The 144,179-nt window shown below is 37.3% G+C and overlaps 1 pseudogene and 10 gene segments (V, D, J or C); all 11 read left to right on the plus strand.

Moving 5' to 3' along the window:
- The first annotated feature begins 29,807 nt into the window (after positions 1 to 29,807).
- LOC117975762 (T cell receptor alpha variable 12-1-like) lies at positions 29,808 to 30,404 on the plus strand. The segment is given in 2 exon segments: positions 29,808 to 29,859; positions 30,055 to 30,404. Coding segments are annotated over 2 exon segments (402 nt in total).
- Positions 30,405 to 33,257: 2,853 nt separating this feature from the next.
- On the plus strand, positions 33,258 to 38,161 carry LOC129393872 (T cell receptor alpha variable 8-2-like; annotated as a pseudogene).
- A 2,733-nt stretch (positions 38,162 to 40,894) lies between these two features.
- LOC134728918 (T cell receptor alpha variable 8-3-like) lies at positions 40,895 to 41,693 on the plus strand. The segment is given in 2 exon segments: positions 40,895 to 41,178; positions 41,287 to 41,693. Coding segments are annotated over 2 exon segments (453 nt in total).
- A 1,343-nt stretch (positions 41,694 to 43,036) lies between these two features.
- Positions 43,037 to 51,463, plus strand: LOC100982437 (T cell receptor alpha variable 41-like). The segment is given in 3 exon segments: positions 43,037 to 43,125; positions 43,381 to 43,595; positions 50,306 to 51,463. Coding segments are annotated over 2 exon segments (417 nt in total).
- Positions 51,464 to 57,338: 5,875 nt separating this feature from the next.
- On the plus strand, positions 57,339 to 58,381 carry LOC129393763 (T cell receptor alpha variable 13-1-like). The segment is given in 2 exon segments: positions 57,339 to 57,396; positions 57,564 to 58,381. Coding segments are annotated over 2 exon segments (432 nt in total).
- Positions 58,382 to 76,778: 18,397 nt separating this feature from the next.
- Positions 76,779 to 77,411, plus strand: LOC129393873 (T cell receptor alpha variable 12-2-like). The segment is given in 2 exon segments: positions 76,779 to 76,830; positions 77,034 to 77,411. Coding segments are annotated over 2 exon segments (405 nt in total).
- Positions 77,412 to 83,206: 5,795 nt separating this feature from the next.
- LOC117975766 (T cell receptor alpha variable 8-4-like) lies at positions 83,207 to 84,355 on the plus strand. The segment is given in 2 exon segments: positions 83,207 to 83,399; positions 83,529 to 84,355. Coding segments are annotated over 2 exon segments (393 nt in total).
- Positions 84,356 to 91,672: 7,317 nt separating this feature from the next.
- Positions 91,673 to 93,419, plus strand: LOC129393874 (T cell receptor alpha variable 8-3-like). The segment is given in 3 exon segments: positions 91,673 to 91,894; positions 92,003 to 92,102; positions 93,158 to 93,419. Coding segments are annotated over 3 exon segments (408 nt in total).
- A 12,387-nt stretch (positions 93,420 to 105,806) lies between these two features.
- On the plus strand, positions 105,807 to 106,387 carry LOC129393875 (T cell receptor alpha variable 13-2-like). The segment is given in 2 exon segments: positions 105,807 to 105,858; positions 106,017 to 106,387. Coding segments are annotated over 2 exon segments (423 nt in total).
- A 5,301-nt stretch (positions 106,388 to 111,688) lies between these two features.
- LOC129393876 (T cell receptor alpha variable 14/delta variable 4-like) lies at positions 111,689 to 117,057 on the plus strand. The segment is given in 3 exon segments: positions 111,689 to 111,737; positions 111,902 to 112,228; positions 117,035 to 117,057. Coding segments are annotated over 3 exon segments (399 nt in total).
- Positions 117,058 to 128,498: 11,441 nt separating this feature from the next.
- LOC129393877 (T cell receptor alpha variable 9-2-like) lies at positions 128,499 to 129,052 on the plus strand. The segment is given in 2 exon segments: positions 128,499 to 128,580; positions 128,718 to 129,052. Coding segments are annotated over 2 exon segments (381 nt in total).
- Positions 129,053 to 144,179: the final 15,127 nt, after the last annotated feature.

Here is a 144,179-nt window from a genome sequence, read left to right on the forward strand (position 1 = left end):
CTAAGAAGACAAGACCTAAGGGCACCAGAGGGTCTAAAAATGAATTCTTCTCCAGGACCAGCGATTACACTATTCTTAATGTTTGGTAAGTAAAATGGCACTTAAAACTTAGAATCTTTTGTTCCATTATGTTGATGTAATCTGTAACCACAGTTTTCTCTAATGGGTACAGCTCAGATCATGTCTAAGGTAACTTGGTATAATTTGTTTATTTTTTTTTCAGGGGGAATCAATGGAGATTCAGTGGTCCAGACAGAAGGCCAAGTGCTCCTCTCTGAAGGGGATTCCCTGATTGTGAACTGCTCCTATGAAACCACACAGTACCCTTCCCTTTTATGGTATGTCCTATATCCTGGAGAAGGTCCACAGCTCCTCCTGAAAGCCATGAAGGCCAATGACAATGGAAGGAACAAAGGTTTTGAAGCCACGTACCGTAAAGAAACCACTTCTTTCCACTTGGAGAAAGACTCAGTTCAAGAGTCAGACTCCGCTGTGTACTTCTGCGCTCTGAGTGTCACAGTGACAGGGACTGCAGGGGGAGCTGAGCACAAACTCTGAGCAGCATGAGGGGCCTGGCTGCTGAGTGTAAGCCACTGTGATCCACTCTGGTTAGGGACCAGGAACTACTCTACTATTGTTGCCCACCACTCACCCTAGGCACTCCTAGTGTGAAAGCCATCCAAATAAACTCTAAAACATTATAGAATAACTAAAAGTAAAAATGCCTAACACCAGATGCTTTAACAATGAGAGTGAAAACAGAATGTCACCATAGTTCCTCAACTTTGTTTGAAATTTGTGATTTTAAAAGTATAAAACCTTGAGATAAATGAAATGGTCTAGCTGCTCATCCCTGTATAAAATGTAGCCTCCTGACCTTGTCTCAGGCCATCCAAGGAAATAGTATGCTTACAGACACAGCTGTGACAGATGAGGTTGCAAATGCTTAATGTATACCTGAGTGGGGTATACATTCAGCTGGGGCAAGATGGGGTGATTTCTTGGGAAAGCTTCTGCCCAAGAAATAATAGGTTCTTAAAGAAAAAAAGAATTGTAAATGGAAGAAGTCAAATTTTCCTTGTTTGCAGATGATATGATTTTATATTTGGAAAAACATAAAGACTCCACAAAAAAACCTTAGAACTAAAAATTCAGTAAAGTTGCAAAATACAGAATCAACCTACAAAAATCAGTAGCATTTCCATATGTCAACAGTAAACAATCCGAAAAAGAAATAAAAAAGTAATCCCATTTATGATAGCCATGAATAAAATTAAATAACTAGGGATTAACTTAACCGAAGAAGTGAAGATCTCCATAATGAAAAGTATAAAACATTGATGAAAGAAATCGAAGAAGACACCAAAAAAATACTCCGTGTTCATGGATTGTAAGAATTAATATTGATAAAATGTCCATACTACCCCAAACAGTCTACAGATTCAGTACAATCCCTAAAAAAATACCAATGACATTCTTCCCAGAAATAGAAAAAAAAATCCTGAAAATTATATGGAACCACAAAAGACCCAGAATAGCCAAAGTTTTCCTAAACAAAAAGAACAAAACTGGAAGAATAATTTTACCTGACTTTAAATTGTACTACAGAGCTATGGTAACCAAAACAGCATGGTACTGGCATAAAATCAGATACACAGACCAATGGAACAGAATAGAGAACCCAGAAACAAATTCACACATCTACAGTGAACTCATTTTTGACAAAGGTGCCAAGAACATACACTGGGGAAATGACAATCTCTTCCATAAATGGTGCTTGGAAAACTATATATCCATGTGCAGAAGGATGAAACTAGACCCCTGTCTTTCACCATATGCAAAAATAAAATCAAAATGGATTAAAGACTTAAATTTAAGATCACAAACTCTGGAACTACTACAGGAAAACACTGGGGGAAATCTCCAGGACATTGGTCTGGGCAAACATTTCTTGAGCAATATCCCACAAGCACAGGCAACCAAAGTAAAAAGGGGCAAATGTTACCACATCAAGTTAAAATACTGTACACAGCAAAAGATACAATGAACAAAGTGAAAAGACAATACACAGAGTGGTGAAAAATATTTGCAAACTACCCATCTTACAAGGGATTAATAACCAGAATATATGAGGAGCTCAAACAACTCTATAGGAAAAGATGAAATAATCTGATTAAAAAGACAGGCAAAGATTTACATAGACGTTTCTCAAAAGAAGATGTACAAATTGTAAATGGGCATATGAAAAGGTTTTTGACATCATTGACCATCAGAGAAATGCAAATCAAAACTAAAACGAGATAGCATCTCATCCCAGTTAAAATGATTTACAAGAAAAAAAAAAACAACCCCATCGAAAAGTGGGCGAAGGATATGAACAGACACTTCTCAAAAGAAGACATTTATGCAGCCAAAAAACACATGAAAAAATGCTCATCATCACTGGCCATCAGAGAAATGCAAATCAAAACTACAATGAGATACCATCTCACACCAGTTAGAATGGCAATCATTAAAAAGTCAGGAAACAACAGGTGCTGGAGAGGATGTGGAAAAATAGGAACACTTTTACACTGTTGGTGGGACTGTAAAGTAGTTCAACCGTTGTGGAAGTCAGTGTGGTGATTCCTCAGGGATCTAGAACTAGAAATACCATTTGACCCAGCCATCCCATTACTGGGTATATACCCAAAGGATTATAAATCATACTGCTATAAAGACACACACACACGTATGATTATTGTGGCACTATTCACAATAGCAAAGACTTGGAACCAAGTCAAATGTCCAACAATGATAGACTGGATTAAGAAAATGTGGCACATATACACCATGGAATACTATGCAGCCATAAAAAATGGTGAGTTCATGTCCTTTGTCGGGACATGGATGAAGCTGGAAACCATCATTCTCAGCAAACTATCGCAAGAACAAAAAGCCAAACACTGCATGTTCTCACTCATAGGTGGGAATTGAACAATGAGATCACATGGACACAGGAAGGGGAACATCACACACCGGGGACTGTTGTGGGTTGAGGGGAGAGGGGAGGGATAGCATTAGGAGATATATCTAATGCTAAATGACGAGTTAATGGGTGCAGCACAAAAACATGGCACATGTATACATATGTAACAAACCCGCACGTTGTGCACATGTACCCTAAAACTTAAAGTATAATAATAATAAAATTAAATTAAAAAATAAAATGTCTTATATCCAAAAGACAGGCAATAACAAATGCTGGCCAAGATGTGAGGAAAAGGGAACTCTCGTACACTATTGATTGGAATATAAAATAGTAAAATCACTATGGAGAATAGTTTTAGTTTCCTCAAAAAACTAAAAATAGAGCTACTATGTGATCTAGCTGGGTATATACCCAAAGAAAGGAAATTAGTATATCAAGGAGATATCTGTACCCCCCGTTTGTTGCAGCACTGTTCACAATAGCTAAGATTTGGAAGCAACCTAAGTGTTCATCAACAGATGAATGGATCAAGAAAATGTGGTACATATATGCAATAGTACCATTCAGCCATAAAAAAGAATGAGATTCTGTCATTTGCAACTACATGGATGAAACTGGAGATCATTATGCTAAGTAAAATAAGCCAGGCAGAGAAAGACAAATATCACATGTTCTTACTTATTTGGGGGATCTAAAAATCAAAACAATTGAAATCAGGAACATAGAGAGTAGGAGGATGGTCTGAGGCTGCAAAGTAGTGGGGTGGGAGAGGGAGATGGGGATGGTTAATGGGTACCAAAAATTAGAAAGAATAAGACCCACCATTTGATAGCACAACAGGGTGACTATAGTCAACAATAATTTTACATTTAAAAACTAAAAGAGTGTAATTGAATTATTTGCAACACAAAGGATAAATGCTTGAGGAGAAGGACACCCTATTCTCCATGACGTGACTAGTTCACATTGCATGCCTGTATCAAAACATCTCATGTACTCCATGATATATACACCTAGCATGCACCTACAAAAAGTAAAAATAAAAATAAGTAAAAATTTAAAAATCGTTAATTAAAAATGAAATATAAGAAATAATGGAGGAGGAGAGGGTAGAACATGTGATCACATATACGGAAAAAGAAGATGGAACATTTCTTAGTTTCTATTTTGGGAAATTACATGACATGCATAGACTGGTTTTGCCCAAAAGATGAAACTAACCCCTAAAAAATATGACTCATGGCCAGGCATGATGGCTCACACCTGTAATCCCAGCATTTTGGCAGGCTAAGGTGGGTGGATTACCTGAGGTCAGGAGTTTGAGACCAGGGTGGTAAACCCCATCTCTACTACAAATACAAAAATTAGCTAGGTGTGGTGGTGGTTGCCTGTAATCCCAGCTACCTGGGAGGTTGAGGCAAGAGAATCACTTGAACTTGGGAGACAGAGATTGCAGTGAGCCAAGACTGTGCCACTGCTCTCCAGCCTGGGCAATAGAGAGATACTCTGTCTCAAAAAAAAAAAAAAAATGACTCATGCCTAAAATATACCTTGCTGAGATATTATGACAGTAGAGACTTTTAGTTTACATAATATCTCAGCAAGATGGCTTTCTCTCACTAAGACATTACTTAAGATAAGTAAGTAGTGTTCAGAGTCCGGAAGATGAAAACTATTGAGATGAAACTTTTTCTATGTAGATTGGTGTGAGAAAGGAATCTTATAGCTTCCCCAATGTCTTTCAAGCCATTTCTTCTACAGAAGGGGAGTAACAGATGAAGTGGTAGATGGCGGCCAGGGCTATGAGAAGATAAAGAATGGCAAAAAGAAGAATTTTTGGATTTAATTGCAGATATCTTGGCATCTTTGCTAACATTGGAGATTTTCTTTTGCTTGTCTATTGAAGGTGCTTAACACATATCGATCAGTTTATTGACCCATAAGGAGTGCATTTTTGCTCATTATAAGGCTCCTTAAGCACAAAAAGTGAGAGTAAGAGGATGGTATGCAAGATCCCCTGTTTCACAGGCTACAAAGGAATGGAACTATTCAGATTAGTGATATAATAATTGACACTGAAGATGCCTTGACTTTGACTCTTTCATTTTTCATGATCACCCTGCTTTAGTTTCTCTCTTAGCTTTTAATTTTATTCCAAAGGCCTCAATTTAGATCTTATTAGTTAGTTGAGCTAATAACTACTTATACAAAATAAATAATTTATGTACATGGGAAAAATAACTTTAGATGGTTCAAATGACTATGCAAAATGTCTCTGACTTTTGGCTACCACATGGCCAGGTTGCAAATTTTCCAAACTTTTTTGGCCTGCTTTCCTTTTACATATAAGTTCCAATTTCAGATCCTTTCTTTGCTCACAGATATAAGCATAGGCTGTTACAAGCAGCCAGGCCACATCTTAAACACTTTGCTGCTTAGAAATTTCTTCTGCCAGATACCCTAAATCATCACTCTCAAGTTCAAAGTTCCACATATCCCTAGGGCAGAGACACAATGTGGCCAAGCTCTTTGCTAAAGCAAAACAAAAGTGACCTTTGCCCCAGTTCTCAATAAGTTCTTCACTTCCATCTGACATCTCATCTGCCTGGACTTTGCAGTCCGTGTAACTATCAGCATTTTGGTCACAACCATTAGACAAGTATCTAGGAAGTTCCAAACTTTCCCCCATCTTCCTGTCTTCTTCTGAGCCCTCCAAACTGTTCCAACCTCCAACTGTTATACAGTTCCAAAGTCGCTTCCACATTTTTGGTTATCCTTTCAGCAACACCTCACTCCTGGTACCAATTTACTGTATTAGTCTGTTTTCATGCTGCTGATAAAGACATACACAAGACTGGGAAATTTACAAAAGAAGGAGGTTTAATTGGACTTACAGTTCCATGTAGCTGGAAAAGCCTCACAATCACGGCAGAAGGCAAGGAAGGGCAAGTTATGTCTTACATGGATGGCAGCACGCAAAGAGAACTTGTGCAGGAAAACTCCCCCTTATAATAGCCATCAGATCTCTTGAGACTTACTATCATGAGAACAGCATGGGAAAGACTTGCCCCCATCATTCAATTACTTTCCACTGGGCCCTCCCACAACATGTGAGAATTCAAGATAAGATTTTGGTGGGGACACAACCAAACCATATCAACTTCTTTACTTACTAATATGCATTTAAGGTTTCTAAGTGCTTTTCATGTCTTGATAGCTCATTTCTTTTTAGTAGTGAATAATATTCCATTGTCTGGATATACCACATTTTATTTATCCATTTACCTCCTGAAGGGCATCTTGGTTGGTTCTAAGTTTTGGCAATTATGAATATAGCTGGTATAAATATCTCTTTGCAGGTTTTGGTGTAGACATAAATTTTAACTACTTTTGGTAATTACCAAGGAGCACAACTGCTGGAGTGTATGGCAATAGTATGTTTAGTTTTGTAAGAAGCTGCCAAACTGTCTCTTAAAGTGGCTGTACCATTTTGCATTCTCACCAGTAATAAATGAGATTTCCTGTTGTTCCACATGCTCATCAGCATTTGGTGCTGTTGGAGGTCTGGAACTTGGGCATTGGAATAGAAGTGTCAGGGTATCTCATTGTTTTAATTTACGTTTTCCCAATGGCATATGATCAAAAGCATCTTTTCATATGTTCATTTGTCATTTGTGTATCTTCCTTGGTGAAGTGTCTGTCAAGGTCTTTGGCCCATTTTTTAATCAGGTCGTTTGTTTTCTTATTATTGAATTTTAAGTCTTCTTGTATATTTTGGATAACAATCCTTTTTTTTTTTTTTGCAAATACTTTCTCCCACTCTCTGGTTTTTCTTCTCATTTTCTTGACATTGTTTTTTACAGAGTAGAAATTTAAATTTTTATGAAGCTCAGTTTATTATTGATTTCTTTCATGGACCATGCATATTGTGTTGCATTTAATGACTCATTCCCATGCTGAAAGTCATCTAGGTTTTCTTCTATATTATCTTTTGGAGTTTTACAGTTTTGCATTTTACATTTAGGTTTATAATACATTTTGAGTTAATTTTTGAAGACTGTAATGTCTGTGTCTATATTCATTTTCATATGTATATATATTTTTTGCCTGTGGATATCCAGTTGTTCCTGCATCATTTGTTAAAAAGACTATCTTTGCCCCACTGTATTCCCTTTGTTTCTTTATCAAAAATCAGTTGACTTTGTGTATGCAGGTATATTTATAGGTTCTCTATTCTGTTCCATTGATCTATTTGTCTCTTCTTTCATAAATGACACACTTTCTTAATTAATGTAGCTTTATGTTAGGTTTTGAAATTAGGTAATGTCAGTCCTTTGATTTGTTCATGTCTTTCAGAATTGTGTTTATTATTTTGGTTTTTTGCCTTTCCATATAAGCTGTAAAAAGAATTCATCAGAGTCCCTCCAAAAATCTTGCTGGACTTTTGATTGTTATTACACTGAACCTGTAGATCAAGCTGGGAAGGATAAACATTTTGACTATATTGAATCTTCTTATTTATGAACATGGAATTCTTCATTTCTGTAGTTGTCCTTTGATTTCTTTCATCAGAGTTTTATAGTTTTCTTTATGTAGATCTTGTACATATTTTGCTAGATTTATACCTACAAATTTTACCTTTTGGGTGCCATTGTAATTGTTTTCTGTTTTTAGCTCAAATTCCACTTGTTTATTGCTGGTATATAAGAAAATGAATATGTATATTATGTATATAATAATAAATAATTACTTATATACAATATATCATATTTTGTATGTTAACCTTGCATCCTGCAACCTTGCTACTATTGCTTACTAGTTCCAGGAGTTTTCTTTTTGTCAATTCTTTTGGATTTTTTTATGCTGATGATCTGGGAAGAAAGTTTTATTTTTTCCTGCCCAATCTGTATAGCTTTTCTTTTCTTGTCTTGTCTTATTGCAGTAGCTAGGACTCCTGGTATGATGCTGAAAAGGAGTAGAGAGAAGGGACATCCCTGTCCTGATCTTAGTGAGAAAACTTCAGTTTTCTCATTATCAGGTAGGATGTTAGCTGTAGGTTTTGGTAGACACTGTTTACTGTATTGAGAAAGTTCTTCTCTATTCTTGTTTTACTGAGTTTTTTTTTTTTTTTGTTATGATTAGGTGTTGAATTTTCCTAAATGCTTTTTCTGCATCATTGATAAGATCATGTGATTTTTCATCTTTAGCCTGTTAATGTGATGAATTACATTAAATGACTTTCAAATCTGAACCAGTCTTGCTATTTGTTGCCCTTGTTCTTTGTTCTTATTTTTGTCTTCCACTCTTTTTTTTTTTAATAATTCCTTTTCTGGTTTTTTTAAGAATTTTTTTTTAATCTATGATTTTCTTTTTTCTTTTATTTTGGTGGTGGTGGAGGTGGGGACACAGTCTCACTGTGCCCAGGCTGGAGTACAGTGATGTGATCTTGGCTCACTACAGCCTCAACCTCTTGGGCTGAAGTGATCCTCCTGCCTCAGCCTCCAGAGTTGCTGGGACCACAGGCATGCACCACCACGTCCAGCTACTTTTTGTTTTTTTTTTTTTTTTTTTGTAGAGATGGGGTTTTGCCAAGTTGCCCTGGCTGGTCTCCAAATCCTGAGCTCAAGTGATTCACCCACCCTGGCCTCCTGAAGTGCTGGAATTACAGGCATGAACCACTGCGCCCAGCCTATCTATGATTTTCTATAATTTGAAAAGGGAATATTTAGGTATTTTGTTTTGTTTTGGTATATATCTTGCTGTGTGTTCTCTGAGCTTCCTGGATCTGTGGTTTGGTGTCTGACATTATTTGGGGGGTAATTCTCAGTCATTGTCTAAAAAAAACTTTTTTGATTAATTTCTCTCTTTCTTCTCTATCTGATATTCCCCGTATGTATAAGTTATACTTTTTGCAACTGCCCTACAGTTTTTAGATTTTTTTCCATTTTTTCTTTTGTCTTTGTTTTCTTTGCTTTTCAGTTTTAGATGTTTCTACCGATCTGTCCTTAATCTCAGAAATTCTTTCCTTGGCTGTGTCCAGTCTACTAATAAGCTGATCAATGATATTCTTCATTTCTGTGACAGTATTTTGATCTCTAGAAATTTTTTGTTCTTTCTTAGGATTTCCATCTCTGTTACATTGCCCATCTGTTCTGGCATGCTGTCTACTTTATTGTTAGAGCTCTTAGCATATTTGTTTTAAATTCCTGGTCTGATAATTCCAACACCCCTGATGTGTTTCTCTGATGCTTGCTCTGTCTCTTCAGATTGCTTTTGCCTTTTAATATGCCCTGTAATTTTTTCTTGATAGCCAGACACGATGTACTGGGTAAAAGGAACTGCTGTAAATATGCTGTTAGGGCTGTGGTGGTAAGGTGTGTGGGGAGGGGAAGTGTTCTATAGGCCTACAATTAGTTCTCAGTCTTTGAGTGAGCCTCTGGGCTGTAAACTTCTCCAGTGTTTCTTAGTCTCCCTCACTCCTCACACACCTTTTAGCTGGGAAAGAACTCAAGGGTGGGCTGAAGTTGGGTATTTCTCTTCCACCAGGTCAGTTAACCTCTGATAAAACCCCAACAGGTTAGGCTTTGGTTAACTGGTTTCTCCTGAGGGCAGAACTTTGTTAAGGACAGAGTGCTGCAGTGTATTTCAGAATTATTCCTTTTCCTCTATCCATGCTGGAAGTGTAAGGGGATTTTTCTGTGATATTTACTGTGGAATCCTGGTCAAGTTGCTGAAGACAAAACTTATAAAAGTGTGGCCCCAGCCTCCCTACCCCATGACTCAGCCTTCCTGGAGTTTTTGACTCTCAGACTTGTCCTTTCTGAGCCTAAAACAGTTTTTAAAATACAGTTGAGGTTTTCCTCCCTCAGCAATGGTTCCCATAAATGCTTCTGCTTCTGAGTCTTTGTTCTGGTAAGCCACGACTCCCTGCACTCACCTAATTGTCCAATCCTGGGGGCAGTGGTATGCCCGATGTCCTCACCTTTATTATGGATCCAAGATGAATTGTTGAATTTTCAGTCTGTTCCGCTTTTTACTTATTAGGAGTGAGTGGCAACTTTAAAGCTCCTTACATGCAGAACCAGAAACTAGAAATCATCTGTTATTGTCTTTTTAATATAAATTTTGAAGAACATTCTCTATATTAAGAAAACTTGTCATATAACCATCATATATATGTATACCTATATCTTCTTAAAAAGTGTATCATCATTTTGACTTTACTTATGATCTTGTTTGTCATGCAGAATTTAAAAAATACTATGTAGTCAAATTTATCAAAACTTTTTTCATGGACTGTGAGTTATAAGCCCTGCTTAAAAATCCATACCACTCCAAAATGGTAAAATTTTATACTGTATTTTCTTTAGTTTTTCAGACTTTTTTGTATTTAAATTTTTAATAAGAGTGTGTATGTAAAAAGTGAGGTTGATGTCCAGGGATTTTTATTTTTCTTATTTTTTTGGTTGCTTTTGAGGCTGCCACTCATGCTCAGCATCCTTTTCTGAATAACTCATTTTTCTTCATTGATTTAAAATGTTATATTTGTCCATTTTCCACGTTTCTTATTTTTCACTATTAAAGTTTTCAACTTAAGCATTAAAAAAATCCAAAATGGATTGTTTATTGTTAATAGTGCATAATACCAATAGCTTACTGAATATGAGGGTAATATGCAGCCAGTCATCACCGAGCTCATGCTAGAAATAAGTATGGGAATATGATGTGAATAGAAGGAATGTTGCTAGAAATGGAGAAAGAGATAAACTGTGAGAGTGTGTGGTGAGGTGTCATCTAAGGCAATGTAAACTATATGCCTGTAATCTCAAACTTGTCAGTTGTTTCCAGTTGAGAGGACTCAGACAAAGCAGTAGAAAATCATGCTCATAAATTGTTCACTGAGTAAGAAGTAGACAACCAGCTTTGGAAAACAATGACAACTTGGTATCTTCTTTGTTCTTCTTGAAGAGGAGAAATTAAATAGTCAACACTTGGTTTTAGAGTTCTGACAAGTTCCAACTAGTTGAAATGCCTTGGAATTTGCAGCTACTTCAAGTTTGGGATGCTGTCATTGTCCTGGAAGAAGATTTTTGAATTTTTTCTGCTACCACATATGCTCCTTGATGATGTTTAGTTATATCCACTGTAGAAACTATCATAGCTCTCTGACAATGTTGTTGAAAATGGATTATATTTCAAATATAGTGCCCCTAATTTAAGCGGAATGAGTATGGACAGGTCTTTTTTGCTGAGATTTCTTCTTCCTGCCTCTCCCTCTCCTTCACCCTCTTCTTCCTCTCTCTGTCCTCTGTCCTCTTTTCTTTCTCTTCCTTGACTTTGCTGGACTGATTCCATGATCCTTTCCTGAAGTAAGCATCTCTGGGGGATCAACCCTTACTTTGGACTACAATGCCATTGCCATCAATATTTAAAAGTAATCTCACCATAAGATACCATCTCACACCAGATAGAATGGTGATTATTAAAAAGTCAGGAAACAACAGATGCCATTGAGGATGTGGAGAAATAGGAATGCTTTTACACTGTTGGTGGGAGTGTAAATTATTTCAATCATTGTGGAAGATGGTGTGGCGATTCCTCAAAGATCTAGAACCAGAAATACCATTTGACCCAGTAACCCCATTACTGGATATATACCCAAAGGATTAGAAATCATTCTACTATAAAGACACACAAACATATGTTTATTGCAGCACTATTTACAATCGCAAAGACTGGGAACCAACCCAAATGCCCATCAATGATAGACTGGATAAAGAAAATGTGGCACATGTACACCATGGAATACTGTGCAGCCATAAAAAAGAATGAGTTCATGTCCTTTGCAGGGACATGGATGAAGCTGGAAGCTATCATTCTCAGCAAACTAACATAGGAATAGAAAATCAAAAACCAGCTGGTCACAGTGGCTCATGCCTATAATCCCAGCACTTTGGGAGGCCAAGGTGGGTGGATCACCTGAGGTCAGGAGTTCAAGACCAGCCTGGCCAACATGGTGAAACCCCATCTCTACTAAAAATACAAAAAATTAGCTGGGCGTGGTGGTGGGTGCCTGTAATCCCGGTTACTTGGGAGGCTGAGGTAGGAGAATCACTTGAACCTGGGAGGTGGAGGTTGCAGTGAGCCGAGGTCATGCCATTGCACTCCATCCTGGGCAGCAAGAGCAAAACTCTGGTTAAAAAAAAAAAAAGAAAAAAAGAAAAGAAAACTGAACACCGCATTTTCTCATCCACAAGTGGGAGGTAAAAAATGAGAACACATGAACACAGGGAGGGAACATCACACACCGGAGCCAGTCGGGGGTTAGGAGGAGAGCAGAGGGAGAGCATTAGGACAAATACCTAATGCATGTGGGGCTTAAAACCTGGATGATGGGTTGATAGGTACGGCAAACCGCCATGGCACATGTATACCTATGCAACAAACCTGCACGTTCTGCACAAGTATCACAGAACTTTAAAAAAATAAAAAAGTAATCTCATTGTAAAGGAAAGCAGCTGTTCACAAGAGCATATAAAACAAACAATGGATCTATATTATTTAGGTTCACGCAGATTTAAGACTGTGATGTCTACATGCAACTCTCTGTATATATCTATCTGTATTGATATAGATATGTATATATCTATATCTGTATCTATCTATCTATATAGAGAGATTTATTTTAAGGAATTGTTTCACACAATTTTAGGGGCTGGGAAGTCCAACTTCTGCAGGGCATGTTGTCAGGCTGGACAACCTGGGAATCATTGATTTTGCAGTTTGAGTTTGAAGACAAGTCTGGAGGCATAATTTCTTCTTCTTTGGAGAGCCTGTGTTTTTCCCTTAAGACCTTCAACTGATTGAATGAGGTCCATTCACATTATGCAGAAAGTCTGCATTACTCAAAGTCTACTGATTCAAATATTAATCTCATCTAAAAACACCTTCACAGTGACATCTAGACTGATGTTGGACCAAATATCTGGGTACTGGGACCTATCTCAGTGGATGCATAAAAGCATCACACGGTCTTTACTTCCAGCAAATCTTTTCCAAAAGCCAACTTTGCTTATACAAGTATAATATACCAACTTTCTTTTTATTGTTTCTGGTATAACTATTTCCATTCTTTCAACTTCTCTGAGCTTTAAATTTCAAACTTAAAATAAATCCTCGTATATCTACACTCTCAACTGTTCATAAGCTTCTTATTTCACTGAGAAAATAGAAACAATCAGAAGAGAATTTTCAAAAACTTCAACACTTACCAGTCACTTGCATCTATGCTCAAATACTCTGTCTTTCCTCTCATTAGAATGTCATCCCCTGTGTGCAGGGACTTTGCTTATTCTCAGCACTTATCATCATACCTGAAAATGTAGGCATTTGAAAAATAATTGTTGAATTAAAAATGAATAATAAAAATACCTCTGTCGTTACCAGAACAAAACTCTCATTTATTCATTCCCTCAATAAAAATTTATTATATGCCTATTTATTGACGGGCCATATTCTAGCAACTGACAATGTAGCAGAGAATAGAACAGATAAAAGTCCCTGTCCTAAGGGAGCTTATATTTCAGTTGAAGGCTAAGTTCATGTTAGCCACTACAATAAGCCTTTACATGAATCATCTCTTCAATCTTTCAAAAATTGTTAGGTAAGTGTTATCATACCTATTTTCAGATGAGAAAGCTAAGGCTCAACTCTCCTATTTAATATCACATAGAGCCAGATGGCAGAGTTTCAAATATATGTCTAAATTACTAATCTACTGTGCTGATAATAGACATGAAGGGGTTTAACCTCTATATCATGTTGCAAATAGGAGGAAAAAAGCTTGATCAAAGGTTCTAAGCAATTGTAGCTCTGACCCCAAGAGGGCAGTATTTGCATTCGCCCTGCCTGCAGGTCTGAATGTGTAGTATGCGTAAGATAGCGAAGCCTGGTCTCTGATTGGCTAGGGATACTCTCTGAGAAACCCTTTGGCTAGTGTTAAAAAAAGAGAAGATGTTGAATACACAAGTCAACTTCTGGGAGCAGATCTCTCCAGAATAAAAATGAAGAAGCATCTGAGGACCTGCTTGGTGATTTTGTGGCTTTATTTTTATAGTAAGTTAGTGGAGAGTTTTAGCAAAGTTAACATAGTAAGTCAAGGGAATATTTTCTTAGGATTTGGGGTGAAGGTGTAGTCCACTGGGATAGGAGGAAGGGAGAAAATGGGACCATTTTCTGTTTCACTTGGGATTCATTGTGGGGAGTAAGGAAGGGATGCAAATTCGACAGTATTAATACTGGATGATGGATCTCTTGAATCTCACTTTTCTTTCTGAATAGGGGGGAGTGGCAAAAACCAAGTGGAGCAGAGTCCTCAGTCCCTGATCATCCTGGAGGGAAAGAACTGCACTCTTCAATGCAATTATACAGTGAGCCCCTTCAACAACTTAAGGTGGTATAAGCAAGATACTGGGAGAGGTCCTGTTTCCCTGACAATCATGACTTTCAGTGAGAACACAAAGTCGAACGGAAGGTACACAGCAACTCTGGATGCAGACACAAAGAAAAGCTCTCTGCACATCACAGCCTCCCAGCTCAGCGATTCAGCCTCCTACATCTGTGTGGTGAGCGCACTGTGCTCCACAGGCACTTGAAGCCAGTATGCAAACCTGCACCTGGAGGTTATCAAGGAGGCATAGGAGTTAGAGTAGACCGTTATTTTTTATGCAGAATATGATTTCACGAGTGAATATTTATCTCTCCGACATGATTTGATTTGAGCTTGAGCCTAAAGTTCTACTTAGGCTCAAGTAGAATACATGTCCTCAAGCGAGGACAAAGACATTCTCACTCAACACACGAAGTTAATTGCTACATCTGGGTGTTCCCAAGGGCAAGACAGTCTGTCATGCTGTGTTACTATTGCTGAAGCAGATGACAGTGTTGTTTGGAAGGGAGAGACTAGCTTGGTTTTTGATCTGGACACCTACCAGCAGAATGTCAACTAAGTGAAAGAGCAACAAGTTTATGTGGCTGATGGAGATTTTTTTTTTTTTTTTTTTTTTTTTTGTTGAGACGGAGTCTCACTCAGTCGCCCAGGCTGGAGTGCAGTGGCGTGATTTCGGCTCACTGCAAGCTCCACCTCCCGGGTTCATGCCATTCTCCTGCCTCAGCCTCCTGAGTAGCTGGGACTACAGGCGCCCACCACCACGCCCGGCTAATTTTTTTGTATTTTTGGTAGAGATGGGGTTTCACCGTGTTAGCCAGGATGGTCTCGATCTCCTGACCTCGTGATCCACCCATCTCGGCCTCCCAAAGTGCTGGGATTACAGGCGTGAGCCACTGCTCCTGGCCAGAAATATCTTGAGAAGTTTCCTTCCCCTGAAAGACATTCAGTTGTCATTTCATGGCTATTCAAGTTCTCAGAAAGCATCCTGTGAGAATAAATCTGCTCTTCCCATTTAGCTATGCTCCAGATCAAGGCATTTGTCCAGGTGCTGCACCAACTCTTTATTACCTTCCATCACTGCTCCTTTAGGGGACACTGGCAGGCCAGGGGATCCCGGCAGACACAGTCACTCTCAGGCAGCAGAACAACTGTGCCAGGCTTTTCAACCGTCAGTGTTCTAGAAAAGAGACTTAGGGACAGAATGCCTACCTGCAATTGTGAACTCTGGTTTTCACAACTTAGCTGTGAAGTTCTTTTTGGGACAATTAGAGAAATGTACATATAATTTGAGAATTAGATGAGAAAAATACTTATTTAAAAGGCAGATATCAACTGTAAAAAAACGGGAAGAATATATACTAAGATATTAAAAATGGTAATCCTTGTATGGTGGGAATATAATGTTTTTACTTTTTATCTTTCCTTGTCTTCTGTACTTTTAATTTTCTATAGTTCTCGGATTTTTCTTCTGTCAAAATAAAGATTATTAAAAAATAACAAATGTCTTAAAAAATTTAAAGGAATGCATCTCGTCTGTCACTATCCACTCACAGGAATTGATATTTAAAGATGATCACACATTTCAGGATATTGTTGAATAAGATTGATTTGTTATGTTTATGAGCACTGCAAGTAAGTTCACTTCCAAGTTCAGTGAATTGATAATTTGTGAATAAATGAAGCCAGGACCTGGACTGTTCTTTGTAACTAGTCTGGAGATAGCTCAAGTGTCAAGACATCAAAATGCCTTGACTTCTGGAGCAAAAAGTAAACCTAGATATATTCAGTAATCAGATATTTTTTCCTGTCCTGTATCTCCTTTCAAGTCTTTAGAGTGAAGAAATTAAAGTTCAGATTGCTGCTACAGCAGACTTGTGTAAGTAATCATAAACTAATTGAGGAAAAAGATAAAATACATGAAAATGGAATCAATAGGTAAAATTCCAAGTACGTGGACAAATAAGTTTTAAAGGTATTCTCAGGAGGAGATTACTGTGGGACAGAAAAGATAGGAGAAAGTATCATGGGGAATAGCAAATTTAGTTAGGTCTTGAAGGAGAGACACACATTGAATTTGTTCATTACACAATTATTTATTAAACAAATAATGAGGCCAGGTGCCGTGGCTCATGCTTGTAATCCCAGCACTTTGGGAGGCCAAGGTGGGCGAATCACTTGAAGTCAGGCATTCGAGACCAGCCTGGCCAACATGAAGAAACCCTGTCTCTACTAAAAATACAAAAATTAGCCAGGCATGGTGGCATGCACCTGTAATCCCAGCTACTAGGGAGGCTGAGGCAGGAGAATAGCTTGAACCCGGGAGGCGGAGGTTGCAGTGAGCTGTGATTGCACATCTGCACTCCAGCCTGGGCGATGGAATGAGAGTCTGTCTCAAACAAAACAAAACGAAACAAAAAACAAATAATAAGTGACAGGTGTTTTTGTAGGTAGAAGGAGTAGGGTAATAAACAAAATAGATAAATGCAGACACAAAAGACCTTCCATTACGAGGCTTGAGTCTATGTTTGTCTATTGCATTCACTTTCTTTTACAGGAATATCTTGGGAAGTTTGCATTCCAATATAGGCATTTCCTTGCTTGCTTTAGTTTAGTTTAGTTTGCAGGTTTCATATGGTGAGTAAAAGACACAGGCATTGAAATGCTCTGTCTATCACTTACTAAATTGCATTACTCTGGACAAAATTACATAACCTCAGAGCACCTACACACCATCAATGGTAATTACACATACATCACATGGTCATAAGGATTGAATTAAGTGAATTTAATTAAATGACTGAATTGCATTGGTAGAAAATAATTTTTCAACAAATGGTAGTTATTCTTGGACATAAATGATAAAACAAAGGTAATTTAAAATAAGACAATAAGAAACTTTAAGTATAGATTAAGGTTTACCTTTCCACTCTTCTTCTGTTGATTATATTCTTTTACTACAGTTATGGCCGAGAGTCACCCTTTATTTCACATTGGCCTTATTCCATTCAATTATTTGAACTGACAGTATTGGCTTTCTTGTTTGTTTGTTTTTATCTCATAGGTTTTCTGCACAGAAAATGAAGCTTTCTTGCTTCCGGTGTAATTTAACGTAAATTCTATGATGAATCCACATGAGCTTTATGGAGCAGGACTCCGATATAACACCATTATACTGACCTACAGTGCCAATAACTAGATCCATACCCAGGAGCTCATTTAACAGAGCTCTGCATTGGAAAGGAGAGAAAATAACCTTTCTAGGTTTGGGGGAGAAATCCTTTTTAGTTATTCAATTTATAACTTGTACATACATGGTAGATGCCCAGGAAGTATTATAGAAGAAAAAAGGAAAGAGGAACATCTAGGGGACAAACACTAGGTGCAGCTGACTGAGAATCAGCACTTGGTCCTGCCAGGGTCCTTTTCCATGTTACTTCTTCAGAGATCAGGAGGAGCTGTGTGATCTGTGCACGGGGGAGTAAATCTTCTTTCTGGCTGGACGGGGAGACTTTCAGCTTCCTGCAACAAAGAACTATGAATATTAACTCAGAGAAACCAGAGACTTGGCTTGATAGTGTTTGAGGGCTCCCAGACCCCAGCCAGAGACCTCACTGAGTCTGAGTGATGAAAACGGAGAAGCCCTTGGGAGTTTCATTCTTGATTTCCTCCTGGCAGCTGTGCTGTGAGTTGCTGGGCTCTGGAAATATCATAAAAAAAAGGAGATTGTAGTTTCTTCTTTATAAGTCTGGAAGTTATAGAAGGGTGGTTAGGGTCTCAGTGCTCACCTGTGGGGGCTGTGAAAAGAGAGTATATCTTCCAAATGAATGAATTTCCGTGAATGAATGTCCTCTGTCTGTGGTTCTCTGTTTAAACAAGGGTGAATAGACTACATACACTGAGCAGAGTCCTTCATTCCTGAATATCCAGGAGGGAATGCATGCCGTTCTTAATTGTACTTATCAGGAGAGAACACTCTTCAATTTCCACTGGTTCCGGCAGGATCCGGGGAGAAGACTTGTGTCTTTGACCTTAATTCAATCAAGCCAGAAGGAGCAGGGAGACAAATATTTTAAAGAACTGCTTGGAAAAGAAAAGTTTTATAGTGTTTGGAATATCACAGCCTCTCATCTGGGAGATTCAGCCACCTACTTCTGTGCTTTGCGGTAGTGTCTCCCCAGTACCTGCAGCCTGTACCACAACCTGCAGCCGGGACCCTTGACACAGGCCTAGCCTTGCAGGTGGGAGTGAAGATTTTTTCTTTTTCTTTTTGTATAGAGGGAACTTTCTTTATGACCCGCATCTCCAAAACAGAAGTGAAGGATAATGTATCTTTCTTATGTAATGAAACTGAATTTATATTAAATTAAATTTCCTTTTGTTATTATTTAAATTTCATTCCTTGATGCAGTTTGTACAGATTCTGAGCCTGTTTGCCCACAGATTCCTTCCACTGCTTTACTCTTTAAGAGGGAAGACCCCTTTGTGGTGCAGGCTCTGAGTCCATGAAGCAAGTTTTCTCCAGGCTATACCCTCATCAGGAACATTTTACCCATTTGATCATATCTTCATGATGTTTTTGGTATCTATGTACCATCTATACCATTATTTACTTAATTTAATATTAAATTGATGTTTATGTTAAATAGACTTTAAAAGTAACTATGTAAAATTGGCTTCATTTTACCAGATACCATCTGTGAAACCATGTATATAATATAAATAATATATTTAAAGTGCTGCTTATATTTTTCCCAATATAAATTAAAATAGCATCATATATGTAACAATTGAAAAGGCTGTCTGTATACTGCCTAATAGGACCTCTTGCATCAATCACACTTTAAGAAATACTGATCCAGCCCATACCCCTCATTTTATAAATGAAAGAATTAGGATCCACAAGTATGGCATCATTTACTCAAGCATGACTTACAGTAAAATGAAAGCTATAAAAAGAGTCTAAGCTTTATGATCCTTTGTCAGTTGCTTCTTCCACCAACGATGCAAAGCAGGATCTAGAGTTTGAAGAAAAGAGTTGCGTGTTTTACATTTAAATTAAATTAGAAGTTTTATTTAATTGTGTATGTTCAACCTAGATAAATTAGAAGATACGACTACCTATCAAAGTAGAGCATTCTCATAACTTCATCACCTAGAAATAACAAGTATTTCTATTTTTCAAATTTTCTTGTATACATATACAACTACATTTCTCTATGAATGGGGCTGATAATGTCCCCAGTATTGATTAACGTGCTTGCTTCTCTCAACATTATAGATATTTCCATGCCAGGGATCTTATATTGAGGATATAATTTTAAATGACTGTCTAGTTTTCATTATATAGATACTTTTTAAAAAGTGAATCACCTTTTGATAATATTTCTAATTATCCAGTATTATAGACAATGTTTTTATTAACATCATTCAAGTCACAGCTTTCACAGAATGGAGTTGGGTGAATAAGGGAAAACACATAACACTGCATATCTAATTTTCAGGAAGAAATTTTTCACCAAATTGTGATTCCAACAATAGCATGTAATGCTTTTTGTTTTCCATACTTTCTTTACCTGTTATGAACATTATTACTTGAAAGAAGTTTCCACTTTGCCAAGTAAAATTTTTAAATGTTTTAACTCTTTTACTCTATGAAGTTATACATTTGTTATTAAAAATAAATGAAACAGGATTAGAAAACATACAGAGTAAGAGTGTTTCACACAACATAAGTATCTTCATACAATAAGATATGTTAAAGATGAACTTTGAAAAACACTCTCATGGTCCCATTTACCTTCTAATGTTCTCTTTCCTTTCAAGGCTATCTATTCTCCACGTCGTTCCTACCGTAAGTGTGGACCAGCACTATCTGAACTTGTGCGGAATCTCAGGCTGACTGAATTTGAATCTGCATTTTAACAGACCAACCGTGTGATTCTATCCTTCAAAGTTTGAGAAGCACCCCTTTCATGGGGTGCCAGAATGATTTTTTACAATATAAAGTAAAAGCTGTCTCTACTAGCCCAAAAATGCTTCAATGGCTTTCTATTGCTTCTAGAATAAAAATGCAAATTTCAGGCTGTGATACACAAAGATATGTATCATGTGAACCTCCTTTTCAATCTCCCCTTTTAACTCTCCTAGCTCTCTATGTAGCAATAACACTATTCTCCTTTCAGTATTCTGAACTTGCCATGTTCTTTTCCACATTTAGTCAAACTCGTCCATTTGAAATGCTCTTCCTCCAAATATGGGCAAGCCCAATTCATTTTCACATTTCAGATCACAGCTCAAGTACACAGTATATAGATAAAGACTTCTGACTTCTCTTGATCTTCGTGACTAATGTAGCCATCCATGGCTCTCCCCACAGCTTTATCACAAAACCCTAGTTACTTCCCTTATGGTAATAATCATAACATCTAGTTATAATGTTGATTTACATGCCAGTGTGTTCATTGCCTAAACTTCCAATTAGGATACAACTTCTATGAGGTCAGGGATATTGTTTGTTTAATCACACCTTTAACTTTAGTGCCTACCTTTAGCGACTGCCCCATAGTAGTCAGTGAAAAAATATCTTCTGCATGTGGCTGGGCGTGGTGGCTCATGTTTGTAATTCCAGTACTTTGGGAGGCCGAGGTGGAAGGATCAGTTGAGGTCAGGAGTTAAGGACCAGCCTAGGCAACATAGTGAGACCCTCATCTCTACAAAAAACAAAAATAAAATATTAAATGAGTGTGGTGGCATGCGCCTGCAGTCCTAGCTACTCAAGAGGTTCAGACAGAAGGATATCTTGAGCCCAAGAGTTGGAGGCTGCAGTGAGCTATGATGGTGCCACTGCACTTCAGCTCTGGGTGACAAAGCAAGACCTCATCTCTTAAAAAATAAAATAAAATAAAAAAGAAATATATACAGAATGAATAAATGAATGTTGCTTGGCCTTGCGTTCTTTTTTCCTTTTCCTTTCTTCTCACTCCCATCCTAGCAAATCTGAATTTCGTGTATGTGCTCCCTGCTCAGATATCTGGTAGAGTTCTTTAATGCTGGCACTCACCCTTTGTCTCCGGACCAGGCCTTCCTATGCTCAGTGAACTCTGTCAAATAACTAGATCAACTCAGGGTCTCAATCTGTCCTCACTCAATTGACATCAGGTGTAATCTGAATGAACCGAGCAAACTCTAAACATAATCCCACAGTAAAACATCCGAAAGAAAAAAAAGGTATACTTAAAAGATGTTGGAAAGTATGAAAACAACTTCCCAAATCAAATAATGATAAGCACATGTCAAAGTTTAATCTCAAATTATTGCAAGAGAAAAATTGCATCAGGAAACACATTCAAATAATTGGACTAAGTAGAGACATTTTATAGAAACTAGGTTTTTTTTTAAAAGTCAAGTTAAAGATAATTATTATGGTCAAATTATTATTGGTTCATAATGCCTGTACTGTGTGTAGTGGTTGTTAGGCTCATCATGAGATTAATAGTCATCTGAGATTATAACACTAATATCTCAGAATGAGTCTTTATTTTATTAAAGAATACTAAAAAATTGATCAAATATTTGATCAGATGTGATAGTTAATTCCCATATGGGGCTATACATTTTATCCTTCAAAAAAGTTTCATTCAAGACCAGTTTTGGGAAACTTATTGTTGTCAAAAGTAATTCAAACCAAGTGTGGTGATGTGTGCCTGCAGTCCCAGGTACTCAGGAAGCTGAGGTGGGAGGATCCCTTGAGCCCGGGAGTTCAAGGCCAGCCTGGGCAATATAGTGAAACCTCTTCTGTCTTAAAAAAAAAAAGGTAATTCAAGTCTTTAATCTTTATTATAATGGAGAGGAGGGATTTGTCAGGTTTTGGATGTTTTCCCTTCCTAAAAGTTACTAATCTTGTTTGATTGAGGCTACAGTAAATATATGAAACTACTTAGAGACAAAGGATTTTGTTACCCATGACACAGCAAACAGCATAAACATTGTTATATTAACTTCCGTTGTTCTTTCCCTTAAATCTAAAACAGATGATATGTATGCTGACGAATACTTTGTTTGAAGTGGTACTGTGTCATAACTGAGGAACTTTGAGCTCGGAGAATTCACTGCTTTTATAGTAAGGAGTAAACCAAATTGCTCTTTGTCTCAGAGGGAAACAGTACCTCACCCCTCAAGGTTTCTTGCTGCAAGCATAACTCTGGAAATTGGTCAGGTAGAGTGGTCATGGTCTTAAACCACTGGCATACCTAGCAAGACATTTATGAGTATAAGAGATTAAGGATGGTCTGGTTTTCAACAATATCCACCCCATATTCTTACTTCGTGTTATTTTCTAGAAACTTTTCTCATGAGTATGCCACTCCAGAAGCCGTTCTGATCAATTTGACGGACAGAGATTCCGAGACTAAATACATTGAATTTGCCTCAAACAATGTTTAAATAAGGCTACTATCAGCAGACCAATCTGCAACATTAACTTCACCCATTTAGTCAGCTGTGACAAAGTCCCAAAGTATAGATAACTAGGATATAATTTCTTATCCATTATACATGGAAGTTTAGATTGATACGCTAATCTTTGTTTTAATTCTCAAAAAGAGTCCGAAAAGTAGCCACCATTCCTAATGGAAAGATGTTCTGTCCCACCTATTCCCAGACATAAGCATAACCCAACAGGTTAATCCAGTTTGGAATTTATTGTTAAACTTGATTTGGATCAGCATTACATCACTTTTGTTTAGGATCCTTGGGGTGTTGCTTTTCTGTCCAGAAACCTCTGTGGTTGGTGGTGCCTTTACTCAAGTTTTGCATGGGCCCCCTGGGCTCATTCCACTTACTTGGCCTGGAAGACTACGCTCAGCTCATGCTACCGACCTGGATCTTATGCCTGCCAAGGGTGAGTCAGGCATGAAGCAGTGAGGGATGTGTGAGGAAGTGTGGGGTCTTGCCACTGCACAGTCAGACATGCTGGCTGCTGTAGTGAGGTGGGCAGTGCTGGCATGGGTGCCAGCTGTCTACAAGACTGAGGCTAGACCAGTTGCACTGCAAGCAGCATTGACTGCTGGCACTGGGGAACATGGTGGCACTCAAAAGCTTGGAGATGCCAGGAACCATAGGGTCCCAAAGAGGGGGGTCATAGCACTGACTTGGGGAGCTCTCAGGTCTGGGCTTCCCACAGGGCCACAGCACTTCTCTCCTTTTTTTTACCCACAATGTGGTGAACACGGGACATGTTTCAGCCCTGTTTGTGGAACAGCTCTTTTAGCCCCACCATTTGATGGGTTCCAAGTTCTTGTCCTGCAACCAGGAAGAATGAGGTACACAGTCAAGTGGAGGGTGAGCAAGATGAAGTAGAGCTTTACTAAGTGATAGAACAGCTCAGAGGAGACCTGCATTGGGTAGCTTCTTTCCACAGCTAGGGTGTTCCAATGAGTGTTCAGCTCGTAGCAGAGAGGAGACCCTGGAGTGGGAAACTCCTCTCTGCAGGCAGGCTGTCCTGTTGTCTCTGTAGCTCTCAGCACAGAGGAGGCCCTGCGGTGGGTAGCTCCTCTCTGCAGCTGGTTGTCCCAGTGTCTGCAGCTCTCAATAGAGAGGAAGGCTTGTAGTGGTTAGCTCCTTTCTGCTGCTGGTCATCCTGAGGTCTGCTCAGCTCTGGCTGAGCCTGGGGCTTTTATGGGCCTCAGAAGGGAGGAAGTGCATGCCCAATTGATCCATGGGCAGCCATGGGCAGCCATGGGCAGGCCCAGAAAAGGCACCACAAGTTCCCACTCCAGTGTGTGGGACTGGCAGCCTGACAACCAGCCTTCAGGCCCTCCTTGGCCTGAAGGTGTGACCTCACTGGGGACCCACCACTTCCACCCAGAAACCTGTCTGCCTCCTACTGTCATTCTTAGTGCCCAGATGGTAGGTGCCAAGGAGTGCCTTCAGGCCAGTGCCCCCTTGGCTTCCCTCTTATGCTTGTCAGTGCCCAAAATCTGGAGGGTGTCAAGGTGGCAGAGGGCTGGTGTGTGAACACTTCCCCTAGTGTGTGCACACTCTACTGTGCTGCAACAGTGCCTGGGCTTGGCCTCAACTTTGCTCTGAGATCAGAGTGGATGCTGACAACAAGGAGAAGCCAGGCAGTGAGAGTGGGTACTTCTGAGCCTGTGAAGGCAGGGAGGGCTTCCCAGGCCCTCAAGAGTACAGAGAAGCCTCGGTCCACAGCTGCAGTTTGGGAAGCTGTAGCTGCCCACAGAGGGAGGTTGAGGGGGCAATGCTCCTGCCTGCCCCATGGAGCAGAAGTCCTGGGTTTGCAGCCTTGACTTGGGTGGCTGCAGCTTCACTGAGAAGGGTGGGGCTCCTGCCTGCTCCTGGTTTCCCCAAGAGCATAGGGAGGCCTAGGTCTGCAGCCACGACTTGGGAAGCTGCAGCTGTGCCTGGAAGGGCAGGGTTCTCTCCTGCTCCTGGGCAGAGAGGACAGTGATGCCCCTGAAGCTGTGGCTTGGGCAGCTGCAGGGCACCTGGGGAGCTCCTGCTCCAACTCAGAAGGGGCAGGGCTCCTGCTTGTCCCTGGTTCCACGGAGTATGCAGCCCCAGCCATGCCTCCCTGCTGTGATAGTAGTGGCCACTCCAGATGGCCCGCTGCTGCCATCACTTTTATTAAGCTATATGAGCAGTGCCATTGAGTATTTGCAACCTCTGTAGCCATTCAAGGCATAACCCAAGACTTTTCAGACATCAGGAGAAGCATATACGTTTGTATGAGTCAGACTGAGACAAAGTTGTACTGATTTCTATGTTTGTACACAGACAAGGATGAAGAATCTATGTTGGGAAGCTGCTATTGATGTATGTATTGCAGAAATTTTCAGGACAGGCCATATTCACAGGAGTTTTACTATTTCAAGGAATGTGGAAGAAGATGACAAACCAAGAGCAGATTGGATAGCCAGCTGCAGCTGCTGCTTGGCTCCAGCAGACCATATAATTGTCTTGCTAGGCTGTGGTGCTTGACCTAGAATACAAAGAGTGAATTAATTCTCCGCTCCTCCACCTCCTGGTCTAAAATTTTCCCTTCCTAGGTGCCAGTGTTGTTGCTCTTTCTCCACCATCACAAAATCGGTTCATCCCATTCTAGTAGCTATAACTTTGCCTTTTTTTTGTAGTCAGTTCCTAGTCACATCAAAATCATTTGCCTAGAACAAATAGAAAGAGGAACAGGCATTTGTATGACATTTACAGAGATTCATCATAATTACCACCTTGGCCTTCCTGGAAAACTGAACGGGAACTTGTAAAGCTGTGCACTCAAATAAATGCTGGTTATCCTCATGATGTAAAATCATGTTTAACCAAGAAAAGAATATAGGTGGCTGAACTGGAATTCAATATTAATACCATTCTGACAATGTTGCTGCCTGGAGAGTGTACCAACCAGGCTGTTCTAAGGTCACTGTTCGGAGAAAGAAAGAAGCATCATGCCTTTCACTTCTAGAATGTTAGAGGAGGTGTACTTTTTTCTATTACTGTTAGATACAGCTAAAAATTCTGGACATTATAGATGTTCCTTGAATTGAAATGAGATTACTTCCCAGTAAACTGATTGTAGTTTAAAATACCATAAGTATAAAATGCATTTAATACATCTTATATACTGAACATCATAAGATTGCCTATCCTATGTTAATCATGCTCAGAACACTTACATTAGCCTATGGTTGGGCAAAATCATCTAACACAAAGCCTATTTTATAACAAAGTGTTGAGTATCTCATCTAGTTTATTGAATAAAGTACCCAAAGAGAATAATAGAAAGGTTGTATTGGTACACAAAGTACAGTTTGTTCTGATTGGGTATTGCTTTTGCACCATGAAAAAAATCAAAAGTCAAGTCATCGTTAAGTCAGGGACCATTTGTATATAAAATCAAAAGATAAAAAGTTTCTAGAAGATAGAGAGAAAAAGCCAGATTGTCTAAGAAATTTAGGACCTGAACAATGCTAGAACAGTGAGTTTCATGAGTTTCCTTTTGCCTCATACAAACCAGTGGCATCCAGGAGTAGCCAGTAACCTGGTAATGCCGGTGGGTACAGAAAAGAAATCCCAAAGAAATGCCGTTTTCTGTAGCCAAAGGACCAGGGAAAGGATTGACGATGAAGGCAGAAACTATAAGACCATAACCATTCTACTCTAGCCAAAGACCACAAAAAGTTTTATAGCAACCAAGCACACATTTAATCAACAAAAAGGTAACTGCAACCTAGCAGGAGAGATTTGTGATAGTGTAACTTTTTTTTGCTCCATCTTTCCATCGCTGGCTTCAAAATAGTCTTTAAATGGCATCTGGCATTCCCAGTGTGGGTTTCTGGGGCTGGAGGAAGCAGAGTAGACCCATTATCAAAGAATAGTGCCTGACTATGTTGACCTGTCAGGTGGTTTTCTGAAGGGCTAATTCAAAGGGCTTTCCTGTATTCATATAACTCAAAACCCTCTCAGAGTGGAGAAGAAGTGGCTATGCAGAGGAAATTTTCAAAAAAATTGATAAAGGGACTCAGTAACAGAAAGGAGAAAGAATCTGCAAATGTGAAGATAGGCCAACTGAAATTATTCAGTCTAAGAAGCGGAAGGGAAAAAAATTGAAGAGAGCTTAAGAGACCTGTGGGACATTATAAAAAGTACAGCCATAAGGATAACAGGATTTCCAGAGTGAGAGGAAAGGAAAAAGCAGGGAGAATATTTGTAAAAATCATGACTCCAAACTTCCCAAATTTGTTGGAAGACATGAACCTATACATCCAAGAAGTTCAACAAGGACCAAGTAGAAAAAAGGCAAAAAAAAAAAAAAAAAATCTCACTGGGACACATTATAATCAAACTGTTTAAAGAAAAAGACAAATGGAGAATCTTGAAAGCTGCAAGAGATAAGTGATTAATCACATGGAAGAGATCTTCCAAAGATTAGCAGTCTATTGTTTATCAGAAACCATGGAAGCCAGAAGGCAGTGGGATGGCATATTTGAAGTGTTTAAAGAAAAAAAAATGTCAACCAACAATTTTGTATCAGGCAAAACTATTGTTCTAAAACAAAGGAGAAATTAAGACAGTTCCAGAAAAACAAAAACTCAGAGTATTCATCACTTGTAGATCTGCCCTACAAGAAAATCTAAAGGGAATCTTTCAGGCAGAAAAGAAATGGCACTAGACAGCAACTTGGAGCCATGCAAAAATAATGAACAATGGTAAAGGTAGTTACATAGATAAGAATAAAGCCAATATTTTTGTAGTTTTTGTTTGTAACTCCCATTTTTTCCCTAACTTATTTAACAAACTAATGCATAAACAATAATTATAATTATATTGTGGATAATTATACAGAATAATCTCATTATGTATAATAAGAACACAATGAGTCAAAGTGTGTTTTTCCATGTGTATAAAAATTTCCTTTGTCACCGTTGTAATTTTTAACAGCACAACTTATGTATTTCAAATAGACACAAAATTAGTAGCATTTACAGTAGTATCTTAAGATAAATTGCCTTTGAATAAGATCTTGCTTTCAATACTTTGATGTCCACAAGGCATATCTAGAAAATTTTATGCTATGGAAGATGAAGACTGCTTAATCCAACGGGGAAGGGGACTATGATTTCTCTTTGACTAGTTGCCATAACACTGTCCTTAAGGCATATGCAGGACTTTTATATGTTATTTAGACATTAGTAGGCACAGAAGCTTTGCAGTACAACTTTGATGTATAAATTCTGTCATTTTTTTTTTTTTACTTTAAAAAAATTTTTTTTAAAAAAATGTCACTTTGCTAGCATTGATAATGCTCTTAGGTCCACCACAACATTATATCTATTCACCCATACTATTTTTGTTACAAATGTTAAAAAGGTGATTTCTTCCTGAAAGGACTGTGCTTCAGGTCCCCATTCAATTTTAGATGTTATATTTGTTTTTTATAAATTTTCCAAGAATGTAGTGGCTGCATTCTTGGGTTGCTGTCACTCTTCCTTTGTTTTTTACACTTACTGAGAAGTGGCTGTTGTAATTTCTGTCATGTGCAATATATTCCTGGAAAAAGGGATTTCAATATCAGCATGTTATTCTTCATTCTATTTCCTATGCAGTTGTTGGTGGGAATGGGAAGGGCCTGCCCAGGCCATCATTGATGTATACCGATTACAAGGCTCTTGAGTAGAAAAGAGCCTGCATCATTGCTGGCCTACAGCCACCAGCTTCTTCAAGGACACAGAGCAGATTATGGACTAGAGGAGGAATAGTGGTTGTTGTGCTTGTTACTCTGTAGACCCAGGTAAGTTCCTTGCATAGTTAACCCTCCATAGATCTGGTTTGCTTTTTAGGTTAGGATGAAAAGGCAAAGAGAAAGACCAAATTCATAAATTTTGGAGATTTATTCCTAGATATAAACTTAAAACCAGAAAAGAAATGAGAGGAATTAGACAAATGAACAGACATATAAAAGTCTAGATAGTGAAGGTAGGTCCATCTCTTTTGCAACAGCCCAAACAAATACTGTTTTAACATGACATGCACATGTCATTGGTGTAAGACAGAATGACGAATTCCAAGCTCCAGTCCTTGGCTTTGTTAAAAAATGTTGCCCAGGCTGTGAGCTCAAATCATATTTCTTTAGCTAGATTTTAGGTCATTCTATTTTGAAAGAATTCTTTTGAATTATAGGAAATTTCTTTAAAAATTGGAGATAACAGAATGGTATGGGGATGTATGGCCTGACATGGAGAAGAGCTATGTAATGTGAAATGCTCCTTAAATTGCAAGAATCTCGCTCAAAGTTTTGGAATAGAATGCTTCATGACTGATTGTTCAGTGTAGGAAAGTGGCTATTAGAAATAATTCCTCTTACTCATACAAGAGTTGCCATTTGATATCAAACACATGCATGCATAAACATCCCCCACAGACATTGACTTGGAGCATTTGCTTCTCAAATTTTAAATTTAACTAATATGTCAGATTTTTACATTCACCTGCTCACATAATACAGGTCTACATCTTGAGTACGTCTTTGATTACTATCATGATTCCACAAGATGGCAGTGTGTTCTTAGGGACCCTGAGGAAAGTTCTCAAGTGCTCGTGTGTATGTGTGTGTGTGTGTGTGTGTGTGTGTGTGTGTATGTGTGTGTGTGTGTGTGTGCTTGAGAGAGAGAGAAGGAGAGAAAGAGAGAGAATGGGAAGGGCGATAAGAGGAGGGGTTAGTGATATACCAGGGGTTGTGAAAATAACCTCTTTTTTCTAATTGGTAGGACAGATTCTTTTTATGATTCCTAAAGTGGAAGAAATAAAGTATCTCTGCTATGTTCATTTCTTTTTGGATTGAAAATTTTAATCCTCAGTGAACCAGGGCAGAAAAGAATGATGATATCCTTGAGAGTTTTACTGGTGATCCTGTGGCTTCAGTTAAGCTGTGAGTTGGGCATCTCTATAGGAACATAATGTACAATATTTTGAGATATTGTCTATCCTAGGCTGGGGGCTAGAAGCCTGAATTTTTTCTCTAACTAAGAGAGTAGAAAGCCTGTGAAAACATGATTTGAATTCTGGGGAGTAAGCATTTACCTCCCAATTTGTCTTCTCTGTCTGACCACTGTCTTTTTCACAGGGGTTTGGAGCCAACGGAAGGAGGTGGAGCAGGATCCTGGACCCTTCAATGTTCCAGAGGGAGCCACTGTCGCTTTCAACTGCACTTACAGCAACAGTGCTTCTCAGTCTTTCTTCTGGTACAGACAGGATTGCAGGAAAGAACCTAAGTTGCTGATGTCCGTATACTCCAGTGGTAACGAAGATGGAAGGTTTACAGCACAGCTCAATAGAGCCAGCCAGTATATTTCCCTGCTCATCAGAGACTCCAAGCTCAGTGATTCAGCCACCTACCTCTGTGCGGTGAACACACAGTGCTCCCCAGACACCTGCAGTCTGTACCCAAACCTGCTGGGCCCCAGGAATGCCTGATGTAGAGCTTAGACTGCAGGGCAGTAAAGTCCTCTTTGCTCTCTAGACTCAAGTGGAAATTAAGAGTACTAGTATGGAGGACTGATTGATTAGGGAAGTATTATTATAATTCTGAAAATAATTGAGACCCTGAAGAAAAATGAAAGATACAGTCTTGGTTTGGTTAAAATATTTTCCAGTATTCTCTTCCTACTTTAGTTTTAAAATATTTTTTATATTTCTTCTGGAGAGGTTAAAAAAATAAATTTTTTTGAGATCATTGACAAACCAGAAGGATTACATATTCATTTCATACATACATCACAATCTATGCCATAAGCATATCCATCATCTCTAAAAGTTTACTTCCTCTCTCCTTATTTTAAAAATTTAGGTATGATTGATATACAGCAAGGTGCCTATATCACATAATGTATACATTTTAATGCCCACTCTAATTTTATGCCACATCTATGCTTTATGAGATCGGTTTTATGATTCCTTTTATTTATATCACGAAAACATTTTCATACAATAACAGATATTCTGTCTCTGTCCATAGGACATCTTATTCTTTCCCCATTTAGTTACCCAAGAAGTTTGACAGACATTGCTTTAGGAATGCAACAGGAAAACACAAATGCAAAATAAAAAAGATCAGCAAACTACTGTGAAAATCCTGTAAGTCATAAATTCTTTTAGTTATAGAACCCTCACCCCATCTCCAGCCTTAGCTGCAGCTCCACTCCTGAGTTATATAAAGGCACATTTGATGAGTAGATGGCAGAACTAGAGGGAGAGGGTGAGAACACGTTAAAAAAAAGCCTAGATATTTGCAGAGATTGAAGATTAGAGAGGGTCTATATTGCCATTTTGGGGTAAAGTCTGAATTGAACTCAAAACCTTGTGGAAGAGTATATTGATTCCTATGTAACTGAGTGTGGCTTGGAGATGGTAGGGAGTCTTACCCCTAGTCACAGCATGTCATATACCCACAGCACCTGCTGGAATGACTTAAAATTTATTGAGAAGGATCTCTAAGTATCTAAAAGAAGTCTAGACACCAAGAGGCTTTGTTGTGATGAACAAAGACCTGTTTAAATCAGTGACCAGAGACCGTATGGTATTGAGCATGTTTCAGCAAATGTTGGAGGAGAGTTGGAAACACTGAAGAGCATATAAATGCCTCCCTCCTCTGACTACCTAGCAATACATATTTGCCCTGCAATATATACTATGTTCGGGCAAAATATTTGTGTCTGATGAAAAGAATACTTTTTAGTAGCTATTAAGTTGAATTACAGGAAAAAACTTTGAACATCACTTTATTATAAAAGTGAAGTTATAGTCTGTTGGACATGATATAGTTTATGTAGTCCTCAAAGTGGGAAAGTTTAGAAATGGAGAGTTAAGATTTCTGTCAAGGGTTGTTCCCATAGTCACTGATGAAAAGGATGAACTCAATCCAAATTTGCTTCAAATTCTTAATCTGAAGAATAAAAGACTGAATAAATCTTTCCAAGCCTTGGAAGAAAGATTTGAAAGGCAGTAAGGAAGAGCAGAAAGTTGCGCCAGAATCAAGATCCTTAAATTTTACTTCCACATTTGTTGTATACCTTTTGGCTTCCTGGCATTCTGGAAAGAACCTGGGTTGTGTTTTCTGTTTGAATATTTATGTTACTAATGGTCCATTTATTAGGCCACATACTATATATATTTCAGGATTTGTTTCAGTATTAAATGAGATAACATACTGCTTTGGGGTGAGTTCCTTAAAAGTAGAGACTGCAGTTAGAATTCTTTCTCTGTAATTGATTGAGGAAACCAGGTTGAGACAGGGGGAAAGGCTAAGCATGGACTTGGTCCAGTGGGAGTCTTGATCCCACCTGACCTCCTAGGGAGCTCTGGAGAGTGAACTACATCACAGGGGTGATCCCTCCCATGCTGAGGCAAGGGAGCCAGACTGCTCTGATCTATTGTGGGTAAGAATAAAGTCATAATTGGCTGCAGTGTTTCTTGGGGTAGAGGTATATGCTACTGGACAATGGTGGCTCTCATTGGCAGAGGTCAACTTTCTAGGGAAAGAGGCAACTGTGAGCCAAGAGTAGCCAACACTCACAGTAGCGGGGGATGGCTACACTGTCCTGGGAAAGGAGATCTAGGCTGGGACCAGCAGTGTTCATTATTACCATGGAACTTGCCTGGTATGTGGGCAGCATTCAAGAAATAATAAACTTTAATCATATTCCGAATTTTAATTTCACTCCCCTTTTGAAGGTGTTTATACAGCTGGCCTTACCAATTTTGAGGAGTTGAAATAATGTAAGTTAAAGCACTTGTTAACAGAAACCATCTAAATAAATATAAAAAACAGATGAAAGGAAAAATTTTTTCAAAGCTAAAATTCAGAAATTTTTAAAAGAGTAGTGACCAGAGAACCAGTCTACTATCTTAGTTGCTTTTGGGAATGATGAGATAACATTCTATCCATCACTTTCTATCCAGGTAGCAATGATTCTGATGATTTACAGTTCATAACTCTGGGCTTCTATGTGTAGACAGAGATATCATCTATATTTATACAGGATTAATGCTATTTTGTTATTAATTTGTATTTAAGAATGAAGGACTGGGTAGCAGGATGGACTCCTTATGTCTTTGTGTCCATGTTCCCCACAAAGTTTCTTCTTGAATGGGGTGCCTGGCCAGTAGTGTGGGTATGTGGGTCTGTCATGTGAATTGACAGGCTTCTTTCTAGGAGGAATGAAGAGGGAACTGGTAATTAAGTTGCTTCTCTTTGTTCCCTGAACCTGATATCATTGGAAATGGCCTAATTCTATTAATTACTCGTAATAAAAACTGAAACCATCCCGGATGGCTCAAGTAAACTCTCATGAAGATTACATGCCCCAAGTTGGCTTCATATGCTTCTCACACACAAATACAGAAGCAGGTTGGTGAGAACAGAGAGAGGCTAGTGCAGCCATTCCACATGTGGACCTTCACTATGTTCTCTTGTGTTCTGTTCCTCTCAGCCTTCATCACCTGCTCTCTTTCTCAGCCCAGAACCTCTCCAGGGTCCCACCCAGTAGGTTCCCTTCACTCACGTTTCCACTGTAATCTTCTCACAGTTCATTCTGGCCTGGACTTTTTCCCTCTCTGTTTTCTCCATCAGTGTATTTGCATCCACTTTTTATCTACCTCATGGGAATTGTGATATCTTTCATCTTTTTATTAGTTTTATTATTGATGGATTCAGGTCATTCTGTTTATAGTTTTACATTTCATTTCAGTGGGAATTTTAGAGAGTTAAGAGGACAGCACATATGTTTAGTTTGAAGTTTTGTTTCAGAACCCCACCCTAGTAACATTTAAATTTTTAAGCTGACTATACAATTTTGTCTTACATGTGATAACAAATTTATAGGCAGAATCAAGAACTAGATCAGAAGCCCAAGGGAAAACTGATTTCAGGCTGGTACAATTCAATGGAGTATTCAGAAAGCAGTTTTTGTTCTGACCTTGTAAAATCCCATTTTACCTGAGATTTTTCTCCTTACTGGGTTATTTCATTTTTAGGATCCAATGATCTCTATGCTACAATAGATTGGGTGGGGAAGGCTTTTTGCTCAAAAGCTTCATTTCATTATTGGGGCACAGAGCAGTCTGTTCTTGTTCGCTATTGTCTCCCACCCACATGGCACTGCTGTTTGCTTTGCTCTGTTGAGCGTCACCGTCAATATCTCTCACCATTTCTACACCTCTCACAGGTTCCTCTCATTTCTGGTCTGCTGCTTGCACTCCTTCCACCTGTATTGAGTTCATGTAGGTTTACTTTTTAAAAATCTCTTTAACTATTTTGATAATCACTTATTTATGTGTTACATTTTCTTCCACTTATCATTCTGTTCAAGTTTCTTTATAGATGGAGAAACTTAATTGTGGAGATAGAAAAACTGCATTAATTTTTTTTAGTGTCAGATTCTCATAATTTGGCACAATATATCAGTCTATTCTGAACACTGACAGTTGGAATAGTACTCTCACTTTCTCTTTTTAAATATAAGTTATCTAAATTATTTTCTCCTAGGTTCACAAATATTAAACTTGTTGACCTGAAATTAGGAAGCCTTTTCCACACTTTCCACTTGACAAAGAAAATTCTTGCCTTTAATCGTTTGCTTTGATTAATTAATGATATGTGATCCAGGGTGACTTTAAGTATGAGTCTCTGATCTAATTTATTTTTTAAAGAGTCAACTAAAGGAATAATCTCTTTCACCCACTGTAATGCGCACATCCAGCTGCACAGGGCCATATGAAGCTCAGCCCAGACTGAGACAACTGATTACCACCCCTCTTCTTGATGAACGACTTTACTAATATAGAGTGTCTCAATGGTTTTTCAAAGTCTACAACGTTGTCTTCTGTGACTAATTTCTCAGGGAAGTAAATTACTCTTCTATTTCTACATAATTCTCATTTCTCATGTATTTAAAATTAAAACCATATACTCTACGGAAGGTGACGTCATCACAGATTCTGGAAGAAAGAAACACTTTCTGTTGGTTTTGATATCACATCTCTCAAATGAGAAGGAAACAGTTCACTTCCTTGTATCTGTGGTTCCACCTGTGCCCTCCAGGGGGCGACGTTGCACTAAGGAGGCATCTGTGTTCATTGCCGACCATCCTCATCCACTGAGCCTCCTCCCTGCGGCTGGCTGATGTAGCTCACTGATGTCTGTGTAGATAGGGAGCTGTGACGAGAGCAAGAGGTCAGAGCACATCCAGACTCCTTAAGAGTCCTTAAAGCACAACAGACGCCTTTCTGTTTTGGAAACTTTTCAAAGCCAGGGACTTGTCCAGCCCAACCTCCCCATTGCTCCTAGCTCCTGAGGCTCAGGACCCTTGGCTTCTGTCCTCCCTGCTCAGGGTCCTGCAGCGTTGCCTCTGCTCAGCCATGCTCCTGCTGCTCGTCCCAGTGCTCGAGGTGATTTTTACCCTGGGTGAGTAACATTCCATTCCTTTTCCTCCTTTTGTAAATGTGACTGTGTTGTAATTGCCTCTAAGTAGACTTCTTAGCGAAGTCAGCGCTGCTTTTGCTTACACAGCATTGGTGTTGCAGGAGGAACCAGAGCCCAGTCGGTGACCCAGCTTGACAGCCACGTCTCTGTCTCTGAAGGAACCCCGGTGCTGCTGAGGTGCAACTACTCATCGTCTTATTCACCGTCTCTCTTCTGGTATGTGCAACATCCAGCTTCTTCTGAAGTACACATCAAGGGCCACCCTGGTTAAAGGCATCAACGGTTTTGAGGCTGAATTTAAGAAGAGTGAAACCTCCTTCCACCTGACGAAACCCTCAGCCCATATGAGCGACGCGGCTGGGTACTTCTGTGCTGTGAGTGACACAGTGCTTGAGACTGCAGGAGAGCTGAACACAAGCCTCCTGAGATGCTGAGACTTTCTGTGACTCAAGAACTCAACCTTGAAGTCTGTTTTATAATATTAAATAGCAATTCCAAGTTTCTGATGCTTATTGATGTATGCTGTATCTTTTTCATCTATTTATTTTTAAACTACCTATGACTTTAAATTTAAAGTGTGTTTCCTTTAGGTAGCTTTATATATAAGGTCTTTCTATCCACTATGTCAATCTCTGGTTTTGCACTGGCAAGTTTAGATAATTATAATTTAATGTATATTGATGAAATTGGATTTTAGTATACTATGTTATTATTGTGTTTCTGTTCCTCCCTTATTTTTTGTTGTTCTTTTTTTTTACTGACACTTTTTGGATTATTTGAATATTTTTAACACTATTTTAATCTATGGACTTCTTTGGTTATATTTCCATATTTTCTGAGTGGTTGCTCTGGAGATTATAATACATATGACTAACTCTCCAGGGTCTTCTGTGATGTTGTACCTCTTTATGTAAAATGTAGAAATTTTTGTATAATATGTCTCTTTATTTTACAATAATAATTGTCTCTTCAACAAACACTGAAGTTTGTTGCAGTCGTTCATGTATATCAAAGCTACCTATATTGGAAAGCTCACCATATAATGGTACAATTTTTGTTTTAAATAATTGTATGGACCGTATAAAACTCACTAGGAATAATAATAAATATTTCATGTTTAACAGCTATTTACTAACTCTGGTGTCCTTCCTTTGTTTCTAAAGTAAGTTTTCCTCTGACACCAGGAGATGTGTTTGAAATGATGTCATTCCCTTGAAACTTAAAAAACTCCCTTTAACATTTTTTCTAGAGTAGGTTTGCTGGTAATGGTATTTTTTAGTCATTTGTTATCTGAAGATGTCTTTATTCTTAATTTGCCCTTTATTTGTGGAAGATATTTTTACTGGGTCTGTAATTCCATGCCAACAATTTTCCCCCCTTCACTTTAAAGATACTGTTTCATTGTCTGTTGGTCTCCACGTTCTCTGGTTAGGAATCTATGGTCATTCAAGTAATTGTTCCCCAATGATATTAATATGTTGTTTTTCTCTAGCTGCTTCATATATATGCTATTTGTACACACACATACATGCAAGTAAAATCATGTCGTCTTTTGTTGTCCACAGTTTAATTATGATGTTTACATGTGGTTCCCTTTAATTTATTCCTGTTTGGGGCTTAAATTCATAAGTTTGTCTTTCTTTGAATTTGGTAAGCTTTTGGCCATTCTTCTTTCAAATATATTTTCTGGCCCAATCTCTTTCTCTTCACCTTCTAGGACTCCAATCAGTTACAGCTTAGACTTTAGGACACTTTCCCACTAGCTCTCCATAGCTCTATTTTTTTTTCTTTCAATTTTTTTCTTGATTTTAAGGTCTGCCTCTACTCACTAGATGCCTGTAGCATTACATACCCCAAGTTGTGACAACCAAATTTGTATCTAGATTTGTCAACTGTCTCCTGAGGGGAGCAAAGTCAAAATTAGCTAGGTTAGATAATCTATACTGATGTATTTTCAAGTTTGTTATTCTTTTCTCTATCATCTTCATTTTGCTATTGGGCCCTTACTGTGAGATTTTCATTTTGGATATTGTATTTCTCAGTTCTAAAATCTCCTTTTTTTTTTTTTTTTTGAGACGGAGTCTTGCCCTGTCACCCAGGCTGGAGTGCAATGGCATGATCTTGGCTCAGTGCAACCTCCGCTTCCCGGGTTTAAGCCATTTTCCTGTCTCAGCCTCTTGAGTACCTGGGATTACAGTTGCGTGCCACCACCCCCGGGTTTTTTTTTTTTTTTTTTTTGGTATCTTTAGTAGAGATGGGGTTTCAACGTGTTGGCCAGGCTGGTCTTGAACGCTTGGTCTCGGGATGCGCCTGCCTCGGCCTCCCAGAGTGCTGGGATTACCCATGAGCCACCATGCCTGGGCTAAATTTTCCCTTTTTTAACTTTGTGGTACATAATCAAAGAGCTACTTTAACGTCTTTTTCTATTACTTCTAGCATTTTAGTCATCTTGACCTTTCATCTGTTGATCTTTTACTTAAATATTAGTCCACTTTTCTGATCCTTTGTATGTCCAATAATTTTGAAATGCATATTAAACATTTTAAATATTAAGGGTGTAGACTCTGTTTTCTTCTTCTCCTTCTCATCCTTATTCTTCTTTACAAAGCATTCCTCTGAAGAATTTTGATGCTTTTGCTTTAGCAGGAAATCAACCTAGTTTGGTTCATACTGTAAATTTTCTCTTCCCTTTTGTGGAATTTGGTAGCTCAAAATCTCAGTTCAGTTCTCTAATCATTTGCAATGTTGGTTTGGATTTATCCAAGTCATGTGTAGCTTAGGGATTAGTGTGAAACCTGTTTGGGTGGCTCAAATATCAGGTCAGCCCTGAGCTCTCTGCTACATTGGTTTTTTTGTCCTGCATTGGTGCCACTCAGGAGGTAGTCTGAGACTGAAATAGTGGTTCAAATATCAGTTGAATAACCCAAGCTTTGTTGATCTGGTTTGAGTCAGTCCCAGGTACATGGAGCTTTGGGATTAGCCTGAGACTTGAGCTGTTTTCCATTTCTTCCTTGGGGTCTGTCTTTTCTAGCCTGGTCCACAGAGGCAGAAAGATTGTGCCTCTTTCTGCACAATCTTTTGGTCTCCTGCACAATCTTCTGCACCTCTTTTGGTCTCCTATACCATTGTTATTGCCACCCTACCATACACCAGGGGCCTTTCTAAGGGCAAAGACAAGAGAGAAAAACAGGAAAAAATATGAAATAAAAGGCTTGCACAAGTTGCTTCTCCAACGTTTGATTTTGTCTGCTTTGAGTAATTTCAGAGGCCACAGATAGTTATTTTTTTGTGTGTTTTGTTCAGTTTTCACTTGTAACCTATAGGAGAGATGGGCTGTAGGCATCTTAAAGCTGTCTCCTATTTTACTATGTTCCTGCATTAACTTATGGTCTACCATAATATGCATCAAGAATTGCTATTTGATATTTTCTTTTCCCACTTTTATTTTTTATTACTTCTTTCAGTCAATCTTATTCATTTTTTATATATGTACTTTTTTTGTCATTAGGATTATAAGAATCATCTAATTACGGTCTTGATTCTTTGGATCTTTTTTCTCCAAACTCACAAAAGTCTTTCTTTGATGCTAGAAAATGAGCCTGTGCACCTGTTTTTAATATGAGCTTAAAGAACTATTTTCCCCCAAATATAAAATCTTCTGGATTCTGAACAATATCTGAACCCAAGAGCATAATAAGGTGTGGTACGACTATCCAAAGACTATGCTTTTCCAGTACCTAAAGCAGAGCTATTTTATTTTCAATTTTCTGCTCTCTCTGTGTTTTTCATTTCTGAATTTTCACTTATTTTAAATGGACCATGCATTTTGTGATTTATTTATTTATTTATTTATTTATTTATTTATTTATTTTTTGAGATGAAGTCTTGCTCTGTCGCCCGGGCTGGAGTGTAGTGGTGTGATCTCGGCTCACTGTAACCTCTGCACTCCAGGTTCAAGCAATTCTCTTGCCTCAGTCTCCCTATAGTAGCTGGGATTACAGACATGCACTACCACGCCCAGCTAATTTTTGTATTTTTAGTAGAGATGGGATTTTGCCAAGTTGGTCAGGCTGGTCTGGAACTCCTGACCTTGGGTGATGCACCTGCCTCGGCCTCCTAAAGTGCTGGGATTACAGGTGTGAGCCACTGCGTCCAGCCTGGACCATGCATTTTGGTATTTTGGGGTGTGTTTGGAGACTATTCAATCTCCCTGACAATCAATGTATTTCTTCAAATGCTGTCAACATCCTCCGATGAGAGCATTCTTTTTCTGATCCTATTCCTCTTCAACTATGAGATGTTGCCTCTAAATCAATAGAGAATTGAGAAATTCCTTTGCATTGTTTTAGTGCAGAGGAAAAGGCAGTATTCCAAGGCATCATACAATCCTGTCTTTTTCACTTTGAACACACTGGGATTTGCAAACACCCAGCAACTTTGAGAGACATTAAAATCATCACCAGCCTGAAAGTCAGCAGAAATTGCTCCTCATAGTTTATTTTGACTATGTTTTTCCTGCCCTGACTTTAAACTTCACTGTGATCCCATCTACTTTTGTCTTATGGAAACATGGATAAATCTATTCTTTCCAGATGATCTTTGTTTTTACTCTTTTGGATTTTGGTTTGTTCTCATTTATATTTCTATTTTTTTAGTTAGGAAGAAATTTGGTAGATATGGGATGTGAGTATATAGCATTAGGAATCTAAAGTCCACACTCAAAGTCTATGTATTTACAAAATGTCAGCCATACTCATTCTACACAAAAAACAATCTGTACAGGCAGTAACAAATGAATCAAGAACCCAAGGAGAGAACTGGCCACATGCTCCTGGAATCAAAGAAAATAAGTATTCTGACTCTGTAAAAGATTCTCATTGGCCACGGAGAACCTGTCGAATTTCTCCTTTCTCTTGTTTTCAGAGATTGCTTGTTTGGTGTTGGTGTATTTCCTTCAGCCCTAGAGGTTTCTGTAGTTGCGTTTACCTTAGCTCTAGGGGCAAAGCCTTTCCATCCTGTGTTACACCTTGTCATTAGTCATATAGAGGCACTACTCCCATTTTAAGGGTCCCGTCTTTTACTCTATGGCCGCACAAGCATCTTCCAAGGGAAATATCTCTATCATCCTCCACCACCAACAAGGCAACTCTGAACCATCAAAAACTCATCCCGAAGCAGCTAGTCTGCGTCCAAGAATTCTCAGAAACACAGCTTAATTCTGATATATTTTTAAAACCTGATTTCTCAATGAGGTAACGTATTACTCTATTTTTACATAACATCTTATTGCTAATGGACTGTAGGCCTAAAACACCGTCATAGACTTGGGCAGGAAGAAACACATGGTGTGGATGTTTTGATACATCTCAGAAATTAGGAGAAACACACTAATGAGCTCTCTCTGCTAAACTGGTTCTGCACTTGGCCTCCAGAGGGCGATGCTGCACACACTGGAGCTTTTGTTTCTGTTGAAGATCAATCCACTGCTCAGTTTCTTCTTCCTGCAGCTGGTTGAGTTCTTTCCAGACAAAGACAAGTGACAAGAATTAGAGGTTTAAAAAGCAACCAGATTCATCTCAGCAGCTTTTGTAGTTTTAAATAAGCAAGGAGTTTCTCCAGGGAAACTTCCTCACACCTCTTGGTCTTGGTCTCTTCAGACACTTTCCTTCCTGTTCTCTGGAGATCTTGCAGAAAAGAGCCTGCAGTGTTTCCGTTGCTCAGCCATGCTCCTGGAGCTTATCCCACTGCTGGGGATACATTTTGTCCTGAGTGAGTAAAATTTCTTTATGGTCTCTAGTTCCACAGGTTCTGACTAGAAATGCTTGCTTTTTATACTGAGTCTGCACTGCTTTCACTGATAGTACATTGTTTTTCCAGGAACTGTCAGAGCCCAGTCAGTGACCCAGCCCGACATCCACATCACTGTCTCTGAAGGAGCCTCACTGGAGTTGAGATGTAACTATTCCTATGGGGCAACACCTTCTCTCTTCTGGTATGTCCAGTCCCCCGGCCAAGGCCTCCAGCTGCTCCTGAAGTACTTTTCAGGAGACACTCTGGTTCAAGGCATTAAAGGCTTTGAGGCTGAATTTAAGAGGAGTCAATCTTCCTTCAACCTGAGGAAACCCTCTGTGCATTGGAGTGATGCTGCTGAGTACTTCTGTGCTGTGGGTGCCACAGTGCCTGGGTCTGCAGGGGGAGCTGAACACAAACTGCCTATGCTAGAGAAGTTTTCAGAGTTTCAGTATATCTTCCTGTGGCGTTTTCAAAGATCTCCTTTTTTATGATGGCGAATGAGGCAAAGAGGGCTAAGCCGACCCAGGCATTTCTATGTAATTCTGCAGTTCCTGTTATGCTCCATGTCCTGATAAATTTTGTTTCAGAAGCTTTTTGCTCATTGTAGAAACTATGTAATAGGAAATAGTATTCTTGAATGATGGAAGAGATAGTATTCTTATAACAATCAAGTCCTCCATGACTTACCTTGATGTTGTCTGCATTAGGAGGTTGACTATGTGAGCTGTGACATGGCCTCAGAGAAAATTGGTTTTCATTTATAATTTCATCTGTCATCTAATCTGGAAAACAGAAGATGATTTTCTCATGTTCTTACCTTGCAAATTTGTTTTCAAGTTGGTCATTCATAGGTTATTTTTTTTAGAGTTTCTTTTTTTGCCTCTAACTGTGGTATTTATGTGTCTAAATATTTTGTCTGAGTTTAAATAACTCTATTTAGGAAGAACTGTGAGAAGTTATTAGTCAACAATAAAAGAGTCATTAGAATCATGAAGGACTTAGAAAAATGTCAGGTGATGTTAGTTCCGACAACTATTTAAGAATAGTGAAGAAGAAAAATGAAGATTAAAAATTCATCAGTGTTTCTCCAAATACTTTTTCACCATGAGAAAAGTAGTTTCCTATTCTTTTAGTGTCAGAAATGCTGCAAATCTGTATCAGAAATTTGTGGCTATAATCCCTTTCATTTTTCTTCTAGCTACTGGCATTTCTATTCATTGCTTTCGCCCTGTTGTTATATGATTTCAGCTATTGGAATATTAAAGATGGATTCTTATAACATTTTGATAATCAATCATGTGATAAGTTTAGCAATGCCAAACTGTGCTGGAAACACTGATAAGAATTGCAATGCATGGTAGAGGGTCACTGGACCCAGTATAAATTTATGACTTTCTTTTGTCTAGGATGTAAAGAACTGTTGAAGAAGCTTTTATACTTCTTGTTTGCTTGAAGCCTAGGAGGGTAGCAAGTAGTCTGGAGAAAAAGGAGAAGGAGGATGAATCTTTCCAGCTGCTACTTGGCTCACGCTATAATGTATTAGAGGGTAGGTACGTAGGAACCCTCAAATATAGAGAGAATAAGAAAATTGTGGCCAATGGTACACCTTAGCCAAATGGTGAACCAGCAGAGATCAGCAGAAGTTTTTAGGACCTAGTGAGATGATTATATGGGATAGATGTATTTCAATGATTGCTGGATGGGTATAAGGAAGGTAAATGGAACATTATAGATGTAAAATTATGAATAAGATATGTACTCGTGTAATGTCCCCTGCCTCAGTCCCTCCATTCTTTTCTATTTCTAAAGCACACTGTCTTCTACCTTTGATAAGATGGCTAACTTCAGGTGACTCACTGTTATCAGCTCAGCCACATTGCCCACAGGGACTGTGATGGGCACTTTATGCGACTATTAAAGGAGGTAGGAACATAGAATTGTTTTGTTGTTGTATGTGTTTCAAATGTATGTAGAAAGTTGTATATAGAAGTTGAATAGTCCAAGGGGTGGATTGATTTATTGACTCTCAGCTCCAAATTCACCCCTTGCCTCTTCCGTGAATGTGGATCTGTACCCTTCAACTATGTTCCTTGCCAGTTGGCATAACGTTATGCTTTGCCAGTAGAGGATCAGGGAGAAAAGATTTTGATTTTTGCTTTCTGTGTGCACATGCCACAGGTTCCTGCAGCATGAGAGGCTTCTCCAGCGTCCGGCTCATGCAGTGCACCCACACCAGGTTCCTGCGCTGTACAGTGGCCAGCAGTGTCCTCCAGGACTTCCATTTTTGCGTGGTACTGCAGAACAGAGCCTGCAGTGAGACACCTTCCTGTATCCAGCTTTCCCCATATTCATCCCTAGATTCATGAATCGGCACCCTAGATTATGGTTTTCTGGTAAGTATGAGAGGGTGAATTTCTCTGTAGAAAATTCACAGCACAACAGTGACTTCTGTGTCATCTAGTGAGACACAGTTGTGCCTTTCCCAATAAGATCTGGGTCTCACCCCTCGGGGGTGGGGCTAGGGGTCCCTTCTTGGGGTGTTGTACCCAGCCCTAGGAGTAGGGACTGCACCTTATATCTGCTATTCCTACAGGAATAGGAATAGCAGAGTTTTCTTTTCTTTGTATTACCTGTTTCCTTGTTACTCTAAATCCTGTTATAATTAATAATTTTTTATATTGATATTAAATTTTCCTATAATTATAAAAAGCATTTTCTGTTCAAATTATTATATGGTCTATCTTTCCTGATTGGACCAGATTTATACATGCACCAAGGATCTCAAGCCACTGAAGAGCATCTCCCCACCCACTGTCACCTGACAAATCTAGTTGCTTGCTTGTTTTATTTATTGCTCATTTGTTTTATTTATTTATGGTTTATTATTTTACTTATTTATTGTTTTACTTATATGATTACAAGAAACTTTATGCAATAAAGAATTACATTAAGAAGAATTTGGAAATATGTTTTTATATTAATGAAATTAATTTTGATTTTTCACATTTTGTGCATGTTTGACACAAAATTTTATCATACCATTGAGGCAAATTATAATCCCTTTTAAATGTATTTTAGCTTACAACACAAATTGTCTTTCATTCACTAATGAGACTGTGTCTGAAGATTTTAAATTCCAAGTCATTTTTCATCCATCTAACTCTCTTAATTATCCTTATTATTGATTTCTTTAAAATGGAGGGAAAAGACCATGATACCTTTAAAACAATCTGAAGACAAAATACTTCTAACACCCAGAAAGTTTTTGTGTGTGCCTTTCCAGTCAACCCACCTTCTGGAGGCAACAGATGTTCATATTTCTAGTATTACAGATACTTTAACCATTTTAAAACTTTGAATCAATGGGATTATTCAGTAGGTACTCTCTTCTGCCTGGTTTCTTTCACTCATCATGTTCTGGAGGTTAATCCGTGTTCATTACTGTAATTGTTGAGAAGTTTCCTATTATATGAATAAAGCACAATTTATTTATTCATTTGGCTGTGCACACCATTGGCTGATTACAGAATCTTTTAGGGATTAAAGCTTTGGTAGCATTCTTTTTTTTTTAAATTAGATTCAGGGGTTACATGAGCAAGTTTGTTACATGGGTTCATTGTGTGATGTTGAGGTTTGGGCTTCTAATGATCTTGTAGTGAATGTAGTAACCTATAGATAGTTTTGCAACACTTTACCCTCCCCCCTCTCCTCCCTTTTGGAATCCCCAGTGCTTATTGTTCTCATCTTTGTGTCCTTGTGTACTCAATGTTTAACTCCCACTTATAAGTGAGAACATTGTGTATTTGGTTTTCTGTTTCTGTGTTAATTCCCTTAGGATAATGGCCTCCAGCTTCATCCATGTTGCTGCAAAGGACATGATCTCATGCTTTTTATGGCTGTGTAGTATTTTGTGGTGTACATATACCACATTTTCTTCATCCAGTCCACCACTGGTTGGAATTTGGTAGCATTCTTGGTGCAAGGTATAGGCTGTCCTAGATTTTTATATGCTGTTCAGGCAATGGTAGGGTGTGTCTCTAAAGTTCTATAGTTGAAATCCATATCTTAAATACTTTTATTTAAAAACCAATTCCTAAATTTCATTATGCTATTTAACATGTCACTAATTTTTCTAATAAAAACCCAATATCTGATATTTCCTGTGCTACTTATAAAAGCTTCAGGTATCATTCAAGCTGTGGGTAGCTGAACTGTAGTTTCCTCTGTTGTGGCCTTACGTGTTGATAACAACAGTAGCTGACCGCCTTGGAGTTTGCTTTCTTGACTAAGTGAATTGACTCTCCTTAGAGTTGAGACTTAAGTTAACCAGCTCATGCTTGATATTCTGTGGTTTCTGTTGAAAAGATTTAATGTAAATTATATATCCTAGCACTTTAGTATATTTATTCTTACTTGGTAACATATATATATATATATAAGATGAACAATATTTTGATAAGTGTTCCTGCAAATCCTGAAGATCTATAAGTCATGTAATTATAATCCTTGCTCAACAGTCATTCCAGAGAACTCATTTAATATTTAGAGGCATTTTGCTATATACAGTACATATGAAAGTATTTTAAAGCTTGTTAGGTAACTTATAAAGGAAATTTCGCTGTTATTTAATATCACATATGCAGCACATCCAATACAAATTTCCAATCGTTTAAGCACAATAATAAAGTTGTCAAGATAATTAGAGCTCTGTACAGAATTCTCATGGGGATATCTAAGACAAGGGAGCACTTTTATTCAGGAAACAAGTGCACCAAAACATGAGTGTAAAAGGTAGAATGTTAAGATGCTGAAGATACTTTATATGTATATTTATGACTTCAAGTTGCTCTGTGTGATATATTTCATATAACTGGATATTAAAAATTTACCTTCACATTAATTTTCTAGAGCTGCCATGACAAATACCACAGACGGGGTGGCATAAACAACAGAATCTGTTTTTCTCTCAATTCTGGAGATAGAAATCCAAGATTAAGGCGTTGGCAGGGCAGGTTGTTATTGAGGCTTGCAGATGGTTGCCTTCTCACCGTGCCTTCAGGTGGTCTCTCCTCTCATGGTGCACATGTCCGTGTCTGGATTTCCTTTCTTACAAGAACACCAATTATGTTGAGTTAGAGCCCAGCTATATAACCTCATTTTACCTTAATGACCTCTTTAAAGATCCTGTTTTCAAATGCAGTTTCATTCTGATGTACTGGGGATAAGGGCTTCAACATGTAAATTTTTGATGAGACACGGTTTATTCTGTGGCAACCCTCCAGGGAAATAAATATCAAATTAATGAAGAAGACAATTAAAGCCTCTCTTGACACAACACTTTGCTAATTGCTGGCGCACACAATGATCATATATAATTTTGATGATGAATTTTCCCTGCTTTCTTTTGTGATTCTAGAGCAATTAGAAATGTGCAATAACAGATACAGATACTTCCTAAATATTTCAAATTGTAAAGGAAGTAGAGAGTACAATGATAAAAATGTAAAAGCTATTATTTAGACTTGCCTTCTTTCTCTCTGCTACATTAGGATATGGAATTTTCTCATGTTAGGTTTGTCCTTTTCTGCAGCTAAATCTTAATTTCTTTTTGGTTTTTCATCTCAGATAGTTTTCCTTTCTTTCTCTACTCTTTTCTGTATGAATGTTGAGTTTTTTACCTTGTCTTTTTTTCCCTCTCTCGTCTCTGATCTCAACTTTGCCAGAGCTATTTTAGCAGACTAACTTGCTATTCTTATCTTGCACTACTCTTTTACTACCTAATCAGCAGAAGGGACATTTAAAAGAAGCGAAAAGGATTGAAATTCTTTTGGAAGTTGTTTATGGCAGGTGCAGTGGGTTAAGTAGATGAGGGAGGGGTGCTATAGTCCTTGAATACAGAGGCAGCAGGAAGAATCCCATCCGATATGCTCAGCTTTCTTGGGGCTTGTTGTCTGTTTTTTCAAGCAGTATGTAGCAAGATTTTTAATTTTGATTGAATCATAGTCTTTTTAAAAATATGTTTCGATTACTGATACATTTGGATTCATTTTAACGTTTTGGCTTTGCTCAGCATGCTCTTGATTTGTTCTTTCGTGTTTTAGTCTGTCTTCTGTTGCAGTGATAGTTTTCTTTTTTCTTTCTATTGTTTTAGAAAGTGTAAATGGTATTTTTTGTTCCTAAAAGTATCCTTATATTATATATGTATACATATATATAATTTTTAAATGCCCAAAGTTGTTATTATTTTTTTCCTGAAGTTATTCCGTAACATTTTTTCCTTGTATGTCCCCCTCTTTCTCCTTGGGTATATTTTTTTCTCCTTTTGACTTACTCTCTTTAGAATTACTTCTGTAGCTAATTGGAAGAAACTATACACATACTATATATATGAAGACAGTAATTTTAGAGTTTATCAAATTAGCCAATAAACTAGAGCTCCAATGCACACTAACAAAAGTAATAAAAAAGAAAACCATTCAACACAATAATGGGAACATGAATTCATTCCCTTCTTCCTCAGAGCCTTTGCCCGATCTTCCTTCTGTCCGGAGTGCTTTTCACTACTAGCCACACTGATGGTTCTTTCACTAGTTCCTAGTCTCTGCTCCTGAAGAAACATGAGCACATGTGAATAAAAAGAGGAATTCTTTAAAGGCTTTATTGCCATTTTATATTTTATGGTTAAAAAACAACATTTTAAGTGTTGATCAATAGGAGAAAGGCTGTATAAACTGAAGTATATCCCTAATATGATGCAGTATAGCAGAAGGCCCCATATGAATTAATACAATAAGACCTAAAGATTTATTATTGAGTTTATAAAGTGAGTTACAAAAAGGTATGCACAAGATGTATCATTTTTATTACATTTTAAACCTATAAATGAAATGCCATATATTTCAGCTGTTTCATATATTTTGTATATGAATGTAGATTGCATCAACTCCAAATTGATTAGATGAAACAATAAGGGTAATAAGGGATGAAAGGACTAGAACTGGGAGTAGTGGTCAAAGGAGATTTTAGTCTATCTGGAATGCTGTATTACTTTAAATTATTTCATATATTTGTGAATTCTTTCTAGTATTAAACCAAAAAAAGTCATAAAAGCCATCACAAAGGTTTATCTACATTTTTTTCTTGTCTACTCATAGAAAAAGGGAGAGAGGAGAAAACGATCACCTTCTTCATTAGGTTTTGTTCAGCCTTCCTAAGTATTTTTTTCTGCCTCTGGGATCATACAGCTTCTAGTTTACACTCCTCTTAGGTTCCTACTATGTGATTTATATTATAGATATGTATTTTTGTCCACTCCAGTAGACCATAAAACTAATATTACATCTGCTTTTAAGTATTCTTAAAACCTAATAAATTATTCACTTATAGTAAAACTTTAATACATGTTTTTGGACTTATTTTGAACTAAATTAAAGGAATTAAGTGAGAGTACAAAAAGAGAATTGCCAAATTAAGATACTAATTTCCACGAAATGACATTTTAAAGTGGTAATTGGTTCATTCTTAATCCCCATCCAATCTAGGCAGTTGTATTGTTTTCTGACCACCTCCATTTCCTTCATAGGAAACAGTGAATGGGGCTGGGTTGTGTGACTACTGAGGAATAAGTTGGTCCGTAGTGGTTTTTGTTGATGGCTTCAGTCCACTAGGGGGCACTCTAGGATTTCCAGAAATGAAGACTTTTTCTGATGGTCCCAAAGGGTGGAACAATTAAAAGAGAAGACAAGGGGGCATGTGAGTCAGTCAAATCACAGATAACAAGGAATTGCAGTGGAATGGGGGGCAGTGTGTGTGTAAAGTTCATCTTAGGTTTTCAGCTCTGACATTCTATATAGAACCTCAGAAAGCTGGAGTTCATAGGTCTACGAATCCATTGTGAGGATGATTCTATAAGCAGAGGTAAGGGAATTGGAGTTTTACTGGGAACTGGGGGGATGGACATTCAATAGAAAACATCTCTATTACATATTTTAAGTTTTTAAATTTTTATGACTAAAATTCCTGAAATTCACTGGCATGGAAATTATTCCAAAATACCCCTGATATCTGATTTCTTCATATATCTTCTCTGAGACTAAAAGGAACAAGAATAAGCAGAAAAGAAGAAAATAGGAAGGAAATAAGGACCAAAACCAGAAAGAGAATAGAGAGAAGAATATTTAATTTGACCAGCAGTATGTGGCCTGATTGTAACAGCTGTGTGGGCCTGCAGGGTGTGTAGGGAAAGGGTTGGACAGAGTGGGAGAGGTAGAAATTAAATCGGGGTGGATATCATACACACATCCTATTTTTCTTTTAACCAAACAAACTCTAGTTGGAAACATTTTCTATGCAGACAATCTCCTGATTTCAAGAAATTGTATTTGTTTCTAAATCCACCATACATGCTACCAGAAAGTTTTCCTTAGTAAAATTTTCATATAATTGAATTTTGCAATTTTCTGTCCAGCTATGTAATTTGGGCTTCCCATGATTCTTTAAGGCTCTACTTTCCCCAGCTGAGACACGGATTCTTCTCAGACGTATCATCCTCTTTCTTCACATACTATTCTACAATTTCTCTTATATAAAGTACTTTAAGGGAAAAAAAACCCTGTAACTTCATACACTGCAAATATTGGCTCTTCCCTCCTTGCACTATTCACACCCAGAGTTTTGGAGAGATTACTGTGCAGTCTCAAAGGCCACTGCTGGTGGAGTTTCCTATTCAGATGAATGACAGAGCTCAGGTGTGATTGGTGCTCAGGGAGTCTGGTGCAAACTATTGACTGTAAGAACAAGTTTGTCTGGACCCAAGACTTGACCCCTTCCAGAGCAGTGGCAAAGGCACCCCAGCAACCAGGCAAGGAGCCATGGAGAGGAGACTGGGAGCTCTCCTGGGGCTTTTGTGGGTCCAGGTTTGCTGTGAGTTGGGCCATCCTAGATGGGGGCTGACAGAGGAAGGGAGGGAAGGGAGAGCTGACACAAATCTCCTGGACTGTCCTACAGCCTCATGAGTGTTTCTAGGGATATTTTACAGGCTTGGAAACTGCATCAGTGATTCCTTAGTGACATAATACATATTTGCTTTTCTCTTTCCAAGCAGGAGTGAGACGAGTGAAGGTGGAGCAGAGTCCTTCAGTTCCGAGTCTCCAGGAGAGAACCAGCTCTACTCTGAGATGCAGTTTTTCTACCTCTGTGAACAACGTGCAGTGGTTCCAACAGAATCCTGGGTTGGCCTCATCAATCTGTTTTTCATGGCTTCATGGATGAAGCACAGTGGAAAGTTATGGTCAAAAAGAAACTCTGAGGAGCTCTGTGGTACCCTACACATCACAGCCGCCCAACTGAAAGACTCAGGCACATACTTCTGTGCAGTGGAGGCACAGTTCTCACAGGAAATCTGCAGCCTGGATCCGAACTGCAGCTGGGCCTGCAGCCCCAACCCCTTCCGTGAGAGAGGCATGTTGCCCCCACAGTATCACTTGCACAGCTTCGGGTTTTCTGATTGACGTTGCACTTTTATCTCTGCTAAAATTAGACATTTCAGGATTGCCGTTTAACTTTTTTGTCCTACCCTTTTGCTCTCAGAAATCTCTTCGCAGGAAAAAGCTTTGATATGGAACCACTGGAGCAACTTTTAAAGATATCAGGACCCAATGTACTGTTAAAACAGATCCTCTAGCAAAGAGCATATAAATTACATATAAATTACTGTGATAAAAAAGGTTTGAAAAAATATATCCTGGTCGAGAAATAGCAAAGAGATGACTCAATGTCTCATCTAAATGCACGTTGTTCACTTTTCTAGTAAAAGGGAAGAGAGCATGTGTGATGTATATTATATATATATATTTTTTACTCCTGGAACCCATAAAAGATAAAATTTTAAAGCACGTAACATCATTGGGTGTCAGACATTCTCTGAATTTACATATATTATCTGGGTGCTGACAATACCTCTTTACTCTACACATGAATAAACTGAGGATTATAGGGCACACATGTTTTGCCTGAGCTCAGATGGTTATGAAACTAGCAATGAAGCTGGGCTGGGATTCTCCTTCTCGATGTATGAAAGCAGAGTGTGTACTCTAAGCTACACACTATAGAAGACCCTTGAGAATCACGAAATACCAATTATTTCAATTGATAAATTTGTGCAATGTGCTCACATACATCACTGGCAAATATATCCGTTGGGATAATTTCTAAATTGCATCTAGTAAGAAAGAGTTCATTAAACTTTTCATTTTGTTACATTAAAATCCATTTGTCTTCCTTGCATTACTCATGATTTTGTAACATCATTCAAGGTCTCGAAAAGAGAGCAGAAACTTCTAGGGTTGCCCCCCAAAAACTTACCTGCTGTAGCCACACTCCAAGACTTCTGAGAAGCAAAGCCAAAGTTTAAACCTAAATGTGGATCAGTTACAACACGTGTAGAATTTCAACCTTACAAGGTCTGTTACATGAACGTAAAAGAATGGACTAGGAAGGACTGGGGCCCTGAGAACCAAGATGAAGACAAGCTGGCAGTCTCCGGTGAAGCTGGGAGCAGGGCCAGCTTCCTGGGTATGTGATCTGTTGCAGCCCACAGGACCCTAGTTAATGCTCTGCTATCACTGCCTTGACATTTTTAATAGTTTTGTTTTTAAACTTGTGTGAGTAAGTGAAGTTCAGTGAGAGGACAGAGCATGTAGGTGAGCAGAGGAGATACACAGGACAGCAGGACACAGGACAGAATCACATGCAGGCTCAGGTTCATGGGCACAGTGGGCAGCATGTGAGCTGAGCAGTTGGATGGGCTATTTTGAGTGCATGAGCACACAGGGCTCTCTGGTGTTTTGCGGCTATCCAAAGTGAGTGGCAGTAAATTTTTCAGTAAATTATTACACAATAAAAGCATATACATGGACAAGGCAATAAGGTATATTGGAGAGTTATTAGAATCCTTCAAAAAGTTTAGAGACTGTGGTTTTGAAAGTTGATATAACATTACAATTTGGATATCTGCAGGTTTAGAAATAGAAATTACATGTAAGGATAGCAGCTTAATGGAAAAGAGCATCATTTTCTCACCTTTTAATGCTATCTTCTTTTGTTTTTTTCCTTAACATCTTTTTTTTCAACTTTTATTTTAGAATTGGGGGTTCATTTGCAGGTTTGTTACAATAGTATATTATGTGATGCTAGAGTTTGGAGTTATAATGAATCCATTACCCAGGTAGTGAGCATAGTACTGAAAAGGTGATTTTTTTCAATCCTTAACCCCCTCCCTCTGTCCCCTCCCTTGTATTCTCCAGGGTCTACTGTTCTCATTTCTATGACCTTGTGTACCTAATGTTTAGCCCCTACTTATAAGTGAGGACATGTCATATTTGGCTTTATGTTTCAGTGCTAGTTCACTTAGTTATCCTAAGTTATCCTAATGGTTTCCAGCCACATCCATGGCTGCATAGTAGTCCATGTTGTATATGTACCGTGTTTTCCTTATCAAATCCACTGCTGATGGGCACCTGGGTTGATTCCATGTCTTTGCTATTGTGAATAGTGCTGTGATGAACATATGGGCACACATGTCTTTCGGTAGGATGGTTTATTATCCTTTGGGTATGTAGCCAGTAGTGGGATTGCTGGGTGGAATGAACTCTCAGTTCTTTGAGAAATCTCCAAACTGCTCTCTATAGTTGCTGAACTGATTTACATTCCCAGCAACAGTGTATAAGTGTTGCCTTTTCTCCACAGCTTCATCAACATCTGCTATTTTTTTGGCTTTTTAACAAAAGCCAAACATTGTGGTTTTGGTTTGCATTTCTATGATGATTAGTGATGAGCATTTTTTTTCATGTTTCCACTTGTATGCTTTTTTTTTTTTGAGAAGTATCTGAAGAGCATTATTTTCATGTGAAGTTTTGAACAGCCACGTTTTAACATAGAGGATAATATTGAAATTAATTAACTTTTTTTTTTTTTGAGACGGAGTCTCACTCTGTCGCCCAGGCTGGAGTGCAGTGGTGCGATCTCAGCTGACTGCAACCTCCGCCTCCTGGGTTCAAGTGATTCTCCTGCCTCAGCCTCCTGAGTACCTGGGATTACAGGCCCCTGCCACCATGCCTGGCTAATTTTAGTAGAGATGGGGTTTCACCAAGTTGGCCAGGCTGGTCTCGAATTCCTGACCCGTGATCCGCCTGCCTCAGCCTCCCAAAGTGCTGGGATTACAGGCGTGACCCACCGTGCCTGGCCTGAAATTAATTTTTTAATAATTGAAGATACAGTGATAAAATGAATAAACAAGGATTTTGAATTATATCTATATCATTAAGCCATTTCTAGTTTCTTATACAGCTTCCACAAGTTCCTAAAAATTTCAGAGGAAACATTAAAACAGCACTGTGTAAATTTACATTGAAAACTGAGTTCAGACGTACATAAAACTGATTTGTGGTAAGAAATAAATTGTTTTAGAAAAATTGTTTCACAGGGACCATCAACCACTGATTTACTACAATTTATATTTCAGTTAATCCATCAGATAAGTATGCTAATGTTGTCACAGTATATAAAATACCTTTAAGAACTCCAGTATCAGTTGCATCAGCAGAAATATCTTTCTCGCAGTTAGAAATGAAAAATTCTAGTTAAGATTTTGCATTTCATAAGAGCACTTGACATTGCTTTCATTTATATGCTTGAAAATGAAGTTGCTCCAGGCATGAATTTTGCTAACCTCATAAATTAATTTGCAGAAAAGTGATCCATAAAATTTTATTCATCAAGATATCATATTAAAGTATTATTATATTAATTTATGACACCAAATTTTTAAACCAATTTTATGTTTTTTCTTATGTATCATTATAAACCCTATTGCATTTTATAAGTAATAAAATATTTTAAGAAAAAATCTTTACAGTTTATTACCTAATGGCTATTTTTCCTGCCTTTCGAATAAGAAATCCTAAATTTTCGTTTTGCACTGAGTCCCACAAATTGTACAGCCAGCCCAGCTGGGAATCTTGAATCCCCAAGCTAAATTTTGAAGGAGGGATTTTGAAGTCTGAAAGCAATCAGGATGTTTGAGAAAGTGCCTTTTGCTTTACATATTAGTAAACTCCTATACTTCTTCCATGTTCTCCAAGTTGCTGAGGTGTGTGTGTGTTTCCTTTAAGACAGACATGATACGCTATAAAGATAAGAAATTGATATCCAGAAGGGAGAATCCTGCCTCCCTATAGCCCAGCCATGGTGTCCACCCTCATATCACTGCTTGTGATGGCCTTTATACTTAGCGAGTAAAGTCTCAATTGATTTCATTTTACTATGGATTTAGGCTTCTGTTGATCTACCATCTATCACTAATGTTGTAGGAGGAATGAAAACTCACATAGGAACTCATCTGGAGGACCTTGTCTTTGCTTCTGAAGGGGCCCAAGGATTGGTTAGGGTAACCTCAGACCCACTAGATTGCATATTGATGTGAAAATGGTTTTGGGGTTCCATGATGCAAGACAATTTCTCCTTGCATTCCCATACTTTACACTGTACACAACTAGTCCTTAATAAATATTTGCTCTGTTAAATAGAATAAAATAATTTTACAGCTAGAAAAGCACTTAGAAATCTTTTAGTCCAATTTCACTTTACAAAGAGAGAAACCATATCCAAGATGCCAGTATGAAACCATTAGATGAGCCGGGAGTAGAAAGAAACTGGATTTCCTCCCTTCCTCCTTAGTATTGTTTCCTCTGCCTCATTCCTGCGGGACCACATTGCTGAGCAAAGAGAAACTGAGGAAAATCCAGCCACTTTGACCTCTGCAGTTTGGGTCTGGGAAAGACTTGGTCCAATCAGTTTGACCATGAGAATGGAGAGTTCCAACTTGTGTAAGTAAACATTTGCCACTTTGGGCCACAGAGATACTCATGAGGCTGAGCCACTGTTACTCTACCAGCAAATCAGTCCATGACTCACTGGCTTCTGTAGGAGTGAGCCAAAAGTGATGGTGCCATCCTCAACCCCTGGATGTATTTCTGAGAATTTTCCTAAAAATAGCAAGGTGTGTACCTTATGGTGGATGGATATTCCTTGAAAGAATGATGTGAACATAAGGAGCATCACTCTACATTGTTTAAAAATGATCACTGAAATTGGGAAGCTAAGGGGAACATTGCCCCTGTGTAGCTGACAGTTCATGAAAGTGCTGGAAAAGCTTTTCCGGGCCAACCCTTTGATAATGAGTCTGGCAAAAAACGAAATAATCACTAGGCTGGGAATTTTGTCCAGGGCATGGCTATATTCAAGGTACAGTTAATATACGGAATGCTGTGCTCCATGTGAGTGGTCATATTCAGACCATTACATTCAGTTCTGGATGCCGTAACTCAAAAGGACAAATATTAACCAATGTATCTGTCTCCAGGAAGAAAGTAATTTGCTCAATGAAGGATTTGATAATTGTATTGTATGAGGAATGGGTGAGATAACTGAAGATCCTTAGAATGGAGAAATTTCATATATGTAAAAGCACACATTATATATATACATATATTTATGTATTGAGTTGAGATTCTTAATCATAGCTGTCTGTAAATATTTAAGGGTGTGAGATGTGAATAAATAATTAGATTTAGTCTCTATAACTCCAGGAGACTAGTGAGTACAAATCACAGGAAAGGGGCTTTCCTCCTGGAAATGAGAAAGTCTTGGTTTCCCAGGTACCATTTCTCATGATCAGTATTTTACTGTCAGTTTTCTATTTGTACTATTCTGCTGACAGGCACAAGAAATATTTAGCCTTCCATTAATGTATTCTTACAGAAGTAATTTTGAAATTTCAAAAATTAAAGTAGATTAGAAAGGTTTTTTTTTTTTTTTGGCAGAAACAGATAAACCTGGAAACATACAGGACTGAAGGACTTTCTCAATATCTTGGAGGAAAACATTATGGTGGAGTTTGGGAGAAAAATGATAGATATGGAATCTGTGCCAGCAATGGCTGAGACAACAGCAGCTCATGACAGAAGAGTTGACTCTACTTTAGAGGAAATTCCACTAAAGATATGAGTCAGTCACTGTATTTAAGCACATATCATATTGATATCATCCACTTTGATATCAAAAAATAGAATTATCTCAATAATAAAGTTACATATGGTTACATTTTTTGACTCTGCAGCCTGATGTTTTCTGAGAATTTCTTCTTGTTTTTTCAACACTTTGCAGAAAGCAACACACATAGCAATAGGAAAAGACTTCTTAAAACATGCCAGATTTCTCCTTGCAAACCAGCCCAGTCTATGGGTCAAACTGTTCCTATTGTTGGAGTATTTAATAACTCATGGAACTTGTCCCCCTCCTCCTTTATCATTGTACTTTAATTCTTTACCTTTTATTAAAGTCATCTTTACTGAAGAAATATTCAACATTTTGATTGTCGGTACCGTCAATTCTCTGGGAATAGCAAGGTCATGGCCCAGGCTTGAGAAGCAGAACCTGAGATAATACGCACTCGAAATATTGAGTGGTCCTCTCTCTCTTGCTCTGATCTTTGGCTTACATATTGCCTAAAAAAAAAGTGTTTTCTTCATAACAAACGAGTCATGATAGTAGACTTAACCTAAAAGGAAGGCATTATTTTTTCTTGTTTATGAGAGTGAATTATGGTATTTTCTTAATTTCAAACATAAACTCAGCCCATCATTGAATAAACATCAACAGCATCTACTTCTTTATAATTTATGAATAATGACTCAGTAGTGTGCATAATTATAGAGTTAGATCTCTACATTCTTACTGTGCATTTAATCTCTGATTGAACACCCAGTCTGTTTGACTCATTGCTGCTTTTGTGCACCTGAGTGCCTCGTAGGGTTAGAGAAAAACATTCAACCAGCAAGTTCAGTAATTAGGGATGTGGCCACAAGATGGCAGTGCTCCTCTGCTGAGGCAGAATACAGGGTTCACTTTAGTGTGTCCTGAATGAATAGGTTTACGGTAGCAGCAGAGCCTTTTTCTTATTGGTTGGCTACACAGTGTGAGAAACCCCTATGGCTGTCAGAGGAGAGAAGAGACAACCTGATGATAGAAGTAACTCTTATAACTGGAGGTTGCAGGTCAATGACTGATCTTAATTGGGAAGAACAAGGATGACATCCATTCGAGCTGTATTTATATTCCTGTGGCTGCAGCTGGACTGTGAGTTGAGGGTATTTGGGTAACAGAGTATATTAGTGAATATTCTTCAGCAGTTCAAAGAGAAGACTTGCTTTATTCAGGTTTCCTCTCGTTACTATGAAAAATAATTCTAGAGAGTAATGACCTAACAATCCCTCTTCTTTCTCTGATTTTTTCTTTCTGCATAGTGGTGAATGGAGAGAATGTGGAGCAGCATCCTTCAACCCTGAGTGTCCAGGAGGGAGACGGCGCTGTTATCAAGTGTACTTATTCAGACAGTGCCTCAAACTACTTCCCTTGGTATAAGCAAGAACTTGGAAAAGGACCTCAGCTTATTATAGACATTCGTTCAAATATGGGCGAAAAGAAAGACCAACGAATTGCTGTTACATTGAACAAGACAGCCAAACATTTCTCCCTGCACATCACAGAGACCCAACCTGAAGACTCGGCTGTCTACTTCTGTGCAGCAAGTACACATTGCTTCCCAGGCACCTGCTACCCGTACACAAACCTGAGACTGGAGCTGAAGCTGCACCCCCTTTCCTTTGTCATAGATCGTCAATTATAGCATTTGTCATATTGTTTGTTTGCAAGTTGAAACTAACATATTGACATTCAAAGCATATAATAAAAAGGTTAGGTTCAATGTTTTTGTATTTTTAGTAGAGACTGGGTTTCACATGCTCAGCTAATTTTTTCTATTTTTAGTAGAGATGGGGTTTCACCATGTTGGCTAGGATGGTCTTGATCTCCTGACCTTGGTGATCCTCCCGCCTTGGCCCCTGAAAGTGCTGGGATTACAGGCCTAAGCCACTGAGCCCAGCCTAATTTTTGTATTTTTAGTAGAGATGGGGTTTCACTATGTTAGCCAGGCTGGTCTCAAACTCCTGACCTCAAGTGATCCGCCTGCCTCGGCCTCCCAAAGTGCTGGGATTACAGGCGCGAGCCACCGCGACCGGCCCTATCTTACACATTCTTGTTAGTGGATTACAACAGGACTTTGGACCAATGGTTAATTTACAGACAGCTTGCTACAAATCTCCCTGCCTCATTTTCATGTTTTGACTGAATTAAACATTACTACCACAATTTCTTTTAAAAGAGTTATATCTTTTAGTGTTGTAGATAAATCAGTGGAAATAAAGAAGGTACATAAATAATTAATTCCGTATTTCTCCCACCTGTGGTCAAGAGTAGGCTAATTTCAAGATCTCTTGTATTCTTCCTGAGGATGGATCTAATCAGCAGTTGGCATGGGGAGAACAATTCCTCCTGGCTGAGTTTTGGCTGTTATGGCTTGTTCTTATAGGGAAAGTAGTTAGATTAAATTAGGGTTAAAACAGCTGGACAAGAAAGGTCAGCTGTTCTTTGTCTCTTCCGGCTCTGAGGGCTGCCTGCATTTCTTGGCTTGTGGCTCCATCACTCTGATCTCTGCCTCTATGTTTGCACTGCTTCTCTTCTTCTGTCATCTCCCTCTGCCTCCCTATTATAAGCACACACATGATTATATTTAAGGCCCATATAACATAGGATAACTTCTCATCCCAGGATCCTTAACTTAATCACATCTGCAGTGTCTTTTTTCCCTTGGCTATGTAAGATAACTTTCATGGATTCCAGGGACTGGGGCCTAACTTTTTTGAAGCCCTTATTTTGCCTACCACAGTTGGCATGCCTGGTGCTATCTTTTTCAGAAGTTGAGAAAGAAAATCAGAGTTCCAGATAGAAAAATAGAAACCACATCAATTGCTTTATATTTTCTCAGTTTTTACAATTTTCCGTTTTTAAATTATCACTCAAAAAGGAACACATTTTGATATGCAGTTCAATGTGTGAAATTTGAATTTTGATATATTGCATAGTTTGTTGTAACCATTACATAATTATGATATGAAACAGATTGCTCACCCCAAAAACTCCCTTGTGCTATCTGTGTGAAATCACACCTCCATCTGAAACTCCTTGCAAACCTTGATCTGTTCTTTTATATTTTTATTTTTTTCTGGAGGTCACATGGATGGAATTATACAATACATATTCTTTTGAAAAGTCTGAATCTTGGTTACAGAAAGCACACACCATTGGGCACATACATGATCATCATCTCTGCTACCACTCTTTTTTTTTTATACCTGAATGTTTTAAACTTTTGTCATTTTACAGGAATAACTCAACATTTCAAATGTTTGAATTTCTTTGGAGGTTTGATTTACAGTTTAAAGAAACACTATGGCAAGTATAGTGTTTAAGGAAATGGTATGGCAATTGATAATGGAGAGGTTCATTTGAGGATTGAACCAACTCCTATAATCAGAGTTAAACACATCAAGTTTAGTTGTACCAACACTACCCTAAATTATTATCAATAGATATTTTTCTAACATTTTAAGGCTAAGTGTATTGACTGAAATTTATTTTAGTCATATTAATTGAGTATGGTTAATACTTGGATTTTCCCAGGAGTTGGCATAGAATGACATATTTCACAATTATTTAAATTTTTTGCACTAGCTGTGGCTTTGTAGAGGTGAAAAGTGTTAGGATGGTTATTACCTCAAGTAAAGCCTGTACCTAAGCAAATTGTTTTATTAACAAAATAACAAAGTGGAAAAAAATTACAAATATATGCAACGTTGTACCATTAAAGTTGAAAAATACCACCAAATGGATGAAAAACAAAAGAATGCAAAGATAGTATAACCACCACTGGTTCCAGTCATCTAGATAATACTGTTCGATTATACTTGCATGGAGCTGCCTACTTTATCCACTTATACATGTGTTTCAAGGACCTCGAGTCTGCACTCATTTTCTGAAAAGCCCCTAAATAGTCTCTGAAGAAATTCAGTTTAATATCTGTAATATGAATAACTTCTCAATTCTTGCCATTTAAGGATGGATAATGTCAAACTAATTGGTACAAAGTAACCACAGATCAATTCCTCGTACTTTAACTGTTGAACTGGTAATAAACAGTACCTAATAAGGTCATTTTCACAAGGTTGAAAGGCAATCTTTCTCTGGAATTTTTTTCCAAATACCAACTCATCCAGGCTTAGGTCATGTAAAGGCTGATTAAATGAAAGGCCAGGAAAGAAAACTGTACCTGTTGGTATAAGGACTGAGTATAATGGGTTTATTTATCTAGATAAGTTTGTGAAAGAATGAACTATATAGGATTCCAGATACTAGGAGTAATATGGACCTATAAGTCACCAGTTGATAGTAAGACAACCTATGATGGCAGGGTGAACAACTCAGGGCCATGAGAGTGAAGGGTAATAATATATTAGATCATGGAAATTCAAGGATGTCTGATACCGTAATTAATTTTAGTTTTAATATTTCTCATGTGTTGTGTCTTCATTTATAGAGGATAAGGAGGTGATAAGAAAAGAGAAGTTCTGAGTGAGGGCAAAGCATTATATAACTTCCCGGAAAATTGTGTTCCCCTATATATAGACAATTTGAAGTGTCACATATTCAACTGTTTCCTTAGGACAGTATTCCAGTTCATATTCCATTTTTACACTTTTCATGGAATCTTATAGCTTTCAAAAAAGGCATGAACTGGCCACTTTCTGTGTTCTCCTAGAAAAGTTTTCCCCAACTATTTGTATAATATTGCAGCCAGTACATCCCTACTGTGATGGGCTGTCTCTGGAAGGTTGCTAAAACAAGTATTCACTGGAGATCATTTGGTCCCACCAGGCAGCCTTTCTGGCCTTGATATATCTTATCCTCACTGATCAAACAAATCAATAATTGATCCAAGATATAGTTACTAAAATTTTCCATGGATTTTTCTGCATGTTCTGTAAGAGGTACTTGCATGAGGACGTTAGTCAGAAAGGCATGTTTAGCATGATTCTCTGCTCATGTATTTTTTCCTGGCTTCTATAGTGTCTTTCATACTTTGGAACTTTGTCTTTCTTTGAGTAGTATCAAGAAATCAAATAATTTTCGTATTTGGTATCTATTTTATAGCGATACATGAGATGTATGAAAAGGTTAAGAAGGTTAAGAAATCTCATCATCTCCATAGTATTTGAGAGTTGTGAACTATGTTAAAACATATAGGCTATCACTGTATATATTTTTCATAACTGGACATGGCAAAGAGAGAGCCACAAATTCAGTTACTTTAATTTATTTTGCTTCTTCTAAGGAATTAGATTTTATAATGGAGTCTGGAGCAGTAAATGCATTATAAGCCTTGTGTTATTTCTTTTCAATTTTGAAGATAAGACATTAAAAACAAAATTAATTCAGAATTAGGTATGAGACTGTCCAAAATATCTGTTCTGGGATGGACACTTCTGGAGTGACAGAAATGCAATAATAAGATTCATTGATTGAGAAGTGTAATGGAGTTAAACGCTATGAGGAGAAATTAATAATATTGTATAGTTAGTCCACCAACTGGTAAAAAAATGGTTGTTTTTACAGAGTAGATCATTTGTGCTGTATGTGGCATCATAAGATTTAATGGTGATTTCAGTGAAAGATCTGGAGATGCTTCAACAAATTTAGACAAAGCTGAAATCATTTTAAGACAAGGAGGATAGGTTGTAATCATTATATTAAGAAATAGGCTATAATAGGCAATGGGTCTTTGTTGTTTTTAATGTAATTGAGTAATATCCCTAGGACATGGCCTTACTGCTAATATTCACAAAACGAAAGCCTTATCACAATCAATTTTCCTATAATAGTTTTTCCTTGGGAGATGTATGGAGACACCTAGGATTCATACCTTTCAGAAGTGGATGTACAGAATGTAATGGCTTGCTATGGCTCATTTGGGGTCCCAGATGACATAATAAAAATGCATAAATTCAAAGGTTTGATAACTTAATGATCAGAGTCTGGTGTCTAATATGGCCTGTATAAACAGAGCTGGGCTGTCTAAACTAACTTGAAAAAAGAAGAAAACTTTTAAGATAGGACTCAATGTCTGAGGGCTTCATTCTAAACTCTCAGAAAAAAGAGATTAGTTTTTTTCTGCATAGAAAAGAGAAAGACAGATTAGTTTTTTTCTACCATTTGTTCCCCAGATAAGCAACTGGACAGACTTTGGGAATAGGACAAATATTGCTATATTAACATGTAGGTCCTATGATCTGCAGTGATTAGTGCGAACAGCTTTTCCTTCTTAGCATAATGTGATTAATTTCTACCTTAGGAGAAACAACAACATACATAGATGTGAGGATACATAATTGTTACATCTTCCGTTGCCTTCATTATTCATTACATGTAGTATTTTAAGTAAGTGCCAACCTCTCAACCTCATTGCTCAGTTCCATCACAGATGCAATGACTGAACATAGCAATTGGTCGAATTATCAATTTCCCTTCTAACCTGACCATGTTTATTTTCATATTTAAGTTATTTATTATCAAATTAAGGGTGGGTAAGTGCCAAAGGAAGTTTGCATTGGGTGAGGTTCTTAGCCAGTACATAGAGAAGTGTTAGATAACACAAACTAGCTTGCTACACCGGAAAACCTCTGTTTCCTATTCCAGGGCAGCAGAAGCAGCACATAGTCCAGTAATTCTTCTCTTACTTCATCAGACTCACCTCACAATGCAGAGCCCTGAATTTTAAGAAGAACAAAATATATTCTCTCTAGAGAAAGAACCAAACATGTTGCTCTCCAGCTGCCTGAGGGTGGTCACAGCTTCAATGTGGCTAGGTAGGGATGCCCCTGGTGGGAATGGTCTTCCTCTAAGACCCAAGGACTGGGAAATGTCTCATCGAAACTTTGGGACAGAAGAAGTAACAGGGTGTAAAAATAGAATTTCTTTGTTCCACATCGCTCATCCCTAAACCTTTTGGTTCTTTGTTTTCTCCTTCAGAATCTGTTTAATTTGCTGAGAAGTAACTCAAATTAAACCATCAGTATTGGTGCATGAGAAGGAGGCTGTGACTCTGGACTGCAATGATGACACCAGTGCTGGAAGTCATAGTCCTTTCCGGCACAAGTAGCCCAGGAGTGGGGAGATGATTTTCCTTATTCATCAGGACTCACGATCAGCAATATGCAATAGGTCACTACTCATTGAATTTGCAGAAGGCAAGCAAATCCATCAACTTGTCATCTCCACTTCACAACTGGAGAACTCAGTGATGTGTTTCTGTGCACTGAAAGAGGCTACAGTGAGAGAGCTGTTGGAGTGAGGTACACAAAATCCCCAAGGGTCTGCTTGAGACATCCACTTGCTGGAGAGACCAAAGAAAGGATTCACCATCACAGACAGGAAGTGGCTATGGTTGTGACAGGACAGGTGTAGCATCGGGGGAAAACACTCTAAGAAAATACCTCTCTAGGCTTATAGACCATTTCCAGAGTTATCATTCATCAAAAACATCCTAATCCCTGAGTCTTTGGTTTGAAGTTAGACACACCAAAATTTTGACCAATGATTGAGAGAAAGAACTGCCACAATAAGCAATTTGCCATCTGGCCACTAGATTGAGCTGGAAGAATTGGCTAAGGTAATTCAGAAACATATGACTGAAAGGTGAATAAAAACAAATTCAACACTCTTTGTGAATTGTTGGATTTTCAGATCAGTTTATTCAATAAATGCTAGGTGTCTTCAAAAAGTTTATGGAAGAAAGAAATTGCGTATTATGAAAAACGGTGCATGGATTTCAAATTTTCTGGCACCAAAATAAACTTATACTAAGTTGTTATAACATATCTGAACAGGATTTAGTTTGAGGCACTAAGAAGGATAAGACATCAGTTTGAAAGGAGCCCCTATCAGAGCAACATGAATTCTGTTAAACTTGAGGCAAGAACAAACATCAAATTTATGGTGAAACTTGGGTGGAAGAATGGTGAAATCACTGATGCTTTATGAAAAATTTATAGGCTCAACACTCCAATAAAATCAGCCATCCTCTTGTCTGTCTGTTCTTAAACAAAATGGATAATTTTTTTTAAGAATGGACAAGAGGATGCCGATGAAGCCCACAGTGGCAGACATTCCATAACAATTTGTGAAGAAAAAATTAACCATATGTGCCCTAATCAAAAAGGACGGATGATTAACAGTGGAAACAATAGCCAACACTATAAATGTCTCAACTGGTTTAGCTCACACAATTCTGACTGAAAAATTCAAGTTGAGCAAACTTTGTACTTGATGGGTGCCAAAACCACTATGCTCAGATCAGCTCCGGATAAGAGCAGAGCTTTCAATGAAATTTTGAATAAGTGGGATAATGATCTTGAACCATTTCTTCAAATAATTGGAACAGGAGATGAAACATGGCCTTATCCTTTTGATTCTGAAGATAAAGCACAATCAAATCAATGATTACCAAGAGGTGGAGGTCCAGTCAAAGCAAAAGTGGCCCAGTCAAGAGCAAAAGTCATGGCAACAGTTTTTTGCGATGCTCAAGGCATTTTGTTTATTGAGTTTCTGGAGGGCCAAAGAATGATAGCATCTGCTTATTATAAGAATGTTTAGAGAAAGTTAGCGAGAGCTTTAGCAGAAAAATGCCTGCTAAATCTTCACCAGAGAATCCCTTTCCACCACGACAATGCTCCAACTTATTCCTCTCATCAAGCGAGGAGAATTTAGGTTTCTGTGGGAAATCATTAGGCATCCACCTCACAGTGCTGATTTGGCTCCTTCTGCCTTCTTTTTGTTTCTTAATCTTAAGAACATCTTTAAAGGGCACCACTTTTCTTTAGTTAATAATGTAAAAAAGACTGCATTGACTTGGTTAAATTGGTGGCTAATCATCCAGTAAGTAAGCAAGAAGAATACATATTCACCGAGAATAAATATGTATCCCCTATATGTACAACGTACTGTATTAGGACCTTTGACTATACTGACAGTAGTATAAAATGTTACTCTTAAGCAGAATGAACTTACCAGAAAAATCTTGCAAATCAATTGAGGAATAAGATGAAATGCATGAAAACTTAACCAACTGATAAAATTCCAAGTATGTGGGCAATTAAGTTTTAGGGGTATTTTTAGGAGAATAGTGTGGCACCAAAAAGACACAAGTAAGCATCATGGAGAGATAGAAAACTTAGGCATTAAACGACAGACACACATTGAATTCATTCATTATACACTCACTTATGAAACACACAATAAGCAACAATTGTTTTTGTAGGTATGAAGAGTAGAATAATGAATAAAACAGACACATGCAGACAGCAAAGACCTTCCCTCATGAGGTTTAGATCTACAATTGTCTATAGTGTTCCCTTCTTTTACAGGAATATCCAATATAGGCATTTCCAATATATCTGTTTCACTATAGGCATTTGTCTTGCCTATTCTAGCGATTGGCAGGTTCCATGTGATGATTACAAGGCATAGTCACTGAAGTACTATTAATATACCTGTCATTTACTAAATTATTTGACCATTGACAAAATTACTTAAACTCAGGCCACCTAGACATCATCAATTGTAATAACAATAACAATCACCTCTCCACATGGTTGTAAGGATTGAATTAAATTTCATGAATTTAATTAAATGATTGAATTGTAGTGGTAGGGAACAATTTCTCACCAATGGTAGCTATACTTGGATATAAATGAGATATTACAACAAAGACAATTTGAAATAAAATAACAAGAAAATTTAAGGATAGATAAGGCTTAACCCTCTACTCTCCTGCTATTGGTTATATTATTATATTTTACTATATTTAGGACTGAGAGTCACTATTTCACACTGGCCTGATTCCATCCAATTATTTGAACTATTTCTTTATCTCATAGGTCTTACGGGTAGAGAATGAAGCTTTCTTGCTTCAGGTATAACTTAGTGTAAATTCTATGATGGATTCACATGAGCGTTATGGAGCAGGAGTCAGATATACACCATTTTATACTGAGCTTCAGTGCCAATAACTAGATCCATAACTGGGAGCTTATTTAACAGAGCTCTCCATTGGAAAGGGGATAAAATAAATTTTCTAGGTCATCCTTGGGGGAGGAATCCGTTTTAGTTATTCAATTTACAACTTGTACATACATGGTAGATGCCCAGGAAGTATTACAGAAGAAAAAAGGAAAGAGAAAAATCTAAGGGACAAATGCTAGATGCAGCTGACTGAGAATCAGCACCTGGTTCTGCCAGGGTCCTTTCCCATGCTACCTCCTCAGAGATCAGAGAGAGCTGTGCGATCTGTGCATGGGGGAGTAAATCTTGTTTCTGGCTGGATGGGGAGACTCTCAGCTTCCTGCAAGAAAACTATGAATATTCACTCAGAGAAACAAGAGATTTGGCTTGGTAGTGTTTGAGGGCTCCCAGGCCCCAGCCAGAGTCCTCCGTGAGTATGAGGGATAAAAATGAAGAAGGCTTTGGCAGTTTCATTCTTGATTTTCTCTTGGGAGCTGTGCAGTGAGTTGCTGGGCTCTGGAAATATGAAAAAGAGTGAGTGTAGTATCTTATTTAAAAGTCTGGAAGTTATAGAAGGGTGGTTAGGGCCTCTGTGCTCACCTGTGGGGGCTGTGAAAAGAGAGTACATCTTCTAAAAGCAGTCAGCCATGAATGAATGTCATCTGTCTGTGCTTCTCTGTTTAAACAGGGGTGAACAGACTACATACGCCAGAGCAGAGTCCTTCATTCCTGAGTATCCAGGAGGGAATGCATGCTGTTCTTAACTGTACTTATCAGGAGAGAATGCTCGTCAACTTCCACTGGTTCCAGCAGGATCCTGGGAAAGGACCTGTGTCTTTGACCTTAATTCAATGAAGCCAGAAAGAGCAGAGAGACAAACATTTTATAGAATTGCTTGGAAAAGAGAAGTTTTATGGTGTTTGGAATATCCCTACCTCTCATCCTGGAGATTCAGCCACCTACTTCTGTGCTTTGCAGTAGTGTCTCCCCAGCACCTGCAGCCTGTACCACAACCTGCAGCCGGGACCCTTGACACAGGCCTAGCCTTGCAGGTGGGAGTGAAGGTGTTTTGTTTGTTTGTTTGTTTATGTGTAGGGGGATCTTTCTTTATAACCTCTGTCTCCAAACAGAAGTGAAGAATAATGCACCATCTCTCATATGTGAAGAAGCTGAATTTATATGGAATTATGTTTCCTTTTGTCATTATTGAAATTTCATTCCTCAATGTAGACCATACAGATCCTGGGCCTGCTTGCCCAGAATCCTTCCACTCCTTTACTGTTTGCTCTGAGAGGTCACAGTCTCTGAGTCCATGGAGCAAAGTTTCCCCTGGTTGTACACTTAGCAGCATTTATCTTATATTTTCATAATCTTTAAATGATGTTTGCTGTATCTGTGTACCATCTACTCCATAATTTACTTAATTTAACATTAAATTGATTTCTCTATTAAATAGATGCCAAAAATATGTAAAATATTGTCCTTACTTTAATAGATACTATCAATGGGACCACATATATGTTATAAAATGTGCATTTGATGTGCAAGATATTTTTTCCTAATACAAATTAAAATAATGTTACATATATAACAATCAGAAAGACCATCTGTGTTCTGCCTAATATGACCTCCTGTATCAATAGCACTTTAGAAAATACATTTCCAGCTCATGCCCCTCTTTGGATAGATGAAAAAAAGCAGGCTCTACAGGCATGGCTTCACTTTACTCAAAGCATGTGTTGCAGTGAAATGGAAGCCTGGAGTAGAAGCCAGGCATTCTGGCCCCTTGTCAGTTGCTTTTTCCATGAAAGATGTAAAGCGGGATTCGGTGTTTGAGAAAAGGAGTTGTGTGTTGTAATTTTGAACTAAATTACATTTTTATTACTTATATGTATATATAAAGATATAAAATGATATATAAAGACATAAAATACCCAGAAAAATAGAACACACCTATAATTTCACAATCAAGAAATTATAACTATTATCCTGTAAAAAATTTTGGTATACATATGCAGCTATTTTTTCTATAAAAGTGGTTTGCAATATATCCAGTATTTATTACCATGCTTGTTTTTCTCAACATTATGTTTAGGTGTTTTCATCCCAGGAAGCATATATTGAGGGCATAGTTTTCTTTTATTTTCTTTTATTTTCAACCTTTATTTTAGATTCAGGGGGTAGTACATGTGCAGATTTGTTACCTGAGCATATTGCATGATGCTGAGGTTTGGTGTATAAATGATCCCATCACCCAGGTACTGAGCATAATACCAACAGTTATTTTCTCAGCCCTTGCCCCTTTTTTCCTTCCCCCTCTAGTAATGCTCAGTATCTACATGTAGTCTTTATGTCCATGTGCACTCAATGTTTAGCTCCCACGTATCAATGAGAATATATGGTATTTGGCTTTCTGTTTCTGCATTGATTTGCTTAGGAAAATGATCTCTAGCTGCATCCATGCTGTTGCAAAGGATATGATTTCATTCCTTTTTATGGCTGCATAGTACTCCATGGTATTTATGTGTCACATTTTCTTTATCCAATCCACTTTTGATGTGCACCCAGAGGGCATAATTTTAAGTGATTGCCTAGTTTCCATTATATAGATATATTTTAAAAAATTTATCGCTTTTGGTATTATTTCCTCTTATACAGTGTTATAGATAATGCTTCTTAAAAACATAATGAAATTTGTAATTTTAATGGAAATAGAGTTGCTTGAATAAGGGAGAAGATATAACACTAAATGCCTAATGTTCCTGAAGATATATTTCACCAAAGTGTAATTTCAACAGCAGCACATGGTGATGCTGATTTTTCAATACTTTATCAATTATGACCATTATTATCTTAAAGTAGCTTGCATTTTATTAAGTAAACACTTTAGCAATGTTTTAGTTTTCTTTTAAAGTGTGAGTTTATATGTTTTATTATTAAAAATGTGATTTAAAAACAGAGTCTATCACACAGAATAAATATTCTTTCATACAATAAGATTTTTTTAAAGGTTTGAAGAATACTGTTCTGGCCCACATTACCTTCTATTAGGCTGGTGCAAATGTAATTGTGGCTTTGCCATTACTTTCAATGGCAAAAACCGCGATTATTTTTGCACCAACCTACTAACTGGTCTCTTTTTTCTCAAGGCAATCTATTCTCCATGCTTTTGCTACTCAGAGTCGGGGCCAGCACTGTCTGGACTTGTGCAGGTGCTCAGCCTCCACCCAAGGCTGACTGAATTTGAATCTGCATTTTGTTAACATTCCCAGGTGATTCTATCACTTCAAAGTTTGAAAAGCACCCATCTGATGGGTTCCCAGAACGATTTTTTAAAGTATAAATAAAGAGATGTCTCTAATCGGCAAACATGCTTCAATGGCTTTCTATTGCTCCTGGAATAAAATGCAAATTTAGGCTGTGGCATACAAAGATCTGTATCATTCAAACCTCCCCTGTCCCTTCAGCTTTAAACTCTTTTTTCCTGGCTTTCTATGCAGCAAAAACACTGACCTCCTTTCAGATTTCTGAACTTGCCATGTCCTTTCCACATTTAGTCTAACTCTCTCAATCATCTGCAGTGCTCTTACCCCAAATCTTGGTGAGCCTGACTCATTTTCATTCCTCAGGTCTCAGCTCAAATACCACTGCTATAGAGAAAACCTGCTGACTTCTGCTGATCATCCTGACTAATGTGGCCATCATGGCTTTTCCTCTAACTCTATTACAACACCCTTGTTATATTTCATTACGGTAATAATCATAATGTGCAGTTATATTGTTGGTCTACGTGTTTATTGTCAATGTGTTTATTGTCTATATCTCCACCTAGGATACAGGCTTTATGAGGTCAGGGGTATTGTTTGTTTAGTTGACAGCTTTATTCTTAGTGCTTAGAATAATGACTGGCCTATAATAGTCAGTCAAAAAAATATTCACTAAATGATAAATGGATGGATGTTATTTGACCCTCCTCTTTCCTTTTTTCCTTCCTCTCAGTCTCACCCTAGCAACTTTGACCTCTTTTTGTGTTCTCTCTGCTTCATTATGTGGGGCAGCTCAGTTCTTTCTCACCCTTGCTCCCAGACTCAAAACCCAGCCTTTCTGTGCTCAGTGAACTCTGGTCAAATAGTTAGATCCATTCAGGGTTTCAGCCTTTCCTCACTAAAGTGACCTCACTTTATCAGATGTGATCTGAAGCACTAAGTCAACTCTAAAGGCTAGTAACACATGATGAAATATCTAAATGAAAAAAAAAAACACTTAAAACATTTTAGAAAGTATAAAAGTAACTTCTCAAGTCCAATAATTATGAGCTGAAGTCAAAGTTATAATTCAAATTACTGTAAGAGTAAAAGCCCCTCAGGAAACAATTTCAAATAAATAGCCTTGGTAGACATGTTGTAGATCAGATTTTTAAAAGATCTGGTTTAAAGATATTTACGTTCAAAGGACTGGTTCATAATTACCCTGCTTTTGACCATCTGTGTAGTGGCTATTAGGCTTCTCAAAAGATTAATAGACCTTTGAGTTGGTAACACTAATTTCCCAGAAGGAGTCTTTATTTCATTAAAGTATATTATAAAATTGCTCAAGCATTTTATTGGAAGTGATGGTTAATTACCTATGGGGCTATATACATTACATCCTTCAAAAAAAGGTCTCTTCCAGACTAGTTTGGAGAAGCTTATCTTTCTCACATGTAGTTCAAGCCTTTACTATAGTAGAGAAGGGTGTTATCAGTTCTAGGATTTTTTTCCCTCTTCCTGCAAGCTAATAAGTGTGTTGTTTCATCCAGGTTTTCAGTAAAGACATGAGACTCCTTAGTCAGAGACAAAGGATTTTGTTACTTATGACACAGCAAACAGCCTAAACATTAGTATGTTCATTTCAGTTACTCTTTCCTTAAGTCCCCAAAAGATGATACAGTGAGTGCTGATGAGTAGTTTGCATGCAGTGGTGCTGTGTCATAGATGAGGAACTCTGAGCCTGGGAAATTTATAGCAACAGTAAACAGTAAGCCAGCTTGCTCTTTGTCGTACAGGGAGTCATTAACTGATCCCTTAAGGTTGATTGCTGCAAGCCTAACTCTGAAAAGTGGTCCTGGTAGGGTGGTCATGGCTTTACACTATTGGCATACCCAGCAGGTCATGTAGGGGTACAAGAGACTCATAGTGGACTGTCTTTCAACACTATCCACTCCATGGTCTTATGTCATGTTAGCTGCTAGAAATTTTTCTTATGAGTATTCCACTCCATCAGTCATTCTGATTAATTTGACTAGAGAGGTAGAGACTAAACGCATAGAATTTGTCTTACACAAGATTTAATTAAGGCTACTGTCAGTAGAACTCTAAGCATGAAGAGAAGACCAACCTGCAATAGCAACCTCAATCATGCCTCATAGGATCCTAGATTCTCCCAGCTGTGAATAAGTCCCAAAGTACAGACAGCTGGATATAGTGTATTATTTAATATGACCTACACATGGAAATTTAGACTGACATGCTGATCTTTGTTTTAATTGCCAAAAAGTTAACTATTATTCCCAATATAGAGATCTCCTATGGTCCCTATTCCCCAGACATAAACATAACCAAAGGTGCCGAAATTAATCCAGTTTGAAATCTATTGCTACACTTTATTTGGGTCAGCGTTAGTTCACTTTGGTTAGGCTATATGAGCAGGGTCAGTGAGTATTTGAAACTTCTGTAGGCATTCATGGTATAACCCAAGACAGTCCAGACACCAGGGGAAAAATACACATTTGTATGAGTCAGATTGAGAAAATGTTGTGCTGATTCCTGTGTTTTCACACTTAAGAGGATGGGGAATCTGTATTGGGAAGCTGCCATTCATGTTGTAGAAATGTTCAGGAGAGGCCATATTCACAGGAGTTTTTCTGTTTTCATGGAATGTGGAAGGAGATGACAAACCAACACACAACCAAACTATACGGTTGCCTTGCCAGGCTGTGTGCTTCATCTAGCATACAAAGAGAGCATTAATCCTCACTCGCTTCACCTCCAATGGTCCAAGATTTTCCCTTCCTAGGTGCCAGTGTTGTTGCTCTTTTTATCCACAATCACAAAATTTGTTCATCCCATTCTAGTAGCTAAAGCTTTGCCTTTTTTGTGGTCGGTTCCTAGTCATACTCAAACCTTTTGTCTAGAACAATAAATAGAGGAAAAACGTATTTTATGACATTTATATATACCCATTTTATTTATTACCTGGGCTCTTGTGGACCATTGTACAATAATTCCTAGAGCAGAACACTCAAATTAATGATAGTTAACCTCATAATATATGACCATGTTTGTCCAACAGAAGAATCCAGGTGGCTGAACCAGAATTCAGTTTTAATACCATTCTGACCATGTTGCTACCAGGACAGTATACCTACCAGGCTGTTCTAAGGTTGCTGTTAGGAGAAAAAAAAGGAGCATCATGCCTTCCACTTCTAGAAAGTTAGAGAAGGTATACTTTTTTTCCATTCATCTTGTTACATACAGCTAATGATTCTGGATATTACAGATGTTCCTTGACTTACAATGGGATTGCTTCCCCATAAATGCATTATAAGTTGAAAACACTGTAAGTAAAAAGTACATTTAATACACCCAGTATGCTGAACAACATAACTTAGCCTAGCCTATCTTAGATATTCTCAGAACACTTACAGTAGCCTGTGGTTGGGCAAAATCATCCCTAACAAAGCCTATTTTATAATGAAGTGTTGAATATCTCATGTAATTTATTGAATACTGTACCAAAAGGGAAAAACAGAATAGTTGTATATGTACATAAAGTTCAGTTTCTACTGATTGTGTACTGCTTTCATACCACTGAAAAATTATAATTCAAACCATCATAATCTGTCCATAAGATAAAAAAATTAAAAGATTCTAAAAAGTGGGGAGAAAAAGCCCAACTGGTTAAGAAATTTCAGAAACGCTAAAGCAGTGAGTTCCATGAGTTTCCTTTTGCCTCATACAATCAGGAGTAGCCACTGACCTGGAAATGTTAGTGAATATGTACAAAAAAGCCCAAAGACCAGGCTTTTGCTTTCTTTAGCCAAAAAGCCAGGAGAATAACAGACTGTCAAGACACAAAACTGAAAGACCATAACCAGTTTACTCCAGCCAAATACCACAGAAAGATTTACAGCTACCAAGCACATCTTTAGTCAATAAAAAAGTAGTTGCAACCTGGTAGGAGAATTTGTGTTATTTTTAACTTACCTTTGCTCCATCTTCTCATCACTGGCTTTAAGACAGTCTTTAAATTACATCCTCCATTCCAAGTATGGGTTCCTGGTGCTAGAAGAAGCAGAGTGGACCTTGTTATATCAAAGTAGTGCTTGATTACTTTGACCTCTCCAGTGGCTCATTGAAGGGCTAATTCAAAGGGCTTGCCTGTGTTTCACACAACTCAAAATCCCCTCAGGGTGGAGAATTGGCTACAGAGAAAAGTTTTTTTCTAAAAAACAATTTGCTAAAGGGACTTAACAGCAGGTAGGAGAAAGAATCTACAAATGTGAAGATAAGCCAAATAAAATTATTCAGTCTAAGAAGCAGAAGGAAAAAAGAATGAAAAAATATATACATAAGAGCTTAGATGACCTGTGGGACATTAACAATAGCACAGACATAAGTATAACAGAATTCCCAGAATGGGAGGAGTGACAGAAAGATTCAGGAAAAATATTTGTGATATGATGACCCTAAACTCCCCAAATTTGATAGAAGACATGGATCTACACATCCAAGAAGTTCAAAAAGGACTAAGTAGAATGAAGGCAAAAAAATTCAGAGTGAGACATATTATGATCAAATTGTTTAAAGAAAAAGGCAAATTGAGAACTTGAAAGCTGCAAGAGAGAAGTGAGTAGCCACATGCAAGAGATCCTTAATAAGATTAGCAGTCAATTGTTCATCAGAAACCATGGAAGCCAGAAGGCAGTAGGATGGTATAAAGCGTTTAAAGAAAAAAGTTGTCAACCACCAATTTATATCTGGTAAAACTATTGTTCTAAAACAAAGGAGAAATTAAAACAGCCCCAGATAAACAAAAACTGAGTGTATTCATCACTTGCAGACCTGCTCTATGAGAAAATCTAAAGGGAATCTTTCAGACAGAAAAGAAATGACACTAGACCCTTGGAGCCATACAAAATAATGAACAATGATGAAGGTAATTACATAAATAAGAATAAATGCCAAAATTTTTGTAGTTTTTGTTTATAACTCCCATTTTCCCCTAAATTATTTAACAAACTAATGGATAAATAATAATTATAGATACATATTAATAGGAGCACAATGGGTAAAGATGCTTGTGTTTTTGCAGGTGTATAAAAATCTCCTTTGTTGTTTTTCATAGTACAACTTCTGTATTTCAAATGAACACAAAATTAGTAGCATTTGCAGTAGTATCTTAAAATAAATTGCCTTTGAATAAGATCTTGCTTTCCAATACTTTGAGGTCCACGAGACATTTGTAGAAAATTTTATGCCATGGAAAATGAAGACCACTTAATCCAGTGGAGAAGGGGAGTGTGATTTCTCTTTGATTGATTGCCATAACACTGTCCTTAAGGCATATGAAGGAGAGTTCTATATGTTATCTAGACATTATCAGGCACAGAAGATTTTTCAGTACAACTTTGATGTTATGTAAATTGTGTCATCTTGCTAGCACTGATACCGCTCTTGGGTACAACATTAGAGCTATTGACCCATATTATTTTTGTTACAAATATTCAAAAGGTGATTTCTTTCTACAAGGACTGTGCTTCAACTCCACATTCAATTTTAAAAGTTATATATTTTTTTAAATAAATTTTCCAAGACTGTGGTGGCTGCCATCTTGGGTTGCTCCTTCTTTGGTTTTTACAGTTACTGAGAAATGGCTTTTGTGATTTCTGCCACTTGCAACGTACCCTTAGAGAAAGGGATTTCGATATTAGTATATTCTCTTTCATTCTATTTCCTATGAAGTTGTTGGTGGGAATAGAAAAGACCTGCCCAAGCCATCATTGATGGATACTGGCTACATGGTCCTTGAGTAGAAAAGAGCCTGCATCCTTCATGGCCTCCAGCCACAAGCTTCTGCAAGGAAACAAAGCATGTTATGAACAAGAGGAGGAACAGTAGTTGTTTGTGCTTCTTTCTCTGTAGACACAATTAAGTTTCTTGCATAGATAACCCTTCATAGATCTGATTTTCTGTTTAGGTTGAGATGGAAAGGCAGAAAGAGACACCAAATTTATAACTTTTGGAAATTAATTTGAAGATATGAGCTTTTTACAAGAAAGGCAATGAGAGAAACTAGAAAAATAAACAGTCACACAAGATGTCATTGAAAGTCTATGTACTACTTCCTAAACATACTTTGTGTACTCACTTCCCAAGGGTAAGATGGGTACTGCACACAGAGGCAGCCCACCCTAAGGGAAGGATCATGGGAAAGGGGGAAAGTCTATAAAGTCCTAGGGTCAAGGTTAAACACTGCGCTTTACCTCAGTGCCGGGCTTGGCTCTCTTCCAAGTGTACCTTTCTTTCTTTCCTATTCTAAAGCCTTTTAAAATAAACTTCCACCCTTGCTCTGAAAAAAAAAAAAAAGAAAGGCTATGTACTGAAGGCAGGTTTATCTCTATTATACCAACCCATGTAAGTACTGTTTTGACATACATGTGTCATTGGTGCAAGATGCAATGGCTATTCCCAAGCCCCTCTATTCCCTGGTCTTGTTAAAAAATGTTGCTAAGGTGTGAGCTAGAACCATGCTTGTTAAGCTAGATTTTAGGTCATTCTGTTTTGAAAGAATTATTTTGAATTACAAGAAACTTCTTTAAAAATTGGAGATAACAGAATGGTATAGGGATGTGTGGCCTGACATGGAGAAGAGCTATGCAATGTGAAATGCTCCTTGAATTGCAAGAATCTCACCTAAATTTTTATAATAGAATACTTCATGACTGTTATTTCAGTGTACGAAAGTGTCTATTAGAAACAACTGCTCTTACTCATACAACAATTGCCATTTGATGTCATACACATACACACATAAACATCCCCACAGACATTAACTTGGAGCATTTGCTTCTCAAATTTTTAACTAATGTGTCAGATTTTTAAAGTGACTTGTTTACATAATAAGGCTCTACATTTTGAGTACATGTTTGATCACTATCATGATTCCACAAGATGGCAGTGTGTTCTTAGGGACCTTGAGGACAGCTCTCAGGTACTCGTGTGTGTGTGTGTGTGTGTGTGTGTGAGAGACAGAGAGAGAGAGACAGAGAGAGAGAGAGGAGGAGGAGGAGGAGGAGGAAGGATGAGGGAAGGGGCTTAGTGTTGATTTAGGGGTGTTAAAAAGAGCATCATTTTTTTGAACTGGTAAAGCAGATTCTTTTTATGATTTTTAAAGTAGAAATATCCATTCTATGTGCATTTTTTTAAGGGTTTAAAATTTGAATCCTCAGTGAACCAGGGCAGAGAAGAATGATGAAATCCTTGAGAGTTTTACTAGTGATCCTGTGGCTTCAGTTGAGCTGTGAGTTTGGGGCATCTTTATATAGGAAAATAATGTACAGTATCTGGAGTTATTGTCTATTCTAGATCTATAGGTAGAAGCATGATTTTTTTTTTCTAACTAAGGGAAAGTAGGGGCACCAGTGAAAAGAGGATTTAAATTCTGGGGAGTAAGCATCTATTACCCAGCCAGTCTTCTCTGTCTGACCACTGTCTTTTTCACAGGGGTTTGGAGCCAACAGAAGGAGGTGGAGCAGAATTCTGGACCCCTCAGTGTTCCAGAAGGAGCCATTGCCTCTCTCAACTGCACTTACAGTGACCGACGTTCCCAGTCCTTCTTCTGGTACAGACAATATTCTGGGAAAAGCCCTGAGTTGATAATGTCCATATACTCCAATGGTGACGAAGAAGATGGAAGGTTTACAGCACAGCTCAATAAAGCCAGCCAGTATGTTTCTCTGCTCATCAGAGACTCCCAGCCCAGTGATTCAGCCACCTACCTCTGTGCCGTGAACACACAGTGCTCCCCAGACACCTGCAGTCTGCACCCAAACCTGCCATGCCCCAGGAATGCCTGATGTAGAGCTTAGACTGCAGGGTAGTGAAGCTCCCCTTGCTCTCTAGGTTCAAGTGGAAATTATAAGAACCAGTATGGAGGATTAATTAATTAGGGAAGTATTTTCATAATTCTGAAAATAATCGAAACCCTGAAAAAAATAAAAACAAAAATCTTGGTCTGGTTGAAATATTTTTTAGTCCTGTTTTTCCACTATAGTTTTAAATATTTTTTTAATTGAGGTCTGACTGATAAACAAAAAGGTATGTGTATTTACTTCATACATACAGCACAAACTATGCCATAACATATCCATAATTTCTAAAAGTTTACTTTCTCCCTCCTTTTTTAAAAATTGAGGTATGATTGCTATACAAAAAGGCACACATATTTAATATATACATCCCGATGCTCAGTCTAGTTTTATGCCACCTCTTTATGAGATTGGTTTTATGGTTTTTAAATTACATAACAAGAAAATATTTTCACACAATGACAGATATTCTCTCACAGTTCCCAGGACACCTTCGTCTTTCCTTCTTTAGTTACTCAAAGTGTTTGAAAGTCACTAATTTGGGGATGCAACAGCAAAACAGGAATGCAAAGCAGAGAAAAACTCATAAACAAATGACTTCAAAAATTCTACAAGTCAAAAATTCTTTTTTTTTTTTTTGAGATGGAGTCTGGCTCTGTCGCCCAGGCTGGAGTGCAGTGGCGCGATCTGGGCTCACTGTAAGCTCCGCCTTCCAGGTTCACGCCATTCTCCTGCCCCAGCCTCCCGAGTAGCTGGGAATACAGGCGCCCGCCACCATGCCCGGCTCATGTTTTGTATTTTTTTTTTAGTAGAAACGTGGTTTCACCGTGTTAGCCAGGATGGTCTCGATCTCTTGACCTCGTGATCTGCCCGCCTCAGCCTCCCAAAGTGCTGGGATTACAGGTGTGAGCCACCACGCCCGGTCAAAAATTCTTTTAGTTATAGAAACCTCACCTCATCTCCAGCCTCAGCCACAGCACTACTCCTGATTTATATAAGGGTATATTTCATGGATAGATGGAAGAACTAGAGTCAGAGGGTAAGACCTGGTTAAAGCTAGAAGTCTAGATAGTTGCAGTGACTAAATATTAGAAAAGGTCTATGTTGCCATTTTGGGGTAAAGTCTGAACTGAACTCAAAACTCCTGGCTTGAGCCTTGTAAAAGAATATATTAATACCTATGTACTTAAGTGTGGCTTGGAGATGATAGGGAGCATTAGACCTAGCCACAGCATGCCATATCTCCAGGCAGGGCATGGGAGCATGGAACAATCTAAAATCCATTGAGAAGGATCTCTGGGTAAGTATCTAAAAGAGGTCCAGACACTAAGGGGTTTTAGTATGATGAGCAAAGACCTGTGTGAATCAATTACCAAAGACTATATGGTATTGAGAATGTTTCAGCAAATTTTCGTCAGGAGAGATGGAAATGCTGAACAGCATATAAATGCCTCCCTCCGCTGACTACCTGGCATTATAGATTTGTCCTGCAATGTATGCCAAGTCCACGAAAAATATTTACTTCCTAATGAAAATAATGCCATTTAATATTTAGTACATTGAGTTATAGGAAAAAGCTTGAAAAGTGACATTTATTGTAAAACCGAATTTGTGGACTGTTAGTCATGACATTGTTTAGGTAGTACAGGAGGTGGAAAAATTTTGGAAATGAAGAATCAAGATTTCTGTTCAGTTAGTTCACGTAGTTACTGATGAAAGATGCAAGCCAATCAACAGTTGCTTCAAACTGTTAATTTACAGAACTGAAGATTTAAGAAATTTTTCCAAGTCATGTAAGATTTGTAAGGCAGTGAGGATGATCAGAAAGTTGTACTGAAATAAAAATACTTAAATTTTAGTGCCACTTTTATCATATGCCTTCAGGCACCCTGGCACTCTGGAAAGACCCTGGGCTGCCATGCTCGTTTGAATATCAATTATGTTGCTAACAGGCCGTTTATATTAAGCTGTACTATTATATATATTTCAGGTTTGGATTCAGGATTAAATGAGATGAAATATTGTCTTGGGATAAGTTCATTAGAAGCAGAGCCCGAACTGGAAATTCTTTATCCATAACTGATTGAGAAAACCAGGTTGAGATGGGAAAAGGCTAAGCATAAACGTGCCAGCTACTGGAGTCTTTATCCACCCTGACCTCATGGGAACTCTGGAGCATGAATTGCATCACAGGATTGATCCTTTCCACACTGAGGCAAGGGGGCCAGAATGCTGACCTATTGTACGTAAGAATAAAGTCGTCATTGGCTGTGGTGTTTCTTGGGGTAGAGGTATACTCTACTGGACAATGATGACTCTCATTGGCAGAGGTCGATTTTCTAGGGAAAGGGGCAACTGTGAGCTGAGAGTAGCCAACATTCCCAACAGTAATAGCGACAGGAGACAGACAAATTCCTACGCAGACATGGACAGATCCCCGGTGAAACCCGGCCTTCAAGCCAAGGACAGTTCAAAGCCTTAAAACCGATCTGCCAGTTCCGGATAGAGTACATAGCCAGAGTGAGAACTTGAATCCCCACTCTTGCCCACTCTCTCTTGATTGGTTCCTTCTGGATGATGCCTTTTAACCAATCAAATGGTGCTTTTCCCAAGACCACCTATGGACCAATCAGCATGCACTCCCCCATTCTAAGCCCGTAAAAACACTCGGCCTTAGCCTCACAGAGGGCTACACACTTTGGGTCCCGTCTTGCTTACCAGAGGTTTCCTGTCACTCAGTAAAATTCTCCTCTGCCTTGCTCACTCTTTGGTGTCTGCGTACCTCATTCCTCTTGGCCAGTGGGGCAAGAATCTGGAATCCGCCGAACTGTGGGAGTGAAAAGAGCTGTAACACCCTCTCCCACTCGCTGAACTACGGGAGTGGAAAAGCCTCTGGATGCCATTTCCTCCTGCTCTCCGAACTACAGGAAGAAAAAAGCCATGACAGTAGCTGGGGATGGCGACACTGTCCTGGGAAAGGGGATCTTGGCTGGGCACAAGCATTGTTCACTATTAACATGGAACTCACCTGGCATGTGGGCAGCATTCAAGAAATAATAGACTTTGTAATTATATTCTGAATTTAAATTTCATTCTCCATTTGAAGGAGTTTATATAGCTGGCTTTCCTGATCTTGAAGAGTTGAAATAATGTTAGGTTAAAGCACTTCTTCTTTTTTTTTTGCACTAATCACATGTAGTGATTTTATTTTTTATATATTTTTATTTTTTTCTTTATTTCTTCTAAAAAAAACACGATACATGTGCAGAACATGCAGTTTGTTACATATGTATACATGTGTCATGGTGGTTTCCTGCACCTATTGACCGGTCCTCTATGTTCCCTCAGGCTAAAGCACTTCTTAACAGAAAGCATCTAAATAAAGGTAAGGAAATATTATTCAAAGCTAAAACTCAAGATATTTTAAGAATAATGACTAAGGAACCACTATGTTATCTTACTTCCTTTTGAGAATGATTACATGACATTCTGTTCATCACTTTGTATTGAGGTAGAAATGACTCTGATGATTCACAGTTCATGACTCTGGGCTTCCATGTATAGAGAGAACAACAGAAAGAGATCCCATCTATACTTATACATGATTAATGCTATTTTGTTATTAATTTGTATTTAACAATGGAGGACTGGGTAGCAGGATGGACTCTTCATGTCACTGTGCCCATGTTCCCCTCAAGGTTTCTTCTTGAATGGGGTGCCTGGCCAGTAGTGTGGGTATGTGGGCATATCATGTGATTTGGCAGGCTTCTTTTTAGGATGAATGAACAGGGAAGTGGTAATTAAGTTGCTCCTCTTTGTTCCTTGCACCTAATATCATTGAAGATGGCCTAATTCTGTCAACCACTCATAATAAAACTGCAGTAATCCCAGCGGTTCATTTAAACTCTTGTGAAAATTAAATACCCAAATAAAAGTTGGCTTACTATGCCTATCACACACAAGTACAGAAGCAGGATGGTGAGAACGGAGGGAGGCTAGTGTAGCTATTCCATGTGTGGACCTTCACTATGTTCTCTTGTGTTCTGTTCTTCCCACTCTCCATCACCTACTCTCTTTCTCAACCCGGAACCTCTCCAGGGTCTCACCCAGTAGGTTCCCTTCACTTGCATTTCCACTGCAATCTTCTCATAGTTCATTCTGGGCTGGACTTCTCCCCCTTCTCTGTTTCATCCATCAGTATGCTCACATCTACTTTTCATTTCATGGGAATTGTGATAGCTTTCATCTTTTCATTATTACTTTTACCATTATGGATTCAAGTCATTCTTTTTATACTTCTAAATTTTATTTCAGTGGGAATATTGGAAAGATAAGAGGAGAATACATATGCTTCTTAGGAATTTTGAATCAGAAGCACATCCTAGTAACATTTAAATGTTCAAACTGGCTATATGATTTTGTCTTACACATAAAAAATCTATAGGCAGAATCAAGGAATAGATCAGAAGTGCAAGGGAGAACTGATTTCAGGCTGGCATGAGTGAACAGAGTACACAGAAAGGAGGGACTTTGTTCTGACCTTGTGAAAAGAATCCTTGTTGGCCAGGTTCTCATTTCACCTGATATTTCTCTCCTCATTTGGTTTTTTAAGTTTTAGGGTCCAATGATCTCTATGCTAAAATAAGTTGGATGAAGATGGCTTCTTATTCAAGAGTTTCATCTTTTTAGGCCAGAGGCGACCGCTCCAGTTCAATACAGCCTATCTCCCACTCACAGGGTACTACTGCTTGCCTAGCTCTGTTGAGTGTCACTGTCAATCTCTCCCGGATTTTCTATACCTCCCACAAGATCTTCTCATTTCTTGTCTGCTGGTTGCATTCCTCCCAATTTTCTGAGTTAACACAGGTTTATTTTACTTTTATTTTCCGAACTCTTCCCTGGATTATTTATTTGTTATATTTTCTTACACTCATCATTCCACTCAAGTTTTTCCATAGATGGGCCTCTGTTAATATTCTTTTTAGTGTGAGATATAATTTGGCATGATGTATCAGTCTATAGGAGCTTTGACAATTGGAACAGGATTCTTTTTAAACATGAAGTACCTAAGTTGTTTTTTCCTAGAGTTACAAATATCGAAGTTATTGACCTGAAACCAAGGGGCCTCTTTAACATTTTTGCTTAACAAAAAAAATTTTGCTTTATTAGTTCGCTTTGATTAATTAATTAATGACATGTGATCCATGCTGATTTTAAGTATGAGACTCTGGTCTAGTTTGTTTATTTTTTTAAGAATCAAATAAGGAATAATCTCTTTCACCCACCGTAATGCTGACATTCAGAAACACAGGGCCATATGAAGCTCAGCCCAGACTGAGGCAACTGATCACCTCCCCTCTCCTTGATGAATGGTTTTACAAAATAATATAGAGTGTCTCAATGGTATTCCAAAGTCTAGAATGTTGTCTTCTGTGACTAATTGCTCAGTAAAGTAAATTAGTCTTCTATTTTTACATTACTCTCATTTCTCATGTATTTAGGATTAAAACCATGTACTCTACAGAAGGTGACATCATCACAGATTTGGGAAGAAAGAAACACTTTCTGTTGGTTTTGATATCACGTTTCTCAAATGAGAAGCAAACAGTTCACTTCCTTGGATCCGTGGTTTCGCCTGTGGCCTTCAGGGGGCGACGTTGCACTAAGGAGGCATCTGTGCTCATTGCCGACCATCCTCATCAACTGAGCCTCCTCCCTGCAGCTGGCTGATGTAGCTCACTGGTGTCTGTGTAGATAGGGAGCTGTGATGAGAACAAGAGGTCCGAACGCATCCAGGCTCCTTAAGAGAAAGCCTTTCTTTAACCGTTTTTGAAACGCTTCAAAGGCAGAGACTTGTCCAGCCTGACCTGCCTGCTGCTCCTAGCTACTGAGGCTCAGGGCCCTTGGCTTCTGTCCGCTCTGCTCAGGGCCCTGCAGCGTGGCCACTGCTCAGCCATGCTCCTGCTGCTCGTCCCAGTGCTCGAGGTGATTTTTACCCTGGGTTAGTAACACTCCATTACCTTTCTTCCTTTTGTAAATATGACCGTGTTGTATTTTTTTCTGAATAGAGACATCTTTTCTTCATAGCAAAGTCTGTGCTGCCTTTACTTACACAGCATTGGTGTTGCAGGAGGAACCAGAGCCCAGTCGGCGACCCAGCTTGACAGCCACGTCTCTGTCTCTGAAGGAGCCCTGGTTCTGCTGAGGTGCAACTACTCATCGTCTGTTCCACCATATCTCTTCTGGTATGTGCAATACCCCAACCAAGGACTCCAGCTTCTCCTGAAGTACACAACAGGGGCCACCCTGGTTAAAGGCATCAACGGTTTTGAGGCTGAATTTAAGAAGAGTGAAACCTCCTTCCACCTGACAAAACCCTCAGCCCATGTGAACGACGCGGCTGAGTACTTCTGTGCTGTGAGTGACACAGTGCTTGAGACTGCAGGAGAGCTGAACACAAACCTCCTGAGATGCTGAGACTTTCTGTGCCTCAAGAACTCAACCTTGAAGACTGTTTTATAATATTAAATAGCAATTCCAAGTTTCTGATGGTTATTGATGTATGCTGTATCTTTTTCATCTATTTATTTTTAAACTGTCTGTGACTTTAAAGTGTGTTTCCTGTAGGTAGCATAAAAGAGCATCTTTTCTTTTTATCTACTTTGTTGATCTCTGTTTTTGCATTGTGAAGTTTAGATAATTAAAATGGAATATAAATATCAATCAGGTTGAATTTAAGTATACTTCATTATTGTGTTTCACCCGTGTTCCTTTTTTTGTTCTTTTTTTCTGACTCCTTTTGGATTATTTAAATACTTTTCAATTTACATTTTAATTTATCTATGAACTTTTTGGCTATAACTCTGTACTTTTTGAGTAGTTCCTCTGAAGATGGCAATGTACATGCCTAAATATCCAGGGTCTTATGTGAGCAAATACTGTACCTCCTTATGTGAAATGTCAAAATCTTACACAACATCTCTTTATCTACCAACACTGAAGTTTGTTATTGTTGTTCATATATATTAGTCACATACATTGAAAACTTCACCAGGCCTGGCACAGTGGCTCATGTTTGTAATCCCAACACTTTGGGAGGCAGAGGTGGGAGGATAGCTTGAACTCAGGGGTTTCAGACCAGCCTGAAACAAAGTGAGACCCCCATCTCTATGAAATATAAAAAAAATTAGCTGGGTATGGTGGCACTCATCTGTAGCCTCAACTACTCGGCAGGTTGAAGCATTATGATAGCTTGAGCCCAGGAGTTCGAGGCTGCAGTTAGCTACCATCATGCCACTGCATTCCAGCTTAAGCAATAGAGCGAGATCCTTGTCTCAATTTTTTTTTAAAAAAAAATCTCAATATATAGAAAACTTCACCATACAATGTTATAATTTTTGCTTTCAACAATTATATGCACTTATAAAATTTAAGGGGAAGAATAAGAACTATTTTATACTTAACAGCTATTTATCATTTCTGGTATCCTTCCTTTGTTCCTGAAGATCTGGATTTTCTCTGATACCAGGGGATATAACTGAAATTCCCTTCAAACTTAAAAACTCCCTTTAGCATTTCTTCTAGAGCAGATTTGCTGGGAAACATATTTTTCATTTGTTCATTACCTGAAAACGTATTTTTAACTTGCCTTTTATTTCTGGAAGATAGTTTTTACTGGGTCTGTAATTCTGTGTCAACCCTTCCACCCCTCCCGCTTTAAAGATACCATTTCATTGTCTTTTGGCCTCCATGCTTTCTAATAGAAATCCATTGCCATTCAAGTAATTGTCCTTCAATGATGTAATATATTGTTTTTCTCTAGCTGCTTCATATATAAATTATGTACACACATACACACACACACACAAACACATGAAAAATTATACAATATTTTGTTGTCAGTGGTTTAATCATAATGTGTTTAGGTGTGGTTCTCTTTGATTTTACCTTGTTTGGGGCTTGAATTGATAAATGTATGTCTTTCGAGAGAAGAATCAAATAGACACAATAAAAAATGATAAAGGGGATATCACCACCGATCCCACAGAAATACAAACTACCATCAGAGAATACTACAAACACCTCTACGCAAATAAACTAGAAAATCTAGAAGAAATGGATACATTCCTCGACACATACACTCTCCCAAGACTAAACCAGGAAGAAGTTGAATCTCTGAATAGACCAATAACAGGAGCTGAAATTGTGGCAATAATCAATAGTTTACCAACTAAAAGGAGTCCAGGACCAGATGGATTCACAGTCGAATTCTACCAGAGGTACAAGGAGGAACTGGTACCATTCCTTCTGAAACTATTCCAATCAATAGAAAAAGGGGGAATCCTCCCTAAATCATTTTATGAGGCCAGCATCATTCTGATACCAAAGCCGGGCAGAGACACAACCAAAAAAGAGAATTTTAGACCAATATCCTTGATGAACATTGATGCAAAAATCCTCGATAAAATACTGGCAAACCGAATCCAGCAGCACATCAAAAAGCTTATCCACCATGATCAAGTGGGCTTTATCCCTGGGATGCAAGGCTGGTTCAATATACGCAAATCAATAAATGTAATCCAGCTTATAAACAGAGCCAAAGACAAAAACCACATGATTATCTCAATAGATGCAGAAAAAGCCTTTGACAAAATTCAACAACCCTTCATGCTAAAAACTCTCAATAAATTAGGTATTGATGGGACGTATTTCAAAATAATAAGAGCTATCTATGACAAACCCACAGCCAGTATCATACTGAATGGGCAAAAACTGGAAGCATTCCCTTTGAAAACTGGCACAAGACAGGGATGCCCTCTCTCACCACTCCTATTCAACATAGTGTTGGAAGTTCTGGCCAGGGCAATCAGGCAGGAGAAGGAAATAAAGGGTATTCAATTAGGAAAAGAGGAAGTCAAATTGTCCCTATTTGCAGACGACATGATTGTATATCTAGAAAACCCCATTGTCTCAGCCCAAAATCTCCTTAAGCTGAGAAGCAACTTCAGCAAAGTCTCAGGATACAAAATCAATGTACAAAAATCAAATCACAACCATTCTTATACACGAATAACAGACAAACAGAGAGCCAAATCATGAGTGAACTCCCATTCACAATTGCTTCAAAGAGAATAAAATACCTAGGAATCCAACTTACAAGGGATGTGAAGGACCTCTTCAAGGAGAACTACAAACCACTGCTCAAGGAAATAAAAGAGGATACAAACAAATGGAAGAACATTCCATGCTCATGGGTAGGAAGAATCAATATCATGAAAATGGCCATACTGCCCAAGGTAATTTACACATTCAATGCCATCCCCATCAAGCTACCAATGACTTTCTTCACAGAATTGGAAAAAACTACTTTAAAGTTCATATGGAACCAAAAAAGAGCCTGCATCGCCAAGGCAATCCTAAGCCAAAAGAACAAAGCTGGAGGCATCACACTACCTGACTTCAAACTATACTACAAGGCTACAGTAACCAAAACAGCATGGTACTGGTACCAAAACAGAGATATAGATCAATGGAACAGAACAGAGCCCTCAGAAATAATGCCCCATATCTACAACTATCTGATCTTTGACAAACCTGAGAAAAACAAGCAATGGGGAAAGGATTCCCTATTTAATAAATGGTGCTGGGAAAACTGGCTAGCCATATGTAGAAAGCTGAAACTGGATCCCTTCCTTACACCTTATACAAAAATCAATTCAAGATGGATTAAAGACTTAAACGTTAGACCTAAAACCATAAAAACCCTAGAAGAAAACCTAGGCAGTACCATTCAGGACATAGGCATGGGCAAGGACTTCATGTCTAAAACACCAAAAGCAATGGCAACAAAAGCCAAAATTGACAAATGGGATCTAATGAAACTAAAGAGCTTCTGCACAGCAAAAGAAACTACCATCAGAGTGAACGGGCAGCCTACAAAATGGGAGAAAATTTTCACAACCTACTCATCTGACAAAGGGCTAATATCCAGAATCTATAATGAACTCAAACAAATTTACAAGAAAAAAACAAACAACCCCATCAAAAAGTGGGCGAAGGACATGAACAGACACTTCTCAAAAGAAGATATTTATGCAGCCAAAAAACACATGAAAAAATGCTCATCATCACTGGCCATCAGAGAAATGCAAATCAAAACCACAATGAGATACCATCTCACACCAGTTAGAATGGCAATCATTAAAAAGTCAGGAAACAACAGGTGCTGGAGAGGATGTGGAGAAATGGGAACACTTTTACACTGTTGGTGGGACTGTAAACTAGTTCAACCATTGTGGAAGTCAGTGTGGCGATTCCTCAGGGATCTAGAACTAGAAATACCATTTGACCCCGCCATCCCATTACTGGGTATATATCCAAAGGACTATAAATCATGCTGCTATAAAGACACATGCACACATATGTTCATTGCGGCATTATTCACAATAGCAAAGACTTGCAACCAACCCAAATGTCCAACAATGATAGACTGGATTAAGAAAATGTGGCACATATACACCATGGAATACTATGCAGCCATAAAAAATGATGAGTTCATGTCCTTTGTAGGGACATGGATGAAATTGGAAATCATCATTCTCAGTAAACTATCACAAGAACAAAAAACCAAACACCACATATTCTCACTCATAGGTGGGAACTGAACAATGAGATCACATGGTCACAGGAAGGGGAATATCACACTCTGGGAACTGTGGTGGGGTTGGGGGAGGGGGGAGGGATAGCATTGGGAGATATACCTAATGGTAGATGACGAGTTAGTGGGTGCAGCACACCAGCATGGCACATGTATACATATGTAGCTAACCTGCACAATGTGCACATGTACTCTAAAACTTAAAGTATAATAATAAAAAAAAGATAAATGTATGTCTTTCACTGAATTTGGCAAGCTTTTGGCCATTCTTTCTTCAAATATGTTTTCTGACCCAATATCTTTCTTCTCTCCCTCTAGGACTCCAGTTAGATATAATTTAGACTTTAGAATATTTTCCCACAGGTCTCCAGGGCTCTGCCTGTTTTCTTTCAATTTTCAAATTGATTTTAAGGTTTGTCAGTGTTTCCTGACCTTGGCACTACTGACATTTTGGTCCTTATAATTTTTTATTGGGGTGTGGGGCTGCCCTGTGTGTTGTAGAATTTTTAACAACACCACTGGCTTCTCCACACTAGATGCCTGTAGCACTACAGACCCCAAGTTGTGACGGCCAAAATTGTGTCCAGATTTGCCAAATGTCTCCTGGGGGAAGACAAAGTCAAAATTAGTTGGATTAAATAATCTATATAGATCTATTTTCAATTTTGCATATGCTTTCCTCTATCATTTTGCTACTGAGCCCTTACTGTAAGATTTTTATTTTTGATATTGTATTTTTCCATTCAATTTCTATTTTTTTCTTTACTTTGTGGAACATAATCAAAAGAGCTACTATGACATCTTTTTCTATGAGTTTTAGCATCTTAGTCATCTTGATATTTGAATTTGTTGATCTTTTACTTAAATATTAGTTCATTTTTCTGGCCCTTTGTCAAATAATTTTGAAGTACATCTTAAACATTTCAAATATTATGTGTGTACACTCTGTTTTCTCCTCCTCTTCCTTCTTCTTCTTTAAAAAACAATCATCTAAAGAATGTTAATGTTTTTATTTGAGCAGAAAATCAACCTAGTTTGGTTCATACTATTAGTTGTGTCTCCCCTTTTGTGGAATTTGGTAGCTCAAGATCACAGTTCAGTTCTCTAATCATTTGCAATGTTGGTTTGGGTTTATACCTGTCGTGTGTAGCTCAGGGATTAGTGATACCAGTTTGCATGGCTCAAATCTCAGGTCAGTTCCTGAACTCTCTGCTACATTGGTTTTAGTTTGTCCTGCATGGGTGCCATTTGGGGGTAGTCTGAGACTGGAATAGTGGTTCAAATATCAGTTAAGTAACCTAAAATTTGTTGTTCTGGTTTGAGTCAATTTCACGTATGTAGAGCCTTGGGATTAGCCTGAGACTTAAACTATTTTCCATCTCTTCCCTAGGGTCTCCCTTTTCTAGCCTGACCCACAGAGGCAGAAAATTGTGTTTCTTGCAGAGTTTTGACTTCCTACATCATTATCATATTGCTGTGTGCATTGGGCCCTCCCTCAGGGCAAAGCCAAGAGAAAGAAACAGAAAAAATATGAAATTCACCCTTGTGCAGGTTGCTTCTCCAATTTTTGACTTCCCTACGCAATCTGCTAGCTTTTGGGTAATTTCAGAGTCCACAGGTAGTTTCTTTTTTGTGTATGTGTGTTTCGTTCAGTTTTTACTTACAATCCATGGCAGAGATTGACTGTAGTTATCTTAAAGTTATCTCCTATTCTACTGTGGTCCTGCATTAATTTGTGCTTCTCCATAATATTCATCAAGAATGGCTATTTGATGTGTGCTTTTCCCACCCTCTTTAGTTGTATTACCCTTTTTAGTTAATCTAATTCATTTTTTATATTTGCAAATTTTTCTCATCAAGATTATAAGACCATTTAATTAAGGTCTTAAATTTTTTTGATATTTCATTTCTTATTTTCCAAATTTATGAAGGTCTTTCTTTGGTGCAAAAGAATTGAGAATGCATGCTTGTTTTTATAAATAATTCAAGTACTATTTTTTTCCTAAAGTCTAAAAATTTTTGTATTCTGAATTATATCTGGATTTAAGAGTATGTTAAGGCATAGTAGGACTATTCAAACACTATTTTTTTTTAGTACGTAAAACAGAGCTGATTAGTTTTTAATTTTCTCTATCTCTATTTTTTTCATTTCTGACTTTTTGCTTCTTTTAAATGAAACATGTATTTTGGTATTTGGGGCTGTGTTTGGAGACCCTTAAATCTTCCAGGAAATCATGTATTTCTTAGAATGCTGCCAACACCCTTAAGTGAGAATATTCTATTTATGATCTTATTCTTATTTAACTAAGAGGTGTTGCTTCTACTACTATAGAGGATTGAAGAATTCCTTTACATTCTTCCAGTGCAGAGCAAAAGGCAATGTTCCAAGACATCACACAATCCTATGGCCTTTGACTTTGAACATACTGGGCTTTGCAAATGCTCAACAACTTTGAGAAAAGTTAAAATGACCACCATTCTGAAATTCAGAAGGAGTTGCTCCTTATAGCTTATTTTCCAATTTTTTTTCTGCTCTGACTTTAATCTTCAATATGATCCCACCTACTTTCTGTCTCCTAGAAATATGTGTCACTCTTTCCTCACCAGATGACCTTCATTTTTTTTTACTCTTGTGAATTTTAGTCTATTTCCATTTTATTTCTATTCTTTAGGAAGAAATATTCAAGAGAAGGGAAATGAGCATATAGCATTAGGATTAGAAGTTCACACTCAAAGGCTACACTTTTACAAAATGACAGCATTACTCAATTTTCTTCATTCAAGACAATCTTTTCCAACAGGAACAAGTGAATCAAGAACCCAAGGAGAGAACTGGGCTTATGCTTTCAAATCAAAGGAAAGAAGTATTCTGACTTCGTCAAGAGTCCCATTAGCCACAGAGAAAGCAATGACTTTCTCCATTCTCGTGTTTTCAGAGTTTTATTTTTTCCCCATGCACCATCTACATTTATTATTATTTGTTTTTATTTTTAAAGTTCAACTTTTATTTCTCGCTTGGTGTGGTTGTATTTCCTTCAGACCCAGAGGTTTCTGTAGTTTTATTTTCTTTACCCCTAGAGGCAAAGCCTTCCCATCATGAGTTACACCTTGTCATTAGTTGCATGGAGGCACTACTCTCCTTATGTGAAATCTTTTCCTCTATGGCTGCACAAGCATCATCCAAGGGAAATATCTCTACCATCCTCCATCACCACTGTGGCAACACTGAACCATCCAAAACTCAGTCCAGGGCAATTGGTCTGAACACAAACTCTCATGGACTCATATCTAAATTCTGATATGCTTTTCAATAACGATTCCTCTTGATGTATTACTCCATCTTTACATGAAATCTTATTGCTAATGGACTCTAGGACTAAAACACCATCATAGATTTGGTCAGGAAGAAACACGTCTTGTGGAAGTTTTGATACATCTCAGAAAACAGGAAGAACACACTAATGAGCTCTCTCTGCTAAACTGGTTCTGCACTTGGCCTCCAGAGGGCGATGCTGCACACACTGGAGCTTTTGTTTCTGTTGAAGATCAATCCACTGCTCAGCTTCTTCTTCCTGCAGCTGGTTGAGTTCTTTCCAGACAAAGACAAGTGACAAGAATCAGAGTTTTAAAAGCAGCCAGATTCATCTCTGCAGCTTTTGTAGTTTTAAATAAGCAAGGAGTTTCTCCAGCGAAACTTCCTCACACCTCTTGGTCTTGGTCTCTTCAGACACTTTCCTTCCTGTTCTCTGGAGATCTTGCAGAAAAGAGCCTGCAGTGTTTCCGTTGCTCAGCCATGCTCCTGGTGCTCATCCCACTGCTGGGGATACATTTTGTCCTGAGTGAGTAAAATTTCTTTATGGTCTCTAGTTCCACAGGTTCTGACTAGAAATGCTTGCTTTTTATACTGATTCTGCACTGCTTTCACTGATAGTACATTGTTTTTCCAGGAACTGCCAGAGCCCAGTCAGTGACCCAGCCTGACATCCACATCACTGTCTCTGAAGGAGCCTCACTGGAGTTGAGATGTAACTATTCCTATGGGGCGATGTTGTGGGAAGTCAGGGACCCCAAACGGAGGGACCGACTGAAGCCATGGCAGAAGAATGTGGATTGTGAAGATTTCATGGACATTTATTAGTTCCCCAAATTAATACTTTTATAATTTCTTATGCCTGTCTTTACTGCAATCTCTAAACATAAATTGTAAAGATTTCATGGACACTTATCACTTCCCCAATCAATACCCCTGTGATTTCCTAGGCCTCTCTTTACTTTAATCTCTTAATCCTGTCAGCTGAGGAAGATGTATGTCACCTCAGGACCCTGTGATAATTGCGTTAACTGCACAAATTGTAGAGCATGTGTGTTTAAACAATATGAAATCTGGGCACCTTGAAAAAAGAACAGGATAACAGCAATGTTCAGGGAATAAGAGAGATAACCTTAAACTCTGACTGCCAGTGAGCCAGGCAGAACAGAGCCATATTTCTCTTCTTTCAAAAGCAAATGGGAGAAATATGGCTGAATTCTTTTTCTCAGCAAGGAACATCCCTGGGGAAGAGAATACGTGCCTGGGGGTGGGTCTATAGATGGCCCCCTTGGGTGTGGCCATCTTCTATAGTAGAAACTGTAGGGGTGAAATAAATCCCGGTCTCCCATAGCACTCCCAGATTTATTAGGAAGAGGAAATTCCCGCCTAATAAATTTTGGTCAGACTGGCTGCTCTCAAAACCCTGTCTCCTGATAAGATGTTATCAATGACAATGGTGCCCAAAACTTCATTAGCAATTTTAATTTCGCCCCGCTTCTGTGGTCCTGTGATCTCGCCCTGCCTCCATTTGCCTTGTGATGTTCTATTACCTTGTGAAGTACGTGATCTCTGTGACCCACACCTATTCATACACTCCCTTCCCTTTTGAAAATCACTAATAAAAACTTGGTGGTTTTGCGGCTTGTGGGGCATCACGGAACCTACTGACATGTGATTTCTCCCCCGGACACCCAGCTTTAAAATTTCTCTCTTTTGTACTCTGTCCCTTTATTTCTCAAGCCAGCCAAAACTTAGGGAAAATAGAAAAGAACCTATGTGACTATCGGGGCAGGTTCCCCGATACGGCAACACCTTCTCTCTTCTGGCATGTCCAGTCCCCCGGCCAAGGCCTCCAGCTGCTCCTGAAGTACTTTTCAGGAGACACTCTTGTTCAGGGCATTGAAGGCTTTGAGGCTGAATTTAAGAGGAGTCAATCTTCCTTCAACCTGAGGAGACCCTCTGTGCATTGGAGTGATGCTGCTGAGTACTTCTCTGCTGTGGGTGCCACAGTGCCTGGGTCTGCAGGGGAGCTGAACACAAACTGCCTATGCTAGAGAAGTTTTCAGAGACTCAATGTATCTTCCTGCGGCATTTTCAAAGATCTCTTATTTTTATCATGGTGAGTGAGGCAAAGAGAGCTGAGCACATCCAGCCATTTCTATATAATTCTGCAATTCCTGCTATGTCCCATGTCAGATAAACTTTGTTTTAGAAGCTGTTTGTTAATTGAAGAAACTGCATAATAGGAAATAGTATTCTAGAATGATGGAGGAGACATACTTCTTATCACCTAACAATCAGGTTCTCAAAGACCTTTCCTTGACCGTGACTGCATTAAGTGGTTGACTATGGGAATTTTGATATGGTCTAGGATAACCTTGGTTTTCGTTTATCATTTAATCTCTCAACTAACGCAGAAAACACAAGATAAGTTTCTCATGTTCTTACCTTGCAAGTTTGCATCCTTGAGCTGGTCATTCACAGGATATTTTCTTAGAATTTATTTTTTTGGCTCTAACTGCGCAATTCAGATTTCAGGATATTTTGTCTCATACCTCTATTTAGGAAGAATCATGAGAAATTGTTAGCTAACAGTGAAAGTTTCATTAGAATCATGAAGGACTTAGAAAATTGTCACAGTGATGTGAGTTCTGGCAACTAGGAATAGCACACAAGGAGAATGAAGATTTAGAATTCATCAGTGTTTCTCCAAAGATTTTTTCAGTTATAAAAATAGCTTCTATTCTATTGGTATATTAATTATGCAAATCTACATTGTAAGTTTGTCTATGGAATTCCATTCATCTCTTCTAGCTACTGACACTTTTACTTGTTGCTTTCACTCTGTTGTTACATGGTTTCACTATTGAAATATTAAAGATTGATTCTCTTTTTTGAGATAGGGTTTTACTCTTTCACCTAGGCTGGAGTGCAGTGGCATGATCATAGCTCACTGCAGCCTTGACCCATGCCCCCAGGCTCAAGCAATTCTCCCACCTCAGTCAGCTTCCTGAGTAGCTGAGACTACAGGTGTGCACCACCATGCCTGGCTAATTTTTTTTAAAATTTTTATTTTTAGTGGAGACAAGATCTCACTATGTTGCCCAGGCTGGTTTCAAACTCCTGAGCTCAAGCAATCCTGCAACCTCAGCCCCCCAAAGTACTAGGATTACAAGCATGAGCCACTGTACCTGGCCAAAGATTGATTTTTATATAGTAACATTTTGATAATCTGTCATGTGGTAAGTTTTGCGATGCCAAGCTCTGCTAGAAATACTGATAAGAGTTACAATGGTACTGGATTCCAGGCGGCTGCTGGAAAGTATAAATATGTGACTTTCTTATGTCTAGAATGGAAAGAACTGTATAAGAAGCTTTTATACTCCTTGTCTGCTTGCTGCCTCGGAGGATAACCAGTGCTTCGGAGGAAAAGTAGAAGGAGAAGGAGAGAGCTCTTTAGCTGCCATTTAGCTCACACTATAAATGTCTAAGAGGGTAGGTGCATAGGGACCCTGAAAATATAGATCGAATAAGTAAATTGTGGCCAATGGCACTCCTTAGCCAAATAGTGAACCAAGATATCAACAGTATTTTTTAGGATGTAGTGTTATGAGTACATGTGATAAATATGTTTAAGCGATTTCTGGAATGCTGTGAGGAAGGTGAATGGAGTGTCAGATATATAAAATTATGAAAAAGAAATGTATGCTCATTTAATGTTCCTGCCTCAGTCCCTTCCTTCTTTTTTGTTTTTGGACCACATTCTCATCTACCACTGATAAGACAAATAATTTCAAGTGACTCATTGTCATCAGCTCAGCCACACTGCCCAAAGGTACTCATCATAGTATCATGAGCACTTCATGCAGATCGATTTGAGAAAGAACTGCCCGTTTCTTTTGATTCTGATCTCAAACTGAATATTAAAGAAAAATAAATTCCATACCAAGGACCCTGAGCAGCTGGGAGAGCATTCCCCATCTCCCCTACCTCACCTCTGCCTGAAAAATCAAAGTAATCTTCCTTCCTTCTATTAATAATTTGTTGCTTTTATATGAGTACGTGATTTGTAGGAGAAACTTTCCAAAATAAGGAATTATATTAAGAAAGTGGAGATTCTGAGTTATTTTATCAATGATATCAATCATTCTGACTTTTCAGAAAGAATTCTGACTTTTCATGAAATTAACTGATCTTACCACATATTCCATCACTGAGAAGCAGCTGCCCTAATTGAAAGGCGGAACACTTTACTGAAGACCAAGCTAGAGCCCTGACTGGGAGACAACAGCATGTATGCTAAACATTTTCTTCTCTCCCTACATCGTATTTTTATCTGATATACAAGCTGTTGGAAACAAACTTTATAATTTAGTGTAAAGGTAACAGAATTTTCAGGCTGGGTGAGGTGGCTCACAGCTGTAATTTCAGCACTGTGGGAGGTTTAGGTAGGAGGATCACTTGAGGCAAGGATTTCAAGACCAGCCTGGGCAACATAGCAAGACCACATCTCTACAAACAATTAAAAAAATTAGCCAGGCATGGTGGTGCCCACCTGTAGTCCTAGCTACTCAGGAGGATTGCGTGGGCCCAGGAGTTCAAAGTTACACTGAGCTGTGATCATGACACTGCCCTCTAGCCTGGATGCCAGAGCAAGATCCTGCTTTTAAAAAAAACTTAGGAAGGACTGTCACTGAATTTGAAGAATTATTAATATAATCAGTGATGAAGTCAGTGACTTTTGGGATTGTGCATCTTCTCATTTTGGAGAAAGGATGAAAAGTTCTTCAGTTGCAAGATGGAGTTCTGTATCTTGAAGGAGATAGAGGAATAGAATTATTTTGTTGTTGTACATGTTTCAAATGTGTGTAGAAGAATGTGTGTGTTGCATAGGGAAGCTTGAAGTAGTTGAAGGTATCGATTTATTGACTCTCAGCTCCAAATTCACTCCTTGCCTCTTCTGTGAAGGTGAATCTGGAACCTTCGACCATTTTTCTTTGCCAGTTGACACAATGTTAAGCTTTGTAGTAGAGAGTCAGGAAGAAAAAGTTTTGCTTTCTGCTTTCCATGTGCTCACTCATCAGGATCCTGCACCACGGGAGGCACTTGCAGTGCACAGTGCCCAGCAGTTTCCTCCAGAACCCCCCCATTTTAGGGTGATTCTGTGAAAGAGATCCTGCAGTGAGACACCTCCCTGTGAACAGCTTTCCCCAGTGTCCTAGAGGATGATTTTCTGCCATGTTCTAGAGGGTGGATTTCTAGCAAGTTCTGCTGGTGCAGCACCACAGCGGCTTCCCTTTCATCCAGTGAGCCACAGCTGTGTCTTTTCAATAGGATCTGGGTCTCAGCCCTGAGGGTGGGGCTACAGGCCTCTTCCCTGGTTATCCTACCCTGCCCTAAGAGTAGAGGCTGCAACTTATGTCTGCTATTCCTGCAGGAATAGGAATAGCAGAGTTTTCTTTTCTTCATATTATTCATTCTCTTGTTACTCTAATACTCTGTTTATTAATCCTTAAATTTTTTCTGTTGAAATTCTATGGTTTCTCTTTCCTGATTGGACTCGACTTAGACATGCGCCAAGGACTTCAAGCACCTGGAGAGCATCTTCCATCTCCCCGCCCACTCCTGCCTGAGATATCAAAGTAGTTTTCTTGTTTTATTTCTCTATTGATTTGTTTTACTTGCTTATTGTTTTATTTACATTGTTGTTATATAATTATGAGAAAATTTTACAATAATTTTATTAAGAATTTGGAAATATTGTTAATATATTAATAAAATTAATTTTACTATTAAAATTTTTGTGCACATTATACACAGAATGTTATTATACCATTGGTACAAATTGAAATCAGTTTTAAAAGGTTTAGCATGCTGCACAAATAGGCATTAATTCACCTATGAGGATGTGTCTGGAGATCGTAATTCTAAGTCATTTTTCTTGCATGTAACTCTCTCAATACATCATTATTTTTTGATTTTCTATTTCCTTCAGATGGAGGAAGAAGACAATGATAATTGCAAAACTATCTGTAGACAGAATATTTCTGTCACCCCAGAAGGTTTTATGTGTGCCTTTCTAGTCAACTCACCTTCTGGAGGCAATAGATGTTCTTATTTCTATCACCTTAGATTTACTTTACCCATTGTAGACTTCAAATCAATGGAATCATACAGTAGTTACTCTTTTGTGCCTGGTTTCTTTCATTCATCGTGTTTTTTAGATTCCCCCATTTTCTCATGTATATCAGTCATTCATTATTGCTATTGCTGAGTAGTATCTTATTATATGAATAAAGCACAATTTGTTTATCCGTTCAGCTGTGCACACCACTGACTGGACATAGAATCTTTCAGGGATTAAATCTTTGGTATCATTCTTAAGCGTGCAAGGTACAGTTGTTCTAGATTTTTCTATCCTGTCTTTCAAGGGTAAGGTGTGCCTCTAAAATACTTCAGTTGAAACATGTATCTTAAATACCTTTATTTAAAAACCAATTTCTATCATTCATTATGGTACCTACTGTATCATTAGTTTTACAAATAAAAACCCAACATCTAATATTCCCTATGCTATTTAGCAAAGCTTTGGGTATTATTCAAGCTGTGGGTAGCTGAACTGTAGTTTCCTCTGTTGTGGCTTTACGTATTAATAACAACAGTAGCTGACCACCCTGGAATTTGCTTTCTTGACTAAGTCAATTGACTCTCCTTAGAGTTGAGACTTAACTAGTACATATCCAATATTCTCTGGCTTTTGTCGAAAAGATTTAATGTAAATTATACATCCTAACACTGTGATATATTTATTTTTACTTGGTAACTGATAGTCAGATATTATGAACAAAATTTAGATCATTGTTCCTGCAGGTCCTGAAGATCTGTAAGTCATGTAATTATAATCCTTGCTCAACAGTTATTCTAGAGAACTTATTTAACATTTAGAGGCACTTTGCCCTATACAGTACATACTAAAACCTTTTAAAGCTTGTTAGGTAACTTACGAAGAAAATTTCACTAATCTATTATTTAATACCAAATATATAGCATATACAATACACATTTTCAATCTTTTAAGCACGTTAACAAAGTTCTCAGGATAATTGGATCTCTGTACACAATTTTTTACGGGAATATCTAAGACAAGGGAATACCTTTATTTAGCACACAAATGCGCCAAAACATGGGTGTAAAAGTAGAATGTGGCCAGGCACAGTGGATTATGCCTGTAATCCCAACACTTTGAGAGGCTGAAGCGAGAGAATCTCTTGAGTCCAGGAGATTGAAACCAGCCTGAGCAACAGAATGAGACCCCATCTCTACAAAAAGTAAAAAAAAAAACAAAAACAAACAAACAAAAAAAACAGCTGGGCATGGTGACACGTGTCTGTGGTCCCAGTTACATAGGAGGCTGAGGCAGGGAGTATTGCTTAAGCCTGGGAGGTCAAGGCTGCAGTGAGCCATAATTGCACCACTGCCCTCCAGCCTGGGAAACAGAGTGAGACCCTGTCTCAAAAATATAAATAAATAAAAATAAAAGGCAGAACGTTAAAATGTTGAAGATAGTTTATATGTGTATTTATAACTTCAAATTGTTTTTTGTGATATGTCTTATATAATAGGAAAATAAAATTGACCTTTATATTAATATTCTAAGGCTGGCATAACAAAATATCACAGACTAGGTGACATAAACAACATAATTTATTATCTCACAGTTCCACAGGCTAGAAGCCCAAGATCAAGTTGTCAGCAGGGTTAATTTCTTCTGAAGTTTGCAGATCATGTTGCCTTTTCATTGTGTCCTTACACGGTCTTGCCCCTGAGGGTATGCATGTCTGTGTCCAAATTTACTTTTCTTATAAGAAGAGCAGTCATATTGAATTAGAGTCCACTTATGTGACGTCATTTTACATTAATTATTTCTTTAAAGAGCCTATTTTCAAGCACCATTACATTCTGAGGTACTGGGGGTAAGGGCTTCAATATGTAAATTTTGGGTTGGATAGAGCTCAGTCCATAACAACTCTCCAAGTAAATATTACATTCACAAACAAGACAGTTGAAACCTTTCTTTGTGCAATGCTTTACTAACTTCTCGTGCACACAATGATCATGTACAACTTTGATGGAGATTTTCCTGTATTGAGTTTCTTTCTAGAGGAAGGAGAAATGTGCAATTACAAATACAGATAGCTTATAAAATATTCTACATTGCAAAAGACCAATGTATTAGTCCATTCTCACACTGTTATAAAAAATGCTGAGACAAGATAATTTATAAAGAAAAGAGATTTAAGTGGCTCACAGTTCCACAGACCATACAGGAAGCACAGTAGCATCTGCTTCTGGGGAGGCCTCAGGGAACTTTTACTCAAGATGGAAGGTAAAGAGGGAGAGGCCGTCTTACATGGCACAAGCAGAACCTAGAGAGAAAGGGAAGGTACTACACACTTTTAAACAACCAGATCTCAGGAGAACTCAGGACAGCAGCAAGGGGGAAATCCATCCCCATGACCCAATCACCTCCTACCAGGCCTTACCTCCAGCACTGGGCGTGGAATCCTGATTAGGGAAAAGGAGTCAGGCTGGCAGAACCAGGGGAAAGCAAAGGGATAAAGCAAATAAGCTATAGGTCTGCCTTTTTTTCATGGTCCAGGACGTATAAACAGAAAGAGGAAGCAGATAAGCTACAGGTCTTTCTTGATGGCTCAGGACCTATAGCTCTCCTGAGCAAATAACATACATAACTCACAGACTTCCTGCTTATCATCAAACACCTCTATCTATCATCAAAAACCTCAGTTGACAGAAGAATACAAGTTAGTTCCTTGCTACCTTGGCATTACCAGTACTGCATGCAGCACTCGGCAACCCAAAAACATCCTATAAAATCTCCAGCAGGCCTTTGTTTCCTTGCCATCAGCTCCTCTTCTGCTGATTGCTCCCTGGCAACTACTTTCATACTTTCTTTAATAAATCTGCCTTTCTTTATCTACAACAGTCTTGGTAAATTATTTTATCCCCACACCACCAGCCCAGGTAGTCATCACTCACCTGTGACATTGGGGATTACATTTCAACATGAGATTTGGGCAGGGACACAGACCGAAACTATATCACACATCATCTTAAGTCTTCATCAATAGGGAGAGGACTATATAAACTGAAGTATATCTCTAATAGGGTGCAATGTAGCAGAAGTTCCCACATGTGTTAATATAATAAGCTCTGCAAGATATATTATTGAATTTATAATGTGAGTTACAAAAAGGTATACATGAGATGCATCATTTGGTATTAAATTTTAAAATTATAAATGAAATACTATTTATTTTCAACATTTTTTGTATTTAGTACATGTATATAATGCTATAGTAAAACATTTGGAAGTATCAACTCCAAATTGATAAGATGAAGGGAGAATTAGGGTAATGAGTGATGAAAGAATCAGAACTGGGAGTGGTAGCAAAAGAGGATTTTCGTCTACCTGGTATGTTGTATTACTTTTAATAATTTCAAATGTTCACGAATTCTTTATAATATTAAACCAATAAAAAGTCATAAAAGCCATCATAAAGGTTTATCCATATTCTATTCTATTATCCTCATGAAAAAGGAGAGAAAGGGGGAAATGACCACCCTTTTTATAAGGTCTTGTCCAACCTTCCTAAGTATTTCTCTCACCTCTGGGATCATATAGCTTTTAGTTCACATTCTGCTTAGGATCCCACTCTTTGATTCTATTATAGACATGTGTAGTTTTGTACTCTTCAGTAGATTATGAACTAATGTCTCATCACCTTTTATATACTCTTAAAACCTAATAAATTAATCACTTATGGTAATACTTCAAAAAATCTTTTTGGATTTTCTAAAACAAAATCAGAGAATTCAAATAAATAGCGCAAGATGGGAATTGTCAAATTATTTTAAGATATTAATTTCCATGAAGTGGCATTTTAAAAGTGGTAATTGGTTCACTGTTAATCCCCATTCAATCTAGGCAGCTATATTGTTTTCTGACCGCCTCCATTTCCTTCATAGGAAACATGAAGTGAATGGGGGTGTGTGTGACTACTGAGGAGTTAAGTTGGTGCAAAGTGGTCTTTGTTGATGGTTTCAGTCCACTAGGGGGCACTCTAGGATTTCCAGAAATGAAGACTTTTTCTGATGGTCTCAGCGGACGGAACAGGATACAAAAGGGCATGTGAGTCAGTCAAATCACAGATAACAGGGAGCTGGGGCGGGGTGGAGCGTGATGTGTGTGTAAAGTTCATCTTAGGTTTTCAGCTCTGACATTCTATATAAAACCTCAGAAAGCTGGAGTTCATAGGTCTATAAATCCATTGTGAGGATGATTCTGTAAGCAGAGGTAAGGGAATTGGAGTTTTACTGGGCATTGCGAGCATGAATGTTCATTAGAAAACATCTTCATTCCATGTTTTCAGTTCCTAAATTTTTATGATTAAAATTCATGAAATTCACTGACCTGGAAATTATTCTAAATACCCCTGATAACTGATCTTTTCATATATCTTCTCTGAGACTAGAAGGAACAAGAATAAACAGAAGAGAAGAAAATAGGAATAAAATAAGGATGAAGAACAGAAAGAGAATAGGGAGGGGATAATATTTAATTTGACCAGCAATATGTGGCCTGATCAGAACAGCTGTGAGGGCCTGCAGGGTGTGTGGGGAAAGGTCTGGGCGGAGGAAGGGGAGAGGTAGAAATGCAATTAGAGTGGATATCATACGCACATCCTATTTTTCCTCTAACCAACCAACCTTTAGTTGGAAACATTTTCTAATGCCCTGATTTCAAGAAACTATTTATTTCTAAATTTGCAATGCATGCTATCAAATACTTTTCCTTTATTAGAATTTTCATATATTTGAATTCTCCAATTTTCTGTCAAACTGTGTAATTTGGGAAATGGGATCTCTCTTCCCATGACTCTTTAAAGCTCTACTTAACCTAGCTGAGACACAGATTCTTCTGAGAGGTATCATCCCCCTTCCTCACATACTATCCATAAACTAGTCTTACATAAAGTGCTTCTTTTTTTTAAAAAAAACCTATATCTTCATACATTAGAAATATTGCCTCTTCCTCTCGTGAACTATTCACACCCATGAATTTGGAGAGATTGCTGTGCAGTCTCACTGGGCCACTGTGGGTGGTTTCCTCTTCAGATGATTTTTAAAACTTATGTTTTTAAACTTAAAAACTTTTAAAGAAAAGACTGATCATGAACATTGCAATAAGGCATGTTGAAGAGTATCTGAATCCTTCAAAAAGTTTAGAAACTCTAGTATTGAAAATTAATACATTACAATTTGAATATCTGCAGGTTTCAAAATAGAAATTAAATCTAAGTGTAGCAGCTTGATAGAAAGGAACATTATTTTCATGCGAAGTTTTGAATGACCAAGTTATCTACATAGAGGCTAATTTTCAAATCAATTTTTCTTATAATTGAAGATACAATGATAGGATGCACAAACAAACATAGTGAATCATATACATATCATGAAGCCACTTTGTTACGTTTTTAAACAAATTTTTTTTTAAGAGAAGTGGTCTTGCTCTGTTGCCCAAGCTCAAGTGCAGTGGCACAATTATAGTTTGCTTTAGCCTTGAACTCCTGGGCCCAAGTGATCTTCCTGTCTAGGTCTCCCAAAGTGCTGAGATCACAGAAGACCCTGTCTCTGCTTCTGAAGGAGCCCAAGGATTGGTTAGGGTAAGTTCAGACCCACTAGATTGCCTGTGGGTGTGAAAATGGTCTTGGAGTTCCTTGATGCAGGATAACTTCTGCCTACTCCCACGCTCTATGTTGTACATAATCAGTCCTCAGTAAATATTTGCCTTGTTCAATAGTATAAAAGAATTTTAGACCTATAAAAGCATTTAGAAACCTTTTAGTTCAACTTCATTTTACAAACACAGAAACTATATCCAAGATGCCAGTATGAAACCATTAGATAGTAAATGATCTAGCAGTAGAAAGAAACTGGATTTCCTCCCTTCCTCCTTAGCTGCTTGCTCTTGCCTATTCCTGCAGGCACATATTGTTGAACAAAGAGAAACTATCTAATGGCAGCCCTGCCAGGTTGACCTCTGCATTTTGGTTCTGGGAAAGCCTTGGTTCAATCACTTTGACCATGAGAACGGAGAGTTCCAGTTTGTGTAAACATTTACCACTTTGGGCAAGAAGGATATTCAGGCTGAGCCACTGTTATTCTACCAGGAAATCAGTCCATGACTCACTGGCTGCTGTAGGAGTGAGCCAAACATAATGGTGCCACCCTCAACCCCCAGAGGTATTTCTAAGGACTTTCCTAAAAATAGTAAGAGATATTCATTATGCTGGGTGGATATTCCTTGAAGGAAGGATGTGGACATAGTGAGCATTACTCTACATTGTCAAAAAATAATAATTAGAATAGAGAAGCTAAGGGTAACATGTCCTCATGTAGTTGATAGTTCATGAAGGTGTGAGAAAATCTTTTCTGGACCAACACGTTGACAATGAGTTAGGTAATATTCAATGAAATAATCATAGGGTTGGGAATTTTGTCCAGGGGATGGCCATACCTAAGGCATAGTTAATATGTGGAATACTATGATCCATATGAGCAGTCATATTTAGACCATTACATTCAGTTCTTAATGCTATACTCAAAAGGCCAAATATTGACCTAAATTATCTGTCACCAAAAGGAGGGAAACTCATCCAATAAAGGATTTGAGAATTATATTGTATGAGGAATGAGTGAGAAAAGAGAAAATCCTTAGAACGGAGAAGTTTTACATATGTAAAAACACACATTTTATGTATACATATCTGTATTTATATGTTTTAGTTGCTATTTTTCATCATAACTGTCCTTACATACTTAAGGGTACAAGATGTGAATAAGAAATTATATTCAGTCTTTATAATTCCAGGGGCCTAGTGAGTACAAGTCACAGGAAATGCGCTTTTCTTCTGGAAACCAGATAGTCTTGGTATCTGAGGAACCATTTCCCATGGTCACTTATTTAGTTTTGCACTCTCCCTCCTAGCGGACACAGGCAATATTTTGGCTTCCATAGATTTAGTTTTACGGAAGTAATCGGAACGTATCAAAAATTAAAGTAGATAAGCAATTTTTTTTTGGCAAGAAGAGATAAACCCAGAAATGTACAAGACTGAAGGACTTTATCAATATCTTAGGGAAGAACACTGTAGTGGAGTTTGGGAGAAAAACGGCAGATATGGAACCTGAGCTAGCAATGGCTAAGGCAAGAGCAGTCCATGCCAGAGGAGTTGGCTCATATTTTAGAGGCAAGTTCCACTGAAGAGATGAGTCAATCATTGTATTTAAGGACATGCCATATTGATATCATTCATTTTGGTATCAGAAAATAAAAGCACCTTAATAAGAAATTTACATGTGGTTTCATTTTTGGAGCCTGCAGCCTGATGTTTTCTGAGAATTTCTCCTTGTTTTTTCTGCACTTTGCAGAATACAAGACACATAGCAATAGGAAAAGGTTTCTTAAAACATGCCAGATTTCTCCTTGCAAACCAGCCCAATCTATGGGTCAAACTGTTCCTATTGTTGGAGTATTTAATAACTCATGGAACTTGTCCCCCTCCTCCTTTATCATTGTACTTTAATTCTTTACCTTTTATTAAAGCCATCTTTACCAAAGAAAGATTCCACATTTTGACTGTTGGTACTGTCAAGTCTCTGGGAATAGAAAGTCATGGGGAAGACCAGTCTTGGAGAAGCAGAACCTGAGATAATATGCACATGAAATATTGAGTAGTCCTCTCTCTCTTACTCTTATCTTTGGCTTATATATTCCTTTAAGAAAGAGTTTTTCTCCATAACAAACAAATCATGATGATAGATTTGACTGCAAGGGAATGTATTACTTGTCTTTGTCCAGGAGAGTGAATCATGGTGCTTTCCTGATTTCAAACATGTAAACTTGGTGCATCATTGTATATACACCTGCAACATCTACCTCTTTCTAACTTTTTAACAATGACTCATTAGTTTGCATAAATATCAATCTTGATATCTACATTCTTACTGTGAACTTCATCTCAGAGTGAAGACTTTATTTGTTTGACCTATTGCTCCTTTTGTGCATCTGAGTCCCTCCTAGGGTTATAGAAAAACATTCAAACTGCAAGTTTAGTAGCTACGAATGTGACCACAAGATGGCAGTGCTTCTCTGCTGATGCAGAACACACAGAGGGTTCATTTTAGTGGATTCTGATGAAATAGGTTTATGGCAGAAGTAGAGCCTTTTTCTATTGGCTGAGTAGACAATGTGAGAAACCACTATGATTGTTAGAGGAAAGAAAGGAATACCCGATGATGGAAGTAGCTCTTATGGCTGGAGATTGCAGGTTTATGACTGATCCTATTTGGGAAGAACAATGATGGCAGGCATTCGAGCTTTATTTATGTACTTGTGGCTGCAGCTGGACTGTGAGTTTAGAGTTTTGGGTAACACAGTATATTAGTTGATGATTTTGAGACATCTGGAGGAAGACTTGCTTTATTTAGGCTTCCTCTAGTTACTATAGAAAAAGAAAATTCTGGAGAATAATAACTTGATAAACCTTTCTCTTTTTCTTTCTGCACAGGGGTGAGCAGAGGAGAGAGTGTGGGGCTGCATCTTCCTACCCTGAGTGTCCAGGAGGGTGACAACTCTATTATCAACTGTGCTTATTCAAACAGCGCCTCAGACTACTTCATTTGGTACAAGCAAGAATCTGGAAAAGGTCCTCAATTCATTATAGACATTCGTTCAAATATGGACAAAAGGCAAGGCCAAAGAGTCACCGTTTTATTGAATAAGACAGTGAAACATCTCTCTCTGCAAATTGCAGCTACTCAAGCTGGAGACTCAGCTGTCTACTTTTGTGCAGAGAATACACATTGCTTTCCAGGCATCTGTAACCATCACCCAAACCTGAGATGGGAGGTGAAGCAGCATCCCTTTCCTTTGCAATAAATTTTAGTTATAGCACTTGTCATTTTGTTTGTTCATAAGTGGAAACTAACATATAGATATTAAAACCATGTAATGAGGTTAGAGTCAAAGTGACCCAGAAAGGTTTAGAGCATTTTGTTGGCCAGTTGATGCTTAATGGATTCCGTTTTTCAAAAAAATGTATGGTACGCATTTAAGTTAACAACATGAAGTTTTGACACACATGTACATAGTAAAGTAAAGAGTCAGCTAAAGAGACGCATAGGGCAAGGTATGGGAAAAATGGCCCTGAGCTTCCATGCCTTCTCTGGCTCTGCCACCCACCACGTGTTCAGCAATCAGGAGGTTCTGCTCAAGGGATCCTTACAGAGATTTAGTGATGTTGGATTTTGTAATCTAGTCTTCAAAGGTGACTTTACATTTGCTATTCAGACTTCTCTCCTATGAATAATCCCTTAGTGTCAATATTGCAATCCCTATTATGGATAAATTTTAACTTTTAGTTTTCAAAAATTGCTTTTGTTATCTTTTTCTTATTGTAAAACATTACATGCCAAAACCAGATAATGTGTAAAATATAAAAAATACAAAATTGATAATTCTGTACCCAGATAGGTTTTGCTAATATTAGGTTGGTGCAAAAGTAAGTGCTGTTTTTGCCATTAAAAGTCATGGCAAAAATAACAATTACTTTTGCACCAACCTAATATTTAGATTTGTTTCTTGATAGAGTCCTATTATAATTAGGATCATGATTTTTTCACCTATTCTTATATCTGGAATTGAGCTTTTCTCACTTCGTCAAGTCCTCTCCTCAAACACATGCTTTTTAATAGCTCCGTGAGAAATTTTCACGAGTCACAGTTATTTTTATTTTCTTACTCTCTGTATCTGTGGTAAAATTTGACAGTCCCTTCTACCTGCTGTTTCTTGTTGGGGAAACATGATGAGTTTTCCTTTAGAGTCTAGTTTGGACATATACTCTGTGGGTGCAAGGGAAATTAAAACAGGAAGTGATTTTAAAATGTGAGCTTCAGATTAGAGTCATCAGTATATTCTTCAAAATCTTATTGGTATCTCTTCATATTTACTCTCTCACATAATTAAGAAGAGTTATGTTTTTTAATCACTGCTGTTTCTGCAGAACCTAGCATAAGCTTTTTCACATTGTTAATAATCAATAGATGTTTGTTAAAGAAAGAAAAAATGGATTAAACTATTGTATATTCGAAATTTTAATTTAGGCTTTGTGGTTGAATTAAATGTATAATTTTATGTGTGAATAATTAAACCCCTGAAAATGTATATTTGAATAAGTTGAATATTTGAGAGCATATTTCTTTCCATTTATCTATGTCATTCTTTTCCATAAAACTTTATCGTTTTAAGATAATTAAATTTTTTTCTAGACATTTCATTCTTATTGCTACCTTTATCTTTCTTTCTGAGGTATGTGGCAATGTTTTTAATAAATATTTTTCAGCTACGTTATTCAATTCTTATTAGTAAATTGCAGGAGGCATTTGGATAGTTAATTTATGCTAGCTTGTTCCAAATACCCCTTCTCACTTTCGTGTTTTGACTGCTTTAAACATTACGAGTGCAATTTCCTTTTCAAAAGTTGTATCTTTTCGTGTTGTTGATAAAAATAATGGAAATAAAGAAGTTGCATAAATAATTAATTCCCTAATTCTCCCACCTGTGGTCAAGAGTAGGCTAATTTCAAGATCCCTCATATTATTCCTAAGGATGGATATAACCGGCGATTGGTATGGTGAGAATGATCCCTTCTGGCTGAGTTATGGCTGTTAGTTATTAGCTAGGTCTTATAGGAAAAGTCATTAGATTAAATTGGGGTTTAAAAACACCTGAACAAGGAAGGTCAGTATTGTAGCCCAATAACTCGACTGGCTTTTGTTATTTTCCTGTCTATACCACTAGCTCCTCTCCAGAGAAGCAAGCTGACTCTTGATCAGTCCATTTCCTCCAAGAATGAAATGGAGTGATTGGGAATCATGGCTTATAGTCTATTTATTTATTGCTTGTTTAGAAGAAAGAGTGTAATTGCTATTGGCTTAATTGCTGTATCTTACTTGGTTGTCAATTTTTCCAATGTAAGAAAAAAAATTATCCAGCTAGAGTGTGCAAAGTCAGTACACAGCTTAGATCCAGACACATTCAAGCATTAAACTTTAAGTGGAAAAGAGTACTGATGAGGAGAGACACTAGCAGGTAATAAAATTTACTATAAAATTACCTTCTGAGGTTGGCATACAATGAAACAGATCAATGGAGCTAAATAAAACACATTGAACAAATAAACCAAGGTTTATGTATTTTTTGTTGCCTCTGTACAAACTTGCTGTCTTAAAACAATAGATACATAATTTTTTAAATCAGTTTCACTGGGCTGAAATCAAGGCATCAGTAAGGCCCCCTTCAGAGAAGAATCTGTTCCTTGCCTCTTCTAGCTCTGCCAGCATTTCTTGGCTTGTGGTGCCATCACCCCAATCCCTGTTGCTATGGTCATATTGGCTTTTCTTCTTATGTTGTCAAGAACACATTTCCACAAGTTCAAAGGCAATATTTCTTTGAAAATTTTTTTGAATACCAAGTCACCCAGGTTTAGGCAAAGTAAAAGCTGATTAAATGAAAGGCCAGGAAGGAAAACCTGTACCTGTTGGTTAAAGGACTGAATATAATGGGTTTATTTATCTATTAATAGTTAAGTGTGTCAGAATGGAATATGTGTGGTTCAGAACATTCTGAGTAATATGGGCCTACTAGTGACCAGTTCATAGTGAGATGACACATGACTTTGGGATGGGGAAGAATGCAGGGCCACTAGAGCTAAGGGTAATAATGCTTTAGGCCACGGGAGTTCACAGATGTCTGATAGGGTAACTAGTTTTATTCTTAATAGTCATACATTGTTTCAACATTTTCAGAGGACCAGGAGGTGATAAGAAAAGCAGTTTCTGAGTGAGAGCAAAACCTTACATAACTGTCCTAGAAAAACATGTTCCTCTACATATAGATAATTTTATTGGCACAGATAAAAAATGGAAATCAATTGATTTAGCTATTGTGAGTGCTGTATCTTTATGACAGGTGAGTGCTTCAACCCATGTAGAAAATAAAACAACTCTTACTAGTGCATACTCACAACCCCTTAGGGAGTAGAACCGTCTAAAACATACTCAACTGTTCCCTTAGGACAGTATTCCAGTTCATATTCCACTTTTACAGTTTTCATGGAATTTTGGAGCTTCCAAAAAAGACATGAACTGTCTGCATTCCCTAGTATTCTAGAAAAGTCTCCCCACAAATGTTTAATATTGCAGTCAACATGTCCCTACTGCGATGGGTAGTCCTGGAGGGTATTAACAAGTGTTCATTGGCAATCATCTGGTTCCACCAAACAGCCTTTCTGGCTTTGATATATCTTATCCTCACTGATCAAACAAATCAATAATTCATCTAAGGTGGAGTTATTGACATTTTCCATGGATGCATCTTTAAGTTCCATAAGAGGTGCTTGCATAAGGACTTTAGTCAGAAAGCCATGTTTAGCATGATCCCCTGCTCACATATTTTTTTCTAGCTTCTAAAGTGCCTTTCATACATGGAACTTTGTCTTCATTAGGAAATTTATTTCAATAGCGTCAAGACATCAAATAATTTATGTATTTGGTGTCCATTTTTATAAAGATACATGAAATATATGAGAAGGTTATGAAGAGGTAAAGAAGGTTAAGGAACCTCATCGGCTCCATTATATTTGGAAGTTGTGACCTGTGTTAAAGCATTGACTATCACTGTTTATATTTATCATAATTTGGCATGCAAAAATGAGAGTCACAATTTCAGCTACTTGCATTAATTTTACTTCTTCTAAGAGATTGAATTTTATAATAGAGTCGGGTAGTTATTACATAAAAAGTTTTGCATTATTCCTTTTCAACTTTGAGTTTAATACATTAAAACAATTAATTCAGAAGTTGATATGAGACTGTCCAAAATATCTGTTTGAGTGTGGACACTTCTTAAATGACAAAAGCACAGTTAAAAGATTTATTGATTGAGAAGTGTAATGGAGTTGAACACTATGAAGATAAATTTGTAATATTTCATAATTACTCCACCAACTGGTAGAACAAATAATGGATGCTTTTACAAAATAGATAACTTGTACTGTATGTGATATCATAAGATATCTGAAGACGCTTCAACCAATTTTGACAAGAAAGATCTGAAGACGCTTCAACCAATTTTGACAAGGCTAAGATAAGCTATTTTAAGACAAGAACGATAAGCTATGGCTACTATATTAATAAATAAATTATGGTAGGCAAGGCAATGACCTTTGTTGTTTGCAGTGTTGTTGAGTAGTATCACTAGGGCATGGTCTTTAATGTTTACACAGAAAGAAAATTTGTCACAATCGGTGATCCTGTAATCAGTTGTCCTGTATATGGGATCGTCCAGAACACATTCTCTTCAGAGCGGGGCATACAGAACGGCGTGGCTTGCTGGGGCTTATTTGGGGTCTGAATTGAAGTCATGGAAAAAATATAAATTCGAAGGTTTGATAACTTAATAACCAAACTCTGATATCTAATATGATCTGTATGAACAGAGCTGGCTGTTGAAACTGAATAGGAAAGAGAATGGGACCTTTAAAACACAACTTGATATCTGAGGGGTTAATTCTAAACTCTTCATCAAAGAGAGATTCGTTTTTCTGCTGTTTGGCCCCAAGATTGGCAACTGGATAGGCATTGGAATTGAGGAGGAATATTGTTATATCAATAGATAAGTCAAAAGATCTGCAGAGATTTGTACAAAACTTCTTATCATAACATGATGTATTTGTACTTTAGGAGAAACAACAACATACATAGATGTGAAGCTAGAGGATTATTGTATCTTACATTGTCTGTATAATTCATTACAGGTATCAAATATGTGTCAATCTCCCAGTTCCATCACAGGTGCAATGATAAAATACAGTAGTTGGTCAAATGATCATTTTTCCTCTCAATGTGACCATGTTTATTTTCAGATTTGTTAACAAATTAAGAGTTGGTTGATCCAAAAGAAAGTCTGCATTGGGTGAGCTTCTCAGCCAGTACATAGAGAAGTGTGAGATGACACACACTAGTTTGCTATACCAGGAAACCTCTGTTTCCTGTTCTAGGGCAGCAGTAGCAGCAGCACATGGCCCAGTAATTCTTCTCTCACCATGCCAGGTTCACTTCACAGTACAGAGTCCTGAAAATAAAGAAGAAGATTTTTTTTTATCTAGAAAAAGAACCAAACATGTCACTTTCTAGCCTGCTGAAGGTCGTCACAGCTTCACTGTGGCTAGGTATGGGTGGCCCAGTGGGAATGGACTTTCTGTATGAACTAAGGACTTTGGAAGTATCTTTATGGAAACTTTGGGAAGGAGGGGTAATGGGGTACAAAAATTGAATTTCTTTGTCCCAATCCACTTTATCCTTAAACCTTCAAATTCTATCTTTTTTCCTTCAGGACCTGGCATTGCCCAGAAGATAACTCAAACCCAACCAGGAATGTTCGTGCAGGAAAAGGAGGCTGTGACTCTGGACTGCACATATGACACCAGTGATCCAAGTTATGGTCTATTCTGGTACAAGCAGCCCAGCAGTGGGGAAATGATTTTTCTTATTTATCAGGGGTCTTATGACCAGCAAAATGCAACAGAAGGTCGCTACTCATTGAATTTCCAGAAGGCAAGAAAATCCGCCAACCTTGTCATCTCCGCTTCACAACTGGGGGACTCAGCAATGTATTTCTGTGCAGTGAGAGAGGGCACAGTGACAGAACTGTCGGAGGGAGGTGTACAAAAGCCCTGGGGACCTGCTTGTGACCTCCACCTGCTGGAGAACCAAGGCGGGAAATCAACATCACAGACAGGAAGTGGCTACAGCTGTGGCAGCCCAGATGCAGTGTTGTAGGAAATACACTTAACTCTAAGAAAGTACCTCTTTAAGTTCATAGACCATGATCAAAGTTATCATTAACTAAAAACTTTCTTATCCCTGAATCTTTGGTTTAAAGTTTAGACATACCAAATTTGTGACTGAGGATTGAAGAGAAAAAACTGCCGCAATAAACAATTTGCCATTTGGCTACTAAACTGAACTGGATTCAAAAACACGTGACTGAAAAATCATTTAAAATCTCTGTGAATTTTCACATCAATTTGTTCAGTAAATACTGGAGATCTACAAAAAGTTCATGAAAAATACGTATTATAAAAACTATTTTTGGATTTCAATTTTTTTTTGCACCAAAATAAACTTACACTTAAATTGCTATAACATATGTAGACAGGATTTACTTTGAGGCACTAAGAAAAATAGGACAGCAATTTGAAAAGAACCCCTATTAAAGCAACAGATTCTGCTAAAATGAAGCAAAAGAAAGCTTCACATTTATGGTGAAGGTTGGGTAGTAGAATGGTGAAATCATCAATTCTCTATGAAACTTTACTAGGTCAGTGCTCCAAATAAATCAGCAGTTTGCAAGTGGATAACTCATTTTAAGAAGGGATGAGACAATGTTGAAGGTAAATCCTGCAGTGGTAGACCATCCACACCAATTTGTTTGGAAAAAGTTAACCTTATTTGTGCCCTAATTGAAATGGACTGATGATTAACAGCAGAAACAATAGCCAACACCACAGACACCTCAATCGGCCCAGCTTACACAATTTTGACTGAAAATTAAAGTTGAGCAAACTTTCCATTCCATGGGTGCCAAAACCATTGCACCTAGATCAGTTGCAGACAAGATCAGAGCTTTCAATAAAAATTTTAAGCAAGTGGGATCAAGCCCCTGAAGCATTTCTTTGAAGAGCTGTAACAAGAGATAAAGCATGGCTTTACCAGCATAATTCTGAAGGCAATGCACAATCAAAACAATGGCTACCAAGAGGTGGAAGTGGTCCAGTCAAAGCAAAAGTGGACCAGTAAAGTGCAAAAATTATGGCAATAGTTTTTTGGGATGCTCAAGGAATTTTGCTTGTTAGCTTTCTGGAGGGCCAAAGAGCAAAAACATTTGCTTATTATGAGCATGTTTTGAGATATGTAGCCAAAACTTTAGGAGATAAATGCCTAGGAAAGCTCCACCAGAGATTTCTTCTTCACCATGACAATGATCCTGCTCACTCCTCTCATCAAACAAGGGCAATTTTGTAAGACTATTGATGGAAAATCGTTAGGCATCTATATAGCCTTGATTTGGCTTCTTGGACCTCTTTTTGTTTCTTAATGTTGAAAAAATCTTTAAAAGGCACCCATTTTCTTCAGTTAGTAACGTAAAAATGAACTCATTGACATAATTAAATTCCCAGGACCCTCAATTATGCAGCAATGGACTAAATGGCTAGTATCATTGCTTACAAAAGTGTTTTGAGCTCAATGGAGCTTATTTCAGGAATAAAGTTTATATTTTTTATTTTTATATTTTAATTTTACTTTACATGAACCTTTTGAAATCTCCTTGTATTTATTGTGTTATAGACATTGTTTTAAATAGGAAAGGCATTGAAATCTTTTATATTTCCCTTCTAAATATATTATATTGTTTATATTGTTTAATGGATTAATTTGATTTAGGTTTGTTTGCTGTGAGTAAATGGTACTTAAACATTTATTTTCTAAAGGTGTCTACTATGTGCTAAGAGCTCCTTTCATCTTATTAACACCTCGAATGTGGAAGAAATCGGTCTCCATACTACAGATTTACCTGCCTCTCAACATTCCTATCCATGAAGTGATCGTTATTTAGTGGCTTCCAGAAGGACATGTGGAGAATCTTCCTCACAGAGGCACAAACCTTTTCATTTATATATTAATAAGACATCTTTTCTTCTAAAATGAATCACCATTTTTGAAATATATGAAATTTCCCTTTCCCTATAATGTTTCCACATGGTTTATTTCGTTCCACTGATCTATTTGTTTCACTCTATGACAATCTCAGAATGTAGTTTTACAGTAAATTTTATAATCTCTTAGGGTAAATCACTTTTCACCAAAAATCTTTTTCAAGATTTTAAAAAATAATTCTTGCACATTTACTTTTCAGTATGTTAAAAGTTCTGTCACATTTTCCTCATGTTCAATACCCTTCTATTAAACTGACAAAAGAAAAATGTCTAAAAACCAGACAATTGAAATTGCATTTAATGAATATGTTAACAAATATCAACTTGTTTTCGTATGTTTTTATTCAGAAAAATGATGTTTTTTCTAATTGTAAAGGATCTTTTATGTTCTCTATTACATTGTGAAGTTTCTTACTTTTATCTTCATATGGATTTGTATATAACTGTTCCCACACATTCATCTATATATATGCATTTTAAATGAAATTATCTTTTATATATTCATTTTTACTGATATTCCCAGTACAAACAAATGCTATTTAAAAATCATCTTGGTTATATAGCTAAGAGTTTCTAACTTTAAAGTACAGATAATTTACAATATATTCATACTACTTGAACCATTAAAGTTTATTTTATGAACCTAGCCTAACCTTAACCCAACACCTAAAAAATAGCATGATAAAAATATTTACTCTCCAATTTTTTTTTTTAGACATAGTCTTGCTCTGTTGCTCAGACTGGAGTGCAATGCCACTATCTCGGCTTACTGCATCTTTTGCCTCCTGGGTTCAAGCGATTCTCCTGCCTCAGCTTCCTGAGTAGCTGGGATTACAGGCGTGCGCCACCACCACACCCAGCTAGTTTTTGTATTTTTAGTAGAGATGAGGTTTCACCCTGTTGGTCAGGCTGGTCTCAAACTTCTGACCTCGTGATCTACCCGCCTCAGCTTCCCAAAGTTCTCGGATTACAGGCTTGAGCCACCACGCCCAGCCTACTCTCCTATTAAAAAGTCAAGAAACAACAGATGCTGGCGAGGCTGCGGAGAAATAGGAATGCTTTTACACTCTTGGTGGGAACGCAAATTAGTTCAACCATTGTGGAAGACAATGTGGAGATTCCTCAAAGACCTACAGCCAGAAATACCATTTGACCCAGCAATCTCATTACTGGGTATATACCCAAAGGAATATAAATCCTTCTATTATAAAGATACCTGTGCATGTATGTTCACTGGAGCACTATTCACAATAGCAAAGATGTACAATCAGCCCAAATGCCCATCGATGATAGACTGGATGAAGAAAATGTGGTTCATATACACCATGGATACTATGCAGCAATAAAAATAAATGAGATCATGTCCTTTGCAGGGACATGGATGTGGGTAGAAGCCATTATCCTCAGCCAACTAACACAGGAACAGAAAATCAAGCACCTCATCTTCTCACTTATAAGTGGGAGCTGAACAGTGAGAACACATGGACACAGGAAGGGGAACAACACACACTGGGGCCTGTTGGGGAGGGAGGGGGAGGGAAAGCATCAAGATAAATAGCTAATGCGTGTGAGGCTTAATACCTAGATAATGGGTTGATAGGTGCAGCAAACCATCATGGTACACGTTTACCTATGTAACAAATCTGCATATTCTGAATATGTATCCAATAACTTAAAAGAACATATTTAAAATTCATTGAAGAAATTGAACATGTATTTGCAAGTGTCCCATGCCAATATAAAACACATTGTAATAAGCATGTATACATCTTATTAAATCAGAATGAATATCCATATATTCATATTCATATAACTTGATATAAAATAGCAGTTGATACATAGTATTAATTTAAAAATTCTAGTTTTAAAATTTATAACTTTAGATTTTTAATTTAAATTTTAAATTTCAAATTTTTAAAATACCTCATTTTATTTCTGATGTCTGGAATCTTATTTAGTTGAAAATGTCTCTTTGAATTCTCTGAGTACCATGAGCTTGTATAGCTTATGCTGCTGCCTCTAATGTAGCTGCTATTGTTTTCAATATGGAATGAGCAAGGTGAGTGGATTTCTTGAAACATTTACTATAATAGAACCTCTAGATATTTCTACCAAATAAATAGTAGAGAACAAATTAAAATACGCCAAATGTATTTTTACAGCTACTTTCACACCTATTAGATGGAGTCTTTCATAGACATTTTATGAAAGAGTTTCATAATCCTCACACTTGTTACAACATACAGTCTAAACAGGCAAGATCTATTCACTCTAACATAATATCTAAGGGTTGGTGTGAAGGATATTGCAAGCATATACACACACACACACACACACTCACATCTCACCCCAAGTTAGAGTTTACAAATAGCGGTTTACCTTTGAGGTAGTTAGAGAGAACCAGTAAAGAAGTCACACATATTCAGCCTAATCAGTAATTAGTTCAAATCTAACAGAAATGACATCTAAAACTGGAATCTTAGACACAAGACTCTACTAAAAGATAACTTTGGAATGCACCAAAAAATCAGTTTTTTAATTGAGAAATGTTGCCTTTCACTAACTCTTCAGTCATTATCATTGTATTTCTTGGCATCTACATCTGGGAAAACCTTTGTAACCACAGGTAAAATGTAATATGGAAATGGTCACTCTACCTTAGTTTAATAAATGTATTCAATTGTTTTAGTGACAGAAAATTTACTCTTGAATGGAGATGCAAATATTTAAATTAAGTAATTAAAACCCAGAAGGCAGTGTATTAACAAAATAATGCAGCTTGATTTTTAAAAAGTTATTTATTCACTTATATATCCATTCATTTTTAAAAAATCATTCAGCACCTACAGAGTGACAAACTTTGTGCTGAGAACTCAGTCCATTTAACAATCTTATTGCAATCTCTAGCATGTAATAGCTCAATTTCTATACTGTAGGTTTACCTGCCCCATACCAGATTTATCCATAAAATGATTAATAAATTAGTGGCTCTTAGAGGGACATTGTAGAGAGGCAGAATTTGAAGTCTTTCTTTTCTCTGCTTTTGTGCTTCATTTTACCACTCTTTCAAAAACATTTAATGCCATCATGTGGATCACTTTGCACACCCCCAGACCTGTTCCACCATCCAAAATCCTCATTCTTTTCAATCTTCTCCTTCTATCTCCAACACCATTTTCTCCTTCCCTAAGCTTTGAATGGTAATGGTTGGTTGGTAAGTGATCTTGTATTGTAACATCCTCTTGCATTTGCATTTGAAAAGTAGATGTGTATAGTATAAATCTTAAAGAGAAATATGTTTAAAAACTTTTTAAATTATTTTTAATTGTGGAAAAATATATATAACATAAATTTTGCCATGTTAACCATTTACAAATGGACACTTCAGTAGTGTTAAGTACATTCCTTTGTTGTGCAACCATCACTACCATCCATCTTGAGAACTCTTTTCATTTTGGAAACCTGAAACTCTGTGACTACTAAACAATAGCTCTCTATTTTCTTCTCCACCTAATCCCTAGAAACTAGCCTTCCTTTCTGTCTTTATAAGTTTGACTACTCTAGGTACTTTGTATAACTGGAATCATACAATTTTTTTTTGTGACTGCCTTATTTCACTTAGCGTAATGTCCTCAAAGTTCATTCATGTCATAGCATGAAGCAGGTTTTCAGAATTTCCTTCCTTTATAAGGCTGCATATTATTCAATTGTGTGTACATACCCTATTTTGTTAATCTATTTATCTATCAATGGAAATTTGAGCTGTTTCTATCTTTTGGCTATTGTGAATAAGCTGCTCTCAACATGAGTATGCAAACATCTCAATATTTGGGGTATATCCCCCAATTCTTTCAACTTTAGAAGTGATATACCCAGAAGTGCAATTGCTGAATCACATAATAATTCTATTTTTAATTTTTTAAAGAACTGCCAAACTGGTTTCCACAGTGGCTGCTGTACCATTTTACATTTTCACCAACAGGACACACAGGTTTTTTGATTTCTCCACATTTCATCAGCACTTCTTTTATTATCATTATTTTTGATATGAATAGTAGCCATCCTAATGGGCATAAAGTAGTATGTCATTATGATTTTTATTTGCATTTCCCTAATAATTCGTGATGATGAGTATCTTTTCCTGTGCTTATTGGCCAATTGTATATCTTCCTTGGAAAAATGACTATTCAACTCCTTTACCCATTTTGAAATGGGGTGTCTGTCTTTCTTTCTCTGTCTCTCTCTCTTTCTTTCTTTCGAGATGGTGTTTCACCATGTTGCCCAGGCTGGTTTTGAACTCCCGAGCTAAAGCAATTCACCTACCTCGGCCTCCAAAGTCCTGGGATTACAGATGTGAGCCACCGCGCCTGGCCTGGGTTGTCTTTTTTTTCTGCTGAGTTGTAAGAGTTCTTTATATATTCTGGATATTGATCTTTTGTCAGATATATGATTTGATATTTTTTTTCCATTCCATGGGTTGTTTATCCACTCTGTCACTCCATTAATTGTGCCCTTTGATGCACAGTAGTTTTAAATTTTGATGTAGTCAAGTTTATCTAAGTTTTCTTTTGCATCCTATGCTTTTGGTATTATAGCCAAGAAATTATTGCCAATTTCATGCTTTCTGAAGGCTGAGAAAAAAGAAAAAAAGAAAAAGAAATTATTGCCAAATCTAAATCGTGATGCTTTTCCCTGTAAGATAAGGGTGCAGTTTCACTCTTTTCCATGTGGATATCCAGTTTTTCCCAACACTGTTTGTTGAAAAAACTTTCCTTTCACCCTTAAACAGTCTTAGGACCCTTTCCTAAAATAATTTGGTCGTAAATGTGAAGGTTTAATTTTGGGCTCTCTATTGTATTTCATTGGTCTATATGACTGTCATCATGCAAGCACCACACAGCTTTTGCTATATTACTGTAGCTTTGTAATCAGCTTTGAAATCAGGAAGTGTTAGACCTTCCAAACTTGTTCTTTTTCAAGATTATTTTGGTTATTTGGGGTTTCACAAGCTGCCATATGAACTTTTGGATGGATTTTTCTATTACTGCAAAAACACTGTTGGGATTTTGACAGGGATTGAATTGAATCTGTAGATTGCTTTGGGTAGCATCGACATTTTAATGATGTTAAATTCTCCAATCCATAAATATCAGATGTCTTTCAACTTATTTGTGCCTTATTTAATTTATTTCAGCAACATTTTTGTTTTCATTGTACAAGTCTTTAGCATCGTTGTTTAAGTTTATTCCTAAGTATTTTATTCTTTTTGATGCTATTGCAAATGGAATTATTTTCTTAATTTCCAAAGTGTTCATTGTTAGTTTATAGAAATGCAATTGATTTTTGTGTGCTGTTTCTGTATCCTTCAAGTTTGCTGAATTCATTTATTAGTTCTAACTACAAGCATATTTAATGGTGGAATTTCAGGTGTTATGACAGCAGATTGGAGAACAGGACATTTGTCTCATGTCCCTCAGGATAACTCATGTAGGCTGCAAAACTTCAAGCATACATAGAAGCATGAACTTCATAATGTAATCATTTTATATCTTTAATACATCAGGCCCTTCAAACTTTAATTTAAATGTTGAGAAGTCAAAGAATGATGTCCTTCTAAGAATAAATATTCTAACACATGATGATGTGCTGAACAAGATGAAGAATTTGTATTTGGATACATATTTTTAAAGCAATGTTTAGTTAGTAATTGAAAATACTAAACCAGGAGAAAATAATGTGCACTCTGGTTTCCATACTAGGGAGATATAGAAGCAGAAAGTTTTACCTCAGTCCACAGATCTAGTAAAAAAACATTCAACACTTAAACTTAGGTCATTTGACTCCAATTGATGAATTTTCAGCAAACAATGAAATATAAAAGTAAGCCAATTCAATATACAACTCCAGAAGTTATAAAATTAACAGTAAAATAAAATGGTTGAGAGTAGATTGAAGGAATTAAAAATAAAAGCAAGAAATTAATGGCTCAAAGGAAAATAACAAAATCAATGATAAAACCACAACATGATATTTTGAAAACAATTAGAATACTAACATGATCCAGAAAAAAAAAAAGTGAGAAGGGACAAATGCATGCACACAAAAAAAACACAACATAATTAAGTTGAATTTATTTTGGGAATGTAAAGATGATTTAATACTTGAAAATCTATTAATATAATGCTTGAAATTAACAAACTTTAAGAAGGCCAAAGATGTTCTAATGCCTGGTTTGGTGGATTGTTTCATTTGGATCTAGGATGATTCACTGTACCTGTGCATTTGTGCAAGCTCATTTAATTTGGTTGGCTCTTAAAAATATTCGGATTCTTTCTCTTAATTTGACCCCAATTATAGATAAAATGTTATTGTTCTTAAATTTCTTGTTGCATTTAGATTATTTCTATGAAGACAAGGGGAAAATGATAAATTTATTCAATCATATTTATGACAAAGCTTTGGCTTCCATATTATTGTTTTTGTATTTTTCTTTTATTGTGAACTGTACCAAGTTTTATTCTAGAAATTGCTGGACCAGTAAATATTTTTCAAGTTGATGGGTTGTATAGACTTCAGATTTTTGGAATGTTCTTGAAAATTATTCCCATTTATGTCCTTAAACCTTGCATAATCTTGTGAAATAATGCTTCATAACAATGACTGACTGTGCACAGATTAAACCATGGCTTTAAATAATGTTAGTCATTAGGAAGAATTAAGCTATGATCCTGTATGTGAGAAATTTTCATACTGGTTAATTTGAACAACTATGCTTTAGACGCCTTTATCACAAGCAAGTTTCCAGGAACAGAAAGAGAGTGGTCACTGGCCATGAATAAAGTTCCAGTACTCTGGTGGTTCACAGAAGTTTAGGAACTTTTTCAGCTTTGCTACCATGCATTGCTCATCAGGTGTTTAATAATTGGTCTGAAAGGAATGCTTATGCCACTACCTGGTGGTCAGCTCCTAAACTGCAGTTTATTCATCCTTTAAAATATGTTTTCTTTCCTCTTTTAGTCAAAGAATGAGACCTGAAATTATTTAATTATTTTAAAAAATTTCATTTCGATAAATAGAGCACCTATTAACTTGCTGTCTTAAAATATTTCAAGGGCTTGGGAAAAAGTCATGTTGGTGTCTTCTAACTTCTCTCTGAAATTTCTCTGAAAGCAATTTATACTGGAAAAAATATGGAACACATGTTTTGCTATTAATGAGATTTATGTTCAAAACTATTAACTTTGCCATGTACTTGCTGAATACTTGTGTGTTTTGTTACTTTTTTTGTAAAATGTGATAGTGATAGCTTCTTTAGTATTTGTTGTGAGAATTCATCAATAATGTATCAAAGAAGATTAACAAGTAGCAGATGATCTATTAATGAGAATATTCTCAATAGACCCAGAAAAGGCATGTGACAAAATCCAGCATCCACTCCTGATTAAAAACTCTCTCTAAATGAGAAATTAAAAGGAACTTTCTCAACTTAATAAAGGAACCTTACAACAACCTATGTCAAGTGTCATACTTGGTGAAAAACTAAAGGCTTCTCCCTAAGATCAGACATAAGAAAAAAGTTATTGCTCTCACTGTTTCTGTTTAATGTTGTACTAGAATGTCTATCCAGTGCAATATGGCAAGAGACAGAAACAAAGGGCATACAGTTTGGAAAGGAAGAAATAAATCAAGCTTTATTTGCAGACAACATAATTGTCTAAGTAGAAAATCCAAAGAATCTGCAGAAAATATACCAGAACAAATAAGTAAGATTGTAAAGGTTGCAGGATAAATGATCAGTTTGCAAAGATTAATTGTATTTATATATTTTCACATGGGACAATCAGAAATTAAAATTAAAAACACAATATCATTTACAATAGCATCAAAAATTTTAAATGCTTACAGATAAATCTTATAAAGTATAGAAGACTTGGTAACTTAAAGCCACAAAACCTCATGAGAGAAATTAAGACCTAAAGAATGGAGAGATAAACTATGTTCATAGATTGATAGACTCAATATTGTTAAAATGTCAGTTCTGTTTCAATTATTCTATAGATTCAATATAACCACAATAAAAGTTCTGTCATTTTTTTGGTTAAAATTAGCAAGCTCATTATAAAATTTATTCAGAAATATAAAGCACCTAGAGTAGCCAAAACAACGTTGGAAAAGAAAAAATTTGGAGGGATAATACTATCTTACTTCAAGTTGTTTCCCACAGTAATCAAAACAATGTGGCATTTGTATACAGATAGACTAACAGATTAATAGAACAGAATAGAGCCCAGGAATAGACCCATATATACACGAACAACTGCTTTTTGACAAAGGTGCAAAGGCAATTCAATGTGGAAAGGATAGTCTTTTCAACAAATAGTGCTTAAATAATTGAATATCCATATGCAAAAAAATGAACTTTGACACTCTCATACCATATACAAAAAGTTACTTAAAGTGATCATAAACATAAATGTAAAACCCCAAATCATAACACTTCAAGAAGAAAATAGGAGGAAATTTTTGTGACCTTGGCCTATGCAAACATTTCTTAGATATGATAGCAAAACATGACCCATAAAAGACAAAAAGTTGATAAATTGATAAATTGGTTTTCATTACAACTTAAAACTGCCTCTGGAAACAATTCTGTCAATAGAATTAATAGATGAGCTATAGACTGGAAAAATACTTGCAAATTGGGTATCTGATAAAGTCATTTATTTGAGTTATGCAAAGAACCCACAGAACCCATTAACAAAAAAAAAATAGAAAAGTAAATAAAATGGGCAAAAGATTTGAACAAACACTTCAGCAAAGAAACTATATGAATGGCAAATAGGCATATGAAAACATGCTTACCATCATTAGTCATTAGGGATATGCAAATTAAAATCACAATTAGGTACTACTGCATACCTATTAGAGTGGGGTTGACAAGGATGTGGAGCAACTGCAACTCTCAGGTACTACTGGTGGAAATACAAAGTAATATAATAACTTTGGAAAATAATCGGGCAGGTTTTAAATAAGTCAAATATACACCTGATATCCGATGCAGCCATTCTACTCCAAGTTATTTGCTCTAAGAGAAATGACAGAATACACCTATACAAAATCTTGAATACACGTTTGTAGTAACTTTATTTGTAACAGCCTCAAACTGGGACTAACTGAAATGTACATCAACAGATAAATAACAAACACATTGTTTTATATCTATATAATGTAATAGTACTACTCAGCAATAAAAAGAAATAAACCATTGTTTCAAATGACACCATGAAAGAATCTCAAAATAATTATGCCAAGTGAAAGAAGATAAATCAAAAAAATTGTATATAATTTAATTTGTATAAATTATAAAATACACAAACTAATATATAGTGACAGAGAATTGCTTGGAAATGGGCATGGGAGATAGGAAGGTTAAGAGAAAAAGTACAAAGAAATATGAGAAACCTTTGGGGTTATGTAAATATTCATCATGTTGATTGCGATAACAGCATCACAAGCCTATATGTATGTCAAATCTTATAAAAATGTTCACTTTACTTTGGTGCAGTTAATTTTTATGTCAATTATACATCAATAAAACCACTTAAAAATCCAATTTAAAAGTACATGTCTTCACCATCACAGAAGTATTCTGATATGGTCCAAAATGCAAACTGTTCTCACTGGGTTTAAACTATTTTTCTTAAGTATGGATGACAACAGTCTACACCCATGTGCTCTACTGTTTATTTTCAACCCAGCATCATTCCAGCTTATTTTGTATTCCCCTTTGTATATCAGAATAGAAATTTGTAGCTGATTTTCCAGAATTCATTTTCAACATAGTTCTAGGCTTGTTTCTGACAAAGTGATTTGGAAGGTGGAGGAGAAGGAGAAGAGATTTGCAAACCCAAACAATATCTGGGCCTGAATTTCTTACTTAAGTCTGTGTCTGAGAAACTATTCATATGCTGACTCTGGACTTCTTTATCTGAATCTGGGGAGAGTGAACTCCAGGAAACAGACTGAACTAAGCGTCTGTTCTTAGCTATGTGTCTAGGTATAAATGTTTACAGGTCCTTGCAGAAAGTTAGATCCTTCTCCCAAATTTTACTCTGATAACACTTCTGGAGGTTTCTTCTTTTCTTTTTCATTTTATTTTTAGATTTACATGTGGAGGTTTGTAACAAGGGTATGCTGCGTGATGCTGAGGTTTGGGCTCCTAGTTGGTCACCCAGATAGTGAACATAGTACGCAAGAGGCAGTCACCTGGATAGTGAACATGGTACCCAATAGGATGTTTTTCAGTCCCTCCCCACTCCATCTCTCCCTCCTTTTGGAGTCCACAATGTCTATTATTCCCATCTTTATGTCTGTGTGTGCCCACAGTCTGGCTTCCACTTACAATGAGAACATATGATATTTTGTTTTCTGTTTCTGCACTAATGCTGCACTTAAGATAATGGCCTCTAGCTGCATACATGTTTCTGCAAAGGATACAATTTCATTAGTTTTATGGCTGCATAGTATTCCACGGTGTATATGTACCAAATTTTCCACAGTCTATCACAATTGATGGGCACCTAGGTTGTTTCCATGTCTTTGCTATTGTAAATAGTGCTGTGATAAATATATGAGTGCATGTGTCTTTTGGTAGAATGATTTATATTCCTTTGGATATATAGCCAGGTATGGGATTGCTAGCTTGAATCATAAATGTTTTTTTAGTTTTCTGAGAAATCTCCACACTGCTTTCCACAGGGCTGAACTAATTTGCATTCTCAGCAACAGTGTATAAGCATTCCATTTTCCCTGCAAACTCCCCAGCATCTGTTATTTTTTGAATTTTAATAATAGCTATTCTGACCGATATGAGATGGTATCTCATTGTGATTTTGATTTGCATTTCTTTGATGATTAGTGATATGAAAGATTTTTTCATATGCTTGTTGGCCACTTGTATGTCTTCTGCTGACAGGTGTCTGTTCAAGTTCTTTGTCCATTGTTTAATGGAGTTATTTGTTTATTTCCTGTTGATTTGTTAAAGTTCACTACAGATTCTGGATATTAGTCCTATGTAGGACGTATAGTTTGCAAATAATTTCTCCCATTTTGTAAGTTGTCTTCTGACTATGTTGATAGTTTCTTTTGCTGTGCAGAAGCCTTTTAGATTAAATAAGTCCCACTTGCCAATTTTTGTTTTTGTTGCAATTGCTTTTGAGAACTTAGCCAAAAATTCTTTGCCTAGGCTGATATCCAGAAGTGCGTTTCCCAGGTTTTCTTTCAGGATTTCTACGAGGTGTTACATTTAAGCCTTCAATCCGTCTTGAATTAATTTTTGTATATGGTGACAGATACGGGTCCAGTTTTGTTCATCTGCATATGTCTAGGCAGTTATCCCAGCACCATTTGTTGAATGAGTCCTTTCCCCATTGCTTATTTTTGTTGGCTTTGTCAAAGATCAGATGATCATAGGTGTATGGCTTTATTTCTCGGTTCTCTATTCTGTTCCATGGGTCTTTGTGTTCGTTTCTGTACCATTACTAAGGCCAAGTTTTAGTTACTTAGCCTTGTACTACAATTTGAATTTGGGTAATGTGATGTCCCTAGTTTTGTTCTTTCTTTTTGTTAAGGATTGCTTTGGCTCTTCAGGCTCTTTTTTGGTTCCATATGAATTTTAGAATGGTTTCTACTAATTCTGTGAAAAATGACATTGACAATTTGATAGGAATAGTTTTGAATTTGTAGATTGCTTTGGGCAGTATGGACATTTTGACGACATTGATTCTTCCAATCCATAAGCATGGAATGTTTTTCCATTTGTTCGTGTGGTCTATGATTTCTTTCAGCTGTGTTTTACAGTTCTTGTATACTTCTTTCACCTCCTTGGTTAGCTGTGTTCCTAGGTATTTGGGGGCATGTGGCTATTGTAAATTGGATTGCATTCTTGAACTGACTCTCAGTATGATCACTATTGGTTTATAGAAATGCTCCTGATTTTTTAATGTTGATTTTGTACCTTGAAACTTCGCTGAAGTCATTCATTAGTTCTGGAGTCTTTTGGTGGAGTCTTTAGTGTTTTCTAGGTATAGAATCATATTGTCAGTGAAGAGAGATAATGTAACTTCTTCTTTCCCTATTTGGAGGCCTTTTACTTCTTTCTTTTGCCTGCTTGCTCTGGGTAAGACTTCTAGTGCTATGTTGAATGGGAGTACAGAGAGTAGGCATTCTTGTCTTGTTCCCGTTCTCAAGGTGAACGCTTCCGGCTTTTGCCCATTAAGTATGATATTGGCTATGGGTTTGTCATAGACCACTCTTATTATTTTGAGGTATATTCCTTCAATACTTAGTTTGTTGAGGGTTTTTATCGTGAAGAGTTTTTGGATTTTATGGAGTGCTTTTTCTGTATCTATTGAGATGATCACACGGGTTTTGGTTTTAATTCTGCTTATGTGGTGAATCGCATTTATTGATTTGTGTGTGTTGAAACAACTTTGGATCCCAGGAATGAAGCCTACTTGATTCCAGGAATGAAGATTAGCTTTTTGCTGTGCTGCTGGATTCAGGATGCTAGTTTTTGTTGAGAATTTTTGTGCCTATGTGCATCAGGGATTTGATCTTTAGTTTTCTTTTATCATTGTGTCTTTACCAGATTTTTGGTATCAGGATAATACTGGATTTGTAGAACGATTTAGGGAAGAATCTCTCCTTGATTTTTTGGAATAGTTTCAGCATGATTGGTATCAGTTCTTTGTATGTCTGGTAGAAGTTGGCTGTGAATCCATCTGGTATGGGGCTTTTTTTATTGGTATATTTTTTATTACTGATAAGCTGCACTTCACTAAAATTTAAAAGTTATGCTCTTATGAAATGCAATGTCAAGAAAACGGGAGACAAAACACAAACTGAGTAATCCATTGCACTTGAACAAATCTTTCTTGATATTTTAGTTTCTCTCCATGTAAGAGGCATGTTTCAGCTGCATTTAGTCTGCCATCTTACCAAAAACAGGTTTTTGTTTTCTTTTGTTATGTTATAAAATGAAAACTCATAGGAAGTAAGCATAGTGAAGTGTTTGTTTTTACTGCAGACACTTCATAGGAAAAGGCCAGCTTTAATAATCTGTGTAATCATGGGGACATTTTTTTGTGATGACCTCAGAGTGTTGTCTCTGATAGTTGATAACCATCTTGGTATAGGACAGTGTTCACAAATAAAATCTTGTAAACAACTATCAGGCTGGCAGCAACAAAACCAACAGGGAAGTTTTTAAAAAATGAAACCCTTTGAATCTTGGAAATTGTGGTTTGAAATGTTGGAAATCGTGATTCCTAAAGTTAGTGTTTTTTTCCCAACATCTGTAATTTTAAATGACTCACAAGTTAATTCAGTTCTCACACAACCAGGTTTTAGAACCTCGATTATCAGCCGATGTATCTTTATCAATTTGTAAAGCAAGAGAAGAGGAAAGTTCTAACTCATGCTTCAGTCTGTTGATGCAAATCTACATGTGGATTCCCTACATCATCAGAGGAAATTGATTAAACTTTGGCAATAAAATGTCGGCATATGACCACAGTAGAAAGCGTCCTTGAGGCCAGATCTCCAGAGTATAGGGTTAACACTTGTTGCCTGACTGTCATAAGCAAGCAACTTGTCTTGGAGTCATTGAAATCATGAGGGAATAAGCTATTAATCTGAGGTCATATCTTATCAGTAAATGTCAGTCACTGCTCTACATGTTAGGATACAGTGCTGAAAAACATAGACTCAGTAACAGCAAGACTTCTTAACACTCCCTCTGATTTCAACTCAAAACCCTTGTCTGACATCCCATTGAGTTATACCACTGGCCTGCAATGGATACGTAAAAATATTGGCCTGTATTAAAATATCCAAGAAAATGGAACTCTCACCTACAGAAATACCCTAGGATGCTTTGCTAAAGATCTTTTGTTTCAGGTAGTGTCCAAAGAACAAAATTGACAAAATAGACCATAGAGATGACAACATCTGCCCTTCATATTTACAAGGACCACCTGAGACTGGCATGGGCCTTATAAATGAGGTCAGGGTTGAGGACCTATTTCTGACTTTTGGAAGGAGTCCAGGAAAACATTCATCCCAGTTCAGCCCCTGTCCACCAGAGGGAGTGGCTTCCTAACACAAACTCATTTCCTGCTATCACTGTAGGTTTCACTGTGATTTCTTCATGTTAAGGATCAAGACCATTATTTGGGTAACACACTAAAGATGAACTATTCTCCAGGCTTAGTATCTGTGATACTCTTACTGCTTGGTAAGTAAGATGCCTTTTAAAATTTGGTCTCTGTCTTCTATCAAGCCAAAAAAATCTTTAACCATAATTTGACCTAAGAGCATTATGCTCAAGGCTAAACAGATCTCTCTCTCTCTCTCTCTTTTTTTTTTCCCTAGGAAGAACCCGTGGAGATTCAGTGACCCAGATGGAAGGGCCAGTGACTCTCTCAGAAGAGGCCTTCCTGACTATAAACTGCACGTACACAGCCACAGGATACCCTTCCCTTTTCTGGTATGTCCAATATCCTGGAGAAGGCCTACAGCTCCTCCTGAAAGCCACGAAGGCTGATGACAAGGGAAGCAACAAAGGTTTTGAAGCCACATACCGTAAAGAAACCACTTCTTTCCACTTGGAGAAAGACTCAGTTCAAGCGTCAGACTCAGCGGTGTACTTCTGTGCTCTGAGTGACACAGTGACAGGGACTGCAGGGGGAGCTGAGCACAAACTCTGAGCAGCACAGGGGGCCCAGCTGCTGAGTGTCAGCCACTGTGATCCACTCTGGTTCCAGCACAGTCTGTGGTTGTTTGTGCCTCAGTTTCTCTGATTGATGCAGTAATCATACACATGGCCAGAGGAGAAAAACAAGAAATGAACATCCCCAAACCCAGCTCTTGGTTAGTGAAATTAAAAACAGACATTGACACCAAGTAGTTCCTCATCCAGTGCCAAAGTAATTTCAAGGTTAAACCACAGAAACAATGAAGCTGTCTCTGTGATCATCCTTGCAGACAAAGTTCAACCCCCACCTCTTGTTCCAGGTCACTCTGGTAGATATTGGAGGTGGATGTGTTCTATTACATTTTTACAGAGCCAAATGTGCCAGAGAAGGTGGCGTCTGTATAATGTCTCTGTAACAGAGTACAGCAGGAGAGATGACAGGAGAGCTACAGCTCCTCAATTCAGTTCAAATGTCTATGCAGGATTCTTAATAGAGAAAGAAGGGAAGAGAAGAAAGGAGGAGGGACAGAATGTCACATGTAAAAAAATAATACAGAGAGGAAAGCGACAATTGTCAGAGAGAGGAAAGGTTTCTTTTTTGGTAAGCCAGATGGTAGACAAAGGCTGATGTTCCAAAAAGAAAGGGAAGGATCAAAATCATTATTGAAGAAATGACTCATTTGTAAATCGTAAGTATTCCTTGCTTGTTACATTGATCAATTGGCTTTCTAACAACAAGTCCTTAAGTGAGTTGGTTTTGCAGTGCAAATGGAAGATTAAGCATACAGATTTATATCTGTATCCCTGTGAAATCCTATTAAAGACACAGTAAAGAAATTGAAAAGGGCATAAAACCACAAAAAGAATAGAAAAGGAGGTGACAGCAGATGGTGATACCAATACAATTTTAGAAGGCAGGAGTGTATGGAGAAATGAAAACTTGCATAGCAGACCAGATAAAGAAGAAACCTGGGCCTAGTGAAAGAAGACAACAAGGAACACCCAATGTGTGTTGAGCCTTTGTGGAAAGGTTTAGAAATCAGAAGTACCAATGACCTTTGAATAATTGGTGAAGATAATGCTTTGTGTGTGTGTTTCTATTTTGAGGGTATTTGAAAAGAGGGTTTGAAAAGAGGAGGAGAAAGTGAGAAAATGTATCATTAATTGACCACCCATGCTCTCCACCACTGCCTGTATAACAAGCAATGCTCACTTCCCAAACCCAGAAGAAAGTTGGAATTTAATATTTCATGAATTGAAGTGCAGAACACAATAACACAAGAAAGCAGAATAAAATTAAAATGTAAAAATATCATAGTCAATTATTTAATATAAGAAATATAAAATATTGTTTATGAAATATTCTCGTAGTAGTCTATGTGTTTCAACCCAATTGTCTTCTAGATAAGTTTCACTAATTTATACTATCAGTAGTGGTGATTTGGCAGGATACCTATTTTCCTTAAACCTTATGTATTACTAAACTTTTTGACATTGGCTTATCAGTTAGAATTTCTTTCATTTAAAGAATATTTCATTTATTTATGAATTAGATGGAGCATCATTTAATATACTTAAAAGCTATTTACATTTTTTGATATATTGCCATTTATATATCTGCCCCCTCCCTTTTTTTTTTTTTTTTTTTTTACCATTTATTGTCTTTATTTTCCACATCTACCATTGTTCCAACTATGAGATACTGGCAAACCCTCACCCTTTGAAAAATTCTTTATTTTTTAAGAGCAGTTTTAGTTTACAGCAAAATCGAGAGAAGGGTACAGAGATTTGCCACATACCCTCTATCCCTTCCCAGATATATATCCTCTCCCATTATCAACATCCACCACCAGAGTGGTACATTTGTTACAAATGATGCACTTACAATGACATGTCATAGTCACTCAAAGTTCATAGTTTACATTAGGGTTCACGCTTAGTGTTGCATAATATATAGATGTGGACAAATGTGTAATGCCATACATCTATCATTGTAGTATCAGACAGAGTAATTTCGCTGTCCTAAATGTGCTCTGGTATTCATTCATTTCCCAATATAACCCCTGGCTACCTCTGATCTTTTAGTGTTTCCATGATTTTGCCTTTTCCAGAATGTCATATACTTGGCATCATACAGTATGTAGACTTTCCACACTGACTTCTTTCACTTATTAACATGGATTTAAGGTTTCTGTTTCTTTCATGCCTTGATAGCTCATTTTTTTTAGTATTGAATAATATTCTGTTTTCTGGATACATCATAGTTTATTTATCCATTCTTCTTCTGAAGGGCATTTTGGTTGCTTCAAAGTTTTGGCAATGATGAATAAAGCTGCCACAAATATCCCTGTGGAGGTTTTTGTGTAGACGTGTTTTCCACTACTTGGATAAATACCAATGAGGAAAACTGCTGGATCATATGGAAAGAATTTTTTTTTTTTTTAAATCTGCCAAACTGTGCTCAAAGTGGCTGTTCCATTTTGCATTCCCACCAACAATGAATGAGAGTTCTTTTTTGTTTATATCCTTGCTAGCATTTGGTGTTGTCAGAGGTCTGGATGTTGGCCATTCAAATAGGTGTATCATGGTATCTCATTGTTGTTTTAATTTTCATTTCCCTGATGCCATATGATATGGAACAACTTTTCATATGCTTATTTGCCATTTATATATTTTCTTTGCTGAAATATGTGTTAGAGTCTTTTATCTATTTTTTTTTTTGGTCAGACTGTTTTCTTATTGTTGAATTTTAAGATGTTTTGCATAACAGTTCTTGATCAGATATGCCTTTTGCAAATATTTTCTCCCGGTCTGTGTTTTGTCTCCCATTTTCTTGACATTGCATTTCATAAGAGCATAACTGTTAAATTTTAGTGAAGTGCAGCTTATCAATAATTTTTTTTCCAGAGAACATACCTTTGTCTTTGTATAAGTCATTGCCAAACCCAAGGTCATCTAGATTTTCTCCTACATTGCCTTCTTGGAGTTTTGTTTTGCATTTTACATTTACATCTATGGTTGCTTTTTGAGTTAATTTTTGTGAATAGTATAAGGTCTGTGTCTAGAGTCTAGACTAATTTTCTTTTCTTTTTCTTTTTCTTTTTCTTTTTTTTTGCCTGTGAATGTCCAGTTGTTCCAGCACCATTTATTGACAAAACTGTCTTTACTTCATTGTATTGCCTGTGCTCCTTTGTCAAAGATTAGTTAACTACATTTATGTGGGTCTATTTCTGGGTTCTCTATTTTGTTCCATTGATCTATTTGTTTATTCTTTTGCCAATGTCACAGTGTCTTGATTATTCTAGCTTTACAGTAAGTCTTAAAATCAGGTATTGTCATTCATCTGACTTTATTCTCCTGTAAAACCTTTTTTTGTTTTGATAATTCTGGGTCCTTTGCACCTCCATATAACCTTTAGAATGAGTTTATCAATATTCACAAAAAATTGCTGGGATTTTAATTGAGATTGCATTGAACCTACAGATTAAACTGTGAGGAATGAACATTTTGACAATATTGAGTCTTCCTACTCATGAACATGTCATCTGGGAACAAAGTTATACTTCTTTTTTTCCTAATCTGTATACTTTTTTTTTTTTTACTTGTCTTGTTGCATTAGCTAGGACTCGCAATATGATGCTGAAAAGGAGTGGAGAGAGGCCCATCTTTGCCTTGTTCCTGATGTTAGTAGGAAAGCATCAGTTTCTCATAATTATGATGTTAGCTATAGATTTTGGAACATATTACTTATGAAGTTGAAGGAATTCCACTCTATTTCTAGTTCACCGAGAGTTTTTATCATGAATGGGTGCTGAATTTTGTTAAATGCTTTTTCTGCATTTATTGATAAAATCATGCGATTTTTCTAGAGACTTGAAAAGTTGAGAAGTTTATAGCTGATAGACGCAGGCTCATTAAAAGACTGAGAACAAATTGTGGGCCTATAGAACACTTCCTCTCCCCTCACACCTTACCACCATAGCACTAACAGCCTATTTACAGCGGTTCCTTTTACCAAGTACGTCATGTCTGGCTATCAAGTAAAAAATTACAGGGTGTATTAAAAGGGAAAATACAATTGAAAGAGACAGAAAAATCATCAGAAAAACACATCAGGGTTGTTGGAACTATCAGACCCAGGAATTTGAAACAAATATGCCAACAGCTCTAGTAATGAAGTAGAGAGCATGCCAAAACAGATGGGCAATGTAACAGACAGACCGACCTTCTAAGAAAGAACCAAGAAAAAAAAAAGCTAGAGATCAAAATACAGCAACAGAAATGAAGAATGTCGTTGGCTGACTTATTAATAAACTGGACGTAGCTGAGGAAAGAATTTCTGAACTTAAGGATATATCAGCAGAAACATCCAAAACTGAAATAGCAGAGAAAACAAAGACTAAGAAAAACCCAGGAAAGAGTATCTAAAAATATTCAAAAACTGTGGAACAACTATAGAAGTGTACTATACATGTAATGGGAATGTCACAAGGAGAAGAAAGAGAGAAATTAACAGAAAAAATATTTAAAACAATGATGGAGAATTTCTCCCAAAATAATACCAGATGCCAAACCACAGATCTAAGAAGCTCAGAGAACACTTGGTAGCATAAATGCCAACCCCCTCCAAACCCTAAGCATATCATTTTCAAACTAGAAAATCATAGATAAAGAAAACATCCTGAAAGAAGCTGGCAAGGGGTGGAGTGGGGAAAGTGCCTTACCTATACAGAAACAAACATAAGAATTATATCCAACTTCTCTTCAGAAATCATGCAAGGAGGAGAGAGTATAGTCAAATATTTAAGGTATTAACAGAAGAAACCACCAACCTAGAATTGTGTACCCAGACAAATTATCCCTCAAAAGTGCAAGAGAAATAAAGACATTTTCAGACAAAAATTGGGGATATGTGTTGCCAAGTAGCCCTGCCTTGCAAGAAATGTTAAAAGTTCTTTAAAGATAATTAAAAGTTCAGGTTTCTTCTATGGCAGAGTTGTGTAAATATGAATACATTCAAAATATAAATGTATAAATAAAGATAAACCTCAAGTAAGTCTCAGTTCAACTACAGAAAAATAAGAAAGTGCTTTTATGAGATATGTAGCTAAAAGTGCAATTCCTGTTTGTCTTTTGCACACTAGTTGAGACTGTTCCATAACCAGAGAACCCACTTGCAAATTTGAAAACCTAATTAGCTTCCTTCTTAGAAACACTCTGCTTATTCTTACATTTATCAGCTTCTGAGAACATGACAGCAGGTGTAAGAAGCTTCTCCATCAGTAATCCAAACTCGGTGCCTGTCATTGTAAGGAATATGCAACTGATGCTGTAGACCAGGGATTTCATTCCCGCTTTTGCAGGGACGAAGTGAGCTTGTGTAGACCATGATCTCTCTCCTGAATCTACAACAAGAATTCTGCTACTGCTTGATGAAAAGGGGGTCACTGAGAACTCTGGATTTTTTAATGCTTATTTGATTCCAATGAGGGGGCAAGTAAAGGCTCTGAGAGACTGATGGTTGCTCTCTCTGAACTCGGTAAAACATCGTAAAAATAGTACATGAAAATAAAATAATAAAATTTTATTATTGTCTTGTAAGTGTGCAGAAAATGATACTCTGTCTTAGTTTTCCCTTAGTCGTATCAAAGTCTTGAAAATTTAGCCTTTACCAAAGCATTTCCTTTTCCATCTAGGCATAACACTTCTGCTCTAAACTCATATAAACTATTAGAACATTCCTCAATTACCACAAAAAATCCTTCGATTTCCTAGTAATTAGTCACAGAAGAAAGCTATTATGATAAAAACAGATGGTATTTGTTCTAGCATATAAGTGAATAATTTATGTTTCATGAGAGTAGAAGTCACAGCATCAAATGATCAAAGCTGAATAGAATTTTTAGCAGTAGGTTTTTCGTATCCTCCTCTCCAAATTTCATCCTCTCCTTTCTTGAAGGGGTTAACAAAGACAAAGTGTGGCCTGCCTGTGTTCTCTCTCAGCTCAGTCACTTTCATGTCTTTGAAACCAAATAATGCCATGGGGCTGAGTCCTTCTCAGCTGAATCCATGAAAAATAGTTCATCTTTTCACAAACTGGTAAACAAGTGAAGCATTTCAATTCACACATTGGGAACGTCACCATTTACCATGTGATTTGTTGATTAGGGAACAAAAAGGAGAGGTGGTGAAGTGAGCGGTTAAGAGTAAGAATTTAGGAGCCTGTTTGCCTGGGTTTGAATTTGATCTTGAATGCTTATAACTGTATAATCTTGGCTAAGTTGCTTAACTTTCTGACTACCATTTGTTGTGGGGATTAAATGAATATATGTATTTCAAATTCTGGCCCATGATAAGTGCTCAGTAATTGTTAGCTGATTATAAAAGCTACTAGAAAATCTTCTATAATATTGAGAAACTAAGAAGTCACTTGTGTTCAGGGAGAGAAAAATTACCATTTCGGTAGTTAATTATTTAGTAAATAAGCAAGAAAAGAAGAATACATGTTGACCTAAAATAATAATGAAGCCCTTACATGTACAATGTGCTGTATCAGGACATTTGTCTACTGATAGCAGTATAAATTATTGCTTTTACTTGGAAAGAACTTATCAGAAAAAATTTATTCCATAAATTGAGGAACAAGATAAAATACATAAAAACTTAACCAATTGTTAAAATTATAAGTATGTGGACAATTAAGTTTTAAAGGTATTTTCAGGAGGAGATCACTGTGTTACAGAAAAGTCAAGGAGAGGCATCATGGGGAAATAGAAAATTTAATCAGGCTTTAAAGGACAGACATACATTAAATTTGTTCATTATACAATTATTTCTTAAATAGGCAACAGGGGTTTTTGTAGGTTTGATGAATAGAATAATAAACAAAATAGACAAATTCAGACACCAAAAGAGCTTCCCTCATGAGGCTTGAGTCTAGCTTTGTCTACAGTGTTCAACTTTCTCTTACAGAAATATCCTATGAAGTTTTCGTTCTAACATAGATATTGCTCTTGCTTACCATAACAATTGGCCTGTTGTATGTGATGATTAAAAGGTAAGGTTTTTTTGTTTTGTTTTTGGAAACAGGTATCACTACGTTGCCAAGGCTGGTCACAAACTCCTGGGCTCAAGTGATCCACCTGTCTCAGCCCACTGAGTAGCTGGGACTATAGGCCCACACTACCACACCTGGCCAAGGTCTAAGTATTTAAGTGCTGTATCTGTCACTTACTAAATTATGTGGCCATGGACAAGCTACTTAATTTAGAGCATGTACACATCATCAATTTTAATAACACACAACTTACCACATGATTGTAAAGATTGAATTAAATTAAATGAATTTAATTACGTGATTGAATTTAGTCAAAAATAATTTTTCAGCTGATGATAGTTATTCTGGAATGTGGATGAAATGTTGATAAAACCGAACATAAGATAAAATAACTAAAAAATTTAAGTATAGATTAAGGTTTAGCTTTCCACTCTCCTGCTATTGATTATGTTATTTTACTATGGTTAAGGCTGAGTCACCCTTTATTTCATATTGACCTTATTCCATCCAATTATTTGAACTGACTGTAATGGCTTTCTTGTTTGGTTTCTTTAGTTCACAGGTTTTATGCACAGAATGAAACATTCTTGCCCCTGGTGTAACTTAATGTAAATTCTAAGATGAATTCGCATGAGCCTTATGGAGCAGGTCTCGGATATAATACTATTACATTGAGCTATGGTGCCAATAATGAGATCCGTATCTGGGGGCTCATTTAACAGGTTTCTGCATTGAAAGGAGAGAAAATAACCTTTCTAGGCTTTCCTTGGGGAAGAATGCTTTTTGGATATTCAATTTATAACTTGTACATACATGGTAGATGCTCAGGAAAGATTATAGAAGAAAAAAAGGAAGGACAACAATCTGGCAGACAAACAAGCATCACTCTCCAACAAATCAGCACCTGGTCCTACCAAGGTCCTTTTCCATGTTACCTCTTCAGACATCAGGAGGAGCTGTGTGAGCTGTGCCTGGGGGAATGGATCTTGTTTGTGGTTGGCTGGGAGGACTCTCAGCTTCCCGTAATAACAGAACTATGAATATTCACTCAGAGAAACAAGCTATTGGCTTGGTAGTGTTTGAGGGCTCCCAGACCCCAACCAGAGTCCGCAATAAGTCTCATGGATAAAGTGGAGAAGCCCTTGGGAGTTTTGTTCTTGATTTTCTCTTGGCAGCTGTGCTGTGAGTTTTGGGGCTCTGGAAATATCATTGAAAAGAGCAGTTTGTAGTATCTTCTTTAAAAGTCTGCACTTGGACACAGGAAGGGGAGCATAACACACTGGGGCCTGTTGTGGGGTGGGGGGACAGGGTAGGGATAGCATTAGGAGATATACCTAATGTAAATGACGAGTTAATGGGTGCAGCACACCAACATGGCACGTGTATACGTATGTAACAAACCTGCACATTGTGCACATGTACCCTAGAACGTAAAGTATAATAAAAATAAATAAATAAATAAAATAAAATAAAAGTCTGGAAGTTATAGAAGGGTGGTTAGGGCCTCTGTGCTCACCTGTGGGAACTTGAAAAGAGAGTATATCTTCCAAAAGTAGTCAGCCATGAATGAATGTCCTCTGTTTGTGGTTCTCTGTTTAAACAGGGGTGAACAGCCTCCGTATTCTGGAGTAGAGTCCTTCATTCATTCCTGAGCATCCGGGAGGGACTGCACAACATTCTTAATTGCACTTATGAGGAGAGAATGTTCTCTTAACTTCTACTGGTTCTGGCAGGGTCTGGAAAAGGACTTGTGTCTTTGACCTTAATTCAATCAAGCCAGATGGAGGAGGGAGACAAACATTTCAAAGAAGCGCTTGGAAAAGAGAAGTTTTATAGTGTTTTGAATATGCTGGTCTCTCATCCTGGAGATTCAGGCACCTACTTCTGTGCTTTGAGGCACAGGGTCCCCAAGCACCTGCAGCCTGTACCACAACCTGCATCCGGGACCCTTGACACAGCCTTGCCTTGCAGGTGGGAGTGAAGGTGTTGTCTTTATATGTAGAGAGAACTTCTTTATAACCTCTGTCTCCAAACAGAAGCGAAGGGTAGTGCAGAATCTTTCTTATGTGATGAAGCTGAATTTATATTAAATTAAATTGCATTTTGTTATTATTGAAATTTCATTCTTCAATGTAGATTGTGCTGTGCTGGTTCTGGGCCTGTTTGCCCACCGATCCCTTCCACAGCTCTGTCCTTTACTCTAGAATCGCAGACCACTGTGGCACAGGCTCTGAGGCCAAGAGGCAAGTTTTCTCCATGCTATACTCTCACCAACAGTATTTTACCCATTTGCTTGTAAATTCATGATGTTTCTTGTATTTGTATCATCTATACTATTATTTACTTTATTAAATGTTAAATTAACTTTTATGTTGAGTAGACTTCAAAACTATGTAAAATATTGTTCTTATTTTAATGGATACTATCAGTGAAATCATATTTTATATAAACTATACATCTGATGTGCAGGCTATGTTTGTTCCTGATACAAATTAAAATAACATTACATGTATAACAGTTAAAAAGACCATCTGTGTACTGCCTAACATGACCTCCTATGTTAACCACAATTTAGAAAATACTGATTCAGCTCATGTCCCTCATTTAATAGATGAAAAAAGTAGAATCAACAGGGACAGCATCACTTACTCAAAGGATGAATTACAGCAAAATGGAAGCTAGGAATGGAACACAGACATTGTGGCCCCTTGTCACTTGCTTTTTCCATGAAGGATGTAAAGTAGGATTCAGTGTTTGAAAAAAGGAGTGGTATGTTGTAATTTTAAATTAAATTATACTTTTATTACTTAATTATATGTTCATTAGAATAAATTAGGAGATATAAACACCCAGAAAACATAGAACACTCCTATAATTTCATAACCTAGAAATGATAGCTATTCACATGCAAAAAAATTTTTGGTGCACATATAAAGCTATATTTTTGTATAAATGTGGTTTATAATACATCAAGTATTTATTAGCACACTTTTCTTTCAACTTTATATTTAGGTATTTTCAACTCAGGAAGCAAATATTGAGGAATAATTTTAAATTATTGCCTAGTTTCCATTACATAAATATGCTTTTTTAAAAACTCTTTTTTTTGGTATTGTTTCTACTTATACAGTATTACAGACAATGTTTTTATTAACATCATTAAAGTTGTAGTTTTAATGGAAGTGAAGTTGCTTGAATAAAGAAAAACACATGATACTGAATCCCTTATTTCCATGGAGCTATTTCTCACCAAACTGTAATTTCAACAGTAGCACATGATGATGCTAATTTTCCAATATTTTACCAATTGTAAACATTATTATTTTAGATTAGCTTCCATTTTGTTAAGTAAAATATTGTTTTTTATTATTCTTTTCTTTTAATTTGTGATTTTATACCTTTATTAAAATAAATAAATAAAACGAGATGAGAAAACATCAGATTCCATACACAGAATAGGTATCCTTTCATACAGTAACATGTATTTTTTGAAATTGTGAAAAATACTGCTCTGGTCCAAGCTACCTTCTAACTGGTCTCTCTTTTCTCAAGGCAATCAATTCTCTATGTCCTTGCTACTTGAAGTGTGAGCCAGCATTGTCTGAACTTGTACTGATTCTCAGGCTCTACCCTAGGCTGATTGAATTTGAATCTGCATTTTATCAAGATTTCCAGGCGATTCTATCACATCAAAGTTTAAGAAGCACCCATCTGATGAGTTGCCAGAATGATTTTTTAAAGTATAAATAAAGAGCTTTCTCCACTTGTCAAACGTGCTTCAATGGCTTTCTACTGCTCCTGGAATAAAGTGTGGTGGCTTTCAGGCTGTGATATAAAAGGATCTATATAATTGGAACCTCCCTTGGCCCTTTGGCTTTAAATTCTCTTTTCCTGGCTCTCTGTGCAGCAAAACTTCTGATTCTCTTTGAATTTTCTGAACTCGCTGTGTCCTTTCCCACATGTAGGCTCTCTTTCATCCATCTGAAATGCTCTTTCCCTAAATCTTGTTGAGCCTGACTCAACAAGAGTCATCCTTCAGGTCTCAGCTCAAATGTTACTACTGTAGAAAAAAACCCTACTGACCTCTGCTGCTCTTCCTGACTAATATATCTGTCTGTAATCCTCCCCCTAACTCTGTCAGAACACTTTAGTTATTTCTCCTATGTTAATTATCGTAACTTACAGTTACATTTTTGGTTTATTTGCCAGTATGTTCATTGGCCATACCTTCTATTAGAATGCAATCTTTATGATATCAGGGGTATTGTTGGTTTAGTTCATGGCTTGATTCTTTTTGTTTGTTTTTCTTTTTTTTTTCCAATTTTTATTTTAGGTTCTGAGGGTACATGGAAAGGTTTGTTATATAGGTAAATTGCATGTCACAGGGACTTGGTGGAAAGATCATTCCATCACCCAGGTAATGAGCATAGTACTTGATAGGTAGTTTTTGGATCTTCACCCTCTTCCTACTCTCCACCTCCAAGTAGGCCCCAGTATCTGTTGTTTCCTTCTTTGTCTTCATGTATAATCAACGTTTAGCTCCCACTTATAAGTGAGAACATGCAGTGTTTCATTTTCTGTCCCTGTATTAATTTGCTTAGGATAATGCCCTTTAACTGTATCGATGTTGGTGCATAGGACATGATTTCATTCATTTTTATGGCTGCATAGCATTCCATGGTATATATGTACCACATTTTTTTCCAGTACACCACTGATACGCATCTAGATTGTTTCCATATCTTTGCTATTGTGAATAGTGCTGCAATGAACATGTGTGTGCGAGTGTCTTTATGGTAGAATGATTTATATTTCTTTGAGTATATACCCAGTAATAGGATTGATGTGTCTGATAGTATTTGTTTTATGTTATTTGATAAATCTCCAAATGGCTTTCCACAGTGGCTGAACTAAGTTACATTCTCACCAGTGGTATAAAAGCATTCCCTTTTCTCCCCAACCTTGCCAGCATCTGTTATTTTTTTTACTTTTTAGTAATAGCCTTTCTGATTGGTATGAGATGGTATCTCATTGTGGTTTTGATTTGCATTTATCTAATGATTAATGATGTTGAGCATTTTTTATATGCTTGGTGGTTGCATTGATGTCTTCTTTTGAGAAGTATCTGTTCATGTCGTTTTCCCATTTTGTCTGTTCATGTTGTTTGTTTTTTGCTTGTTAATTTGCTTAAGTTTCTTATAGAGTCTGGATATTACACCTTTGTCTGATACATAGTTTGCAAATATTTTCTCACATTCTGTAGGTTGCCTGTTTACTCTGTTGATAGTTTCCTTTGCTGTGTAAAAGTTCTTTAGTGTAATTAGGTCGCATTTGTCAATGTTTGGGTCTTTTTGCAATTGCTTTTGGAGTCTTTGTCATGAAATCTTTGCAAGGCCTCCAGAATATAATTTCATAAGTTTTCTTCTAGGGTTTTTACAGTTTTAAGTTTTACATTTAAATCTTTATTTAGTCCATCTTGAATTTATTTTTGTATATGGTAAAACAAAGAGATCCAGTTTCAGTCTTCTGCATATGGCTAGACAGTTACCCCAGTACCATTTATTGAATAAGGAGTCCTTTCCTCATTGGTTGTTTTTGTTGGCTGTGTCGACGATCAGGTGATCATAGGTGTGTGGCTTTGTTTATCGGTTCTCTATTCTGTTCCATTGGTTTATGTGTCCATTTTTGTATTATTACCAAGGCTAAGTTTTGGTTACTTAGCCTTGTACTAGAATTTCAAGTTGGGTAATGTGATGTCTCCAGTTTTGTTCCTTCTTTTGTTAAGGATTGCTTTGGCTGTTCAGGCTCTTTTTTTGGTTCCGTATGAATTTTAGAATGGTTTCTACTAATTCTGTGAGAAATGACAATGATAATTTGATAGGAATAGTGTTGAATCTGTAGATTGCTCCGGGCAGTATGGACATTTTGATGACACTGATTCTTCCAATCTATGAGCATGAAATGTGTTTCCATTTGTTTTTGTGGTCTATGATTTCTTTCAGCTGTGTTTTGTAATTCCTATTTTAGGTATCTTTCACCTCCCTGGTTAGTTGTATTCCTAGGTAACTTTTTTTGTATGGCTACAGTGAACAGGATTGTATTCTTGATTTTGCTCTCAGTTTGGAGGTTTTCAGTTTATAGAAATGCTACTTATTATTGTACGTTGATTTTGCTCTCAGTTTGGAGGTTTTCAGTTTATAGAAATGCTACTTATTCTTGTACGTTGATTTTATATCCTAAAACTTTGCTGAAGTTGTTTATTAGGAGCCTTTTAGCAGAGGCCACGGGGTTTTCTAGGTAAAAAGTCATATAGTCTGTGAGCATAGAGAGTTTGACTTCCTCTCTTCCTATTTGGATGCCATTTATTTCTTTGTCTTGCCTGAATGTTCTGGCTAGGACATCCAGTACTATGTTGAATAGGAGTGGTGAGAGTGAGCATCTTTGTCATGTTTTGGTTCTCAAAGGGAATGCTTCCAGCTTTTGCTTGCTCACTATAATATTGGCTGTGGATTTGTCATAGACGGCTCTTATTATTTTGAGTTATGTTTCCTCATTGCCTACTTTGTTGAGGAGTTTTAACCTGAAAGGATTTTGAATTTCATCAAATGTTTTTTATGTCCATTGAGGTGATAGTGTAGTTTTTTTTAGTTCTGTTCATGTAATGAACCACATTTATTGATTTGTATATTTAAACAACCTTGCATTTCAGAAATAAAGACTACTTGATTGTGCTGGATTAGCTGCAGGATTTGGTTTGGTAGTATTTTGTTTAGGATATTTGCATGTATATTCATCAGGGATATTGGCCTAAAGTTTTCTTCTTTTGTTGTGTCTCTTCTAGGCTTTGGTATCAGAATAATGCTGGCCTCATAGAATGAGGTAAGGAGGAGCTCGTATTCCTCAATATTTTGGAATAGTTTCAAAAAGTACCAGCTCTTCTTTATATGTCTGGTAGATTTTGGCTATGACTCTTTCTAGTCCAGGGCTTTTTTCTTGTTGTAGGTTTTTATTACTAACTCAATTTCAGAACTCCTTATTGGTCAGTTCAGAATATTTATTTCTTCCCGAGTCAATCTTGGGAGGTTGCATTTTTCCAGGAATTTATCCATTTCTTCTAGGTTTTCTGGTTTATCTGCATAGAGGTGTTCGTAATAGTCTCTGAGGGTTTTTTGTACTGCTCCTGTGTCATTTCTGATGGTATTTATTTGGATCTTCTCTGTTTTTTTCTTTATTAGTCTAGCTATCAGTCTAGCAATCATTTTTATTCTCTCAAATAAAAACCATTTGGTTTTATTCATCTTTTGTATGGTTTTTCATCTCCATTTCATTCAGTTCAGCTCTAAGTTTGTTATTTCTCTTCTTCTGCTAGCTTTGGGGTGGGTTTACTCTTGGGTTTTTTTAGTTACTCTAGATGTGATGTTAGGTTGGTAATCTGGGATCTTTCTAACTTTTTGATGTGGATGTTTAGCACTATGAACTTTCTTTTCAACACTATTTTAGCTGTGTCTCAGTGATTCTGTTATGTTGTATCTTTTTTTTCATTAGTTTCAATGAATCCCTTGCTTTTTCCTTAGTTTCACTGTTTACTGAAAAGTCATTGAAGAGCAGGTTGTTTAATTTCCACATAATTGTATGGCCTTGAGAGATCCTCTTGGTATTGATTTCTATTTTTATTGCAGTATAGTCCAAGAGAGTGGTTGATATAATTTGGAGTTTTTTGGAATTTTTTGAGAATTGCTTTATAGTCAAGCATGTGGTTGATTTTAGAGTGCAGCTAAGAAGAGTGTGTATTCTGAGGTTGTTGGGTGGAGTGTCCTATAGATGTCTGTTAGGTCCATTTGGTCATGTGTCGAGTTTATAACCCAAATATCTTTGTTATGTTTCTGCTTCAATAATCCGTCTAACACTGTCAGTGGGGAGTTTAAGTCTACCAGTATTATTGCATGGTTATCTAGGTCTCTTCATAGGTCTCTAAGAATTTGCTTTATGAATCTGGGTGCTCCAGTGTTGGATACATACTTATTTAAGATAGTTAGGTCATCTTGTTAAATTGAACACTTATCATTATTCATTATTTAATGCC

Source organism: Pan paniscus, chromosome 15 (genome assembly GCF_029289425.2).
Source record: "Pan paniscus chromosome 15, NHGRI_mPanPan1-v2.0_pri, whole genome shotgun sequence".
NCBI classification, from domain to species: domain Eukaryota; kingdom Metazoa; phylum Chordata; class Mammalia; order Primates; family Hominidae; genus Pan; species Pan paniscus.